This window comes from Coregonus lavaretus (genome assembly GCF_964263955.1).
Source record: "Coregonus lavaretus genome assembly, contig: HAP1_SCAFFOLD_484, whole genome shotgun sequence".
NCBI lineage: Eukaryota > Metazoa > Chordata > Actinopteri > Salmoniformes > Salmonidae > Coregonus > Coregonus lavaretus.
In genome coordinates, this window is record NW_028166613.1 from 87,440 (window position 1) to 226,922 (window position 139,483).

A 139,483-nucleotide genomic window follows, 5' to 3' on the forward strand; every position below is an offset into this window, starting at 1 on the left:
CCAGCAGAGGTCCATGTCACTCAGCTGTGTGACTGAGGTGTAAAATGTAAAGACAGACCAGCAGCTGTGCTCCATCTCCAACGTCCCTAGCATCAAACTGTGCACACACACACACACACACGCACACACACACGCGCGCACACACACACGCACGAACACACGCACGCACACACACACACACGCACACACACACACACTGGTACTAGGCCTATACACTGGTAGGAGACAGGATGGTGAAACATAGTCTCATTCCATTTGGCAACAGACAGACAGCTATGTGGCATATGGCAGCTGTAAAAGGCAATAGCAAATAATAGCAGGCCAAGAGAGACTAGCCCATAGCTCCTTCCCCTAGCACTATCTCTACTCTAGACCCTAGCACTATCTCTACTCTAGACCCTAGCACTATCTCTACTCTAGACCCTAGACCCTAGCACTATCTCTACTCTAGACCCTAGCACTATCTCTACTCTAGACCCTAGCACTATCTCTACTCTAGACCCTAGCACTATCTCTACTCTAGACCCTAGCACTATCTCTACTCTAGACCCTAGCCCCTAGCACTATCTCTACTCTAAACCCTAGCACTATCTCTACTCTAGACCCTAGCCCCTAGCACTATCTCTACTCTAGACCTTAGCACTATCTCTACTCTAGACCCTAGCACTATCTCTACTCTAAACCCTAGCTCCTAGCACTATCTCTACTCTAGACGCTAGCCCCAAGCACTATCTCTACTCTAGACCCTAGCCCCTAGCACTATCTCTACTCTAGCCCCTAGCACTATCTTTACTCTAGCCCCTAGCACTATCTCTACTCTAGCCCCTAGCACTATCTTTACTCTAGACCCTAGCCCCTAGCACTATCTTTACTCTAGAACCTAGCACTATCTCTACTCTAGACCCTAGCACTATCTCTACTCTAGACCCTAGCACTATCTCTAGACCCTAGCCCCTAGCACTATCTCTACTCTAGACCCTAGACCCTAGCCCCTAGCACTATCTCTACTCTAGCCCCTAGCACTATCTCTACTCTAGACCCAAGCCCCAGCCACTATCTCTACTCTAGACCCTAGCCCCTAGCACTATCTCTACTCTAGACCCTAGCACTATCTCTACTCTAGACCCTAGCCCCTAGCACTATCTCTACTCTAGACCCTAGCACTATCTCTACTCTAGACCCTAGCCCCTAGCACTATCTCTACTCTAGCCCCTAGCACTATCTCTACTCTAGACCCTAGCCCCAAGCACTATCTTTACTCTAGACCCTAGCCACTAACACTATCTCTACTCTAGACCCTAGCCCCTAGCACTATCTCTACTCTAGATCCTAGCCCCTAGCACTATCTCTACTCTAGACCCTAGCCCTATCGCTACTCTAGACCCTAGCACTATCTTTACTCTAGACCCTAGCGCTATCTCTACTCTAGCTCCTAGCCCCTAACCCCTAGCCCTATCTCTACTCTAGCCCCTAGCACTATCTCTACTCTAGACCCTAGCGCTATCTCTACTCTAGCTCCTAGCCCCTAACCCCTAGCCCTATCTCTACTCTAGCCCCTAGCACTATCTCTACTCTAGCCCTTAACCCCTAGCCCCTAGCACTATCTCTACTCTAGACCCGAGCCCCAAGCACTATCTCTACTCTAGACCCTAGCCCCTAGCACTATCTCTACTCTAGCCCCTAGCACTATCTCTACTCTATCCCCTAGCACTATCTCTACTCTAGACCCTAGCACTATCTCTACTCTAGACCCTAGGCCCAAGCACTATCTTTACTCTAGACCCTAGCCCCTAACACTATCTCTACTCTAGATCCTAGTCCCTAGCACTATCTCTACTCTAGACCCTAGCCCTATCTCTACTCTAGACCCTAGCACTATCTTTACTCTAGACCCTAGCGCTATCTCTACTCTAGCTCCTAGCCCCTGACCCCTAGCCCTATCTCTACTCTAGCCCCTAGCACTATCTCTACTCTAGCCCTTAACCCCTAGCCCCTAACACTAACTCTACCCTAGCCCCTAGCACTATCTCTACTCTAGACCCTAGACCCTAGCACTATCTCTACTCTAGACCCGAGCCCCAAGCACTATCTCTACTCTAGACCCTAGCCCCTAGCACTATCTCTACTCTAGCCCCTAGCACTATCTCTACTCTAGACCCTAGCACTATCTCTACTCTAGACCCTAGCCCCAAGCACTATCTTTACTCTAGACCCTAGCCCCTAGCACTATCTCTACTCTAGACCCTAGCCCCTAGCACTATCTCTACTCTAGCCCCTAGCACTATCTCTACTCTAGCCCCTAGCACTATCTCTACTCTAGACCCTAGCACTATCTCTACTCTAGACCCTAGGCCCAAGCACTATCTTTACTCTAGACCCTAGCCCCTAACACTATCTCTACTCTAGATCCTAGCCCCTAGCACTATCTCTACTCTAGACCCTAGCCCTATCTCTACTCTAGACCCTAGCGCTATCTCTACTCTAGCTCCTAGCCCCTAACCCCTAGCCCTATCTCTACTCTAGCCCCTAGCACTATCTCTACTCTAGACCCTAGCGCTATCTCTACTCTAGCTCCTAGCCCCTAACCCCTAGCCCTATCTCTACTCTAGCCCCTAGCACTATCTCTACTCTAGACCCTAGCGCTATCTCTACTCTAGCTCCTAGCCCCTAACCATATCTCTACTCTAGCCCCTAGCACTATCTCTACTCTAGCCCTTAACCCCTAGCCCCTAACACTAACTCTACTCTAGCCCCTAACACTATCTACTCTAGCCCCTAGCCCCTAACCCCTAGCTCTATCTCTACCCTAGCCCTTAGCCCCATCTCTACTCTAGCCCCTAGCTCCTAGCTCCATCTCTACTCTAGCCCCTAGCTCTCTCTCTACTCTAGCGCCTAGCTCTCTCTCTACTCTAGCTGCTAGCTCCTAGCCTCAAGTCAAGACCCTAGCAAGGCAGTAGGATTGGATAGGTTTCTTGCAGATTTGGAATGCAGCACTGCTGTCTGTGGTCCATAGATACACAGGTGTTCTAATCCAAAGCCATAAATTGCACATTCACTAGATAACAGGTGGATTCATCTGCACCGGAGGTGAACATGTACTGTAATACTTTATGATGAAAGTGACATTGTATTACATCAAACATACCATGACCCTCAACAGATCAACCCACATGACATACTGTATTAGAGCAATATAGAACGTTAGAACATTACTGTAACAACCCACCCTTTGTCTTGCTATTTAGTTTGTTCTTATTTAACCAGGAAATACCTTTGTACAGTAGGTTAGAAAGCTCTTCTGCAAGGGTTCTTTCATGAGAGTCAAACATCAATGGGCTACATTATTTCTCAATGGTCTACAGTGGGGAAAAAATGTATTTAGTCAGCCACCAATTGTGCAAGTTCTCCCACTTAAAAAGATGAGAGAGGCCTGTAATTTTCATCATAGGTACACGTCAACTATGACAGACAAAATGAGAAAAAAAAATCCAGAAAATCACATTGTAGGATTTTTAATGAATTTATTTGCAAATTATGGTGGAAAATAAGTATTTGGTCAATAACAAAAGTTTCTCAATACTTTGTTATATACCCTTTGTTGGCAATGACACAGGTCAAACGTTTTCTGTAAGTCTTCACAAGGTTTTCACACACTGTTGCTGGTATTTTGGCCCATTCCTCCATGCATATCTACTCTAGAGCAGTGATGTTTTGGGGCTGTCGCTGGGCAACACGGACTTTCAACTCCCTCCAAAGATTTTCTATGGGGTTGAGATCTGGAGACTGGCTAGGCCACTCCAGGACCTTGAAATGCTTATTACGAAGCCACTCCTTCGTTGCCCGGGTGGTGTGTTTGGGATCATTGTCATGCTGAAAGACCCAGCCACGTTTCATCTTCAATGCCCTTGCTGATGGAAGGAGGTTTTCACTCAAAATCTCACGATACATGGCCCCATTCATTCTTTCCTTTACACGGATCAGTCGTCCTGGTCCCTTTGCAGAAAAACAGCCCCAAAGCATGATGTTTCCACCCCCATGCTTCACAGTAAGTATGGTGTTCTTTGGATGCAACTCACCATTCTTTGTCCTCCAAACACGACGAGTTGAGTTTTTACCAAAAAGTTATATTTTGGTTTCATCTGACCATATGACATTCTCCCAATCCTCTTCTGGATCATCCAAATGCACTCTAGCAAACTTCAGAAGGGCCTGGACATGTACTGGCTTAAGCAGGGGGACATGTCTTGCACTGCAGGATTTGAGTCCCTGGCGGCGTAGTGTGTTACTGATGGTAGGCTTTGTTACTTTGGTCCCAGCTCTCTGCAGGTCATTCACTAGGTCCCACCGTGTGGTTCTGGGATTTTTGCTCACCGTTCTTGTGATCATTTTGACCCCACGGGGTGAGATCTTGCGTGGAGCCCCAGATCGAGGGAGATTATCAGTGGTCTTGTATGTCTTCCATTTGCTAATAATTGCTCCCACAGTTGATTTCTTCAAACCAAGCTGCTTACCTATTGCAGATTCAGTCTTCCCAGCCTGGTGCAGGTCTACAATTTTGTTTCTGGTGTCCTTTGACAGCTCTTTGGTCTTGGCCATAGTGGAGTTTGGAGTGTGACTGTTTGAGGTTGTGGACAGGTGTCTTTTATACTGATAACAAGTTCAAACAGGTGCCATTAATACAGGCAACGAGTGGAGGACAGAGGAGCCTCTTAAAGAAGAAGTTACAGGTCTGTGAGAGCCAGAAATCTTGCTTGTTTGTAGGTGACCAAATACTTATTTTCCACCCTAATTTGCAAATAAATTCATTAAAAATCCTACAATGTGATTTTCTGGATTTTTTTTCCACAATTTGTCTGTCATAGTTGACGTGTACCTATGATGAAAATGACAGGCCTCTCTCATCTTTTTAAGTGGGAGAACTTGCACAATTGGTGGCTGACTAAATACTTTTTTTCCCCACTGTATATACTGTCTACTGAACAAAAATATAAACGCAACCTGCAACAATTTCAAAGATTTTACTGAGTTACAGTTCATATAAGGAAATCAGTCAATTGAAACCAAAATCATTAAGAACTTATCTATGATTTCACATGACTGGGAATACAGATATGCATCTGTGACTACCATTTGCCTCATGCAGTGTGACACATCTCCTTCGCATAAAGTTGATCAGGCTGCTGATTGTGGCCTGTGAATGTTGTCCCACTCCTCTTCAATGGCTGTGCGAAGTTGCTGGATATTGGTGGGAACTGGAACACACTGTCATACAAATCGATCAAGAGCATCCCAAACATGCTCAATAGGTGACATGTCTGGTGATTATGCAGGCTATGGAAGAACTGGGACATTTTCAGCTTCCAGGAATTGTGTACAGATCCTTGTGACATGGGGCTGTGCATTATCATGCTGAAACATGAGGTGATGGCGACGGATGAATGGCATGACAGTGGGCCTCAGGATCTTGTCACGGTACCTATGTGCATTCAAATTGCCATCGATAAAATGCAATTGTGTTCATCGTCCGTAGCTTATGCCTGCCCATACCATAACCCCACCGCCACCATGGGTCACTCTGTTCACAACGTTGACATCAGCAAACCGCTCACCCACACGGCACCATTACTTGGGATCTGCAGTTGTGAAGCTGGTTGGACGTACTGCAAAATTCTCTAAGATGAAGTTGGAGGCGGCTTATGGTAGAGAAATGAACATTCAATTATCTGGCAACAGCTCTGGTGGACATTCCTGCAGTCAGCATGCCAATTGCACGCTCCTTCAAAACTTGAGACATCTGTGGCATTGTGTTGTGTGACAAAACTGCACATTTTAGTGGCCTTTTATTGTCCCAAGCACAAGGTGCACCTGTGTAATGATCATGCGGTTTAATCAGCTTGTTGATAAACACACCTGTCAGGAGGATGGATTATCTTGGCAAAGGAGAAATGCTCAAGAAACAGGGACGTAAACAAATTTGTGGACAAAATGAGAGAAATTGACATTTCTGGGATCATATATTTCAGCTCATGAAACAAGGGACCAGCTCTTTACATGTTGCGTTTATATTTTTGTTCAGTGTAGTTTGCAAAATTATTAGCATTTCTTAATTAGTCTCAAGGTTTTTGACCCATTTTGCTTTGGATATCTGTGTTGCTCTGGTTTATTGCATGATGCAATGCAATTACTTTGTCCGGAGATGACTGATATAGGATCCATTTGATGTGAAAGATCCATATTTAGTTAGCTTGGTGTCTGTCTCAGTACTGTCTGGTAAACCCTAGTCTCTTCCCAAAGCCGCTGTATTAGACTGGGCAAGCAGGACTAATAAAACCCAAGCCTGTCTATTTCTACCCAGGCAGACCCCAATGGCACCCTATTGCCTATATAGTTTACTACTTCTGAGGGTCCATAGGGCTCTGGTCAAAAGTAGTGCACTATGTAGGGAATAGGGTGCCATTTGGAATGAACCCTAGTGATCTGTTGGTCTGAAAGAGAAGGTGGGACAGCAGAGGAATCATGGAAGTAAAGTATTGGATACTCTTACAGGGGACCATGCTGGTGTGTGTGTGTGTGTGTTGGTGGGTCTGCTATTTGAGCAGCTGTTTATCCTGTTGCCAAGGAGACTCAGCGGCATCAACATTGAGTGTGTGTATGTCTGTGTCTATGCCTGTGAGTGCATGTCTGTGTGTACCGGGAAGATGTACAAAAATAGCACCTCGTCCCATCCGACTCTACAAGCAACCGGAGGAGAGTAGGGGTGTGAGGGGGTCAGGGGAGCAAAGGGGCTATGGGAAAATCAAATCAAATCAAATCAAATTTTATTGGCCACATGCGCCGAATACAACAGGTGCAGACATTACAGTGAAATGTTTACTTACAGCCCTTAACCAACAGTGCATTTATTTTTTACAAAAAAGTAAAAATTAAACAACAACAAAAAAAGTGTTGAGAAAAAAAGAGCAGAAGTAAAATAAAATAACAGTAGGGAGGCTATATACAGGGGGGTGCCGGTGCAGAGTCAATGTGCGGGGGCACCGGCTAGTTGAGGTAGTTGAAGTAATATGTACATGTGGGCAGCGTTAAAGTGACTATGCATAAATAATTAACAGAGCAGCAGCAGCGTAAAAGGATGGGGTGGGGGGGGCAGTGCAAATAGTCTGGGTAGCCATGATTAGCTGTTCAGGAGTCTTATGGCTTGGGGGTAGAAGCTGTTGAGAAGTCTTTTGGACCTAGACTTGGCACAGAGAGAACAGTCTATGACTAGGGTGGCTGGAGTCTTTGACAATTTTGAGGGCTTTCCTCTGACACCGCCTGGTATAGAGGTCCTGGATGGCAGGAAGCTTGGCCCCAGTGATGTACTGGGCCGTATGCACTACCCTCTGTAGTGCCTTGCGGTCGGAGGCCAAGCAGTTGCCATACCAGGCGGTGATGCAACCAGTCAGGATGCTCTCGATGGTGCAGCTGTATAATTTTTTGAGGATCTGAGGACCCATGCCAAATCTTTTCAGTCTCCTGAGGGGGAATAGGCTTTGTCGTGCCCTCTTCACGACTGTCTTGGTGTGTTTGGACCATGATAGTTCGTTGGTGATGTGGACACCAAGGAACTTGAAGCTCTCAACCTGTTCCACTACAGCCCCGTCGATGAGAATGGGGGCGTGCTCAGTCCTCTGTTTTTTCCTGTAGTCCACAATCATCTCCTTTGTCTTGGTCACGTTGAGGGAGAGGTTGTTGTCCTGGCACCACACGGCCAGGTCTCTGACCTCCTCCCTATAGGCTGTCTCATCGTTGTCGGTGATCAGGCCTACCACTGTTGTGTCGTCGGCAAACTTAATGATGGTGTTGGAGTCATGCCTGGCCATGCAGTCATGGGTGAACAGGGAGTACAGGAGGGGACTGAGCACGCACCCCTGAGGGGCCCCCGTATTGAGGATCAGTGTGGCAGATGTGTTGTTACCTACCCTTACCACTTGGGGGCGGCCTGTCAGGAAGTCCAGGATCCTTAGCTTAGTGATGAGCTTTGAGGGCACTATGGTGTTGAATGCTGAGCTGTAGTCAATGAATAGCATTCTCACGTAGGTGTTCCTCTTGTCCAGGTGGGAAAGGGCAGTGTGGAGTGCAATAGAGATTGCATAATCTGTGGATCTGTTGGGGCGGTATGCAAATTGGAGTGGGTCTAGGGTTTCTGGGATAATGCTGTTGATGTGAGCCATGACCAGCCTTTCGAAGCACTTCATGGCTACAGACGTCAGTGCTATGGGTCGGTAGTCATTTAGGCAGGTTATCTTAGATTATGGGGACTATGGTGGTCTGCTTGAAACATGTTGGTATTACAGACTCAGTCAGGGACATGTTGAAAATGTCAGTGAAGACATTTGCCAGTTGGTCAGCACATGCTCGGAGTACACGTCCTGGTAATCCGTCTGGCCCTGCGGCCTTGTGAATGTTGACCTGCTTAAAAGTCTTACTCACATCGGCTACGGAGAGCGTGATCACATAGTCATCCGGAACAGCTGGTGCTCTCATGCATGCTTCAGTGTTGCTTGCCTCGAAGCGAGCATAGAAGTGGTTTAGCTCGTCTGGAAGTCTTGTGTCACTGGGCAGCTCGCGGCTGTGCTTCCCTTTGTAGTCTGTAATCGTTTTCAAGCCCTGCCACATCCGACGAGCGTCAGAGCCAGTGTAGTACGATTCAATCTTAGTCCTGTATTGACTCTTTGCCTGTTTGATGGTTCGTCGGAGGGCATAGCGGGATTTCTTATAAGCGTCCGGGTTAGAGTCCCGCTCCTTGAAAGCGGCAGCTCTACCCTTTAGCTCAGTGCGGATGTTTCCTGTAATCCATGGCTTCTGGTTGGGGTATGTACGTACGGTCACTGTGGGGACGACATCATCGATGCACTTATTGATGAAGCCAGTGACTGATGTGGTGTACTCCTCAATGCTATCTGAAGAATCCCGGAACATGTTCCAGTCTGTGCTAGCAAAACAGTCCTGTAGCTTAGCATCTGTGTCATCTGACCACTTTTTTATTAACCGAGTCACTGGTGCTTCCTGCTTTAGTTTTTGCTTATAAGCAGGAATCAGGAGGATAGAGTTATGGTCAGATTTGCCAAATGGATATTTGGTGTGTGTGTGGTGTATTTTGTGTTGTGTGTGTAAATATGTATATATTTATGGTATTGTCCACAACAACTTTCCCACTATTAACAGTTGTACTGTAGAACACTTGTTTTGTCAAAATACAAACAAGATTATGTTGGCAGTTGGTTAGACACACCCCGTTTCTGTTTATCTCTGTCTGCATGCCCTCTGGTAAAGATAGCCTTATCAGTAATCTCAGTGTTAACAAAACAAGATGACCATTCTACTAGTTCAGCTCTCTCCCATAGGTCTCATCTTGCCATCCGAGGTAAATAGACAGTACATAACATCATCTTGCCATCCTAGGTAAATAGACAGTACATAACATCATCTTGCCATCCTAGGTAAATAGACAGTACATAACATCATCTTGCCATCCGAGGTAAATAGACAGTACATAACATCATCTTGCCATCCTAGGTAAATAGACAGTACATAACATCATCTTGCCATCCTAGGTAAATAGACAGTACATAACATCATCTTGCCATCCTAGGTAAATAGACAGTACATAACAGTTGAAGTCCAATGACATGAGTGTATCATACTGTAACTGTACCTTTTCACGTGAGCTGTTTTGAGATCCTACGTGGTGTCGTGTGAGTGTGTGTTGGTGTGCCGTGTGTGTTGGTGTCGTGTTTCCTCCAGCACCTTTTGGATGTGAGCTGTAGGGTTAGGTTTAGGGTTAGAATGTGTGTGTCGTGAGCTAGCTACATAAATAGATATAGAGTGAATGTCAGAGTTAAATTGACTCGGTCACCGTGAAGGTTCAGATATCCACATTTGTGTGTATGTGTGAGAGTGTATGTTTGTGTTTGTGTGTGAGTGTACACTTCCGGTCAAAAGTTTTAGAACACCTACTCATTCAATGGTTTTTCTTTATTTTTACTATTTTCTACATTGAAACAACCAATCAGACACAGAGGCACACACATAATCTTACTACCATACCTCATTTTATTACCGGTAGTCTGTACTGCTGTCCAGCTGGGTCATTCTCATCAACATCAAAACACTGCAACATTTTAATGATTGATCACATACTACACAGTTTATCATTTTGCTTGGTTAGTTAGTTAGTTAGTGTGTGTCGTCTCAGGACGGGTCAGTGGGTCCATCGGAGAGAAACCTGACCCATGAGGACCTGACTGACACACACATACACATACACACACACAAACACCAACCAATCTCACTCCACAGTATTGCAGGGATCTGTGTCTACTACCATGGTATCATACTGTATGTGAAGGCTAGCCTGGTCTAGACCTGTATCATACTGTATGTGGAGGCTACCCTGGTCTAGACCTGTATCATACTGTATGTGGAGGCTAGCCTGGTCTAGACCTGTATCATACTGTATGTGAAGGCTAGCCTGGTCTAGACCTGTATCATACTGTATGTGGAGGCTAGCCTGATCTAGACCTGTATCATACTGTATGTGAAGGCTAGCCTGGTCTAGACCTGTATCATACTGTATGTGAAGGCTAGCCTGGTCTAGACCTGTATCATACTGTATGTGAAGGCTAGCCTGATCTAGACCTGTATCATACTGTATGTGGAGGCTAGCCTGATCTAGACCTGTATCATACTGTATGTGGAGGCTAGCCTGATCTAGACCTGTATCATACTGTATGTGGAGGCTACCCTGGTCTAGACCTGTATCATACTGTATGTGAAGGCTACCCTGGTCTAGACCTGTATCGTGAATAATGCATTTAGAAACATATTCTATTCTTATTTAAATGAAAAGTGACTACAAAATGACAATACATTATGTATCATTAATTTCTATTGGGCACAAAATAATCTGAAACAAAACAAACAGCAAATGCATTCAACAAATGTCTAAAGTCACAAGCTTGATATAGTCATTGCGTGCTATGAATATGGGACCAAATACTTAACTTTTTATTACTTTAATACACATACACTACCAGTCAAAGGTTTGGACACAGCTACTCATTCAAGGGTTTTTCTTTATTTTTACTATTTTTTACATTGTAGAATAATAGTGAAGACATCAAAACTATGAAATGACACATATGGAATCATGTAGTACCCAAAACAAGTGTTAAACAAATCAAAATATATTTTATATTTGAGATTCTTCAAATAGCCACCCTTTGCCTTGATGACAGCTTTGCACACACTTGGCATTCTCTCAACCAGCTTCACCTGGAATGCTTTTCCAACAGTCTTGAAGGAGTTCCCACATATGCTGAGCACTTGTTGGCTGCTTTTCCTTCACTCTGAGGTCCGACTCATCCCAAACCATCTCAATTTGGTTGAGGTCGGGGGATTGTGGAGGCCAGGTCATCTGATGCAGCACTCCATCACTCTCCTTCTTGGTAAAATAGCCCTTACACAGCCTGGAGATGTGTTGGGTCATTGTCCTGTTGAAAAACAAATGATAGTCGCACTAAGCCCAAACCAGATGGGATGACATATTGTTGCAGAATGCTGTGGTAGCCATGCTGGTTAAATGTGCCTTGAATTCTAAATAAATCACAGACAGTGTCACCAGCAAAGCAACCCCACACCATAACACCTCCTCTTCCATACTTTACGGTGGGAAATATACATGCGGAGATCATCCATTCACCCACACTGCGTCTCACAAAGATAGAGCGGTTGGAACCAAAAATCTCCAGGTTGGACTCCAGACCAAAGGATACATTTCCACTGGTCTAATGTCCATTGCGCGTGTTTCTTGGCCCAAGCAGGTCTCTTCTTATTATTGGTGTCCTTTAGTAGTGGTTTCTTTGCAGCAATTCGACCATGAAGGCCTGATTCACATAGTCCCCTCTGAACAGTTGATGTTGAGATGTGTCTGTTACTTGAACTCTGTGAAGCATTTATTTGGGCTGCAATTTGAGGCTGGTAACTCTAATGAACTTATCCTCTGCAGCAGAGGTAACTCTGGGTCTTCCATTCCTGTCGTGGTCCTCATGAAAGCCAGCTTCATCATAGTGCTTGATGGTTTTTGCGACTGCACTTGAAGAAACGTTCAAAGTTCTTGAACTTTGACTGACCTTCATGTCTTAAAGTAATGATGGACTGTCGTTTCTCTTTGCTTATTTGAGCTGTTCTCTCCATAATATGGACTTGGTCTTTTACCAAATAGGGCTATCATCTGTATACCCCCCCCCCCCCCCTACCTTGTCACAACACAACTGATTGGCTCAAACGCATTAAGGAAAGAAATTCCACAAATTAACTTTTAACAAGGCACACCTGTTCATTGAAATGCATTCCAGGTGACTACCTCATGAAGCTGGTTGAGAGAATGCCAATAGCGTGCAAAGCTGTCATCAAGGCAAAGGGTGGCTATTTGAAGAATCTCAAATATAAAATATATTTTGATTTGTTTAACACTTTTTTGGTTACTACATGATTCCATACAGTGAGGGAAAAAAGTATTTGATCCCCTGCTGATTTTGTACGTTTGCCCACTGACAAAGAAATGATCAGTCTATAATTTCAATGGTAGGTTTATTTGAACAGTGAGAGACAGAATAACAACAACAAAATCCAGAAAAACGCATGTCAAAAATGTTATAAATTGATTTGCATTTTAATGAGGGAAATAAGTATTTGACCCCTCTGCAAAATATGACTTAGTACTTGGTGGCAAAACCCTTGTTGGCAATCACACAGGTCAGACGTTTCTTGTAGATGGCCACCAGGTTTGCACACATCTCAGGAGGGATTTTGTCCCACTCCTCTTTGCAGATCTTCTCCAAGTCATTAAGGTTTCGAGGCTGACGTTTGGCAATTCGAACCTTCAGCTCCCTCCACAGATTTTCTATGGGATTAAGGTCTGGAGACTGGCTAGGCCACTCCAGGACCTTAATGTGCTTCTTCTTGAGCCACTCCTTTGTTGCCTTGGCCGTGTGTTTTGGGTCATTGTCATGCTGGAATACCCATCCACGACCCATTTTCAATGCCCTGGCTGAGGGAAGGAGGTTCTCACCCAAGATTTGGCAGTACATGGCGGCGTCCATCGTCCTTTTGATGCAGTGAAGTTGTCCTGTCCCCTTAGCAGAAAAACACCCCCAAAGCATAATGTTTCCACCTCCATGTTTGACGGTGGGGATGGTGTTCTTGGGGTCATAGGCAGCATTCCTCCTCCTCCAAACACGGCGAGTTGAGTTGATGCCAAAGAGCTCGATTTTGGTCTCATCTGACCACAACACTTTCACCCAGTTCTCCTCTGAATCATTCAGATGTTCATTGGCAAACTTCAGACGGGCCTGTATATCTGCTTTCTTGAGCAGGGGGACCTTGCGGGCGCTGCAGGATTTCAGTCCTTCACGGCGTAGTGTGTTACCAATTGTTTTCTTGGTGACTATGGTCCCAGCCTCCTTGAGATCATTGACAAGATCCTCCCGTGTAGTTCTGGGCTGATTCCTCACCGTTCTCATGATCATTGCAACTCCGCAAGGTGAGATCTTGCATGGAGCCCCAGGCCGAGAGAGATTGACAGTTATTTTGTGTTTCTTCCATTTGCGAATAATCGCACCAACTGTTGTCACCTTCTCACCAAGCTGCTTGGCGATGGTCTTGTAGCCCATTCCAGCCTTGTGTAGGTCTACAATCTTGTCCCTGACATCCTTGGAGAGCTCTTTGGTCTTGGCCATGGTGGAGAGTTTGGAATCTGATTGATTGATTGCTTCTGTGGACAGGTGTCTTTTATACAGGTAACAAGCTGAGATTAGGAGCACTCCCTTTAAGAGTGTGCTCCTAATCTCAGCTCGTTACCTGTATAAAAGACACCTGGGAGCCAGAAATCTTTCTGATTGAGAGGGGGTCAAATACTTATTTCCCTCATTAAAATGCAAATCAATTTATAACATTTTTGACATGCGTTTTTCTGGATTTTGTTGTTGTTATTCTGTCTCTCACTGTTCAAATAAATCTACCATTAAAATTATAGGCTGATAATTTCTTTGTCAGTGGGCAAACGTACAAAATCAGCAGGGGATCAAATACTTTTTTCCCTCACTGTATGTGTTATTTAATAGTTTTGATGTCTTCACTATTATTCTACAATGTAGAAAATAGTCAAAATAAAGAAGAACCCTTGAATGAGTAGGTGTTTCCAAACTTTTTACTGGTACTGTGAATTTGTCCCAATACTTTTGGTCCCCTAAAATGGAAGGACTGTGTACAAAAAGTGCTGTAATTTCTAAACAGTTCACCTGATATGGATGAGAATACCCTCAACTTAGAGCTGACAGTCCACACTTTAACCTCATAGTCATTGTATAATTTCAAATCCAAAGTGTTGGGAGTACAGAGCCAAAACACAGAATGTGTCACTGTCCCAATACTTTTGGAGCTCACTGTAGGTTGACTGGTGAGCTTAATGTCGCTCATTTCAGTGGTTTCAGCGTCACGCAATAAGAGCTAAGATGCTAATATTTGTGTAAACTCTACACAGTTGTGTTCTGTAAGTGTCACCGAGTAGGCTGACACCCCCATTTCATGTGTGTACAATCCATAGGTTAGGCTGTACAGTGCATATATGTATGCCCCCAAAGCAATTCTGATTTCAAATACATCCACAGTTAGATTTTTTGGGGGTCAAATGAACTAATAATTGTCTTTTGTTGAATTTATATAACAACATTTCCAACCTTGTTTAGCCTTATCTAGTCCAATTGTGGCATGATTCCACTATTTACAGTATATCCATTTGCATCAGTTTCAATGGGGGACTTTTATCTTGAAGGAAAATCGCTGATTCCACTATAGTTTATTTTATTAACAACAAATATAACAGTCCTACTTTACAACATAGTATACAAAAAATATATAAACTTTATACAGGGGTATCCACATTTAAACAAAAAATACACAAGGCTTCACAGGCATATAGGGTTTGATTTACAATGTTTTAATTTATGGAGCATTTAAAAATAATTTTCAAGTTCAATTTTAAAAAGTAAGACTCTTGGCTTTTCTTTAGCCCACTTGCACTCATGTATAAAAGATTTACCAATCATAATAAAGACTTTGTTCTGATCCTGATTATTAAATAAAAGTAAAACATCCATACCACCAAGATGTACCCTAGCACCAGTTGATCTAAAAAATAAATGCTCAAGATCTATCCAAAAAATCTTAGTACAAATACAATCACAGAATAAAATGACTTACATTTTAAATCTTGACAGTACCTGGTTAACTGTATAAATTAAGTGAATCATTTTCAATTAAAGTTATTAAATGTAGAAATCCAGTATAATTTTGCAGGAGGAAAAGCAGGCTTGATACTGTATCTTCCTAATTATTAGTGTACTTTTTATCCTTGATGCACACACACACCATCTAATAGGACGCTAAAACTGAATTCTTCATTCCTCTTATAAACATAATTTCCCTGTACAAGTCTTATAAAGTACTGTATGTGTTTAATTGTTGCTTGGGGAACATCCAATGCCATTGCAGTATGCACTGAGTTGTACCCCACCCCCGAATTCAAAATGGATGAAATACATTTTTTTCTCACCCATCTGCACACAATACCTCAGAATGACAAAGTGAAAACATGTTTGACATTTTTACTAATTTATAAAAAATTTTAATAAATAAATACATTATATATACAAAAGTATGTGGACAACCCCTTCAAATTAGTGGATTCGACTATTTCAGCCACACCCGTTGCTGACAGGTGTATAAAATCTAGCACACGGCCATGCAATCTCCATAGACAAACATTGGCAGTAAAAAGGCCTTACTGAATAGCGCAGTGACTTTCAACGTGGCATCGTCATAGGATGCCACCTTTCCAACAAGTCAGTTTGTCAAATTTCTGCCCTGCTAGAGCTGCCCCGCTCAACTGTAACTGCTATTATTTTGAAGTGGAAATGTTTAGGAGTGACAACGGCTCAGCCGGGAAATGGTAGGCCACACAAGAACAGGACCGCTGAGTGCCGATGCTAAAAATAATCTGTCCTCGGTTGCAACATCACTACTGAGTTCCAAACTGCCTCTGGAAGCAACGTCAGCACAATAACTGTTTGTCAGGAGCATAATGAAATGGGTTTCCATGGCCGAGCAGCCGCACACAAGCCTAAGATCCCCATGCGCAATGCCAAGCGTCGGCTAGAGTGGTATAAAGCTCGCTGCCATTGGACTCTGGCGCAGTGGAAACGTGTTCTCTGGAGTGATGAATCACGCTTCACCATCTGGCAGTCAGACGGACAAATCTTGGTTTGGCGGATGCCGGGAGAACGCTACCTCCCCCAATGCACAGTGCCAACTGTAAAGTTTGGTGGAGGAGGAATAATGGTCTGGTGCTGTTTGTCATGGTTCGGGCTAGGCCCCTTGGTTCCAGTGAAGGGAAATCTTAACGCTACATCATACAATGACATTCTAGACACTTCTGTGCTTCCAACTTTGTGGCAACATTTTGGGGAAGGCCCTTTCCTGTTTCAGCATGACAATGCTCCCGTGCACAAAGTGAGGTCCATACAGAAATGGTTTGTCCAGATCGGTGTGGAAGAACTTAACTGGCATGCACAGAGCCCTGACCTCAACCCCATCGAACACCTTTGGGATGAATTGGAACGCCGACTGCGAGCCAGGCCTAATCACCCAACATCAGTGCCCGACCTCACTAATGCTCGTGTGGCTGAACGGAAGCAAGTCCCCACAGCAATGATCCAACATCTAGTGGAAAGCCTTCCCAGAAGAGTGGAGGCTGTTATAGCAGCAAAGGGGAGACCAACTCCATATTAATGCCCATGATTTTGGAATGAGATGTTCGATGAGCAGGTGTCCACATACTTTTGGTCATGTAGTGTATCTAATTTACACAAGTATTCACACCCCTGAATCAAACATGTTAGAATCACCTATTGCAGCGTTTACAGCTGTGAGTCTTTCTGGGTAAGTCTCTAAAGCTTTGCACACCTGCATTGTACAATATTTGGACATTATTATTTTTTTAATTCTTCAAGCGCTGTCAAGTTGGTTGTTGGTCATTGCTAGAAAGCCATTTTCATGTCTTTCAAGCCGATTTAAGTCAAAACTGTAACTAGGCCACTCAGGAACATTCAATGACATCTTGGTTAGCAACTCCAGTGGCGCAGTGGTCTAAGGCACTGCATCTCAGTGCTTGAGGCGTCACTACAGACCCCCTGGTTCGATTCCAGGCTGCATCACAACCGGCCGTGATTGGGAGTCCCATAGGGCGTCGCCAGTGTAGGCCGTCATTGTAAATAAGAATTTGTTCTTAACTGACTTGCCTAGTTAAATAAAGGTATAAAATTATTTGTCCTTGTGTTTTAGGTTATTGTCCAGCTGAAAGGTGAATGTCTCCCAGTGTCTGTTGGAAATCAGACTAAAACCAGGGTTTCCTCTAGGATTTTGCCTGTGCTTAGCTCTATTCCATTTATTTTTATCCTAAAAAACTCCCTAGTCCTTGCCCATGACAATCATACCCATAACATGATGCAGCCACCACCATGCTTGAAAATATGAAGAGTGGTACTCAGTGATGTGTTGTGTTAGCTTTGCCCCAAACATAGTGCTTTTATTTAGGACATTTTTTGCAGTTTTACAGGATGCATTTTTTGGAAAATGTGTATCCTTATTTTCACTCTCATTTAGGTTAGTAGTGTGGAGTAACTACAATGTTGTTGATCCATCCTCAGTTTTCTCCTATCACAGCAACTGTTGAGGAATTTGTAGCCTCAATTCAGCTTGAAGGAATTTACGTTTTTTAAACTCTAAATGTAATAACATATATCTAAGAAAACACTGTCAGGGTGTTACTATTCCTTCTGCTAAAATATACTGGAATGCAGCCCTGGGACAAGTGAACTGGAACAACGTTTTGTTGCCGTCTGGGAAATATTGTATATCTAATAAGGTGAAAGAAGTATCATATAAACTCATTCACAGAGTGTACCTGGTAAAGACCTTTACCGTACACAGATAAAAAATTGCTATTGATAACAAATGTGAGTTGTGGTTGTGACCCAGAAACTGACGGCTCTCATGTCAGAAGATTTTGAATTGATTTAGAATACTTTAAGGTAGCACTTTTAATGTTTATTTGGAAGACAAATTGTTTTATTTTGACCCAACTGATAAATCGGGGGGCATAAGTTTCATTTTTAATATGCTTATTGTTCTTGGAAGATTATTTATAAGATGAAGTTGGCTCAGAACAAACCCCTCTTTAATTTGTTTAAGATCGTTAAGTTGATGTTTGTATATTTCTGTTTTTGTGTTATTGTGCATCTTTTATTTTATTTGTTTCAGTCTGGTAATAGGAGGCTGAGTCTGGCTGATCTCATGTCTTTCACCTCCAGATCATCTGTGTATCCCCTGTAGCCCTGAACCAGATCCAGTACTGTCCACTGGGTTGTGCTTCCAGTTCACCTGGGTGTCTTCAGAACCATTCTAGATTGTTGAAGCATGGTGCTTCCAGGTGGGATCAGGTTCTGCATGGGGCATGTATGAATACTGAATGAATGGTGACTCAACCGTATAAGCATCTGCAATGTCTTGTTTATGACAGTATGATACTGTTATAACATACAGTTCAAATAAAGTGTTAGCTACCAAATATCCTTATCATACATCTATCTATTTAATTAAGACCCAAAACCGATACCCAGAACAGATCTATCATCAGCGTTGACTTTATTTCATTTGGAAAGAATGAGAGCATTGTTGAACATATTGTTCCCCCGCTAATGGGAACCATATGTTGGGCAATACGTCCTAAACGTTATTCCCTAACTCTATAGTAAGCTGCTGCAACAGGCTGCCCCAGAGGACACCCAGGGCTTCATGTACACGTGTTAAACTTCTGTTATGAGGGCGCTACGATAGAGGGTTGGCATGGACTAGTGTGTTTGTGTGTGTGTGAGAGAGAGGGGTGGTGTGGTCTAGCTAGCCAATACTGCAGTGACTACTCAATGCAGCCTAACATTATACAGTGGGTACATTATGGCAACATTGTAGAGTAAGTTTTGCCTAACAAAAGCTAGAAGGGCTCCTTAATACTATGCATTCATTGGTCTATTATGCATTTCCACTCAAGGAACCTAAATGTCAATGGTCTGTGCAGTGTAGTGTACCCAAGGTAATGACTACTCAATACTGCCTACTTTATACACTGGGTACATTGTATCAACATTGTGGAGTTCAGTTTTGTTTTAATGGCAGACGTTTGGAAATAATTCAAGAACATGCCCTCCTGTAGCTCAATAGGTAGAGCATGGCGTTTGCAACGCCAGGGTTGTGGGTTCGATTCCCATGGGGGGCCAGTATGAAAAATGTATGCACTCACTAACTGTAAGTCGCTCTGGATAAGAGCGTCTGCAAATGACTTAAATGTAAACATGTGAAGGCTACATGTGCAGTATTTCAAATGATGCAACACATTGTACCAGAAATAAATCCAGACAGCATTGTATGAAATCCATGTTTCCTGCTTTAACTTCCTACTTTTCTATAGTCAGGACTTCAAATAAAAACGGAATATGATTATGTAATACCCTAGTTCAGCCGGTTTAGCTGACGTCAAAAAAACGATCCGACCGCTTCAAAAAGGGGCAGAAGGCCGTGCGTCATGATTCGGAACAGTCAGATACTGTAGCTAGCAACAATCACAAGAGGCTGCCATCGTAAGTGGCTTGTTCCAGGTCGTTTGAGCTTGTTCTTGACACCAGGTCTTGATTTGAGGTGGTGTTTTGACTGATGTCACATCTATGCTAATATGGCAAAAATGTGCTAGCTAGCTAACAAACAACAGTAACTATGTATTTGAGAGACAAGTGCTCATTGTCCAACTTTATTTATGTTTTAAATAAACATTGGAGATTAAATATAGTTTACATGTGATCATCAATCTAAGCCAACCTCATCTGTTTTGCCCCATAGGTGCACACGCAGCGTTTTCTTTGCGAAACAACCAACCAGTCTATATGTGCTTTACTGCGGCTTTGTGCGAAGACAGGGTGTATTAGCTAGGTTTCCATCCAAATTAGGTCTCAAGCGCTAGGTTTCCATCCAATTTGCGACAGATTTTCATGCGAATATTGTAAAATATGTAAAAAAAAAAAAAACAATATGTGCATTTCCCCACCAGAGATGTTTCCATCAAATCGAATTGTTGCGGGTAAACGGCTGTGCCCGATGAAGTACTGCACAAAAAAATAACGTATGCAAGGTTAAATTCCCTTATACCGAATAACAAATACAAGTTAAATGGGTTTCCATCGCATTTTCAACTCTACTGATGGTTTTCCTCACTAAAAATATTGCGTTATATAGTGAATGTGGCCACTCTGGTCTCGGCACGTGCACTTACATAAAAAAAAAGAAGTCATTTAGCAGACGCTCTTATCCTGAGCGATTTACAGTTAGTGAGTGCATACATTTTTCATACTATAGCCAATAGCTTGCACTCGCAAATACAGTGCAGGTATTGGTGGACAAAACAACAAGATTATTTTTTATTTGTCAAACGGCTGCCAAACATAGATTATCATGTCACCAGAATACAACCCTCGATATTTATTGAAAGGAGCATCAAGCTCATCACCGTGCACTTTCACCACCCTGTGAAGTTCATCATAACGCATTTCATCTGTAGCCTATAAACTGCATGGCTTCCCAAAGTCGTAGTGGGAGAACCACACAATATTATCGCGTGAATACAATTTACTTCGATATATATATATATATATATATATATATATATACACACAAAGTAATGACATGGTAAACTTGCTGTATTTACACATGCTTTCTGGCATAGTTTGAAAATAGTAACCACATGAGGAAGCATGAGGCAGCAACAACAAACAAGAACATGACTGAACTCAAGTTTAGGTTTTATCCTTTTTTTATTTTGAACTTTGATACATTTCAGTTCCTCCTCCACAGGTAGCTGCATGGAGGCGCCTGTCCAACAGTCACCCCCAGCCTCTGACCTTTAACCTTATGCCAGGGTCAGACATGGTGACCCCCTCATAGGCCCAGCAGCCCCTCCAAAATGGAGTCTTATCGTTAAAAAAACAAAAACAAGCAGCAACTCTGCAGTCTTGATTAATCCCACCATCCCTGTATGTTTAATGTAAAATTTAGTACATTTCCCTCCTTTTAAAAAATACAAAGTACCGTACTCTTATGTACAAATCAACAACAGTCCAACAAACTTACAAACACAAACATATTGCTTCTTCCAACCTTGCAGCTCAGACACGAATCTGCAACCATTGAAGCATTCCATGCTTAACAATACACTGGTGCTTAATTTTTTCCTAACTCAGGGATCAACATACCCCCATTCTGTTTTTTCTTTTGGGAGGGTTTCCTCAACAACAAAACGTTTTAAAAAAAGGAAGTTGAAGAAGGTGAATGTGATGCATGCTGGTAGTAAAGGACCAATCAGACGTCAGAACAGAAGATAAAACAGCTCTCTCCACAGGAGGCAATGAGCTGCAGCTCAGATGTCCATCTCAAACTGGCTGTCATCTACAGAGGGAGAGAGAGACAGCAGGAGAAAGAGAAGGAGAGAGAGAAGGAGAGAGAGGATAGGGAAGAGAAAAGAGATTGACATTAACAAATCAGTCATTACTTGTATCAGTCCACTAAGTCCTAACCACACCCATAATAACGTATTGACGGGGGAGTGACAGTGTTGTGTTCATCCTTCTTATCAATGTGGTGTTTTTGTCAACTCCAGACAGGAGAGACAACAAATCTCCCAGAGCAGACACACAATCCCCTAACCCCTCTGTTTCTGTTTGTCTGTCTGTCTTGGGGGCAAGTAGAGGGGAGAGAAAACAGGTCATCTTTAATCGCCATCCTCTTTAGCCTCACAGAGAGAAGGGGAACAGAGGGGAGAGAGAAATAGGAGAGAGTGGAGGGAGAAAAGGGGGAGGGGAGATAGTGGAGGGAGAAATAGGAGAGAGAGGGGGGAGAGAGTAGAGGGAGAAAAGGGGGAGAGAGAAATAAGAGAGAGAGGGGGGACAGAGTGGAGGGAGAAATAGGAGAGAGAGGGGGGAGAGAGTGGAGGGAGAAAAGGGGGAGAGGGGAGAGAGATGGACAGAAAGAGGGGTCAGAGAGAAACAGAAAGAGATAGAGGATGGTGTGCCTAATCTCCACAACAACAGTAATCTCGTGACCAATAGCAGCAGCAGCCAAACCTCAGACCACACCAGGCCACTCCCTCTCTGCTGTTGAAACAATCTCCATTTAACTGTTTATCTAGTATCTAGTGTCCCTGTGCTGGCCTGACCTCTCAACACAGATAACCAACTGGACCAGAGAACCAACCTGATACTTAACGACACTGTTTGCAACTAGCCCACAGCTCACCATCGTAGTAGTGTGTGTCTTCAGCCGCAAAACAAAACCGTGCCCTATGACAACAACAGATAGGCAGCTGATACGTAGAGATATCTACAGCAAAGTACCAGACAAGATACACACTGATATGAACAGATAGCTGCAGAGTTTTGGATAGGACAACATTACACAATGTTCTATGGGCAACTCCGATTTGGTAACGGAATTTCAAGTTTTAATCACTTAATAATTCATAAACAAATTTGATATCAGTAAAAACACCAACTAATTGATAGGTCTACCTTTACTTGTTACTTCTCTGAACTTTCATTATCCTCCCTCATAAGGGAGAGAAATTAGAACATACCTTAAAGATGTGGGTTTTTGGTAACAGAATTTCAAAGCACAAGGCAAAGTCTTAAACTTACAGCAGGCAGAAAAAATTATCCAAAACTAAATATAAGTGTTGATATTAGTTGGCAGGGGTCTTTACTTCAAAATTGTGTTTTGAGGCATTTCTAATACCTTAAAACGTTTTAATGGTAGATGTTTTCTAAGAAGCCTTTTCCATCTGTTTTAGGATGGACAGTTTTAGAAAACGGTTTGCCTTAATTTCTCAAAAGTATAGACTCAGCTCTCATTTGACAGCCAATTTGACATGTTCCTATGAACTTCACATGTTGGTGCTCATGGGTCCTTTTACCTAATGTGAATAGGCTACTTCTAGGAAGAAAGCATTTTTCTATAGTAAATGAACAGGGCCCAGGACTTGGAAGTCTAGGTCCTGACAGACTAGTATTAGGTAGGCCTATTACATGACTTTGGTCCAAGGATGCAGTGGCCTAGTTTCACAGTACCGTCAAGGGGATAAGGCCTAGTAACGTTCCACAAACACTCAACACACAGACCAGAATAACAGCAGGTGATAATGCCTGACAGACAGGAATAACAGCAGGTGATAATGCCTGACAGACAGGAATAACAGCAGGTGATAATGCCTGATAGACAGGAATAACAGTAGGTGATAATGCCTGACAGACAGGAATAACAGTAGGTGATAATGCCTGACAGACAGGAATAACAGCAGGTGATAATGCCTGACAGACAGGAATAACAGCAGGTGATAATGCCTGACAGACAGGAATAACAGTAGGTGATAATACCTGACAGACAGACAGACAGACAGGAATAACAGCAGGTGATAATGCCTGACAGACAGGAATAACAGCAGGTGATAATGCCTGACAGACAAGAATAAGAGTAGGTGATAATGCCTGTGAACTGCTGCTTTGGCCTTCTATTCCCCCTCATCCACTTCTTAAAACAACCAGGCTAGAAATGGCGTCAAGAGTTTTGCTCAGTAACACATAGCTGTTGATACTGCATACACACATGTCTGGTAAGAATAGGATACACTGTACATGCAGAAAGTTATCCTACATTTCACAAAGATGTGAATAAATTGGCAACAATGTGCATGGATAGCAGGTAACACTAGATTCCATAAAGACATGCAAAGAACATACAGCTAGGTACATGTCAACATGATCATATAGCTGGTTGAATGGGAATAAAGGCAGGGTAGCGCTAGCAGCCGGTTATCCCAGTGTGTACCTACCATGTCCCCTTTGACCTCCTCTGTGTGTGTGTGTGTACGTGTTCATATGCACGTTTATGTCAGTGTGCACATCTGTACAGAATGTGTTTGTGAGATATACACTACCGGTGAAAAGTTTTAGAACACATACTCATTCAAGGGTTTTTCTTTATTTTTACTATTTTCTACATTGTAGAATAATAGTGAAGACATCAAAACTATGTGTCCAAACTTTTGACTGGGACTGTGTGCGTATATATATATATATATATATATACACACACATACATACATACATACACACACACAGTGAGCTCCATAATTCATTGGACAGTGACCATTGTTTTGTTATTTTGGTTCTGTACTCTAGCACTTTGAGTTTGAAAGGATACAATGACAATGAGCGTGAAGTGCAGACGGTTAGCTTTAATTTGAGGGTATTTTCATACATATCGGATGAACCGTTTAGAAATGACAGCACCTTTTGTACATGGTCCCCCCATTTTAAGGTACTACAAGTATTTGTTAAATTGGCTTCACAGATGTGTGTCGTTAGGCAGGTGTATTCATTTGTGTCGTTAGTGAATGCAGGAGAGCTGTTGATGAATAGTAATGATTCTAGACGTTGCTATTGCCTTTGGAGGTTGTTATTGGGGTGTGACAACATGAGGAAGACAGCCGTGTCGATGCAAATGAAGTTGGCCGTCATAAGGCTCAGAAATGAAAATCAATCATTCAGGAACATTGCACAAACCCTGGCCATGCCCAAGTCAACAGTTTTGTTCATCATTAACATGAAAAAAACAACCGGTGAACTCAATTATGTCAAAAGACCCGGTAGACAGAGGAAGACCACTGTAGTGGATGACCGGAGAATACTCTCTATGGTGAAGAAAACCCCCCTGATAACAGCCCAACAGATCAAAAACACTCTCCTGGATGCAGGTGTAGATGTGTCAAAGTCTACCATACGCAGAAGACTACACCAGCAGGACTACAGAGGGTACACTACAAGATGCAAACCACTGATAAGCCTGAAGAACAGAAAGGCAAGATTACAGTTTGCTAAAAAGCACCTAAAAGAGCCCCAAGAGTTCTGGAAAAAAGTATTGTGGACAGATGAGACAAAGATTAACATGTACCAGAGTGATGGAAAGACAAAAGTGTGGAGAAAAAAAAGAAATGCCCATGATCCAAAGCATACCACCTCATCCATGAAACATGGTGGAGGGGGTGTTATGGCTTGGGCCTGTATGGCTGCCAGTGGAACTGGCTCACTTGTCTTCATCGATGATGTGACTGCAGACAGAAGTAGAACAATGAATTCTGAAGTCTACAGAAATATTTTATCTGCTCAGATAAAACCAAATGCCTCCAAACTCATTGGACGGCACTTAATCATGCAACAAGACAATGACCCTAAACATACTGCTAGAGCAACAAAGGGGTTTTTGATGGCCAAAAAGTGGAAAATCCTTGACTGGCCGAGTCAATCACCAGATCTGAATCCAATTGAACATGCATTTTACATGCTGAAGAGGAGACTTAAGGCAATAAGTCCCAGAAACAAGCAGGAACTTAAGATGGCTGCAGTACAGGCCTGGCAGAGCATCACCAGGGAAGATACCCAGCGTCTGGTGATGGCGATGCATCGCAGACTTCAAGCAGTCATTGCATGCAAAGGATATGCGACCAAATATTAACAATGATTACTTTATTCTACATTATGTTAAACTGTCCAATGTTTTTTGATGCCCGAAAATGGGGGGGACCATGTACAAAAGCTTCTATAATTCGGAAACGGTTCATCCGATATGTATGAAAATACCCTCAAATTAAAGCTGACAGTCTGCACTTCACCCTCATTGTCATTGTATCCTTTCAAACTCAAAGTGCTAGAGTACAGAACCAAAATAACAAAAGAATGGTCACTGTCCAGTGAATTATGGAGTTCACTGTATATATATATATATATATATATATATATATATATATATACACACACGCATGTCTAGTGTGTTTGGTGTGCATATTCCTACCTGCCAGGTCCTTCTCCTCCTCCTCCTCCTCCAGCTCCTCTTTTAGCTCCTGTAGTTTGCCCAGAGGGTGCAGAGCGGGCACCGTCACCCCAGGGATCTGGGGCAGGCAGCAGGGAGGGGTACGGGCAATGGGAGAGTTACGACAGTCCAGGAGGAACTTCCTGTCGTAGATGATGCGTGTTCCTGTCAGGGGGGGGGGGGGGGGGGCAGGGTTAGCTGACTTGCAGTTTTTATGACTGTTAACAGCCAGTGAAGGGAGTTGCACCATGTTGACCAAAGCAGTGTGGTAAAACCAGTGTAAATTGACTAGGGCTGACCCCATTTAGTCGACTGGTCGATTGTTTGGTCAATAGGCTGTTGGTCAACCGAGATGTCTTTAGTCGAGCAGTAGCCAAAAAAAACAAAACAAAAACTCATGGTGTACAAGACACCTGTCTGATTGGATCCTGTCTGAGTGGACTGATCCATTGTGGAGGCCGTGCGAATGGTACAGTCCATCACTAAGACGTGTGCTACTGAAAATGTATATGGTTATTTTACGTAAGAACAAAAGCTGCAACACAAATAAAAATAATATTTTACAACAAATGCGCTTTCTCCCGCGTTGGATAGCGGTCTCTGTCCGCGGTTCTTAAACTCATCAGTGTGCTGTTGATTTGGCACCTTTTTCTAGACCATGTTGCTATGTGCATAATAATAATAATAATAATAATAATAATAATATGCTATTTAGCAGACGCTTTTATCCAAAGCGACTTACAGTCATGTGCGCATACATTTTTACGTATGGGTGGTCCCGGGGATCGAACCCACTACCCTGGCGTTACAAGCGCCATGCTCTTCAAATTGAGCTACAGAGGACCACAATAGCAAAGTTAACCAGCATATTGGTGTTGAGAACAATGCTGTGGAGGCAGCAGCGGAGTTAGGAGATGAGAAAACAGCCCTTGCCTTAATTGTCTAAGAAAAATGAGGAAACCAACTTAATTAGGTCTATAATCAATAGCCTCTGTTAAATGTGCCTGGCTCTAAAAATCATCCATCTCTCATATATATATATATATATATATATATAAAAAGCCATATCTCAGACTGCCCATCTTAATCTTTTATTTTTATTGGCCAGTCTGAGATATGGCTTTTTCTTTGGAACTCTGCCTAGAAGGTCAGCATCCCGGAGTCGCCTCTTCACTGTTGACGTTGAGACTGGTGTTTTGCGGGTACTATTTAATTAAGCTGCCAGTTGAGAGGACCTGTGAGACATCTGTTTCTCAAACTAGACACTAATGTATTTGTCCTCTTGCTCAGTTGTGCACCGGGGCCTCCCACTCCTCTTTCTATTCTGGTTAGAGCCAGTTTGCGCTGTTCTGTGAAGGGAGTAGTACATAGCGTTGTACGAGATCTTCAGTTTCTTGGCAATTTCTCGCATGGAATAGCCTTCATTTCTCAGAACAAGAATAGACTGACGAGTTTCAGAAGAAAGTTCTTTGTTTCTGGCCATTTTGAGCCTGTAATCGAACCCACAATTACTGATGCTCCAGATACTCAACTAGTCTCAAGAAGGCCATTTTTACATTTACATTTTAGTCATTTAGCAGACGCTCTTATCCAGAGCGACTTACAGTTAGTGAGTGCATATATTTTTCATACTGGCCCCCCGTGGGAATCTTTTACTGCTTCTTTAATCAGCACAACAGTTTTCAGCTGTGCTAACATAATTGCAAAAGGGTTTTCTAATGATCAATTAGCCTTTTAAAATGATAAACTTGGATTAGCAAACACAACGTGCCATTGGAACACAGGACTGATGGTTGCTGATAATGGGTCTCTGTACGCCTATGTAGATATTCCATTAGAAATCAGCCATTTCCAGCTACAATAGCCATTTACAACATTAACAATGTCTACACTGTATTTCTGATGAATTTGATGTTATTTTAATGGACAAAAAAATGTTTTTCTTTCTAAAACAAGGACATTTCTAAGTGACCCCAAACTTTTGAACGGTAGTGTGTGTAATATATATATATATATATATATATATATATATATATATATAAAAATAAATAACAGATCCTGCTTCTGTTGCCTGTTTGAGTTTGTTTAATAGCCTACAAGTCTGATAAACAATTTCACAAATTCGGCTGTTTTAATCTTTCCTATGCTGTAATAAAGGCTTTAAACTTTTTCTTCCATTAGAACAGCCTCTCCAGTAATATTTATTTAGTGTGGTTTACACTGTTCCAAATTGTCTAAAAAACTATATTTATAATAACCCTCCTTTTTCTTGATCTCATTATTGTTATTATGATCATCATTATAATAATAGTAATAATGTCATTATCATTAGTAGGCTTATATAGCAGCCACCATCGAGCTGTAAGCCTAAGCGTGCATCCTGTTTAGTCTTAATACGCAACTTACATAAGCCTATATTTCAATACTTATTATATAGGCTACAGTACTGTAGCCTATATAATACACAGCATTCGAGTCATTAATGATTTGAAATGCAATCAAGAATTTTAGTTTAAAATAAAATAAAGCGAACCTTGAATAATTTGCCTAAACAAAGAAATTGTTCCATTTCGTAAATTGCATTCACGATTGAATGAGACTTATTTTAATCTTTGCTGTAATAAAGGCTATACCAAAAAAGAAAAAACTCTGGTACGCTTGTAATTTATTTAGTGTTGTTTAAATCTGTCTGTTTGAAACAATGTAAAGTGTTATCTAACAGCACCTGTTTGGCACAGATAACATGCACGCAGCACTTGCTCCTTACCTTATTATTCTTGAGCTACAGTATTTTCCACAACTAGTCAAATGTATTCCACACATCGGACTTCCCCTTTACCTCCTGAGCAACCAGTAAACATTCCCCCGTTTCAAGTTTATTTGTCACGTCCTCTGCATCCATTTTGCTGTCAAATGTGGTACGGTATTCGGAGTTTGTTATACCCAATTTATTGATGTGATGATATGCTATAGCTCAGGCCCTATTCCAAATCAAATCAAATCAAATTTTATTGGTCACATGCGCCGAATACAACAGGTGCAGACATTACAGTGAAATGCTTACTTACAGCCCTTAACCAACAGTGCATTTATTTTAAACAAAAAAGTAAGAATAAAACAACAACAAAAAAGTGTTGAGAAAAAAAGAGCAGAAGTAAAAAATAAAGTGACAGTAGGGAGGCTATATATACAATAGAATAAAGTGACAGTAGGGAGGCTATATATACAGGGGGGTACCGTTGCATAGTCAATGTGCGGGGGCACCGGCTAGTTGAGGTAGTTGAGGTAATATGTACATGTGGGTAGAGTTAAAGTGACTATGCATAAATACTTAACAGAGTAGCAGCAGCGTAAAAAGGATGGGGTGGGGGGGCAGTGCAAATAGTCCGGGTAGCCATGATTAGCTGTTCAGGAGTCTTATGGCTTGGGGGTAGAAGCTGTTGAGAAGTCTTTTGGACCTAGACTTGGCACTCCGGTACCGCTTGCCGTGCGGTAGCAGAGAGAACAGTCTATGACTAGGGTGACTGGAGTCTTTGACAATTTTGAGGGCCTTCCTCTGACACCGCCTGGTATAGAGGTCCTGGATGGCAGGGAGCTTTGCCCCAGTGATGTACTGGGCCGAACGCACTACCCTCTGTAGTGCCTTGCGGTCAGAGGCCAAGCAGTTGCCATACCAGGCGGTGATGCAACCAGTCAGGATGCTCTCGATGGTGCAGCTGTAGAATATTTTGAGGATCTGAGGACCCATGCCAAATCTTTTTAGTCTCCTGAGGGGGAATAGGCTTTGTCGTGCCCTCTTCACGACTGTCTTGGTGTGTTTGGACCATGATAGTTCGTTGGTGATGTGGACACCAAGGAACTTGAAGCTCTCAACCTGTTCCACTACAGCCCCGTCGATGAGAATGGGGGCGTGCTCAGTCCTCTTTTTTTTCCTGTAGTCCACAATCATCTCCTTTGTCTTGGTCACGTTGAGGGAGAGGTTGTTGTCCTGGCACCACACGGCCAGATCTCTGACCTCCTCCCTATAGGCTGTCTCATCGTTGTCGGTGATCAGGCCTACCACTGTTGTGTCGTCGGCAAACTTAATGATGGTGTTGGAGTCGTGCCTGGCCATGCAGTCATGGGTGAACAGAGAGTACAGGAGGGGACTGAGCACGCACCCCTGAGGGGCCCCCGTGTTGAGGATCAGTGTGGCACAATCAGTATTGGTCACGTGCATGCGATGTATACATGAGTCACATAAAGAGAGCAAGGGTTGAGGGAATGTTTTTCCTAAACAAATGAGGGATTTCGGTAACAGAACTTTTCAGTCAGAAATGGCTGTAATTGTTGCAGCTTCAGCAACACGGACAGCGCGATAAACGCTGTTGATGTTCTGTGGTGGTCGCTGCAGCAGGGAGGAGAGACAGACAACGGGTGCTAGTCACACAGCCACTCGCTGTCTTTTTTTTTTTTTAACACAGCAAGTCTGAGCCTGGCACAATCAAATCAATTGCGATCAGACTCCCTCTAGTAATTTTTGTTTCTTAATTATTTCATCAAACAGTGCCCTTAAAGCATCAGACAAGCTCAGTGCATATAGTTGATTTGATTAAGACACATAGGATGTGTCTATACACATTTAACAATTTTGACTAATCGATTGGTCTTAAGAACAGACTACACTCGGTTGACCAATATTTTTATTTTAGTCATTGACTCATGTACCATAAAATCTGTTGGAGAGATTAGTTGTAAACGCAAACACATTATTCAGTGTACAAAAATTGATGATAGTTCCTGATTTATCCAGTCTGGTCCTTGAAGACTGGCCATGAATCTTTTGATGTCAAAACTGCACAAATACAAGAGAGTAGTAACTCCCTGACAGGGCAGAGGGAGGGATGTATCTGGAAGAAACTGGGAGTCCACCCCTCCTTGGCCTCCGGTTCAGGATGCATACCAAACACACACACCCTGTTTTCAGCCCAAGGAGAAGAGAGGGAGGAGGAGAGGAGGGTGGGGAAGAGGGGTCATCAGTTGGGCATAGTGAGTTAGGGATGAGAGGAAGACAGGAGGATACAGAGGAAAAAGGAGAGGTCGTGGGTTAGCAGTAGTGAGTGACTTCTAGGAAAGTGGAGAACATCAACAAGTTCCAGGAAGAGGTGACAGGTGGCAGACCAGAACCATATGTGGTCACCACCAAACTCACAGAACTCTGTGTAGCCTGCACCACGTAGCACACTTCAGGAGCTCTGTGTAGCCTGCACCAGGAGCTCGGTGTAGCCTGCACCAGGAGCTCTGTGTAGCCTGCACCACGTAGCACACTTCAGGAGCTCTGTGTAGCCTGCACCAGGAGCTCTGTGTAGCCTGCACCAGGAGCTCTGTGTAGCCTGCACCAGGAGCTCTGTGTAGCACGCTACAGATCTGTACTGTAGTCACCAGCAGAGTTTCCCCCTACATTCTGTTTGCTTAGGTGGGCTGCCAAGGCCTCCTGTGGTGATAACCTCCCATCAACCAGGCAGCCTCAGGAATGGGGTATGTTGAGTCAAACACCTTGGTTGTTGTGGAACCAAATGTCATCTCCTCCTCACAAGACCTAGACCATTAGGCATACAGTATGTAAAGGGAAACTTACATTTACATTTTAGTCATTTAGCAGACGCTCTTATCCAGAGCGACTTACAGTTAGTGAGTGCATTCATTTTTTGGGGGGGGACTTGCTACTCCATAAAAAGTATGTCTGCATGTTTCACTTTGCATGTCTACAGTGGAGACTGGTTGGTAAACAACAGGGCTCTGACAGGTTGCTGACAGACTGAAGTCTTCCCTGAATTGCAACGGAACATTCATAAAACTTTTAGATATTATATCATACTGAATATGAATATCATGCTGAATATGAATATCATGCTGATGAACTGAAGTTTGACCTGAACCACTGTGTACCAATCATAGATAAAAACTCATTAGCAGGCTGCCTGACAGAACATTTCATAAACAGTTGTTAGATGTGAATCATCCAATGTTGTGGTGTCTACTAATGAAGTTTGCCCTGGACAGGGTTACATGGAGAGGACAGGGATTGGTGCCATGCAGTATTTAGTATTAGCAGTGGTGTAAAGTACTTAAGTAAAAATACTTCAAAGTACTACTTAAGTAGTATCTATACTTTACTTTTTATATTTTTGACTACTTTTACTTCTACATTCCTAAAGAAAATAATGTACTTTTTACTCCATACATTTCCCCTTACACCCAAAAGTACTCATTACATTTTGAATGCTTAGCAGGACAGGAAAATTGTCCAATTCACACACTTATCAAGAGAATGTCCCTGGCCATCTCCACTGCCCCGGATCTGGCAGGCTCACTAAACACGAATGCTTCATTTCTAAATTATGTCTGAGTGTTGGAGTGTGCCCCTGGCTATCCGTAAAAAATAAAATAAAACTGCTTTTCTTAATATAAGGAACTTGAAATTATTTATACTTTTACTTCTGATACTTAAGTATATTTTAGCAATTACATTTACTTTTGATACTTAAGTACATTTAAAACAGACTTTTAGACTTTTACTCAAGTAGTATTTTACTGGGTGACTTTCACTTTTACTCAAGTCATTTTCTATTAAGGTATCTTTACTTTTACTCAAGTATGACAATTGGGTACTTTTTCCACCACTGAGTATTAGTACAGCATGCTGGAGTTACAACTGATGCAGTGCAGAACAGTTCTATTTCCACACACACACTATGCCTGTTGAGCACCCTGTCCTGAACACAAGGGGAGTGGAGGGGAGGGAGTGTGTGTGTGTGTACATTGGGGCAGGAATTCAGGCAGAAGCTATGCAGAGACAGCAGGCCAGCCAGCAGCTAAACTATAGTGCCCTGGCCCTGAGTTATGCAGAAGAGGCCCAGCCAAGCCCAGCTCTGTGGCCAATCTCTTTGTTCACATGAAACCTACCCCATCCCATGTAATGCTACTCACTCTGTCTGTGGCAATGGGACATCACCCTGTGCATGCTTGTTGTGCTCACATGAGCAGTTAGTTGCATAAAATGAACTTCTAGTTATAGAGGCATCATGTGAAACTGCTCTAGGCCATCTGTTGTAAGGCATCAATGAAGAATCACAAATAAGCACGAATGACAGTAGCAGAGCTGTTCCTACTGCTCCTTAAAGCTCATAACTAAGTTGTTCTGGTCTGGCCATGCCTTCCACAACGCAACATGGACATGAAGGATCCACAGCTTTCTGCTCTCCTCAGCCAAACATTCCACCACTCCCTCCCTCGTGCCCTCCCACGTCCTCACTTTTACATTTAAGTCATTTAGCAGACGCTCTTATCCAGAGCGACTTACAGTTAGCGAGTGCATACATTTTCATACTGGCCCCCCGTGGGAAACGAACCCACAACCCTGGCGTTGCAAGCGCCATGCTCTACCAACTGAGCTACAGGGGACTTCAACCATTCTTAGAAAGGAAGGCCTCTCGTTGCACTTCACAATCCTCCCCTCTCTATCTCCCATTCAATTCTATTTAAGGGGCTTTATTGGTATGGGAAACATATGTTAACATTGCCAAAGCGAGTGAAATAGATTATAAACTAAAGTGAAATAAACAATAAAAAATAAACAGTAAACATTACTCACAAAAGTTCCAAAGGAATATAAACATTTCAAATGTCATTATGTCTGTATCCACACAGTGTAACGATGTGCAAATAGGCTATGCTCACTGAGTCTGTACATAGTCAAAGCTGTCCTTAAGTTTGGGTCAGTCACAGTGGTCAGGTATTCTACCACTGTGTACTCTCTGTTTAGGCCCAAATAGCATTCTAGTTTGCTCTGTTTGTTTGTTAGTTCTTTCCAATGTGTCAAGTAATTCTCTTTTTGTTTTCTCATGATTTGGTTAGGTCTAATTGTGTTGCTGTCCTGGGGCTCTGATTGTGTACAGAGCCCCAGGAACAGCTTCCTTAGAGGACTCTTCTCCAGGTTCATCTCTCTGTAGGTGATGGCTTTGTTATGGAAAGTTTTATGAATTGCTTCCTTTTAGGTGTTTGTAGAATTTACCGGCTCATTCCTGGATTTTTTTCAGCCCTCCCTCTCACTCTCCACTTGGCTGGAACAGAATGTTCCTACAGTATTCCTGAAATGCACCAGGGAAGCTGTGGTGGTCTGCAGAGGGGATGTCTCCCTCTCTCCACCCCAATCACCGCCCTAAATCTGGCCCCGCCCACCAATAGGTCATAGGTTAAGAGGAGCTTGTTGTTCACCAATATGCTTTTTCCACCAGTATTTTTCCTCTCCAGAATGTTGTGCCAATTTTACAACCATAACTCCCATTACTATGGCTACTTCACTTACATAATGTGCCATGGTTTTCATATCACGAGATCTGATGTATAGCAGATCCCAACTGACACTACATTTCGCCCAGTGAAAGTTCATTGGGAATCGGTTCCCAACATAACACTTTACATGAGTGTTGTTGTGAACGTGAATTGCAGCAGCCAGTTCACTGGTCAGCGAGTCTACACAGGTCTGAAGTTTGTGTGTGGTAAACAGACAGTACCGAATCCCACCACCAGACTGCTCTGCACTGACTGCACGTAAGCAGCCATGCGGTTAAACCAGTGGGGTTGAACAAGTGAACCTTATTTTTTCCCACATCACCTGAAAAATTCCTTTTTTATTTTCGTCTGTCAATAAGAATATAGCCGTAACAATAATCGAAGAGTGAGGTCCGTTTTAAAAAGATTGGACGCAATATGTATATATATATTTTTTAATGATGCATTGAATTAAGTTGTATTTGAATTTAAAATTTCATATAGCATATCATACGCAATTTCCAACAAACACAGTACGTTGCAAGTTAAACAGACAGAAAAACAGTATGATGCAAGTCAAGCAGACAGATACTGTGGCACTCATCTGCGCATGTTTTATATACGACCAAATAAACTGGTGTCACGAGACAGTGAGGGTTAAGTAAAGTTGATTGCAAGATTTGGGGCAGTAAATGTACGTTTCAAAACATCTATAATTAACGTGAACGTGTTATTTCTATTATTATTATTTCCTTGTACAACATTCGACAAGTTTAGTTCCCCTTTCCCCACAATATAAACGTTAGTTTTCGAGCAGTAAAAAAACAAATGAGCTGGCTAACGTTAGCTAAACTACCCCTGGTACAAACGTGTTGTGCGTGGTGCATGGTTGAACCGGCCGGGTGCTCTTACCTCCGGGCGTTGTGGAGAAGAGAGTACCCCCGGGAGTCTGACTGTAGCATTCGGGGAGCTGAGACCAGTCTTTCAGGGTGAGAACCCGGGTAGGGATGGGGCAACTCTTCGCCTGCTGAGCGTTGGTAGTCATCCTGGGTTTGTTTGGGTTATTCTGATCAACCGCAAACAGACGTTTTGTGTGAAGCTCGGCTGATCTTGCAAATTCGATTGTTTACCAAACAACAAGAAAATCAACAAGTAATTTGCTAACAAGATCCACAACAACAAAAACTTAACTACAACTAGCTACTGTAGCTAACAAAATAAAACAGACTGCAGAGCTGTTCAGGGCGGACGGTTTTGTTGCCAGATAAGTAAAGGTGTCAGCAACTAGAGAGAACGAACTGGGCTGTTGAATATGTTCGCGTGCATTTAATAACTATTAGGATGACTCTGGTCATGTGACGTGTTGTGATTGCTACAGCCATAGATTGCATATATAAAGACAACAGCCGAACTTGATCTCCACGAAGAAGGGCGACTGGTTGGTCAATCAAATGTTAGCTCCGCCTGTGAAGGGTGGAGTATAGGGTGGGGCTGTCCAAAACGGAGTAATATGATCATTTTGATCCAGAAGTAATCCAGTGGATCTAATCTGAAGCGATGGTGTAGAACAGAAAGTAACAAGTCCCAACTTGTTTTACTTGACAACAATGGCAAAGGAAATACATTATTCAGCAGAAACGACACCAGAACATCCATCCAAAAGAGAATAAACTGATTTACATCAACTCACCACATTCTGATAATGTACCTACCTGAATATGACTGTAAACCCAGCCAATGAAGTTATGACATCACTAAACGGATTTGTCTGTGTATTGATACCACTCTGAAGAACATATTCCCATGTACACGTGATCTGTAGCTCAATAGGTAGAGCATGGCGCTTGTAACGCCAGGGTAGTGGGTTCGATCACCGGGACCACCCATACGTAAAAATGTATGCACACATGACTGTAAGTCGCTTTGGATAAAAGCGTCTGCTAAATGGCATATTATTATCTGATTAACACTGTGTAGACAGGTTGGATATAGTGTACATTCATGGCTGCGCAATAAACGTATCACCCGCGTGAGATAAATATATTTAATTGATGTACAGTATTGATTGTTTTATAATACATGTCATGGAAACAGGACGTGTGCTACTTGCATGACATAGGTCTTCATAACTCACGGCACGCGGACAAAACTGAACTGAGCACACACTCACGGTTCCCGAAACGGTTAACTAACATGTGCACTTGCACGCACACACACAGACAGAGGAGTCGGGGGAGGTGCATCTACGACAGACTAAAGTCGGACACTGTGGTTTTCCGACACCACGGCTCAGATCAACATGGCATTGTTGCCATTGTTTATTAAAAATCTGCATTGACCCTTCGCACTGACTATGTACACACCCACATCATATACGCTGCTGCTACTCTATCATATATCCTGATGCCTAGTCACCTTACCCCATACATATTATCTAACCCACCACTCCAGTTCACTGCACATTGTAAATATGGTATTGGCACTGACCCTGCATATACAGTTGAAGTCGGAAGTTTACTTACACTTAGGTTGGAATCATTAAAACTCGTTTTTCAAGCACCACACATTTCTTGTTAACAAACTTATAGTTTTGGCAAGTCAGTTAGGACATCTACTTTGTGCATGAAACAAGTAATTTTTCCAACAATTGTTTACAGACAGATTATTTCATTTATAATTTACTGTATCACAATTCTAGTGGGTCAGAAGTTTACATACACTAAGTTGGCTGTGCCTTTAAACAGCTTGGAAAATTCCAGAAAATTATGTCATGGCTTTAGAAGCTTCTGATAGGCTAATTGACATCATTTGAGTCAATTGGAGGTGTACCTGTGGATGTATTTCAAGGCCTACCTTCAAACTCAGTGCCTCTTTGCTTGACATCATGGGAAAATCAAAAGAAATCAGCCAAGACCTCAGAAAAAAAATTGTAGACCTCCACAAGTCTGGTTCATCCTTGGGAGCAATTTCCAAACACATGAAGGTACCATGTTCATCTGTACAAACAATAGTACGCAAGTATAAACACCATGGGACCACGTAGCCGTCATACCGCTCAGGAAGGGGACGCGTTCTGTCTCCTAGAGATGAACGTACTTTGGTGCGAGAAGTGCAAATCAATCCCAGTACAACAGCAAAGGACCTTGTGAAGATGGGGGAAACAGGTACAAAAGTATCTATATCCACAGTAAAACGAGTCCTATATCGACATAACCTGAAAGGCCGCTCAGCAAGGAAGAAGCCACTGCTCCAAAACCGCCATAAAAAAGCCAGACTACAGTTTGCAACTGCACATGGGGACAAATATCGTACTTTCTGGAGAAATGTCCTCTGGTCTGATGAAAAAAAAATAGAACTGTTTGGCCATAATGATCATCGTTATGTTTGGAGGAAAAAGGGGGATGCTTGCAAGCCGAAGAACACCATCCCAACCGTGAAGCACGGGGGTGGCAGCATCATGCTGTGGGGGTGCTTTGCTGCAGGAGGAACTAGTGCACTTCACAAAATAGATGGCATCATGAGGAAGGAAAATTTTGTGTATATATTGAAGCAACATCTCAAAACATCAGTCAGGAAGTTAAAGCTTGTTCGCAAATTGGTCTTCCAAATGGACAATGACCCCAAGCATACTTCCAAAGTTGTGGCAAAATGGCTTAAGGACAACAAAGTCAAGGTATTGGAGTGGCCATCACAAAGCCCTGACCTCAATCCTATAGAACATTTGTGGGCAGAACTGAAAAAGCGTGTACGAGCAAGGAGGCCTACAAACCTGACTCAGTTACACCAGCTCTGTCAGGAGGAATGGGCCAAAATTCACCCTACTTATTGTGGGAAGCTTGTGGAAGGCTACCTGAAACGTTTGACCCAAGTTAAACAATTTAAAGGCAATGCTACCAAATACTAATTGAGTGTATATAAACTTCTGACCCACTGGGAATGTGATGAAATAAATAAAAGCTGAAGCAAATCATTCTCTCTACTATTATTCTGACATTTCACATTCTTAAAATAAAGTAGTGATCCTAACTGACCTAAGACAGGTAGTTTTTACTAGGATTAAATGTCAGGAATTGTGAAAAACTGAGTTTAAATGTATTTGGCTAAGGTGTATGTAAACTTCCGACTTCAACTGTAGCTTAATGACTTTCTCATGTTGTTATGTATGTGTTTTTGTTCATCTTGGCTTTATTTTTCATTTTTTTATAAAGAAATTGACCTTCAATCACATGATTTTTGTAAAGTTCATGCAGTCGACATGTCGGACAATTTTGTCTGACAATGTTTTACCCCATAATGCAACACACTTCTCAACAAGCTGCTTCAACCATAAACTAAAAGTACAGCTAACATGCTCGTAAAATTAAAGTGTTCAAAAACCATATTAATAGATTGCTTTTTATAAATGTTTTATTGCATTAAACTGCCAGAAATGCTGTTACCAAGGTCATTTCCTTAGTAGGTGAGTTTTTATTGAAATGCCTTTCTTGCAAGCTCTTTCCCAACAACGCAGTAATCAATATCAGGAGTAAAAATATACTATAAAGTAAAGTAGAACAAAAACAAATGAGAAATAGAAATAAGAACACAAGGAAGTAAGTACTACTACTACTGTATATACAAGGTCCGTGCCAATACCTTATTTACAATATACAGGGATACTGGCATGGTAGGGGTAGATATATATAGGGGTAAGGTGACTAGGCATCAAGATATATGATAAACAGAGTAGCAGCAGTGTATATGATGATTGTACGTGTGTGTAGTCAGTATGAATGCATGTTCGTGTTGTGTGTGTGTGGGCAAATGTGTTTGTGTCTCTTTTGGAGTGTCAATGTGAGTGTGTAGAGTCCCGTGAGTGTGTAGAGTACCGTGAGTGTGTAGAGTCCCGTGAGTGTGTAGAGTCCCGTGAGTGTGTAGAGTCCTGTGAGTGTGTAGAGTCCCGTGAGTGTGTAGAGTCCTGTGAGTGTGTAGAGTCCCGTGAGTGTGTAGAGTCATGTGAGTGTGTAGAGTCCCGTGAGTGTGTAGAGTCCCGTGAGTGTGTAGAGTCCTGTGAGTGTGTAGTCCCATGAGTGTGTAGAGTCCTGTGAGTGTGTAGAGTCCTGTGAGTGTGTAGAGTCCCGTGAGTGTGTAGAGTCATGTGAGTGTGTAGAGTCCCGTGAGTGTGTAGAGTCCTGTGAGTGTGCATAAAGTCAGTCCAAATATAAAGTAGGGAGGGTCAATGCAGATAGTCTGTGTAGCCATTTTGTTACAGTGCATTTGGAAAGTATTCAGACCCCTTGACTTTTTCCCACTTTGTTACATTATCGCCTTATTCTAAAATTGATTAAATTATTTTTCCCCCCTCATTAACCTACACACAATACCCCATAATGACAAAGCAAAAACAGGTTTTTAGAAATGTTTGCAAATGTATTAAAAATAAAACACAGAAATATCTTATTTACATAAGTATTCAGACCCTTTGTTATGAGACTCGAAATTGAGCTCAGGGGCATCCTTTTTTTTTTTTTTTTTTTTTGGAAACATCCTGTTTCCATTGATCATCCTTGAGATGTTTCTACAACTTGATTGAGTCCACCTGTGGTAAATTCAATTGATTGGACATGATTTGGAAAGGCACACACCTGCCTATATAAGGTCTTACAGTTGACAGTGCATGTAAGAGCAAGAACCAAGCCATGAGGTCGAAGGAATTGTCCGTAGAGCTCCGAGACAGGATTGTGTCGAGGCACAGATCTGGGGAAGGGTACCAAAAAATGTCTGCAGCATTGAAGGTCCCCAAGAACACAGTGGCCTTCATTATTCTTAAATGGAAGAAGTTTGGAACCACCAAGACTCTTCCTAGAGCCGGACGCCCGGCCAAACTGAGCAATCGGGGGAGAAGGGCCTTGGTCAGGGAGGTGACCAAGAACCCGATGGTCACTCTGACAGAGCTCCAGAGTTCCTCTGTGGAGATGGGAGAACCTTCCAGAAGGACAACCATCTCTGCAGCACTCCACCAATCAGGCCTTTATGGTAGATTGGCAAAGTTTGCCAAAATGGACCTAAAAGGACTCTGACCATGAGAAACAAGATTCTCTGGTCTGATGAAACCAAGCTTGAACACTTCGGCCTGAATGCCAAGCGTCATGTCTGGAGGAAACCAGGCACCATCCCTATGGTGAAGCATGGTGGTGGCAGTATCATGCTGTGGGGATGTTTTTCAGCAGCAGGGACTGGGATACTATTTCAGTAGAAAAATAAAGGTTTTTGCTTTGTCATTATTGGGTATTGTGTGTAGATTGATGAGGGGAAAACATTAGCTATTTAGCAGTCTTATGGCTTGGGGATAGAAGCTGTTCAGGAGCCTGTTGGTGTCAAGACTTGTTGCTCTGATATCGCTTGCCGTGCGGAAGCAGAGAGAACAGTCTATGGCTTGGGTGGCTGGAATCTAACAATTTTCCGAGCCTTCCTTTCCGGGCCTGATATAGAGGTCCTGGATGTTAGAGAGCTCGGCCCAAGTGATGTACTGGGCTGTCCGCACCACCCTCTGTAGCGCCATGCGATCGAGGGCGGTGCAGTTGCCATACCAAGCAGTGATGCAGCCAGTCAAGATGCTTTCAAATGGTACATTTGAGGGCCCATGCCAAATCTTTTCAACCTCCTGAGGGGGAAGAGGCGCTGTCATGCCTTCTTCACGACTGTGTGCGTGGACCATTTTAAGTCCTTAGTGATTTGGACACCGATGTGAGAGAAGTCGGAGCTCAGGGATGATAGACGTTTCCCACTAGTAATCACCAGTTGGAGGGGCGTTCAAGTGGATTTTTCCCAGTTCTATGTGGTAAATACCACCTTCCCACTTGGTTATGTACGCAGCATTAGCTGTCAATGTTAGTTTTTATTAAATGTATCGCGTCGGAGCCACGAGTTGAGTGTACAGATTATATTTTCTAAGATGATAATATATAAGAAATACATTGTGCTGTCACTATCAAACATGCTATTCATTTCAGGGAAATTAAAACACAAAGCCATACCTACACATATACAAAAAAGTGCACTGCCACAAGTACATTTCAATATCTTTATTGAATATTAAGGTAAATATTTCACATTAATACAGGCTACATAAAGTAGAGCCACTATACGACATGAAATGTACTCTCATTTTAACCCTTTTAGTATGTAAACAATTATACATGTATTTACCACTAAAGGGTATTGTGATTTCTTTCTCTCCCCCTGCCTCTCTTTAGGTAATCATCATCCTCTAGTTCTTGGCTGAGTATCATTAGCTACGTCATCATCACCATCATCTTTATCAGGTCAAGCTCTCCCCGAGGAGAGCGAGAACTCTGTACGTGGGTGGAAGTCCTTATTTCTAAGCTACACAGAGCATGGAGCCAGTTGGACAGGCTGTCACCATCAGTTTGGTTGTTCATCAGACATCAACAGGACTTTAAACAGAACTAGGGCCCAGAGTTTTCCCTCCCTCCTGACTCCACCATCATCATAACAGCCCTCACTCAAATGTTAGTATATCTTTATTTCTTATTAAAGAACGGTGTCAAGATAATTTCTCTCCAATTCTTGAAACTCTGCTTTGCTCTCTGTTCTCTACTAAAGTTAACATGTTTTACAATTGTTGGTTTTTGTCTCGTCAGGTTCTTGTTGTCAGTTGGAAATTATATTCATGTTTGTGATGTGTGTGTGCGCGTTTGCTGTCGATGCCGGCTGGCTAGTTGACGTGGTTCAGGTGAACGTGAGGAGCCCAGGTACCAGGCCACACCTGAACGAGGAGGAGGAGGAGGAGGAGAAGAGGAACAGGTGAGAGAGAGGAGGAGGAGATTCCATTAGCAAAAAGAACTGTGTGTGTGTGTGTGTGTATGTGTGTGGATAAAGTCTCACCTGCTGTGGGTCGGTGTTGTCTGAGCTGTTGGGAACCACCTTGATGATGGGGCTCCATGCAGGGTCAGCAGCGTGCAGCCCGTTGAATATGCCCCCCCCCGGACTCTCTCCCATAGGGGGGTGGGGGGGCAGTATGGTCCCTCCATACATCGACATGGCCATACCCTGGAGACAACAAGGTCATTATACACATCACAACAACAAGGTCTATTGACATGGCCCTACCCTGGAGACAACAAGGTCCACTAACTACAGTATATTGACATGGCCCTACCCTGGAAACAACAAGGTCCACTAACTACAGTATATTGACATGGCCCTACCCTGGAGACAACAAGGTCCACTAACTACAGTATATTGACATGGCCCTACCCTGGAGACAACAAGGTCCACTAACTACAGTATATTGACATGGCCCTACCCTGGAGACACGGACAAGAGGAACGGCCATTTGCAAAGGTGTGTGTGTTACCTTGGGGAAGTCCATGTAGTTGTTGGGGTGGTTGATGTGTTGCTGGTGGTAGTTGTTAGCGGGGTTAGAGATGCCGGTGTCATCCTGCTCCATGGGCTGGTACTGGGAGAAGTTGTGGTCCGCCTGCAGCCCAGGGTGCATCATGTGACTGCCCATCAGGGGCTGGGACCAACCTGACATGGCTTCTAGAGGAGAGGGAGACAGGAGGTAAGAGAGACACAGAGAGACACTGTGTGTGTGTGTGTGTGTGGGGCGGTGGGGTGTGTGTATGCCCATCAGCCGTATATCAGGGCTGTAGACATTGGGGATGGAGAGACCAGCGTGGGTTAGAGGTTGTGTGTGAACACATTGATCTGGTGTGTGGCCGTCTGGTATGTTTGTGTGTCCATCTGGTATGTGTGACTACTCACCCGAGGCGCTGCCGACTCCGAAGGACCATATGCCTCCCTGTCCTACAGGAGCGGTGTAGGAGGTCTGGAGGAGAGGAGGGTTGACGGTGGTCTGTCTGATCCTAGCCAGCCTCTCTGTCCCGATGGGAGGAGGCACCTTCCTGTCCTGCTGAATGCTGCCCTGGCCCTGCTTGGCCTGGTGGGGAGGGGGGCCCGGGGGGCCAGACGACAACACCTTGGAGGGAGGGGGCACTGCCTGGGACTCGCCTGGGGAGAGGAGGGGTTAAAGGTTAGGGGTTTTGAGTCTAAAAGACAGTTAGGCAAAACTCTTAAATTGTATTAGTTAAATCAATTATTTTCTGTGTGCTGAATTCCTGGAAAATAAGCTTCATGGGCATTTTAGATTTATTTTCACACATCTGTGTCAGTACCTGATGTGGCAGCGCTCCAGGGGTGAGGGGAGAAGTGCTGTCTGCTGAATGAGGGGGTGCCCACAGCTGCTGGGCCGTGTAGATAGACTGGACTACCAGACATACTGGTAGCATAGCTGGTCAGAGCTACATACAGAGAGAGGAGAGAGAGTTAGAGGCCTATAGACTGCAGGTACACTGGACTACCAGACATACTGGTAGCATAGCTGGTCAGACTCAGAGCTGTAAGACAGGGAGAGAGAGTTGGGGCATATACTGTAAGGTCAAACAAAGTCAAATATATATATTTTCTAATCTACATGGCCCTTTCTTTTACCAATAGGACTGTTGACCATCCTCTGTGAGGCAGAGCGGTATCCAGGGGCCTTGGAGCTGTCTGGAGGAGGGGCCATCATGCCATCCATCTGGCCCATGCCCATGTAGGAGGGGGGGGCAGAATACTGCTGCTCAGGGGGGGAGCGGGCAGGGAGGTGGCACGCACCCCACACCTGGTTGTTACCAACCTAATAGAGAGAAAAAAAATATCAGGTGTGACCCGAAATGAGTAGGCACTGAAGTTTAGGTCACAACCTTCAAACATGTTGTTACTCTATGGCAGCGCTCTCCAACCCTGTTCCTGGACAGCGACCCTCCTGTAGGTTAACTCCAACCCCCTTCCTGGACAGCGACCCTCCTGTAGGTTTTAACTCCAACCCCCTTCCTGGACAGCGACCCTCCTGTAGGTTATAACCCCAACCCTGTTCCTGGACAGCTACCCTCCTGTAGGTTTTCACTCCAACCCCCTTCCTGGACAGCGACCCTCCTGTAGGTTTTAACGCCAACCCTGTTCCTGGACAGCTACCCTCCTGTAGGTTTTAACTCCAACCCCCTTCCTGGACAGCGACCCTCCTGTAGGTTTTTAACTCCAACCCCCTTCCTGGACAGCTACCCTCCTGTAGGTTTTAACTCCAACCCCTTCCTGGACAGCGACCCTCCTGCAGGTTTTTAACTCCAACCCCCTTCCTGGACAGCTACCCTCCTGTAGGTTTTAACTCCAACCCCTTCCTGGACAGCTACCCTCCTGTAGGTTTTCGATCTAACCCCAGCTGTAACTAACCTGATTCAGTTTACCAAACAGCTAATTATTAGAATCAAGTGTGCTAGATTAGGGTTGGAGTTAAAACCTACTGTACGGTAGCTCTCCAGGAACAGGGTTGGAGTATAAACCTACTGTACGGTAGCTCTCCAGGAACAGGGTTGGAGTATAAACCTACTGTACGGTAGCTCTCCAGGAACAGGGTTGGAGTATAAACCTCCTGTACGGTAGCTCTCCAGGAACAGGGTTGGAGTATAAACCTACAGGACGGTAGCTCTCCAGGAACAGGGTTGGAGTATAAACCTACTGTACGGTAGCTCTCCAGGAACAGGGTTGGAGTATAAACCTACTGTACGGTAGCTCTCCAGGAACAGGGTTGGAGTATAAACCTACTGTACGGTAGCTCTCCAGGAACAGGGTTGGAGTATAAACCTACTGTACGGTAGCTCTCCAGGAACAGGGTTGGAGTATAAACCTACTGTACGGTAGCTCTCCAGGAACAGGGTTGGAGTATAAACCTACAGGACGGTAGCTCTCCAGGAACAGGGTTGGAGTATAAACCTACTGTACGGTAGCTCTCCAGGAACAGGGTTGGAGTATAAACCTACTGTACGGTAGCTCTCCAGGAACAGGGTTGGAGAGCCCTGCACTATTGTAACAAAATGTTTTTCTGTTGAGAATAAAACTAGAAATAGTAGAAATGAATGTGTGGTGGCACCCACCTGGTTGTTGTTGTCGAACATGCTGCTGAAATGGTTGAAGAGGGCTGCAGGGCCGAAGTTAGGGGGCATCTGCTGGGGCTTGGCCCCACCATGGACCTGCTGCTGCTGCATCTGAGAGCCGTTCATCAGACCCATGGAGGACTGGGGGTGGTGAGGAGACTGGGGCTGAGGGGGCATGGGGGGCTGGGACTGCTTCGGTTTGGGGTGCTCATGTTGTTGTTGCTGTGTGTTATGGGGTAGGAACGGTTGTTGTTGCTGTGTGTTATGGGGTAGGAACGGTTGTTGTTGCTGGTCGGGGTGTTGGTAGTAGGGCCCTGTCGGGGGCTGCATGCGGTGAGAGACGCGGGGAGCGGGAGCCGAGAAGTGGGGTACGGTGCTGTTGGGGTGTGTGTGTGAGGGGGTGGTGGAGGTTGGGGGGAGGTGGGAGCTTGACTGAGGAGGGAGGAGAGGTGGAGTGGGGTCTGAGGTGGTGGTTAGGGGAGGAGGTGGTTGGTGCTGCTGGCGGGGCTCAGGTTTGGAGGGGGCAGCCATGGCAGAGGCGGTGAAACCACCTGAACTAACCCCATTGTTGACTGAGACGGGCTGGGCCTCCTGAGAGAGGGAGGGGGTCAGCTTCACCTTGCCTGGGGGAGCAGTGGGGGCGCTGGGGGGTGACTTGGGGGGCTGAGAGATGGGGGCGACCTGGGGTTGAGGAGGAGGGTTAGGGGCGTTTGTGGCCGTTAAGCCCGTGTGTTGGTGGGCGGGAGACCCTGTACCTCTCACTGAGTGACTACTACTACTACTGACAGTGTTGGCAGTAACCATGGAGACAGAGTTGACCCCTGTGTGCTTGTGGTCAGAGGAGAACAGCTGTTTCCTGACTGAGGAGGGGGTGGGGGTGCTGGGCTGGGCCCCAGGAGTGGGGTTAGGGGTGTGGGGTGACCCTGTAGTCGTAGCAGCGTGACTGTTTGAGGCACTAGGACTGGAGACAGAGGACCCTGTGGATGATGTGTTGTGATCATTATGACTAGATAAGTTGGATCTGGCCTGGTTGTTACTACTACCACCGTTGTGTTTGGGGGAGCTGTTGGCGCTACCGGGACTCAGCGGCCGCACCGGGAACGGGCCCCAGGTGCTGGCGGCAGGGGAGAAGGTCCCACCAAACTGGGCCATGGGCAGCATGGGGTGTCTGATCTGGTGCATGGTCTGGGCTGCCAGAAGGGCCAGCTGGGGATGGGCGTAGGCCAGGGGGAGAGACACGGGGAAGGGCTGCCTCACCCCAGACGACAGACCCTTACCCATCTTACCCCCTGTCTGAGAGGAGGACTGGAAGGAGACCCCAGAGGACGTGACCAGGGAGCCCAGGGCCTTGGCCCCGACGGTGAGGTTAAGGTTAGCCCCAGTGGGGGTGGGGAAGGGGGCTGAGGTGGTCTTGGAGCCCGGGGCCCTGATGTGGTTCCTGGGGATTAGGTCCTCTAGTTCCTTGGCTGGGTCCTGGATCAGAGAGTTGATCAGCTGGACCGCGTGGCGTGTCGACTCTGTGCCACCTCTGGAATGGACCATCACAACACAGGGGTCAGGGGATGCACTACAATGTACACATTCCATGGACATGGTTCCAACCAATCACAGTATCTCAACTCTTCACTGATATTGTGGAGATCCAGCAGGAGGATTAATAAGACATTACACTTCATTCCTTTTAAATGCTTAGAATCCCCCAGATAAATCAACACATACCTATTCATATTTTCCTCCTATTCAGTTCTCTCTCTCTCTCCCTACCTGATGGTGATCATTCTCTCTCCGTTCTTGTCTTTCTGTTTGTCCACGTCGATGTGTGCTCCCGTCACGTCCTGTATAGCTGTGATGTTGCAGCCTCCTCTACCCATGATCCTCGACACCACCGAGGCCGGCACCGACAGCTTCTTAGACCTGCAGCCCGGAAAAAGAGGTCCATATGGAGTTTAGAACCAGGCCGAAGGACAAGTTCCATGGGGAGCCACGGGGCTGACAACTCACTTTTCCTTATTGCCTAAAACAGTGGTTCCCAACCTGGGGTACTAGGATCCCTGGGGGTACTTGGTCTATCCACAGGGGGTACTTTAGAAGACTCATGAGACCAGAGGTCTACTGGTAAAATGCATGAGTGGGTACTTCAGGGGTACTCCGGGCAGAGCAAAATTAAGTTGGTGGTACAGTAACCAAAAAAGTTTGGGAACCACTGGCCTAAAATTACCTATAGATTTACTTGAAGCATTTCTAGATGGATTTTATGGATGGTGTGTGTGTACCCACCGTCTGACCACCTCCTTCCAGCCCTCCTCTCTCTTCTGTCCCCTCTTGGGGCTGGTGAGGCTCTTGCTGTTGGGGGAGGTGACGGGCAGAGACATGGTCTTAAACTGAGACGGTAGAGAGCTGCTCAGGGTCAACTCACTCATGTCTGGAGCTCTGAGAGGTTGGGCAGAGAGAGAGGAACAGAGAGAAAGAGGGGGGAGAGAACGAGAGGGGAGGAAGGGAAAGGGATAAAGGTCAAATTGACATTTAATAAGGTTGCTGTTTTTAACTATGCATTTGTATTAGAAATGCACTGTTCTGTGTGATTTGATTGTGCTTGACCAGTTCCTTTAGGAAAACTACAGTTCTTAGTCTAACTCAAAATGTCTCTCCTTGAAAGTGCTACAGGTCACTCACTTGTGTGTAGGTTTGGAGATGGAGACGGTGACTTGGTTGCCTGGGTGTAGCTGAGGACAGTGTCTCTTTTCCGGGCCTGGCAGCAGGCTGTGAGAGGGGCCAGAGGACGAAGAGGAGGACGAGGAAGAGGAGGAGTAGGAAGAGGAGGGGAGGTCCGGGAGGAAGTTGAGCTCCTGGCTCTTGCCCCCGCTGCTGCTACTCTCACTGGCACAGTCAGTGCTGTCCAGGGGGTCTGAGTCGCTGGTGCCCCCCGCCCCTGTCACCCCCCCGCCCCCGCCCCCACCCCGTGGCTCCCCATGGATCTCGTTGGCCTTGTGCTGTGCCAGCACCACCTGCTGGACAGATGGAATCATCACTGATTAGACACCTTGATTGACTTGCATAGATGGTTTGATGGTATAACTTTGAGTGGGAAAAAGAAGAGTAGAAATGTGTACATATTTGCAGCCACCCAGAAAAACACATCATAGCTTCACTCTTGTCCTTGAATTTAGCTAGTCTACATTCTATTTAGCAGTCATGTCATCAAAAAATAAGAAAGAAAAGAAAAAAGTGAATCTATTTTAAATACACCAACCGCCTGTGGGTCCTGCAGTATGATTGGTTAATACCTGTGGGTCCTGACATATAATTGGTTCGCTGGGGGACGAGTCCTTGGTCTTGTTCTTCTTGCTTTTGCGGTTGACACTGGTCGTTGTGGCAACACTGGCCCTCTTCTTGCCGAACACACAGCTGAAGGAGGCCGAGGTGGCGGGGATACCGATGGTGGTAGTGGTGGTCGCACTGGGAGGGTCGATGGGGGGGTCCACTTCTGGAGAGGGGGAGGGATGGGTGGAGAGTTGAAGGGATAGTTCTACAATATTACATATTAGACATTTGTTTCCTTACCTTGAAAACTGTCTATGGACAAGGAGTGACTGCAATCTACACTTTGCTTTTGTTAAACTAGCCACTGCAAACAAATGCTAACATCAACATTTTGGGAACAAATTATTAGATATTGAAACCAAGATATAATTTACCCTCAGCGGAGTCATTCTGCTTCTGCATCTCACCGTCTTCCTCCTCCTCCTCCTCCTCCTCCTTGGTCGTCTTCTGCTCCTCCTCCTCCTCCTCCTCCTCCTGCTTTTTCTTCTGTTCCTCCTTCTTCTTCTTGCGTTTCTCCTTGCGTTTCTCTCTCTTGGCTGCCAGGGCCTGCTTCTTGCTCTCCTCTCTGGACTTCTCCAGGTCGAGCTCCTTGAGGAGAATGCTGGCGTTCTTGTTGGCCTCAGCAGCCTGCTGGTCTTTGGCTTTGACGATGGTCTCCATGCACTGGTGGCACTTCTTCAACAACTCCTGAGAGTGAGGGAGGGATGGAGAGTTAGTGGAAACTCAAATCTTTCGAACCCACCGCCATACTTATACAAGCTAAGCCGCATTTGACAGTCAATGATATCCAGCCAACATCCACAGAGTGATCATTCCAAACTGGGGAGGTGTGTTACCTTGTCAGCGATGGTGGCGATGTATCGCATACACTCAATGTCTGAGGGGAACTGGTTGACCTCTTTTACCAGGTACTGAACCACCTTTACATGACCCTGAGAAACACAGACACGCGAGAGAGAGAGAGAGAGAGAGAGAGAGAGAGAGAGATAACTGTAAAATAGGCCAACATTGTTTCAGGCTGGCGGCAACAAGTAAAGAGAGGGGGAAGACTGCAGGGCCTTGTAGAGGAACTAGATAGTGAGGGGGCCAGGTGTTTCACAGGGGAAGGGTCACCCTGCGACATTACCTACCTTGCGGAAGGCAGCCATGAGCGGTGTGATCTTGCGGTTGTCTGCAGCGTCTACGTCGGCCCCGGCCTGCACCAGCAGCTGAACCACGTCAAAATGGCCGCCGTTGGCCGCCAGCCACAAAGGGGTGTTCCCTTTCTTATTGCGCACGTCAATGTGAGCCCCTCTGGAGAACGGAAGAAAAGAGGGAGGAGTTAAGAGAAGATAAATAAACACAGGATAAAAAAAATGAAAGACTGAAAGAAAACATTCCATTTTAGGGAAATTCCTGGCTTCAAAATGAATACCCACTCAGACAAAGAGTGATTGATTGGTTGGTTTAACACCCACCTGTTGATGAGCAGCTCACAGAACTTGTAGTGACCCTTGTCTGCAGCGATGGTGAGGGCTGTGTCTCGGGACGAGGGGACAGGAGGGGCGTTGACATCAGCCCCTTTATCCAGCAGCACCCGGCCGACCTCAGCATAGCCCCCCGACGCCGCCTCCATCAGAGGGGTCAGACCAGTCTACCAGGGGAGAGGGAGGTCAACATCACATGTACAATATGGGGCCAATCCCTCACTCAAATCATTTAGTCATGCACTGATGTCAATGGGAGACGGAGTGACAATTCTGAAGTTAGGATTCACCAGATCCTATATGTACCTTGGCTCTGGACTCCCTTGATATACTACTATAATATGGACGGCTAACAGTCCGGTCTCCTCACCTTGGCTCTGTGCTCTACGTTGGCCTTGCGGTCCAGCAGCAGACTGACCACCTCCGCCCGGCCCTGGAAGCAGGCCAGAGTGAGAGCCGTGTTCCTGTTGGTCTCGATCTGAGCGTTGATGTCTGAGCCCATGTCCAGCAGCAGCTTGACCGCTGGCACATGACCATTCATCGCTGCCAGCATCAGGGGAGAGATACCCAGCTTACTGCCCGTCCTAGAGAGAGAGACAGAGAGAGAGAGCGACAGAGAGAGAGAGAGAGCGACAGAGAGAGAGAGAAAGCGACAGAGAGAGAGAGAGAGAGCAACAGAGAGAGAGAGAGAGAGAGCGACAGAGAGAGAGAGAGAGCGACAGAGAGAGAGAGAGAGAGCGACAGAGAGAGAGAGAGAGCGACAGAGAGAGAGAGAGCGACAGAGAGAGAGAGAGCGACAGAGAGAGAGAGAGCGACAAAGAGAGAGAGCGACAAAGAGAGAGAGCGACAAAGAGAGAGCGACAGAGAGAGAGAGCGACAGAGAGAGAGAGCGACAGAGAGAGAGAGCGACAGAGAGAGAGAGCGACAGAGAGAGAGAGCGACAGAGAGAGAGAGCGACAGAGAGAGAGAGCGACAGAGAGAGAGAGCGACAGAGAGAGAGAGCGACAGAGAGAGAGAGCGACAGAGAGAGAGAGCGACAGAGAGAGAGAGCGACAGAGAGAGCGACAGAGAGACAGTGACAGAGAGGAAAAAAGTTGGAGGGAGGATTTTATCAATGAGTGAGATACGCGAGGAGAGGTGCTTTCACTACCAAAGATGCAGTCATCACTCATTTAAACAACCCAGTGGAAGTTTCTGATGTAAGAAATGCTATTTCATAAATAAATGTATTTGATCAAGACCTGGAAAAGTAGTGGTATCAGTTAGAAGAGAAGAGAAAATAAGATGTGATCTTGTCACGTCCCGCCCAGTACCTGGAGTTGATCTCTGAGCCGGCGTTGAGGAGGATCTTGATGATGTTGACATAGCCTCCGGACGCCGCCAGGCTCAAAGGGGTGTAGTCTGACACGTTACGATGCTCTTTATTGGCTCCTCGCAACAGCAACGATTCCACCACCTAGGAGAGGAGAGACAAGAGGAGAGGGGACGGGACAAGGAAATGAAAGTTATTTGTAAGTACTGGGACATAGTCTTTATTATGTTTGCAATATGCTATTGCAGTCAGTGAAAGGTGAGTTGATTCAGTGAGTCGTTTCAGTGTGGTTTCATAGAAGGGAAGTGAGCGTGTACCATAGAATTACATATTAGAAATAATACAAAACTGATTTAAATCTGATCTCTTGGTGTGTACCTCCTGTCGTCCCCCTGAGCAGGCCAGGGAGAGGGGCGTGTCTTTGGTTCTCTCTGACTGGGCCTCTATGTCACCCCCTTTATCCAGAAGGACCTCCACCACACCTACGTGGCCCGCTGTCGCAGCCAGGATCAGAGGGGTGAACCCTGGGGAGAGGAAGAGGAGAGGGTCAGAACCAGATATCCAGATTCACCCAATACAAACTGAAGCACTTTGAACACTGTATAAACCCTACCTTGGATGTAAGAAAACAAATATTCCTGATTAATCAGAAATTAAAACATGTCTGACAGATATCCAGGCCCAACTAACACTCAGAATAAACAGTAACTTCATGTGTGTGTTACCTTTCTTGTCGCGGTGCTCGATGTTGGCTCCTCGTGCGATGAGAACAGACACCAGCTCCTCGTGTCCTCCGGCACATGCCAGCGTCAGCGCTGTGTCATGGTTACTCTCCGTCTGAAGGGAGAGGGACACACACATTTACAACAACGCTGTGGGTATGTGTGTGTCTCTCAGTCTCGAATGTGTGTATGGGTGACCATGGGCTTTACATGAGCATCGATAACCACAGTGTGTGTGTGAGCAGTGACTTACGTGTGCGTCGATGTCCACAGAGGGGTAGAGGGGCAGTGGGGAGGGGGGCGAGCCCATGTTGGAGGGGGTCTGTGACAGGGGGTCAGACAGGGGGGTGGGGGACGTCGTAGTGTTCAGCATGGGTACTCTGCTGCTCACTGCTGCTGGAACAGAGAAAGAAGGAGAGAAACAGGGGAGGAGAAAGACAGAGAGAGACAGAAAGAGAGACAGAAAGAGAGACAAAGACCAAGAGAAGAGTTAGTATTTGTTACTTTTCAGGCATTTCTTCTGGGGAATTTGTTCATCAGTTCTGTTCTTTCAAATCATTGCAGTTGAAGGAAAGGAGACAGTATACTAAGGAGGAAATGAGTTAAGACTATTGAGATGCACCCACCCAGAGCAGGCAGACGGGAACAGCTGTAAGACCACGCTACGCTACACACACTCACCTGCCATGATGTCATCCAGTGTGTCTGTAAGCGTCTGAGCGGGCGTAGCCACCATGAGTCCGTCTGGGGCCTGCTGCCCTACCATCCCTGGTCCTAACCCCTGACCCTGACCCAGACCCAGCATCTGCTGGCCCACCAGTACCCTCTGCAGATCAGGGCTGGTACTGCCAGGGCAGGGGTAGTCGGCTGGGCACGGGCTGTACTCGGGTAGAGGCTGGATGGGCACGAAGGCTGTCTGGAGGGGGGGAGGAGGGGGGTGGAGATGGGAGTGGGGGGAGGGCGAGGGGGGCAGGGGGGGCTGCTGTCCGTCCCTGTAGAGGATAGTGTCCACCTGGGGTAGCTTAGCGTAATCTTCCTCCTCTCCTTCCACCTCTTCTTCTTCATCATCCTCCTCCTCCTCATCGTCGTCATCATCCTGGAATAGAAATGAGGCAAACTTCTAACAATCAAACAAAGCATCTAAAAGTATGAAAGTATGAGTTCTTACAAAACACAGCAGGAATGTGATCAAGAGAAATCAGGATTTGGGCTAGAGGATGGATAAGTCTGTTTCTATTAGATATGAGAGGATGGATAAGTATGTTTCTTTTAGATATGAGGGGATGGATAAGTCTGTTTCTATTAGATATGAGGGGATGGATCAGTATGTTTCTATTAGATATGAGGGGATGGATAAGTCTGTTTCTATTAGATATGAGGGGATGGATAAGTCTGTTTCTATTAGATATGAGGGGATGGATAAGTCTGTTTCTATTAGATATGAGGGGATGGATACGTCTGTTTCTATTAGATATGAGGGGATGGATAAGTCTGTTTCTATTAGATATGAGAGGATGGATAAGTATGTTTCTATTAGATATGAGAGGATGGATAAGTCTGTTTCTATTAGATATGAGAGGATGGATAAGTCTGTTTCTATTAGATATGAGGGGATGAATAAGTGTTTATATTAGATATGAGAGGATGGATAAGTCTGTTTCTATTAGATATGAGAGGATGGATAAGTCTGTTTCTATTAGATATGAGAGGATGGATAAGTCTGTTTCTATTAGATATGAGGGGATGGATAAGTCTGTTTCTATTAGATATGAGGGGATGGATAAGTCTGTTTCTATTACATATGAGGGGATGGATAACTATGTTTCTATTAGATATGAGAGGATGGATAAGTCTGTTTCTATTAGATATGAGGGGATGAATAAGTGTTTATATTAGATATGAGAGGATGGATAAGTCTGTTTCTATTAGATATGAGAGGATGGATAAGTCTGTTTCTATTAGATATGAGGGGATGGATAAGTCTGTTTCTATTAGATATGAGGGGGTGGATAAGTCTGTTTCTATTACATATGAGGGGATGGATAACTATGTTTCTATTAGATATGAGGGGATGGATAAGTCTGTTTCTATTAGATATGAGGGGATGGATAAGTCTGTTTCTATTAGATATGAGGGGATGGATAAGTCTGTTTCTATTAGATATGAGGGGATGGATAAGTCTGTTTCTATTAGATATGAGGGGATGAATAAGTGTTTATATTAGATATGAGAGGATGGATAAGTCTGTTTCTATTAGATATGAGAGGATGGATAAGTCTGTTTCTATTAGATATGAGAGGATGGATAAGTCTGTTTCTATTAGATATGAGGGGATGGATAAGTCTGTTTCTATTAGATATGAGGGGATGGATAAGTCTGTTTCTATTACATATGAGGGGATGGATAACTATGTTTCTATTAGATATGAGAGGATGGATAAGTCTGTTTCTATTAGATATGAGGGGATGAATAAGTGTTTATATTAGATATGAGAGGATGGATAAGTCTGTTTCTATTAGATATGAGGGGATGGATAAGTCTGTTTCTATTAGATATGAGAGGATGGATAAGTCTGTTTCTATTAGATATGAGGGGATGGATAAGTCTGTTTCTATTAGATATGAGGGGATGGATAAGTCTGTTTCTATTACATATGAGGGGATGGATAACTATGTTTCTATTAGATATGAGGGGATGGATAAGTCTGTTTCTATTAGATATGAGGGGATGGATAAGTCTTTCTATTAGATATGAGGGGATGGATAAGTCTGTTTCTATTAGATATGAGGGGATGAATAAGTGTTTCTATTAGATATGAGAGGATGGATAAGTCTGTTTCTATTAGATATGAGAGGATGGATAAGTCTGTTTCTATTAGATATGAGAGGATGGATAAGTCTGTTTCTATTAGATATGAGGGGATGAATAAGTGTTTATATTAGATATGAGAGGATGGATAAGTCTGTTTCTATTAGATATGAGAGGATGGATAAGTCTGTTTCTATTAGATATGAGAGGATGGATAAGTCTGTTTCTATTAGATATGAGAGGATGGATAAGTCTGTTTCTATTAGATATGAGAGGATGGATAAGTCTGTTTCTATTAGATATGAGGGGATGGATAAGTATTTATATTAGATATGAGGGGATGGATAAGTCTGTTTCTATTAGATATGAGGGGATGGATAAGTCTGTTTCTATTAGATATGAGGGGATGAATAAGTGTTTCTATTAGATATGAGAGGATGGATATGTCTTTCTATTAGATATGAGGGGATGGATAAGTTTGTTTCTATTAGATATGAGGGGATGGATAAGTCTGTTTCTATTAGATATGAGAGGATGGATAAGTCTTTCTATTAGATATGAGGGGATGGATAAGTCTGTTTCTATTAGATATGAGGGGATGGATAAGTCTGTTTCTATTACATATGAGGGGATGGATAACTATGTTTCTATTAGATATGAGGGGATGGATAAGTCTGTTTCTATTAGATATGAGGGGATGGATAAGTCTGTTTCTATTAGATATGAGGGGATGGATAAGTCTGTTTCTATTAGATATGAGGGGATGAATAAGTGTTTCTATTAGATATGAGAGGATGGATAAGTCTGTTTCTATTAGATATGAGAGGATGGATAAGTCTGTTTCTATTAGATATGAGAGGATGGATAAGTCTGTTTCTATTAGATATGAGGGGATGAATAAGTGTTTATATTAGATATGAGAGGATGGATAAGTCTGTTTCTATTAGATATGAGGGGATGGATACGTCTGTTTCTATTAGATATGAGGGGATGGATACGTCTGTTTCTATTAGATATGAGGGGATGGATAAGTCTGTTTCTATTAGATACGAGGGGATGGATACGTCTGTTTCTATTAGATATGAGGGGATGGATAAGTCTGTTTCTATTAGATATGAGAGGATGGATAAGTCTGTTTCTATTAGATATGAGAGGATGGATAAGTCTGTTTCTATTAGATATGAGAGGATGGATAAGTCTGTTTCTATTAGATATGAGGGGATGAATAAGTGTTTATATTAGATATGAGAGGATGGATAAGTCTGTTTCTATTAGATATGAGGGGATGGATACGTCTGTTTCTATTAGATATGAGGGGATGGATAAGTCTGTTTCTATTAGATATGAGGGGATGGATACGTCTGTTTCTATTAGATATGAGGGGATGGATAAGTCTGTTTCTATTAGATATGAGAGGATGGATAAGTCTGTTTCTATTAGATATGAGGGGATGAATAAGTGTTTATATTAGATATGAGAGGATGGATAAGTCTGTTTCTATTAGATATGAGGGGATGGATACGTCTGTTTCTATTAGATATGAGGGGATGGATAAGTCTGTTTCTATTAGATATGAGGGGATGGATACGTCTGTTTCTATTAGATATGAGGGGATGGATAAGTCTGTTTCTATTAGATATGAGGGGATGGATAAGTCTTTCTATTAGATATGAGAGGATGGATAAGTCTGTTTCTATTAGATATGAGAGGATGGATAAGTCTGTTTCTATTAGATATGAGGGGATGAATAAGTGTTTATATTAGATATGAGAGGATGGATAAGTCTGTTTCTATTAGATATGAGGGGATGGATACGTCTGTTTCTATTAGATATGAGAGGATGGATAAGTCTGTTTCTATTAGATATGAGGGGATGGATACGTCTGTTTCTATTAGATATGAGGGGATGGATAAGTCTGTTTCTATTAGATATGAGGGGATGGATAAGTCTGTTTCTATTAGATATGAGAGGATGGATAAGTCTGTTTCTATTAGATATGAGAGGATGGATAAGTCTGTTTCTATTAGATATGAGGGGATGAATAAGTGTTTATATTAGATATGAGAGGATGGATAAGTCTGTTTCTATTAGATATGAGGGGATGGATACGTCTGTTTCTATTAGATATGAGGGGATGGATACGTCTGTTTCTATTAGATATGAGGGGATGGATAAGTCTGTTTCTATTAGATATGAGAGGATGGATAAGTCTGTTTCTATTAGATATGAGAGGATGGATAAGTCTGTTTCTATTAGATATGAGGGGATGAATAAGTGTTAATATTAGATATGAGAGGATGGATAAGTCTGTTTCTATTAGATATGAGGGGATGGATACGTCTGTTTCTATTAGATATGAGGGGATGGATAAGTCTGTTTCTATTAGATATGAGGGGATGGATACGTCTGTTTCTATTAGATATGAGGGGATGGATACGTCTGTTTCTATTAGATATGAGGGGATGGATACGTCTGTTTCTATTAGATATGAGGGGATGGATAAGTCTGTTTCTATTAGATATGAGGGGATGGATACGTCTGTTTCTATTAGATATGAGGGGATGGATAAGTCTGTTTCTATTAGATATGAGAGGATGGATAAGTCTGTTTCTATTAGATATGAGAGGATGGATAAGTCTGTTTCTATTAGATATGAGAGGATGGATAAGTCTGTTTCTATTAGATATGAGGGGATGAATAAGTGTTTATATTAGATATGAGAGGATGGATAAGTCTGTTTCTATTAGATATGAGGGGATGGATACGTCTGTTTCTATTAGATATGAGGGGATGGATAAGTCTGTTTCTATTAGATATGAGGGGATGGATACGTCTGTTTCTATTAGATATGAGGGGATGGATAAGTCTGTTTCTATTAGATATGAGAGGATGGATAAGTCTGTTTCTATTAGATATGAGGGGATGAATAAGTGTTTATATTAGATATGAGAGGATGGATAAGTCTGTTTCTATTAGATATGAGGGGATGGATACGTCTGTTTCTATTAGATATGAGGGGATGGATAAGTCTGTTTCTATTAGATATGAGGGGATGAATAAGTGTTTATATTAGATATGAGAGGATGGATAAGTCTGTTTCTATTAGATATGAGGGGATGGATACGTCTGTTTCTATTAGATATGAGGGGATGGATAAGTCTGTTTCTATTAGATATGAGGGGATGGATACGTCTGTTTCTATTAGATATGAGGGGATGGATAAGTCTGTTTCTATTAGATATGAGAGGATGGATAAGTCTGTTTCTATTAGATATGAGGGGATGAATAAGTGTTTATATTAGATATGAGAGGATGGATAAGTCTGTTTCTATTAGATATGAGGGGATGGATACGTCTGTTTCTATTAGATATGAGGGGATGGATAAGTCTGTTTCTATTAGATATGAGGGGATGGATACGTCTGTTTCTATTAGATATGAGGGGATGGATAAGTCTGTTTCTATTAGATATGAGGGGATGGATAAGTCTTTCTATTAGATATGAGAGGATGGATAAGTCTGTTTCTATTAGATATGAGAGGATGGATAAGTCTGTTTCTATTAGATATGAGGGGATGAATAAGTGTTTATATTAGATATGAGAGGATGGATAAGTCTGTTTCTATTAGATATGAGGGGATGGATACGTCTGTTTCTATTAGATATGAGAGGATGGATAAGTCTGTTTCTATTAGATATGAGGGGATGGATACGTCTGTTTCTATTAGATATGAGGGGATGGATAAGTCTGTTTCTATTAGATATGAGGGGATGGATAAGTCTGTTTCTATTAGATATGAGAGGATGGATAAGTCTGTTTCTATTAGATATGAGAGGATGGATAAGTCTGTTTCTATTAGATATGAGGGGATGAATAAGTGTTTATATTAGATATGAGAGGATGGATAAGTCTGTTTCTATTAGATATGAGGGGATGGATACGTCTGTTTCTATTAGATATGAGGGGATGGATACGTCTGTTTCTATTAGATATGAGGGGATGGATAAGTCTGTTTCTATTAGATATGAGAGGATGGATAAGTCTGTTTCTATTAGATATGAGAGGATGGATAAGTCTGTTTCTATTAGATATGAGGGGATGAATAAGTGTTAATATTAGATATGAGAGGATGGATAAGTCTGTTTCTATTAGATATGAGGGGATGGATACGTCTGTTTCTATTAGATATGAGGGGATGGATAAGTCTGTTTCTATTAGATATGAGGGGATGGATACGTCTGTTTCTATTAGATATGAGGGGATGGATACGTCTGTTTCTATTAGATATGAGAGGATGGATAAGTCTGTTTCTATTAGATATGAGGGGATGGATACGTCTGTTTCTATTAGATATGAGGGGATGGATAAGTCTGTTTCTATTAGATATGAGGGGATGGATACGTCTGTTTCTATTAGATATGAGGGGATGGATAAGTCTGTTTCTATTAGATATGAGGGGATGGATAAGTCTGTTTCTATTAGATATGAGGGGATGGATAAGTCTGTTTCTATTAGATATGAGGGGATGGATAAGTCTGTTTCTATTAGATATGAGGGGATGAATAAGTGTTTCTATTAGATATGAGAGGATGGATAAGTCTGTTTCTATTAGATATGAGAGGATGGATAAGTCTGTTTCTATTAGATATGAGAGGATGGATAAGTCTGTTTCTATTAGATATGAGGGGATGAATAAGTGTTTATATTAGATATGAGAGGATGGATAAGTCTGTTTCTATTAGATATGAGGGGATGGATACGTCTGTTTCTATTAGATATGAGGGGATGGATAAGTCTGTTTCTATTAGATATGAGGGGATGGATACGTCTGTTTCTATTAGATATGAGGGGATGGATAAGTCTGTTTCTATTAGATATGAGAGGATGGATAAGTCTGTTTCTATTAGATATGAGGGGATGAATAAGTGTTTATATTAGATATGAGAGGATGGATAAGTCTGTTTCTATTAGATATGAGGGGATGGATACGTCTGTTTCTATTAGATATGAGGGGATGGATAAGTCTGTTTCTATTAGATATGAGGGGATGGATACGTCTGTTTCTATTAGATATGAGGGGATGGATAAGTCTGTTTCTATTAGATATGAGGGGATGGATAAGTCTTTCTATTAGATATGAGAGGATGGATAAGTCTGTTTCTATTAGATATGAGAGGATGGATAAGTCTGTTTCTATTAGATATGAGGGGATGAATAAGTGTTTATATTAGATATGAGAGGATGGATAAGTCTGTTTCTATTAGATATGAGGGGATGGATACGTCTGTTTCTATTAGATATGAGAGGATGGATAAGTCTGTTTCTATTAGATATGAGGGGATGGATACGTCTGTTTCTATTAGATATGAGGGGATGGATAAGTCTGTTTCTATTAGATATGAGGGGATGGATAAGTCTGTTTCTATTAGATATGAGAGGATGGATAAGTCTGTTTCTATTAGATATGAGAGGATGGATAAGTCTGTTTCTATTAGATATGAGGGGATGAATAAGTGTTTATATTAGATATGAGAGGATGGATAAGTCTGTTTCTATTAGATATGAGGGGATGGATACGTCTGTTTCTATTAGATATGAGGGGATGGATACGTCTGTTTCTATTAGATATGAGGGGATGGATAAGTCTGTTTCTATTAGATATGAGAGGATGGATAAGTCTGTTTCTATTAGATATGAGAGGATGGATAAGTCTGTTTCTATTAGATATGAGGGGATGAATAAGTGTTAATATTAGATATGAGAGGATGGATAAGTCTGTTTCTATTAGATATGAGGGGATGGATACGTCTGTTTCTATTAGATATGAGGGGATGGATAAGTCTGTTTCTATTAGATATGAGGGGATGGATACGTCTGTTTCTATTAGATATGAGGGGATGGATACGTCTGTTTCTATTAGATATGAGGGGATGGATACGTCTGTTTCTATTAGATATGAGGGGATGGATAAGTCTGTTTCTATTAGATATGAGGGGATGGATACGTCTGTTTCTATTAGATATGAGGGGATGGATAAGTCTGTTTCTATTAGATATGAGAGGATGGATAAGTCTGTTTCTATTAGATATGAGAGGATGGATAAGTCTGTTTCTATTAGATATGAGAGGATGGATAAGTCTGTTTCTATTAGATATGAGGGGATGAATAAGTGTTTATATTAGATATGAGAGGATGGATAAGTCTGTTTCTATTAGATATGAGGGGATGGATACGTCTGTTTCTATTAGATATGAGGGGATGGATAAGTCTGTTTCTATTAGATATGAGGGGATGGATACGTCTGTTTCTATTAGATATGAGGGGATGGATAAGTCTGTTTCTATTAGATATGAGAGGATGGATAAGTCTGTTTCTATTAGATATGAGGGGATGAATAAGTGTTTATATTAGATATGAGAGGATGGATAAGTCTGTTTCTATTAGATATGAGGGGATGGATACGTCTGTTTCTATTAGATATGAGGGGATGGATAAGTCTGTTTCTATTAGATATGAGGGGATGGATACGTCTGTTTCTATTAGATATGAGGGGATGGATAAGTCTGTTTCTATTAGATATGAGGGGATGGATAAGTCTGTTTCTATTAGATATGAGGGGATGGATAAGTCTGTTTCTATTAGATATGAGGGGATGGATAAGTCTGTTTCTATTAGATATGAGGGGATGAATAAGTGTTTCTATTAGATATGAGAGGATGGATAAGTCTGTTTCTATTAGATATGAGAGGATGGATAAGTCTGTTTCTATTAGATATGAGAGGATGGATAAGTCTGTTTCTATTAGATATGAGGGGATGAATAAGTGTTTATATTAGATATGAGAGGATGGATAAGTCTGTTTCTATTAGATATGAGAGGATGGATAAGTCTGTTTCTATTAGATATGAGAGGATGGATAAGTCTGTTTCTATTAGATATGAGAGGATGGATAAGTCTGTTTCTATTAGATATGAGAGGATGGATAAGTCTGTTTCTATTAGATATGAGGGGATGGATAAGTATTTATATTAGATATGAGGGGATGGATAAGTCTGTTTCTATTAGATATGAGGGGATGGATAAGTCTGTTTCTATTAGATATGAGGGGATGAATAAGTGTTTCTATTAGATATGAGAGGATGGATATGTCTTTCTATTAGATATGAGGGGATGGATAAGTTTGTTTCTATTAGATATGAGGGGATGGATAAGTCTGTTTCTATTAGATATGAGAGGATGGATAAGTCTGTTTCTATTAGATATGAGGGGATGGATAAGTCTGTTTCTATTAGATATGAGGGGATGGATAAGTCTGTTTCTATTACATATGAGGGGATGGATAACTATGTTTCTATTAGATATGAGGGGATGGATAAGTCTGTTTCTATTAGATATGAGGGGATGGATAAGTCTGTTTCTATTAGATATGAGGGGATGGATAAGTCTGTTTCTATTAGATATGAGGGGATGAATAAGTGTTTCTATTAGATATGAGAGGATGGATAAGTCTGTTTCTATTAGATATGAGAGGATGGATAAGTCTGTTTCTATTAGATATGAGAGGATGGATAAGTCTGTTTCTATTAGATATGAGGGGATGAATAAGTGTTTATATTAGATATGAGAGGATGGATAAGTCTGTTTCTATTAGATATGAGGGGATGGATACGTCTGTTTCTATTAGATATGAGGGGATGGATACGTCTGTTTCTATTAGATATGAGGGGATGGATAAGTCTGTTTCTATTAGATACGAGGGGATGGATACGTCTGTTTCTATTAGATATGAGGGGATGGATAAGTCTGTTTCTATTAGATATGAGAGGATGGATAAGTCTGTTTCTATTAGATATGAGAGGATGGATAAGTCTGTTTCTATTAGATATGAGAGGATGGATAAGTCTGTTTCTATTAGATATGAGGGGATGAATAAGTGTTTATATTAGATATGAGAGGATGGATAAGTCTGTTTCTATTAGATATGAGGGGATGGATACGTCTGTTTCTATTAGATATGAGGGGATGGATACGTCTGTTTCTATTAGATATGAGGGGATGGATAAGTCTGTTTCTATTAGATATGAGGGGATGGATACGTCTGTTTCTATTAGATATGAGGGGATGGATAAGTCTGTTTCTATTAGATATGAGAGGATGGATAAGTCAGTTTCTATTAGATATGAGGGGATGAATAAGTGTTTATATTAGATATGAGAGGATGGATAAGTCTGTTTCTATTAGATATGAGGGGATGGATACGTCTGTTTCTATTAGATATGAGGGGATGGATAAGTCTGTTTCTATTAGATATGAGGGGATGGATACGTCTGTTTCTATTAGATATGAGGGGATGGATAAGTCTGTTTCTATTAGATATGAGAGGATGGATAAGTCTGTTTCTATTAGATATGAGAGGATGGATAAGTCTGTTTCTATTAGATATGAGAGGATGGATAAGTCTGTTTCTATTAGATATGAGGGGATGAATAAGTGTTTATATTAGATATGAGAGGATGGATAAGTCTGTTTCTATTAGATATGAGGGGGTGGATACGTCTGTTTCTATTAGATATGAGAGGATGGATAAGTCTGTTTCTATTAGATATGAGGGGATGGATACGTCTGTTTCTATTAGATATGAGGGGATGGATAAGTCTGTTTCTATTAGATATGAGGGGATGGATAAGTCTGTTTCTATTAGATATGAGAGGATGGATAAGTCTGTTTCTATTAGATATGAGAGGATGGATAAGTCTGTTTCTATTAGATATGAGGGGATGAATAAGTGTTTATATTAGATATGAGAGGATGGATAAGTCTGTTTCTATTAGATATGAGGGGATGGATACGTCTGTTTCTATTAGATATGAGAGGATGGATAAGTCTGTTTCTATTAGATATGAGAGGATGGATAAGTCTGTTTCTATTAGATATGAGAGGATGGATAAGTCTGTTTCTATTAGATATGAGGGGATGAATAAGTGTTTATATTAGATATGAGAGGATGGATAAGTCTGTTTCTATTAGATATGAGGGGATGGATACGTCTGTTTCTATTAGATATGAGAGGATGGATAAGTCTGTTTCTATTAGATATGAGGGGATGGATACGTCTGTTTCTATTAGATATGAGGGGATGGATAAGTCTGTTTCTATTAGATATGAGGGGATGGATAAGTCTGTTTCTATTAGATATGAGAGGATGGATAAGTCTGTTTCTATTAGATATGAGAGGATGGATAAGTCTGTTTCTATTAGATATGAGGGGATGAATAAGTGTTTATATTAGATATGAGAGGATGGATAAGTCTGTTTCTATTAGATATGAGGGGATGGATACGTCTGTTTCTATTAGATATGAGGGGATGGATACGTCTGTTTCTATTAGATATGAGGGGATGGATACGTCTGTTTCTATTAGATATGAGGGGATGGATAAGTCTGTTTCTATTAGATATGAGAGGATGGATAAGTCTGTTTCTATTAGATATGAGAGGATGGATAAGTCTGTTTCTATTAGATATGAGGGGATGAATAAGTGTTAATATTAGATATGAGAGGATGGATAAGTCTGTTTCTATTAGATATGAGGGGATGGATACGTCTGTTTCTATTAGATATGAGGGGATGGATAAGTCTGTTTCTATTAGATATGAGGGGATGGATACGTCTGTTTCTATTAGATATGAGGGGATGGATACGTCTGTTTCTATTAGATATGAGGGGATGGATACGTCTGTTTCTATTAGATATGAGGGGATGGATAAGTCTGTTTCTATTAGATATGAGGGGATGGATACGTCTGTTTCTATTAGATATGAGGGGATGGATAAGTCTGTTTCTATTAGATATGAGAGGATGGATAAGTCTGTTTCTATTAGATATGAGGGGATGAATAAGTGTTTATATTAGATATGAGGGGATGGATACGTCTGTTTCTATTAGATATGAGGGGATGGATAAGTCTGTTTCTATTAGATATGAGGGGATGGATACGTCTGTTTCTATTAGATATGAGGGGATGGATAAGTCTGTTTCTATTAGATATGAGAGGATGGATAAGTCTGTTTCTATTAGATATGAGGGGATGAATAAGTGTTTATATTAGATATGAGAGGATGGATAAGTCTGTTTCTATTAGATATGAGGGGATGGATACGTCTGTTTCTATTAGATATGAGGGGATGGATAAGTCTGTTTCTATTAGATATGAGGGGATGGATACGTCTGTTTCTATTAGATATGAGGGGATGGATAAGTCTGTTTCTATTAGATATGAGAGGATGGATAAGTCTGTTTCTATTAGATATGAGAGGATGGATAAGTCTGTTTCTATTAGATATGAGAGGATGGATAAGTCTGTTTCTATTAGATATGAGGGGATGAATAAGTGTTTATATTAGATATGAGAGGATGGATAAGTCTGTTTCTATTAGATATGAGGGGATGGATACGTCTGTTTCTATTAGATATGAGAGGATGGATAAGTCTGTTTCTATTAGATATGAGGGGATGGATACGTCTGTTTCTATTAGATATGAGGGGATGGATAAGTCTGTTTCTATTAGATATGAGGGGATGGATAAGTCTGTTTCTATTAGATATGAGAGGATGGATAAGTCTGTTTCTATTAGATATGAGAGGATGGATAAGTCTGTTTCTATTAGATATGAGGGGATGAATAAGTGTTTATATTAGATATGAGAGGATGGATAAGTCTGTTTCTATTAGATATGAGGGGATGGATACGTCTGTTTCTATTAGATATGAGGGGATGGATACGTCTGTTTCTATTAGATATGAGGGGATGGATACGTCTGTTTCTATTAGATATGAGGGGATGGATAAGTCTGTTTCTATTAGATATGAGAGGATGGATAAGTCTGTTTCTATTAGATATGAGAGGATGGATAAGTCTGTTTCTATTAGATATGAGGGGATGAATAAGTGTTTATATTAGATATGAGAGGATGGATAAGTCTGTTTCTATTAGATATGAGGGGATGGATACGTCTGTTTCTATTAGATATGAGGGGATGGATAAGTCTGTTTCTATTAGATATGAGGGGATGGATACGTCTGTTTCTATTAGATATGAGGGGATGGATAAGTCTGTTTCTATTAGATATGAGAGGATGGATAAGTCTGTTTCTATTAGATATGAGGGGATGGATAAGTCTGTTTCTATTAGATATGAGAGGATGTATAAGTCTGTTTCTATTAGATATGAGGGGATGGATAATGCCAGAAAATCAGAAACTCTTGATTATTCAGAAATAATCACATTCCTTCAGATCAAAATGACAACAAAAAAAAACAGACCACCACCAACAACAACTCCTAACCTCCTCCTCCTCTTCCTCCTCTCTGTTCCCCTCCTCGTCAGACCCTGTATCCGACCCGGGCTGTGTGTGCGTGTTAACCCCCGGTGGTGCTGTGAGGGCCCCAGGCATGGTAGTGTTGGCCCCTACCCCCGGCCCTGGCCCCGGGTCCTGGCCTGCCTCCTGCTCCTCCTTCATGCCCTTGGCCTCCATGTACTCTTTGGTGAACTGCTGCTGGGTCTTCAACTGCAGCTGGCGCTCCACCTTCTGCAGCTCCTTCAGAATCTTCTTCTTCTTCTGGACCTAGAAGACACGTACGCCACGGGGTGGGTTAGGGTGAATCAGACCTATAGTTCTATGGTCAGACCTTGCTCATCCATTAGTTGAAAGATGGGTGGAGCTATCAACATATTTCCGAGACCTATCTGGTCCCTTCAGACCTGGGTGGTGTTCCTTAGGCACCAAACGGGGATGGAACTACCTGGACTGCCTGGAATAACAAACCCACATTTTCACTTCGTGTTGCAAAAAGTTAAAACATTTGTGTGCCCTATACCTGTATTGAGGGTCTTGGACAGCGTTTCCCAAACTCGGTCCTGGGGACCCCAAGGGTAATGAAATCATCATCAAGCTTTGATTATTTTAAAATCAGCCGTGTAGTGCTAAGGCAAAAACCAAAACATGCACCCCTTGGGGTCCCCAGGACAGAGTTTGGGAAACGTTGGTCTATGACCTCATCCCCACTAGTAATTCAATAGGATCTCTGTGGTCCTATACCTATGAATGATCCCCTCTGTCTGTCTGCTCTCACCTGCTCCTCCCGGCTCTTCTTCAGCTCTTCGATCTTGTCTTTGGTGAGCGGCTCTCCCTGGATCAGTTCCAGAGACTGCAGCTGGGCCTTCTCTATGGCTGAGATCCTCTGGCCCAGCTCATTAAGCTTCCCCTCCGTCTCCTCCACGATACACTCCAGGGGCTGGCACAGGTGGAATGGGGGCAAGGCCTCTGCATCCCCGGGACCCGGGCCGGGACGCACCCCTCCTGGACTGGAGGGGCTGGGAGGGAGGGCAGCCTGTCTCTGCTTGGACGAACCTGGAGAGGAGGGATGGAGGACGAGGGATGAAGAGGAGGGAGAGAGATGGAGGGAACAAGGAATGATAGCAGGATTAGGTCACATTACAATAAAGCCAATTCATCATCAGTTGAAGTCACGTCATCGTTAGACACTTTTGATATATATAACAGGCCAAGCCAAGGCTCTCCGTTTCTAAGAGGCCAAGCCAAGGCTCTCCGTTTCCAAGAGGCCAAGCCAAGGCTCTCCGTTTCTAACAGGCCAAGCCAAGGCTCTCCGTTTCCAAGAGGCCAAGCCAAGGCTCTCCGTTTCTAACAGGCCAAGCCAAGGCTCTCCGTTTCCAAGAGGCCAAGCCAAGGCTCTCCGTTTCTAAGAGGCCAAGCCAAGGCTCTCCGTTTCTAAGAGGCCAAGCCAAGGCTCTCCGTTTCCAAGAGGCCAAGCCAAGGCTCTCCGTTTCTAAGAGGCCAAGCCAAGGCTCTCCGTTTCTAAGAGGCCAAGCCAAGGCTCTCCGTTTCTAACAGGCCAAGCCAAGGCTCTCTGTTTTACCTTTGCTGGTGACGGGTGGCGGGGACGTGGTGATGTTGGAGGGGGCTCTGTCTGGCTCCTGGGGGGGCACCACCATGGCCAGGGCCTGGAATGGGACACGAGGAACCTGGGGATAGAAGGGTGGTCGTAAAACATAAAACAACTAGTTAAACACAATTTCCATGCTGACCTGTTTCAATAGCGCAAAACAATTACTTACCTGAAAGGGGTCTTGTGAGGGTGTGTGAGTTTTACCTGAGAGGGGTTTTGTGAGGGGGGTGTGAGTTTTACCTGAGAGGGGTCTTGTGAGGGGGGTGGTGAGTTTTACCTGAGAGGGGTCTTGTGAGGGGGGTGGTGAGTTTTACCTGAGAGGGGTCTTGTGAGGGGGTGTGAGTTTTACCTGAGAGGGGTCTTGTGAGGGGGGTGTGAGTTTTACCTGAGATGGGTCTTGTGAGGGGGATGTGAGTTTTACCTGAGAGGGGTCTTGTGAGGGGGGTGTGAGTTTTACCTGAGAGGGGTCTTGTGAGGGGGTGTGAGTTTTACCTGAGAGGGGTCTTGTGAGAGGGGTGTTGTGAGGGGGGGTGTGAGTTTTACCTGAGATGGGTCTTGTGAGGGGGGTGTGAGTTGGCAGAGGTCAGGCGCGGGGACAGACAGGATGTTGTTAGGGAAGTCTAGCAGGTAGGACACCACGTTGGTGTGGCCGCCCTTAGCAGCTTCAATCAGCATCGTCGAGCCGTCCTATTGGAGGAGAAACAGGAAGTGAGTAAGTCTGAATGAGGCTTCATCACAGTTAACTTTTTCTATTCTGATACTCTTGTTCATATGGCTGAGTTAAACAGCTTTCTTATGAGTTTGATGGTATTGTTTGATGATGGTGTGTGTGTGTTTTCTACCTTCAGTCTTTGTTTGGGGTCAGGTGTGTGTGTGGGGTCAGGTGTGTGTGTGTGTTGAACCTTCAGTCTGTGTGTGGGGTCAGGTGTGTGTGTGGGGTCAGGTGTGTGTGTGGGGTCAGGTGTGTGTGTGGGGTCAGGTGTGTGTGTGGGGTCAGGTGTGTGTGTGTGTTGAACCTTCAGTCTGTGTGTGGGGTCAGGTGTGTGTGTTGAACCTTCAGTCTGTGTGTGGGGTCAGGTGTGTGTGTGTGTGGGGTCGGGTGTGTGTGTGTGTGGGGTCGGGTGTGTGTGTGTGTTGAACCTTCAGTCTGTGTGTGGGGTCAGGTGTGTGTGTGGGGTCAGGTTTGTGTGTTGAACCTTCAGTCTGTGTGTGGGGTCAGGTGTGTGTTGAACATTCAGTCTGTGTGTGGGGTCAGGTGTGTGTGTGTGTGGAACATTCAGTCTGTGTGTGGGGTCAGGTGTGTGTGTGTGTGGGGTCAGGTGTGTGTGTGTGTGGGGTCAGGTGTGTGTGTGTGTGTGTGTGGGGTCAGGTGTGTGTGTGTGGGGTCGGGTGTGTGTGTGTGTTGAACCTTCAGTCTGTGTGTGGGGTCAGCTCCATGCGCCAGCAGCAGTTCTACCACAGCTAGGTGCCCTCCAGCACAGGCCAGAGACACCACCGTGTGGTCCTTGTTAGCTGTCGCTCTGTTCACATTAGCACCTGGACACAAAACACAGGAAAGAAACAATATATACTGCAACATGCAACAATTTCAAAGATTTTACTGAGCTACAGTTCATAGATGGAAAAATCAGTCAATTGAAATAAATAAATTAGGCCCTAAGGATTTCATTAGAATGGGCAGGGGCACAGCCATGAGGGGCCTGGGAGGGCATAGGCCCACCCAATGGGGAGCCAGGCCCAGCCAATCAGAATGAGTTTTTCCCCACAAAAGGGCATTATTACAGACAGAATTACTCCTCAGCACCCCCCCACCCCATCCCCTCTCAGACGATCCCGCAGGTGAAGAAGCCAGATGTGGATGTCCTGGGCTGGCCTGGTTACACGTGGTCTGGGGTTGTGAGGCCGGTTGGATGTGCTGCCAAATTCTCTAAAAACGATGTGTAATGATCATGCTGTTTAATCAGCTTCTTGATATGCCACACCGGTCAGGTGGATGGATTATCTTGGCAAAGGAGAAATGCTCAAACAAATCTGTGCACAAAATTAGAGAGAAATAAGCTTTTGGTGCGTATGGAACATTTCTGGGATCTTTTGTTTCAGCCCATGAAACATGGGAACAACACTTGACATGTTGCGTTTATATTTTTGTTCAGTATATACTTTCATCCACTTTAAACTTCTAAGAATCAATCGTTTCATAATAATAATAGTTCAAAATGGATGTAGATCTTAAAGGAGGGAATTGTACAACAACATAGAATTAGAACCAGTGATTGGAACCGGTTCAGGAACCAGAAAATAACAAACATTTACGAGGAACGAAGGTGATCTATAGTGTTCCGGAACAGAACCATTATTTTAAAAGCATGGGAACCGGTTAATAACGTTATTTTACGCTCCAAGCTATTTTTTCAGTCCCACAAAAAACCACCATCAAAGCACCTATGCAAAGCACTTCCTCTGTCACGTCAACTTCTCCTTCCAGTGTCTGCCATAGTAGGACATAGTTAAGGGCATTGTAGTGGTTTAAAAAAAAAGATGCAGTCTAACCTAACCCACCCTTGCTGATGAGGAACTGCACGGTGCAGAGGTGTCCTGCTCTGGCTGCCTTCATCAGGGGAGTCCTCCCCCCCTCAGACTCATGCTCCTGGAGGACAGACAAAAAGGATGTGGATTTTAGGAGAGGAAATGGGCGGAAAGAAAGAAGGAAAGAAAGAGATAACAGGAGTGTTTGTGTACCAGATCTGCTCCAGTCTGCAGCAGAATGTCGGCCACGTCAGTGTGTCCGTTCTCACACGCGTACGTCAGTGCTGTGTCTCCCGTCGCCGTGGTAGCGTGCACGTTCGCACCTACAGAGAGAAGTCAGAGTTCAGAGCTGACCCAAAAGAAAAACTAACAAGCCCTGTTAAAAGGCAGAGGTTGTCAACTTTACAACAGCCATCTAGTTACTAGGCTAAGTCCTGGAGTCTCACATAAGTTCTCTACAAAAATACTAAAGATCAAACAAAGAATCTTCAATACGACTCCCCATCTCACCTGCAGCCAGGAGGTATTTGACCAGCTCCAGGTGTGTGTGTGTGTACCTGCAGCCAGGAGGTATTTGACCAGCTCCAGGTGTGTGTGTGTGTACCTGCAGCCAGGAGGTATTTGACCAGCTCCAGGTGTGTGTGTGTGTGTGTGTACCTGCAGCCAGGAGGTATTTGACCAGCTCCAGGTGTGTGTGTGTGTACCTGCAGCCAGGAGGTATTTGACCAGCTCCAGGTGTGTGTGTGTGTGTGTGTACCTGCAGCCAGGAGGTATTTGACCAGCTCCAGGTGTGTGTGTGTGTGTGTGTACCTGCAGCCAGGAGGTATTTGACCAGCTCCAGGTGTGTGTGTGTGTACCTGCAGCCAGGAGGTATTTGACCAGCTCCAGGTGTGTGTGTGTGTGTGTGTACCTGCAGCCAGGAGGTATTTGACCAGCTCCAGGTGTGTGTGTGTGTACCTGCAGCCAGGAGGTATTTGACCAGCTCCAGGTGTGTGTGTGTGTGTACCTGCAGCCAGGAGGTATTTGACCAGCTCCAGGTGTGTGTGTGTGTACCTGCAGCCAGGAGGTATTTGACCAGCTCCAGGTGTGTGTGTGTGTACCTGCAGCCAGGAGGTATTTGACCAGCTCCAGGTGTGTGTGTGTGTGTACCTGCAGCCAGGAGGTATTTGACCAGCTCCAGGTGTGTGTGTGTGTACCTGCAGCCAGGAGGTATTTGACCAGCTCCAGGTGTGTGTGTGTGTACCTGCAGCCAGGAGGTATTTGACCAGCTCCAGGTGTGTGTGTGTGTACCTGCAGCCAGGAGGTATTTGACCAGCTCCAGGTGTCCCTCCTGAGCAGCCTCCATGAGAGGCGTGGAGCAGCCCAGTTCGATGTCGGCTCCGGCCTTGATGAGGAAGTCAGCCACCTCCAGGAACCCTCCACAGCACGACAGGGTCAGGGCTGTCTCCTGGGTCTCCTCCGTCTGGGCGTTGATGTTGGCACCTGGAGGGGGAGGAGAGAGACAGAGAGAGCGAGAGAGAGATGGAGGCAGAAATAGAGAGAGATGAGAGAGAGGCTAGTGTCTATATTAGAAGTGAAACCCTCTCCAACAGGCCTGACAAAGTACTTCATTACACACAATAACATAGTATATGCAAGAGCATTGAACAGTGTTCAGGTCTCCATTTATTTTCTAGTTCCATATGATCCCAGTTCATTACCCTGAGCCAGCAGCAGAGCCACCATCTCTTCATGGCCTTCTCTGGCTGCCTCCATCAGAGGGGTATAGCCTTCATCATTCACCTAGACACATTAAAACATCCAGTTACAGGACTCAGTGGCTGAATCCCAAATCACCCCCTTCCCCTGGCCCCTCCACGCACACGTTCACGTGCGCCTCCGTCATTTGCAAAAGTGTCCCAAAGCTGAAGGAATGAAAATGATCAAGGGCGTAGGGGTTAATTAGCCCTTACAGTAGGCACTTAGACTGAGCCTGCAACGCTGCTGGCTTCATAGCGAAGTGAAATCCCATAAGGCACCGTGTTATTTAAAAATTTGCGCAATTTCACACAAAATAATGGAGAGGCGTGCCTAATTATATGACACGTGCATTGGTTTGTAAAATATAAAAAATAACTCCTAAATTAAAGATTTAACTGTTACTGTAAAACGACAGGGAGTATTTGTTCATTTGAATTTCACTCCCCTTTTTACAATTTAAAAATGGATCATGAATTGCATCATTCAAGTCAGTTGTGTGTCCTGAAGTTGATGGGTTTATTGACCCCCTCGCCACTCTCTGGAAGTCACCCTCGGAGAGTGACAGAGGGCCCTCCAAGCGGGTTGGTAAGGGCGAGGCGGTGGTTTGGGATTCACCATCCCTAACCCATCAGATGGCTGTAGCCCTCATCATTCACCTAGATACACATTAAAACATCCACTGTTACAGGACTCTGTGTGTGTTGCTACTCACCTCCTCTAGGTTGGCTCCTCTCTCTATGAGCAGAGCTGCTAGTTCTACGTGCCCGCCGCAGGCTGCCAGGGTGAGGGGCGACTCGAAGGAGTCAGCGGGCATGTTGACCTGCGCCCCGCTGTCCAACAGCAGCCGTGCCACCTCCACATGCCCATCCTGGGACAGGAGACACACACACACACACAGGGACAACATAAGCACCTGAGTGGGTTACACACACACACACACACACACACACACACACACACACACACACACACACTGGAGAGACACGCACACAGACATAAGCACCCGGGTTGCACGCACACATGCAGGGAGAGAGAAGAGAGGGGCTGTGTGTTGGGTCATATGCTCACCATGCAGGGAGAGAGAAGAGAGGGGCTGTGTGTTGGGTCATATGCTCACCATGCAGGGAGAGAGAAGAGGGGCTGTGTGTTGGGTCATATGCTCACCATGCAGGGAGAGAGAAGATGGGCTGTGTGTTGGGTCATATGCTCACCATGCAGGGAGAGAGAAGAGAGGGGCTGTGTGTTGGGTCATATGCTCACCATGCAGGGAGAGAGAAGAGGGGCTGTGTGTTGGGTCATATGCTCACCATGCAGGGAGAGAGAAGATGGGCTGTGTGTTGGGTCATATGCTCACCATGCAGGGAGAGAGAAGAGAGGGGCTGTGTGTTGGGTCATATGCTCACCATGCAGGGAGAGAGAAGAGGGGGGCTGTGTGTTGGGTCATATGCTCACCATGCAGGGAGAGAGAAGAGAGGGGCTGTGTGTTGGGTCATATGCTCACCATGCAGGGAGAGAGAAGAGAGGGGCTGTGTGTTGGGTCATATGCTCACCATGCAGGGAGAGAGAAGAGGGGCTGTGTGTTGGGTCATATGCTCACCATGCAGGGAGAGAGAAGATGGGCTGTGTGTTGGGTCATATGCTCACCATGCAGGGAGAGAGAAGAGAGGGGCTGTGTGTTGGGTCATATGCTCACCATGCAGGGAGAGAGAAGATGGGCTGTGTGTTGGGTCATATGCTCACCATGCAGGGAGAGAGAAGAGGGGGGCTGTGTGTTGGGTCATATGCTCACCATGCAGGGAGAGAGAAGAGAGGGGCTGTGTGTTGGGTCATATGCTCACCATGCAGGGAGAGAGAAGAGAGGGGCTGTGTGTTGGGTCATATGCTCACCATGCAGGGAGAGAGAAGAGAGGGGCTGTGTGTTGGGTCATATGCTCACCATGCAGGGAGAGAGAAGAGGGGCTGTGTGTTGGGTCATATGCTCACCATGCAGGGAGAGAGAAGATGGGCTGTGTGTTGGGTCATATGCTCACCATGCAGGGAGAGAGAAGAGGGGGGCTGTGTGTTGGGTCATATGCTCACCATGCAGGGAGAGAGAAGAGAGGGGCTGTGTGTTGGGTCATATGCTCACCATGCAGGGAGAGAGAAGAGAGGGGCTGTGTTGGGTCATATGCTCACCATGCAGGGAGAGAGAAGAGAGGGGCTGTGTGTTGGGTCATATGCTCACCATGCAGGGAGAGAGAAGAGAGGGGCTGTGTGTTGGGTCATATGCTCACCATGCAGGGAGAGAGAAGAGAGGGGCTGTGTGTTGGGTCATATGCTCACCATGCAGGGAGAGAGAAGAGAGGGGCTGTGTGTTGGGTCATATGCTCACCATGCAGGGAGAGAGAAGAGAGGGGCTGTGTGTTGGGTCATATGCTCACCACGCAGGGAGAGAGAAGAGGGGGGCTGTGTGTTGGGTCATATGCTCACCATGCAGGGAGAGAGAAGAGAGGGGCTGTGTGTTGGGTCATATGCTCACCATGCAGGGAGAGAGAAGAGGGGGGCTGTGTGTTGGGTCATATGCTCACCATGCAGGGAGAGAGAAGAGAGGGGCTGTGTGTTGGGTCATATGCTCACCATGCAGGGAGAGAGAAGAGAGGGGCTGTGTGTTGGGTCATATGCTCACCATGCAGGGAGAGAGAAGAGAGGGGCTGTGTGTTGGGTCATATGCTCACCATGCAGGGAGAGAGAAGAGAGGGGCTGTGTGTTGGGTCATATGCTCACCATGCAGGGAGAGAGAAGAGAGGGGCTGTGTGTTGGGTCATATGCTCACCATGCAGGGAGAGAGAAGAGAGGGGCTGTGTGTTGGGTCATATGCTCACCATGCAGGGAGAGAGAAGAGGGGGGCTGTGTGTTGGGTCATATGCTCACCATGCAGGCTTCCATCAGTGCTGTGTGCATCTCATCCGTCTTATGCTCCTGATCTGCCCCAGCTTCCAGCAGAAACCTCACCATGTCCAGATGACCTGGAGGGAGAGGGGAGGGAGGGATAAATCACTTCATTTAAATTGACATTTTGTTGTCTGAGACTATGAATGTTGTATTGGGGGGGCTATGTGAGCGAGCGCCACAAGAAAACATCTAAAAAAAACAATCAAAAGGGAACACTTGAAGGAGAAGTGAAGAAGAGCGTCACCTTTGTAGCAGGCGAGTGTGAGGGCGCTCTCCTTGAACTCGTTGGAGTGTGTGTTGATCCCGGCGCCGTACTCCAGCAGAACCCTGGCCACATCCACGTGGCCCGCGCTCGCCCCCTCCATTAGGGGGGTGTGGCCGTTCTCGTTGTGGTCCTCGATGTTGGCCCCCTCCTTTAGGAGAACCTTCACCACATCTACGAACCCCCCAGCACACGCATACGTCAGGGCTGTGTTACCTACAGGGGGAGAGACCATACGTCAGGGCTGTGTTACCTACAGGGAGAGAGACCATACGTCAGGGCTGTGTTACCTACAGGGGGAGAGACCATACGTCAGGGCTGTGTTACCTACAGGGGGAGAGACCATACGTCAGGGCTGTGTTACCTACAGGGGGAGAGACCATACGTCAGGGCTGTGTTACCTACAGGGAGAGGGGGAGAGACCATACGTCAGGGCTGTGTTACCTACAGGGAGAGAGACCATACGTCAGGGCTGTGTTACCTACAGGGAGAGGGGGAGAGACCATACGTCAGGGCTGTGTTACCTACAGGGAGAGGGGGAGAGACCATACGTCAGGGCTGTGTTACCTACAGGGAGAGAGACCATACGTCAGGGCTGTGTTACCTACAGGGGGAGAGACCATACGTCAGGGCTGTGTTACCTACAGGGAGAGAGACCATACGTCAGGGCTGTGTTACCTACAGGGAGAGAGACCATACGTCAGGGCTGTGTTACCTACAGGGAGAGAGACCATACGTCAGGGCTGTGTTACCTACAGGGAGAGAGACCATACATCAGGGCTGTGTTACCTACAGGGAGAGAGACCATACGTCAGGGCTGTGTTACATACAGGGGGAGAGACCATACGTCAGGGCTGTGTTACCTACAGGGAGAGAGACCATACGTCAGGGCTGTGTTACCTACAGGGAGAGAGACCATACGTCAGGGCTGTGTTACCTACAGGGGGAGAGACCATACGTCAGGGCTGTGTTACCTACAGGGAGAGAGACCATACGTCAGGGCTGTGTTACCTACAGGGAGAGAGACCATACGTCAGGGCTGTGTTACCTACAGTGAGAGAGACCATACGTCAGGGCTGTGTTACCTACAGGGGGAGAGACCATACGTCAGGGCTGTGTTACCTACAGGGGGAGAGACCATACGTCAGGGCTGTGTTACCTACAGGGAGAGAGACCATACGTCAGGGCTGTGTTACCTACAGGGAGAGAGACCATACGTCAGGGCTGTGTTACCTACAGGGAGAGAGACCATACGTCAGGGCTGTGTTACCTACAGGGAGAGAGACCATACGTCAGGGCTGTGTTACCTACAGAGAGAGGGGGAGAGACCATACGTCAGGGCTGTGTTACCTACAGGGAGAGGGGGAGAGACCATACGTCAGGGCTGTGTTACCTACAGGGGGAGAGACCATACGTCAGGGCTGTGTTACCTACAGGGGGAGAGACCATACGTCAGGGCTGTGTTACCTACAGGGGGAGAGACCATACGTCAGGGCTGTGTTACCTACAGGGAGAGACCATACGTCAGGGCTGTGTTACCTACAGGGAGAGAGACCATACGTCAGGGCTGTGTTACCTACAGGGAGAGAGACCATACGTCAGGGCTGTGTTACCTACAGGGAGAGAGACCATACGTCAGGGCTGTGTTACCTACAGGGGGAGAGACCATACGTCAGGGCTGTGTTACCTACAGGGAGAGAGACCATACGTCAGGGCTGTGTTACCTACAGGGAGAGAGACCATACGTCAGGGCTGTGTTACCTACAGGGAGAGAGACCATACGTCAGGGCTGTGTTACCTACAGGGGGAGGGGGAGAGACCATACGTCAGGGCTGTGTTACCTACAGGGGGAGAGACCATACGTCAGGGCTGTGTTACCTACAGGGAGAGAGACCATACGTCAGGGCTGTGTTACCTACAGGGAGAGAGACCATACGTCAGGGCTGTGTTACCTACAGGGGGAGAGACCATACGTCAGGGCTGTGTTACCTACAGGGAGAGAGACCATACGTCAGGGCTGTGTTACCTACAGGGAGAGAGACCATACGTCAGGGCTGTGTTACCTACAGGGAGAGAGACCATACGTCAGGGCTGTGTTACCTACAGGGAGAGGGGGAGAGACCATACGTCAGGGCTGTGTTACCTACAGGGAGAGAGACCATACGTCAGGGCTGTGTTACCTACAGGGAGAGAGACCATACGTCAGGGCTGTGTTACCTACAGGGAGAGGGGGAGAGACCATACGTCAGGGCTGTGTTACCTACAGGGAGAGAGACCATACGTCAGGGCTGTGTTACCTACAGGGAGAGAGACCATACGTCAGGGCTGTGTTACCTACAGGGAGAGAGACCATACGTCAGGGCTGTGTTACCTACAGGGAGAGGGACCATACGTCAGGGCTGTGTTACCTACAGGGAGAGAGACCATACGTCAGGGCTGTGTTACCTACAGGGAGAGAGACCATACGTCAGGGCTGTGTTACCTACAGGGAGAGGGGGAGAGACCATACGTCAGGGCTGTGTTACCTACAGGGAGAGAGACCATACGTCAGGGCTGTGTTACCTACAGGGGGAGAGACCATACGTCAGGGCTGTGTTACCTACAGGGGGAGAGACCATACGTCAGGGCTGTGTTACCTACAGGGAGAGAGACCATACGTCAGGGCTGTGTTACCTACAGGGGGAGAGACCATACGTCAGGGCTGTGTTACCTACAGGGGGAGAGACCATACGTCAGGGCTGTGTTACCTACAGGGGGAGAGACCATACGTCAGGGCTGTGTTACCTACAGGGGGAGAGACCATACGTCAGGGCTGTGTTACCTACAGGGAGAGGGGGAGAGACCATACGTCAGGGCTGTGTTACCTACAGAGAGAGGGGGAGAGACAGCGTGGCAGAGGGAGAGAAGAACTAGATACTTGTGTTGTCTGTTCGTGATGTTTTAATGGAGCTAGATGGAGCACAAGGACATATTGTCCAAACAGAAATCTAAACGTTTTGGTTTGGACAAAGAATTATGACAAGAAATATCCACACGCACATTGAACAAGGCAGATGGAAAAGGAGTGTGTATTCATACCTGTGGAGGACTGTGCGTTGGCGTCAGCCCCGTGGACCAGGAGCAACTTGACGATGTCGACGTAACCGCCGCTCGCCGCCGCCATCAGGGGCGTGATGTCACCTTTAATCCCCCGGTCCTCCACGTTGGCATGCATGGCCAGCAGCACCTAACAACCAATCACAGCAGGGGTCAGGGATTAGAGGTCATACAATGTCAATGTATGGGTTAGAGAGTTTGTGGGGGACTGAATGTCATTCTGACATAAAATAACCCCCCCCCCAAAAAGAGGAGACACAATGTCTATTTTTGAAAAAGGACGATGACACACTTGTGCACAGACACACGCACTGCACTGTTCTCCCACTCACACAGACCCACCTGTGCGAGTTCATAGTATCCAGCAGAGCAGGCTAGGCAGAGCAGACTCTCTCCCTCCTCAGTGTGTTCGTTGACGCTCCGTCCCTCGTCTAGTAGCTTCCTCACAGCGTTCACGTCTCCGTCCGAACACGCCTCTGCTAGACTACGGCTGAAAATAACCAGACTGCTACAATTACTGCCACTGTGACAGGAGAACACACACACCCCTTACATACTGTACACACACACTTACACAAACACAAACAGACAACTAATGCCCGCATACACACACCTCATAATCACACTTCTACTATTATTTTGACAGAGAAACTACCAGACAACACATGACTAAACTGTTTGATTGAGTGACATATTGATCTCTGAGTTAATACACTGACTGATTGACTGAAATTCTGATATTGATTGCTATATTCAGTGGTTGTCTTCTCATGTATTGATAGATATTTTGATGGATCTATTGATATATGGACTGGGGTAGATACATACTTGTCGGCCTGGCCAGCGTTGAGTGTGTTCTCTGCTCTCATGCGCGTCAGGGCGGCAGCTGCCTCGTCCAGGGCACAGCTCACTGACGACGTCAGCCTCCGCAGCACCTCGGGATCTGCAAAGGCTTTACCATCCGCAGTTGACAGTTTACCAATGCCTTCCGGGTTAAAGGTCATCACAGGCATGGAGGCAAAACCATACCAAAGAAGCCAGGCAGGTGATCGTAGAGGCAAATCCAGCCACAGCCAATCCAATCCATGGTTAGTAGAGGCATTCATAAAAAAACACAGAAACACACAAGCATGGGTTAGATCCAAGTCAGGAAAACTGAGATTTGAGAAGCTTAACTGTCTTGGGTATCTACACTGAGTGTACAAAACATTAGGAACACGTGCTCTTTCCATGACATAGACTGACCAGGTGAAAGTTATGATCCCTTATTGATGTCACTTGTTAAATCCACTTCAGTGTAGGTTAAATAAGGATTTTAAGCCTTGAGACAATTGAGACATGGATTGTGTATGTGTGCCATTCAGAGGCTGAATGGACAAGACGAAAGATTTAAGTGTCTTTGAACAGGGTATGGTAGTAAGTGCCAGGCGCACCAGTTTGAGTGTGTCAAGAACTGCAACGCTGCTGGGTTTTTCATGCTCAACAGTTTCCTGTGTGTATCAAGAATGATCCACCAACCAAAGGACATCCAGCCAACTTGACACAACTGTGGGAAGCATTGGAGTCAACATGGGCCAGCATCCCTGTGGAACGCTTTCGACACCTTGTAGAGTCGACGAATTGAGGCTGTTCTGAGGGTAAAAGGGGGTGCAACTCAATATTAGGAAGCGTTCCTAATGTTTTGTACACTCTGTGTATGTCTATATGTTAAAAAGGTCAAGAGGTCAAGAGTAATGTGAGAGTAGCTCCACCTTTCCCTCAGAGGCTAGGTGGAAATGTAGACATATTGCCTACACCGACTGACCAAGTCCTCACAGATCTCCCCAAGTGCCTGGGGGCTAGACTAGAGTCTAAGGTAGGGGTTAGGGTGCTACCTAAAGGGCTAGGGGCTAGCTAGTGTCTAGGGGCTAGCTAGTGTCTAGGGGGCTAGCTAGTGTCTAGGTAGGGTAGGGGCTAGCTAGGGGCTAGCTAGTGTCTAGTGTCTAGGTAGGGTAGGGGCTAGCTAGGGGCTAGCTAGTGTCCAGGGGGTAGGGGCTAGCTAGTCTCTAGGGGGCTAGCTAGTGTCTAGGGGGCTAGCTAGTGTCCAGGGGGTAGGGGCTAGCTAGTGTCTAGGGGGTAGGGGCTAGCTAGGGGCTAGCTAGTGTCTAGGGGGCTAGCTAGTGTCTAGGGGGCTAGCTAGTGTCTATGGGGTAGGGGCTAGCTAGGGGCTAGCTAGTGTCCAGGGGGTAGGGGCTAGCTAGTGTCTAGGGGGTAGGGGCTAGCTAGTGTCTAGGGGGCTAGCTAGTGTCTAGGGGGTAGGGGCTAGCTAGTGTCTAGGGGGTAGGGGCTAGCTAGGGGCTAGCTAGTGTCCAGGGGGTAGGGGCTAGCTAGTGTCTAGGGGGTAGGGGCTAGCTAGTGTCTAGGGGGCCAGCTAGTGTCTAGGGGGCTAGCTAGTGTCTAGGGGGTAGGGACTAGCTAGTGTCTAGGGGGCTAGCTAGTGTCTAGGGGGTAGGGGCTAGCTAGTGTCTAGGGGGCTAGCTAGTGTCTAGGGGGTAGGGGCTAGCTAGTGTCTAGGGGGCTAGCTAGTGTCTAGGGGGTAGGGGCTAGCTAGTGTCTAGGGGGCTAGCTAGTGTCTAGGGGGTAGGGGCTAGCTAGTGTCTAGGGGGCTAGCTAGTGTCTAGGGGGTAGGGGCTAGCTAGTGTCTAGGGGGCTAGCTAGTGTCTAGGGGGTAGGGGCTAGCTAGTGTCTAGGGGGCTAGCTAGTGTCTAGGGAGTGGGGGCTAGCTAGTGTCTAGGGGGTAGGGGCTAGCTAGTGTCTAGGGGGCAGGGGCTAGCTAGTGTCTAGGGGGCTAGCTAGTGTCTAGGGGGCTAGCTAGTGTCTAGGGGGCCAGCTAGTGTCTAGGGGGCCAGCTAGTGTCTAGGGGGTAGGGGCTAGCTAGTGTCTAGGGGGTAGGGGCTAGCTAGTGTCTAGGGGGCTAGCTAGTGTCTAGGGGGCTAGCTAGTGTCTAGGGGGCTAGCTAGTGTCTAGGGGCTAGGGACTCGCTAGGGGCCAGAAGGATAGGGGCGAGGGGCTTGGGGGTAGGGGCTAGCTAGGGGCGAGGGGATTGGGGGTTAGGGGCCTACAGGCTAGCAGGGTTTGTTTCATGCTCTGTACTCTACCTACTCTATGATGAGGCCTAGAGTGTTGGACAAGACAGGCACAGCTGGGAGAAAGTGTTGGACAAGACAGGCACTGCTGGGAGAAAGTGTTGGACAAGACAGGCACTGCTGGGAGAAAGTGTTGGACAAGACAGGCACTGCTGGGAGAAAGTGTTGGACAAGACAGGCACTGCTGGGAGAAAGTGTTGGACAAGACAGGCACTGCTGGGAGAAAGTGTTGGACAAGACAGGCACTGCTGGGAGAAAGTGTTGGACAAGACAGGCACTGCTGGGAGAAAGTGTTGGACAAGACAGGCACTGCTGGGAGAAAGTGTTGGACAAGACAGGCACTGCTGGGAGAAAGTGTTGGACAAGACAGGCACTGCTGGGAGAAAGTGTTGGACAAGACAGGCACTGCTGGGAGAAAGTGTTGGACAAGACAGGCACTGCTGGGAGAAAGTGTTGGACAAGACAGGCACTGCTGGGAGAAAGTGTTGGACAAGACAGGCACTGCTGGGAGAAAGTGTTGGACAAGACAGGCACTGCTGGGAGAAAGTGTTGAACAAGACAGGCACTGCTGGGAGAAAGTGTTGGACAAGACAGGCACTGCTGGGAGAAAGTGTTGGACAAGACAGGCACTGCTGGGAGAAAGTGTTGGACAAGACAGGCACTGCTGGGAGAAAGTGTTGGACAAGACAGGCACTGCTGGGAGAAAGTGTTGGACAAGACAGGCACTGCTGGGAGAAAGTGTTGGACAAGACAGGCACTGCTGGGAGAAAGTGTTGGACAAGACAGGCACTGCTGGGAGAAAGTGTTGGACAAGACAGGCACTGCTGGGAGAAAGTGTTGGACAAGACAGGCACTGCTGGGAGAAAGTGTTGGACAAGACAGGCACTGCTGGGAGAAAGTGTTGGACAAGACAGGCACTGCTGGGAGAAAGTGTTGGACAAGACAGGCACTGCTGGGAGAAAGTGTTGGACAAGACAGGCACTGCTGGGAGAAAGTGTTGGACAAGACAGGCACTGCTGGGAGAAAGTGTTGGACAAGACAGGCACTGCTGGGAGAAAGTGTTGGACAAGACAGGCACTGCTGGGAGAAAGTGTTGGACAAGACAGGCACTGCTGGGAGAAAGTGTTGGACAAGACAGGCACTGCTGGGAGAAAGTGTTGGACAAGACAGGCACTGCTGGGAGAAAGTGTTGGACAAGACAGGCACTGCTGGGAGAAAGTGTTGGACAAGACAGGCACTGCTGGGAGAAAGTGTTGGACAAGACAGGCACTGCTGGGAGAAAGTGTTGGACAAGACAGGCACTGCTGGGAGAAAGTGTTGGACAAGACAGGCACTGCTGGGAGAAAGTGTTGGACAAGACAGGCACTGCTGGGAGAAAGTGTTGGACAAGACAGGCACTGCTGGGAGAAAGTGTTGGACAAGACAGGCACTGCTGGGAGAAAGTGTTGGACAAGACAGGCACTGCTGGGAGAAAGTGTTGGACAAGACAGGCACTGCTGGGAGAAAGTGTTGGACAAGACAGGCACTGCTGGGAGAAAGTGTTGGACAAGACAGGCACTGCTGGGAGAAAGTGTTGGACAAGACAGGCACTGCTGGGAGAAAGTGTTGGACAAGACAGGCACTGCTGGGAGAAAGTGTTGGACAAGACAGGCACTGCTGGGAGAAAGTGTTGGACAAGACAGGCACTGCTGGGAGAAAGTGTTGGACAAGACAGGCACTGCTGGGAGAAAGTGTTGGACAAGACAGGCACTGCTGGGAGAAAGTGTTGGACAAGACAGGCACTGCTGGGAGAAAGTGTTGGACAAGACAGGCACTGCTGGGAGAAAGTGTTGGACAAGACAGGCACTGCTGGGAGAAAGTGTTGGACAAGACAGGCACTGCTGGGAGAAAGTGTTGGACAAGACAGGCACTGCTGGGAGAAAGTGTTGGACAAGACAGGCACTGCTGGGAGAAAGTGTTGGACAAGACAGGCACTGCTGGGAGAAAGTGTTGGACAAGACAGGCACTGCTGGGAGAAAGTGTTGGACAAGACAGGCACTGCTGGGAGAAAGTGTTGGACAAGACAGGCACTGCTGGGAGAAAGTGTTGGACAAGACAGGCACTGCTGGGAGAAAGTGTTGGACAAGACAGGCACTGCTGGGAGAAAGTGTTGGACAAGACAGGCACTGCTGGGAGAAAGTGTTGGACAAGACAGGCACTGCTGGGAGAAAGTGTTGGACAAGACAGGCACTGCTGGGAGAAAGTGTTGGACAAGACAGGCACTGCTGGGAGAAAGTGTTGGACAAGACAGGCACTGCTGGGAGAAAGTGTTGGACAAGACAGGCACTGCTGGGAGAAAGTGTTGGACAAGACAGGCACTGCTGGGAGAAAGTGTTGGACAAGACAGGCACTGCTGGGAGAAAGTGTTGGACAAGACAGGCACTGCTGGGAGAAAAGCAGGAATGTCATACAACAGCGTGTGTGAGAGGGAGGGATGCAGGGAAGTAGAGGACCGCGATGCAGGGAAGTAGAGGACCGCGATGCAGGGAAGTAGAGGACCGCGATGCAGGGAAGTAGAGGACCGCGATGCAGGGAAGTAGAGGACCGCGATGCAGGGAAGAGGGAGGAGGACAGAGATGCAGGGAAGAGGACAGAGATGCAGGGAAGAGGACAGAGATGCAGGGAAGAGAGGGAGGAGAGGACAGAGATGCAGGGAAGAGGACAGAGATGAAGGGAAGAGGACAGAGATGCAGGGAAGAGGGAGGAGAGGACAGAGATGCAGGGAAGAGGACAGAGATGCAGGGAAGAGAGGGAGGAGAGGACAGAGATGCAGGGAAGAGGACAGAGATGCAGGGAAGAGGACAGAGATGCAGGGAAGAGGACAGAGATGCAGGGAAGAGAGGGAGGAGAGGACAGAGATGCAGGGAAGAGAGGGAGGAGAGGAGGGAGAGGACAGCGATGCAGGGAAGAGAGGGAGGAGAGCAAGAGAGAGAGGGAGGAGAGCAAGAGAGAGAAGCAGGCAGGAGGAAAAAAATGTGCTTGTTCTGTTAACCTACAGAGAAGGACCTCTTTCACAAGGAGCAAGACACACTTCCCATCCAGGGAGGTCATCCAAGCCAAAATACTGTGTGTGCGTTGACACGAGAGATGGGGGAGAAAGTGAGAGCAAGCTAGCAAGAGCCCAACTCTCCCCCCATATGTTTGCCTCTACCCTACATTAGTGGAAGTTCCAAGTTTTAGTTGTCACATGCACAAGTACAGTGAAATTCTTAACTTGCAAGCCCTACACAACAGTGCAGTAAAGTAAAGACAAAACACCAAAATAATTACTCACAAGCAAAGTTGGGTCAGAGCTCACAAGACACAGCCATACAGAATGGCACCATCTTTGTAACAGAGAAGTTTAGAAGTAAAACTGTGTGTTAGTGGGTGGGTCCTGCCAGTCAGCGTTTTCACCACCACTACCCTCTGCTCTGGCTGTGTGAGTGAGTCTAAACGTAGCCTACGCCTAACTGTCAGAAGGATTTCACAACGTTGCCCCAGGCGGGCCAGGCAGGGCAGGGAAAGTAGTGGAGGGCTGAGGTCTGGGGGGGGGGGGGGGGTTGATCGTTGTATTGTCCTGTCTAAACAACATCTCGGCTTTCGACAAGAAGCAGTGTTACGCAGCTGTTTTTATTAATCTGGCTAAAGCCTTTGATTCTGTTAACCACTGCATCCTGCTCAACAGACTCAGCGACCAGAGGGTTCTCAGAGGATTGTCTAGCCTCACTCTACTACAGACCTTCCTAATACCAACAAAACTAAAATGTACCGGAACCTACCTCAACCTGCCTGCCCTCCTAACGTTCTCATCCTGAATTGGTCAGAGCTAGAGTGTCGACTAGGGCTGTCCCCCCCCCCCAAAAGAAATCTTAGCCGACCGAGAGTAGTCTGTTCTTTCGATTGGTCGATATTTTCAAACGTGTATTTTTCTATACATAGGCACATCCTATGTGTTTTAATAAAATCAACTATATGCACTAAGCGTGTCTGATGCTTTAAGCGCATTGTTTGATGAAATCATTAAGAAAAATGACTAGAGGGAGTCCGACTGCAATTGATTTGATTGTGCCGGGCCGGGCTCAGACTTGCTGCACTGTGTTAAAAAAATGACAGTGAGTGACTGACTAGCACCCGTTGTCTGTCTCTCCTCCCTGCTGCAGCGACCACCACAGAACATCAACAGCGTTTATCGCGTTGTCCGTGTTGCTGAAGCTGCAACAATTACAGCCATTTCTGACTGAAAAGTTCTGTTACCGAAATCCCTCATTTGTTTAGGAAAAACATTCCCTCAACCCTTGCTCTCTTTGTGACATAGGGCCTGACCTATATCATAATTACATCAATAAATTGGTTATAACAAACTCTGAACACTGTACCACATGCGACAGAAAAATGGATGCAGAGGCCGTGACAAACTCGAAACGGGGGAATGTTTACTGGTTGCTCAGGAGGTAAAGGGGAAGTCAAATGTGTGGAATAAATGTGACAAGTTGTGGAAAATACTGTAGATCAAGAAAAAAAAAAGGTAAGGATCAAGCGCTACGTGCATATTACGTGTGCCAAACAGGTGCTGTATAGATTACAATATAATTTCTCTAAAATTATAAGCATACCAGAGAGTCTGTTGTAACGTTTTTTTAATTATATTTTTAAGCCTTTATTAGAGCAAAGACTAAAACCAGTCGCATTCATTCGTGAATGCAATTTCCAAAATGGAACGGTTTATTTATTGTTTACGCTAATTATTCAGAGGGTCGCTTTGTTATTTTATTTTAAAACTAAAATGCTTGATTGCATTTCAAATCATGAATGACTCGTATGCTGTGTGATGACATGAACGAATGAATGATTGATACTGTAGCTTATATAAGTATTGAAATATAAGCCTAAGTAAGTTACGGTATTAAGACTAAACAGGATGTGCTCTTAGGCCTACAGCTCGATGGTGGTTATACAAGGCTGCTATACTAAGCCTACTAATGATAACGACATTACTTATCATAATGATGATCATAACAATAATAGTAATAATAACAACAATAATGAGATCAAGAAAAATGAGGGTTATTTTTCTGACAATTTGGAAGTGTAAACACTAAATAAATTATAAATAATACCAGAGAGGCTGTTCTAACAGGGAAAAGGTGTAAATCCTTTATTACAGCATAGCAAAGATTAAAAATTAGTGAAATTGTTTATCCGACATGTTGTGGTTGGTGCTCACGAAGGCTTGGTGCTCACTGAATCAGTAGGCTATTAAACAAACACTCAAACAGGCAACAGAAGCAGGATCTGTCTTATTTATGTAGATATCTATGGAAGATTTATAAAGCCAGGCACATTTAACAGTTAGGCTATTGATTATAGACCTAATTAAGTTGGGGTTTCATCTCTCCTCACTTTTCTTACACAATTAAGGCAAAGGCTGTTTTCTCATCGCCTAACTCCGCTGCTTCCTCCACAGCATTGTTCTCAACACCAATATGCTGGTTACCTTAGCTATTATGCACATAGCAACATGGTCTAGGAAAAAGCACCAATTCAACAGCGCACTGATATGTTTCAGAACCGCGGACAGCGACCGCTCGACTAAATGGGGTCAGCCCTAATGTCGACACCTATAAATATATTGGCGTACGGCTGTACTAGTCACTGTCATTCCATACCCACGTCACCCACCTTCAGGCTAAAGTTAAATCCACAATTGGTTTTCTGTACCGCAACAAAACATCCTTCACCCACTCTGCCAAGCACACCCTTGGAAAAATGACCATACTGACAATCCTGGACAATGGCGACGTAGGTTACAGGCTTGCCCCCTCCCTCAAGCTAGATGTAATTTACCCCACTGCCATCTGCTTTGTTACCAATGCCCCCTTCAACACTTATCACTGTTACCTTTACACCCTGGTCAACTGGCCCTCTTTACATACACGACACCAGACCCACTGGTGCCAATTTATTTGCAAGTCCCCCCTACCTCAGCACCTTCACTACCAATAGCAGCCTGCTCGCTGGTAGATGTATGACACTGGTTATTCCAAAACCAGCACTTCCTATGGCCATCATTCATTCCAGTTTTCCGCCGCCAACAACTGGAATGAGCTGCAAAAGACCTTCAAAAACTTAACACATTCATCCCACCACACTCCTTCAAAAACACATTACCTGATCTACTCACTGTTCAATGTACCTGCTGATCATTCGGTCTGATGGGTTTTCATTTTGGCTGCCTGTTATTGTGGTATTTCTGCTCTAACCCACTGTGAATGTTTCTCATTAGGGCGGCAGGTAGCCTAGCTCTTAAAGCATTGGGCAAGTAACCGAAAGGTCGCTGGTTCGAATACACGAGCAGTCAAGGTGAAAAATCTGTCGATGTTTCCTTGAGCACCTAACCCAAATTTGCTGCAGGGGCACCGTACTAATATGGCTGACCCTATAAAACGATGCATTTCACAATACCTTTCAATTGAAGCGGCAGGAAACAAACGTAAGTGGCCACCTCTCACAAAAACTGATCAAAAATTAAATCACAGATAATTATAAGGGAGCAGAGGAACTTATAAATTGCCTACAATAATTACAATGACTTTTCTCGCACCAAAATGAGGAAATGTCAGATTTTCAAGGTAGTCCTATTCCAGTACCTGAATTTCTGAGCTCCAAATTCAAGTAGGCTACTTCAAGCCCCTTGTAATAATAATAATAATAATAATAATAATAATAATAATAATAATAATAATAATAATAATAATAATATGCCATTTAGCAGACGCTTTTATCCAAAGCGACTTACAGTCATGCGTGCATACATTATTATTTTTTTGTGTGTATGGGTGGTCCCGGGGATCGAACCCACTACCTTTGCGTTACAAGCGCCGTGCTCTACCAGCTGAGCTACAGAGGACCACATTGTATTGTTTATAATTGCAGGTCTAACATGAAAAACTAAAATGTATTTGTCATGTTATTTCATTACCAGATCATATTATGAATAAGCCCATTCTATGCAGAATAATTAATAGCAATAGTGTTGGTGTTGCGCAATAGTCTATCCTACACAATTGCGCACAGTAGACTTGGTGTCCAATCCGAGGCCCAAAGACAAAACACATTACCTTGATGCTTTCTCTTAAATCTAACGAGACCCTGCTGTAAATCAAGCAGACAGCTGATCAACCTCAATTCGCTAGGGATATTAGATTCAACGTGGATCCAGGCACAACGGTCTTCATCAACTTAACGAATGAGACAAAATATTCTGGACATTCTTCACAAACACCTTTTTTCCAGCACTTGGGCTGTTGTTGCATCGCATGCGCTATCACAACAGCTGTTCCTCACTTGACTGTCATTAAGAAAATTCCTTCCTGGATCAGATGTGAGAAAATATCACGGCGTAACTAAATCAGCTGGACACCAAATGCGCATCCAACAAGTATTATGCATAATTATTGAAGAACCACATTAATGACAGTATCGATTTAGGTTTTAAGTATTAAGGTAATGTGACTTTTGGTTAGAAGCATTAGATGTTTTACCACCCACCAGGCGAATGCAGTAGCATTAGATGTTTACCACCCTCCAGGCGAATGCAGTAGCATTATATGTTTACCACCCTCCAGGCGAATGCAGTAGCATTAGATGTTTTACCACCCTCCAGGCGAATGCAGTAGCATTATATGTTTTACCACCCACCAGGCGAATGCAGTAGAATTAGATGTTTTACCACCCACCAGGCGAATGCAGTAGCATTAGATGTTTACCACCCACCAGGCGAATGCAGTAGCATTATATGTTTACCACCCACCAGGCGAATGCAGTAGCATTAGATGTTTTACCACCCTCCAGGCGAATGCAGTAGCATTAGATGTTTACCACCCACCAGGCGAATGCAGTAGCATTATATGTTTACCACCCACCAGGCGAATGCAGTAGCATTAGATGTTTTACCACCCACCAGGCGAATGCAGTAGCATTAGATGTTTTACCACCCACCAGGCGAATGCAGTAGCATTATATGTTTACCACCCACCAGGCGAATGCAGTAGCATTAGATGTTTTACCACCCTCCAGGCGAATGCAGTAGCATTATATGTTTTACCACCCACCAGGCGAATGCAGTAGAATTAGATGTTTTACCACCCACCAGGCGAATGCAGTAGAATTAGATGTTTTACCACCCACCAGGCGAATGCAGTAGCATTAGATGTTTTACCACCCACCAGGCGAATGCAGTAGAATTAGATGTTTTACCACCCACCAGGTGAATGCAGTAGAATTAGATGTTTTACCACCCACCAGGCGAATGCAGTAGAATTAGATGTTTTACCACCCACCAGGTGAATGCAGTAGAATTAGATGTTTTACCACCCACCAGGCGAATGTAGTAGCATTAGATGTTTTACCACCCTCCAGGTGAATGCAGTAGCATTAGATGTTTTACCACCCACCAGGCGAATGCAGTAGCATTTGTTTCCCTTCTAGGGTGCCGTCTTATCCTCTTTAAATTGGAACTTGGCAAGAACACCTTCTCTTATGCAGTGGGTTAAGGAGATGGTTATCTCTGCTGCTTGAAAAGGTTAGATACACGTCTCCCAAGATAAGTTTTACCTGACATGGTCCCCTTTCATTGAATATGAAGAGAGCCTATCTTTCACATACTTCAGCGCTCACATTTCAGTATAGACAGTAAATTCCTGTGTAAGTGGCTGCGATGTGTTAATAGGATTCCATTGTTACTGTGATATCGTTTTATTACATTTAATATTCTGTCATCCAAGCACTGTTGCCTTGTTCTCTTCAGCCACTGTTGGGCTTAGTGGGACTATCATTTGTTTTTCAACAGGACAATGACCCAACACACCTCCAGGCTGTGTAAGGGCTATTTTACCAAGAAGGAGAGTGATGGAGTGCTGCATCAGATGACCTGGCCTCCACAATCCCCCGACCTCAACCCAATTGAGATGGTTTGGGATGAGTCGGACCGCAGAGTGAAGGAAAAGCAGCCAACAAGTGCTCAGCATATGTGGGAACTCCTTCAAGACTGTTGGAAAATCATTCCTCATGAAGCTGGTTGAGAGAATGCCAAGAGTGTGCAAAGCTGTCATCAAGGCAAAGGGTGGCTATTTACTACATGATTCCATATGTGTTATTTCAGAGTTTTGATGTCTTCACTATTATTCTACAATGTAGAAAATAGTAAAAATAAAGAAAAACCCTTGAATGAGTAGGTGTTCTAAAACCTTTGACTGGTAGTGTATATTTAGTGGTATTGTGTGTTGTCCTGTTCTCCGTTATGCCTCTTGATCGTCATTGTAAATTACATGTTCTCAATTGACTTGGTTAAATAAAGGTGAAATAAATCATTAATGCAGCACAGAAACCGCATCCGAAATGGCAGCCTATTCCCTACATAGTGCACTACTTTTGATCAAGATCCATAGGCCTCTGGGATAAGGAATACGGTGCCATTTTGGACAAAGCCTAAGTGTATATCAGAGAGAGAGAAGCGAAAACTACATTGACATTTTCCTGTCATTGCCATTTTCTGTTGATATTTATGTGGAACAAAAAGCTTTTTACGGTAACATTTAGATTCTTGAATACTGTGTTACCATAAAACCTAGAAACACACCCTGGTCCATATAACACACAGACAGCACACAGTGAATGTTTACCCATAAGCACCTGCTCTAACACTACAACACTCAAGAGCCGGACACATGTAGGCTATGCACAAATGTGCGCGCGAGCACACACACACACACACATCCACATGTTGACATTAGAAACATGGACATATCTCTTTCTGGCTTTCCATCAGGCTGACTTTCCCCTGTTTGAATCGCCTCCTTCCTTCCCCTGAAGTAATCAGTGATCTAACATGGTCGGATGGCGGGTGACAGCTATGCAGTGCAAGATGCAGATAACCACACGTTCACTTCAACGGATCAAGCAGAACTGCAACAGTCTGCAAGGCAAGGCGTCAGGGTCAAGTTTGGGGGCGGTACTAGAGGGGGCGAGTTGGGTTCTGGAAGGGTGGAATGGGGTTGCTGGTGTGGTCCTTTCAGGTCAAGTAGGGTTGGATGGAATTGGTTTGGATTGGGTACTAGGCCTTAGTCTTAGGGTGAGGTGAGTTTGAATTGAGTTAGACTAAATAGAGGCAGGTTTGGGACAGGGTTAAACTGTGGGATCAGGCGCAGTTGGGTTCTGAACGACAGCAGTCAGGGTTAAGGCCCAGAGATGGATTCAGGGTCATACCTGCAGCCTCTAGCAGGGCCTCGAGGCGGGCCTGTGTCTCTGGGTCGACGGTGCGGAGGTCCACTCCGTCTGTGGCGCTGGACAAAAGCAGCTCTGAGGCAGTCTTCATGATGGGGTTCTCCAAGTCCTCCTGGTCCAAGATAAATGACTCCACCTGGGGTAAGGAGAAGAGGGAGAGAGACAAGTAAGCAATGCATAAGATATAAAGCACATAACAGCAGACAGGGAAATCTCACTCTTGATGTTGCATCTTGATCTGCAGCCGACCCGCAAAACCTGTAATATTATATCATCTGTATCCATCTGTGGAATTCCACTCAGTCCATCAACAACTACAACTGGACTCTAATGTAATACACAGCTCTTGAGTTTGACTGGTGTCCTCCACATCTCCTCTCTTATTTACATGACTGGAGGTTTTTCTCCAACACCACCGAGTGAGTGAGTAAAAATGCATGGCTCAGATAACCAACTGCAGTTGAAACATATTGGCAGTGGCGTGTTGCCGGGTAGAATGGATACTTCATCTACTCTAGACAAATGACCAATCAAATGAGAGGTGTGGTTCCATAATTCTCTAGAAAAGATAGTGAGGGAAAAAGTATTTGATCCCCTGCTGATTTTGTACGTTTGCCCACTGACAAAGACATGATCAGTCTATAATTTTAATTGTAGGTTTATTTCAACAGTGAGAGACAGAATAACAACAAAAAATGTCAAAAATGTTAGAAATTGATTTGCATTTTAATGAGGGAAATAAGTATTTGACCCCTCTGCAAAACATGACTTGGTGGCAAAACCCTTGTTGGCAATCACAGAGGTCAGACGTTTCTTGTAGTTGGCCACCAGGTTTGCACCCATCTCAGGAGGGATTTTGTCCCACTCCTCTTTGCAGATCTTCTCCAAGTCATTAAGGTTTTGAGGCTGACATTTGGCAACTTGAACCTTCAGCTCCCTCCACAGATTTTCTATGGGATTAAGGTCTGGAGACTGGCTAGGCCACTCCAGGACCTTAATGTGCTTCTTCTTGAGCCACTCCTTTGTTGCTTTGGCCGTGTGTTTTGGGTCATTGTCATGCTGGAATACCCATCCACGACCCATTTTCAATGCCCTGGCTGAGGGAAGGAGGTTCTCACCCAAGATTTGACAGTACATGGCCCCGTCAATCGTCCCTTTGATGCGGTGAAGTTGTCCTGTCCCCTTAGCAGAAAAACACCCCCAAAGCATAATGTTTCCACCTCCATGTTTGACGGTGGGGATGGTGTTCTTGGGGTCATAGGCAGCATTCCTCCTCCTCCAAACACGGCGAGTTGAGTTGATGCCAAAGAGCTCCATTTTGGTCTCATCTGACCACAACACTTTCACCCAGTTCTCCTCTGAATCATTCAGATGTTCATTGGCAAACTTCAGACGGGCCTGTATATGTGCTTTCTTGAGCAGGGGGACCTTGCGGGCGCTGCAGGATTTCAGTCCTTCACGGCGTAGTGTGTTACCAATTGTTTTCTTGGTGACTATGGTCCCAGCTGCCTTGAGATCAATGACAAGATCCTCCCGTGTAGTTCTGGGCTGATTCCTCACTGTTCTCATGATCATTGCAACTCCACAAGGTGAGATCTTGCATGGAGCCCCAGGCCGAGGGAGATTGACAGTTCTTTTGTGTTTCTTCCATTTGCGAATAATCACACCAACTGTTGTCACCTTCTCACCAAGCTGCTTGGCGATGGTCTTGTAGCCCATTCCAGCCTTGCGTAGGTCTACAATCTTGTCCCTGACATCCTTGGAGAGCTCTTTGGTCTTGGTCATGGTGGAGAGTTTAGAATCTGATTGATTGATTGCTTCTGTGGACAGGTGTCTTTTATTCAGGTAACAAGCTAAGATTAGGAGCACTCCCTTTAAGAGTGTGCTCCTAATCTCAGCTCGTTACCTGTATAAAAGACACCTGGGAGCCAGAAATCTTTCTGATTGAGAGGGGGTCAAATACTTATTTACCTCATTAAAATGCAAATCAATTTATAACATTTTTGACATGCGTTTTTCTGGATTTTTTTGTTGTTATTCTGTCTCTCACTGTTCAAATAAACCTACCATTAAAATTATAGACTGATCATTTCTTTGTCAGTGGGCAAACGTACAAAATCAGCAGGGGATCAAATACTTTTTTCCCCTCACTGTATGTCAGAGATTTTTATTGTTTAGAAAAGGGAGGTTCAGTTACGTCTCGCCATTTTGGTCCAAAGTTGTGTCTGTATGAGACTTAAAAAAATAAAAAAAACGTCAATTGATGAAAGATTTCTTGAGTTATCGTAGATTAATTCAGACTATTTTGAGGAAGTGTATACTGGCTACGGCATCTCGAGATGGACAAAGTGCTATTGCCGCTTTTTCTCGTTTTTCAAGCGAATGTCTTTTAAGGGGGTATGCGAGCACTCGTTCGAAGCACACTCACCAGCCGAACCGAAGCATGCAGAAGGCTTTAGTCCAAGCCTCAAGTTTTTCCTGAACGCGTGACCTGACCAGGAAAAAGGTCATGTCCATTATTTTTTGGCCCAGATGTTTGGTCATCCCTGCTCTAGACCTAATAAATATACTTTTTCCAGGTCAAGTCACAAAATGTCAGGTCAACCTCTTGGCCCAAAGTATGAACTATGGGACAGCTGTAGGGTTGGTATGAACTATGGGACAGCTGTAGGGTTGGTATGAACTATGGGACAGCTGTAGGGTTGGTATGAACTATGGGACAGCTGTAGGGTTGGTATGAACTATGGGACAGCTGTAGGGTTGGTATGAACTATGGGACAGCTGTAGGGTTGGTATGAACTATGGGACAGCTGTAGGGTTGGTATGAACTATGGGACAGCTGTAGGGTTGGTATGAACTATGGGACAGCTGTAGGGTTGGTATGAACTATGGGACAGCTGTAGGGTTGGTATGAACTATGGGACAGCTGTAGGGTTGGTATGAACTATGGGACAGCTGTAGGGTTGGTATGAACTATGGGACAGCTGTAGGGTTGGTATGAACTATGGGACAGCTGTAGGGTTGGTATGAACTATGGGACAGCTGTAGGGTTGGTATGAACTATGGGACAGCTGTAGGGTTGGTATGAACTAATCTAATCAAATTTTATTGGCCACATGTGCCGAATACAAAAGGTGCAGACATTACAGTGAAATGCTTACTTACAGCCCTTAACCAACAGTGCATTTATTTTTAATAAGAAAGTAAAATAAAACAAAAAAAAGTGTTGAGAAAAAAAGAGCAGATGTAAAATAAAATAACAGTAGGGAGGCTATATATACAGGGGGGGTACCGGTGCAGAGTCAATGTGCGGGGGCACCGGCTAGTTGAAGTAATATGTACATGTGGGTAGAGTTAAAGTGACTACGCAGAAATAATTAACAGAGTAGCAGCAGCGTAAAAAGATGGGGTGGGGGGGCAGTGCAAATAGTCCGGGTAGCCATGATTAGCTGTTCAGGAGTCTTATGGGTTGGGGGTAGAAGCTGTTGAGAAGTATTTTGGACCTAGACTTGGCACTCCGGTACCGCTTGCCGTGAGGTAGCAGAGAGAACAGTCTATGACTAGGGTGGCTGGAGTCTTTGACAATTTTGAGGGCCTTCCTCTGACACCGCCTGGTATAGAGGTCCTGGATGGCAGGAAGCTTGGCCCCAGTGATGTACTGGGCCGTACGCACTACCCTCTGTAGTGCCTTGCGGTCGGAGGCCAAGCAGTTGCCATACCAGGCGGTGATGCAACCAGTCAGGATGCTCTCGATGGAGCAGCTGTAGAATCTTTTGAGGATCTGAGGACCCATGCTAAATCTTTTCAGTCTCCTGAGGAGGAATAGGCTTTGTCGTTCCCTCTTCACGACTGTCTTGGTGTGTTTGGACCATGATAGTTTGTTGGTGATGTGGACACCAAGGAACTTGAAGCTCTCAACCTGTTCCACTACAGCCCTGTCGATGAGAATGGGGGCGTGCTATGGGACAGCTGTAGGGTTGGTATGAACTATGGGACAGCTGTAGGGTTGGTATGAACTATGGGACAGCTGTAGGGTTGGTTTGAACTATGGGACAGTTGTAGGGTTGGTATGAACTATGGGACAGCTTTAAGTCAGGCAGGGACAGTGAAAACAAAACCTCCCCCATTTCTCAAGGAGTCCATGTCCTATATGTAGGCCTCAGTCCTGCGCTGTTTTTTCCACTTGTTGACCTAGACATTAGCCATTCTGAACACACCGAGCAGTCTCTTAAGGTCTGATTCAAAGTCCATCCCTCCATCTGTAGCCGCTGCCTCTAGGGCAGCACTGCAGGCAGACACGTTCACATTGGTCCAGAGGCCTCCTTACTGACACGGTCTGGGCATTGAGGAAGACTCCGTCAAGCAAAGGCTTCAGATACATTAACCAAAGCCTTATTTGAGGAAAAATAAACATAAACAAACATACTTAAAAAAGGTATGCATTCACTGTGCTGTGAGTCGCCTTAAATCATGGATGGGCAACTCCCGTCCTCGGAAGCCTGATTGGTGTTACACTTTTGCCTCAGCCCCAGCTAACATACAGTGGGGGAAATAAGTATTTAGTCAGCCATCAATTGTGCAAGTTCTCCCACTTAAAAAGATGAGAGAGGCCTGTAATTTTCATCATAGGTACACGTCAACTATGACAGACAAAATGAAGAAAAAAAATCTAGAAAATCACATTGTAGGATTTTTAATGAATTTATTTGCAAATTATGGTGGAAAATAAGTATTTGGTCAATAACAAAAGTTTCTCAATACTTTGTTATATACCCTTTGTTGGCAATGACACAGGTCAAATGTTTTCTGTAAGTCTTCACAAGGTTTTCACACACTGTTGCTGGTATTTTGGCCCATTCCTCCATGCAGATCTCCTCTAGAGCAGTGATGTTTTGGGGCTGTTGCTGGGCAACACAGACGTTCAACTCCCTCCAAAGATTTTCTATGGGGTTGAGATCTGGAGACTGGCTAGGCTACTCCAGGACCTTGAAATGCTTCTTACGAAGCCACTCCTTCGTTGCCCGGGCGGTGTGTTTGGGATCATTGTCATGCTGAAAGACCCAGCCACGTTTCATCTTCAATGCCCTTGCTGATGGAAGGAGGTTTTCACTCAAAATCTCACGATACATGGCCCCATTCATTCTTTCCTTTACACGGATCAGTCGTCCTGGTCCCTTCGCAGAAAAACAGCCCCAAAGCATGATGTTTCCACCCCCATGCTTCACAGTAGGTATGGTGTTCTTTGGATGCAACTCAGCATTCTTTGTCCTCCAAACACGACGAGTTGAGTTTTTACCAAAAAGTTATATTTTGGTTTCATCTGACCATATGACATTCTCCCAATCCTCTTCTGGATCATCCAAATGCACTCTAGCAAACTTCAGACGGGCCTGGACATGTACTGGCTTAAGCAGGGGGACACGTCTGGTACTGCAGGGTTTGAGTCCCTGGCGGCGTAGTGTGTTACTGATGGTAGGCTTTGTTACTTTGGTCCCAGCTCTCTGCAGGTCATTCACTAGGTCCCCCCGTGTGGTTCTGGGATTTTTGCTCACCGTTCTTGTGATCATTTTGACCCCACGGGGTGAGATCTTGTGTAGAGCCCCAGATCGAGGGAGATTATCAGTGGTCTTGTATATCTTCCATTTCCTAATAATTGCTCCCACAGTTGATTTCTTCAAACCAAGCTGCTTACCTATTGCATATTCAGTCTTCCCAGCCTGGTGCAGGTCTACAATTTTGTTTCTGGTGTCCTTTGACAGCTCTTTGGTCTTGGCCATAGTGGAGTTTGGAGTGTGACTGTTTGAGGTTGTGGACAGGTGTCTTTTATACAGATAACAAGTTCAAACAGGTGCCATAAATACAGGTAACGAGTGGAGGACAGAGGAGCCTCTTAAAGAAGAAGTTACAGGTCTGTGAGAGCCAGAAATCTTGCTTGTTTGTAGGTGACCAAATACTTATTTTCCACCATAATTTGCAAATAAATTCATTAAAAATCCTACAATGTGAATTTCTGGATTTTTTTCTTCTCAATTTGTCTGTCATAGTTGACATGTACCTATGATGAAAATTACAGGCCTCTCTCATCTTTTTAAGTGGGAGAACTTGCAATTGGTGGCTGACTAAATACTATTTTCCCCCACTGTACATGACTCCAATAATCAACTAATCATAATCTTCAGTTTAGAATGCAATTATACTGAACAAAAACAAACGCAACACGTAAAGTGTTGGTCCCATGTTTCATGAGCTGAAATGAAAGATAGCAGAAATTTTCCACAGGGACAAAAAGCTTATTTCTCTCAAATGTTGTGCACAAATCTGTTTACATCCATGTTAGTGAGCATTTATCCTTTGCAAAGATAATCCATCCACCAGACAGGTGTGGCATATCAAGAAGCTGAATAAACAGCATAATCATTACACAGGTGCACTTTGTGCTGGGGACAATAAAAGGCCACTAAAATGTGCAGTTTTGTCACAAAACACAATGCCACAGATGTCTCAAGTTTTGAGGGAGTGTGCAATTGGCATGCTGACTGCAGGAATGTCCACCAGAGCTGTTGCCAGAGAATTTAATGTTCATTTCTATACCATAAGCCGTATCCAACGTCATTTTAGAGAATTTGGCAGCATGTCCAACCGGCCTCACAACCACAGACCACGTGTAACCACGCCAGCCCAGGACATCCACATCTGGTATTTCGGTCTGCAATAAAGCCCTTTTGTGGGGAAAAACTCATTCTGATTGGCTGGGCCTGGCTCCCAAGTGGGTGGGCCTATGCCCACCCGTGGCTGCGCTCCTGTCAGGTCATGTGAAATCCATAGATTACGGCCTAATGAATTTATTTAAAAATTGACTGATTTCCTTATACAGTGGGGAGAACAAGTATTTGATACACTGCCGATTTTGCAGGTTTTCCTACTTACAAAGCATGTAGAGGTCTGTAATTGTTATCATAGGTACACTTCAACTGTGAGAGACGGAATCTAAAACAAAAATCCAGAAAATCACATTGTATGATTTTTAAGTAATTCATTTGCATTTTATTGCATGACATAAGTATTTGATCACCTACCAACCAGTAAGAATTCCGGCTCTCACAGACCTGTTAGTTTTTCTTTAAGAAGCCCTCCTGTTCTCAACTCATTGCCTGTATTAACTGCACCTGTTTGAACTTGTTACCTGTATAGAAGACACCTGTCCACACACTCAATCAAACAGACTACAACCTCTCCACAATGGCCAAGACCAAAGAGCTGTGTAAGGACATCAGGGATACAATTGTAGACCTGCACAAGGCTGGGATGGGCTACAGGACAATAAGCAAGCAGCTTGGTGAGAAGGCAACAACTGTTGGCGCAATTATTAGAAAAATGGAAGAAGTTCAAGATGACGGTCAATCACCCTCGGTCTGGGGCTCCATGCAAGATCTCATCTCGTGGGGCATCAATGATCATGAGGAAGGTGAGGGATCAGCCCAGAACTACACGGCAGGACCTGGTCAATGACCTGAAGAGAGCTGGGACCACAGTCTCAAAGAAAACCATTAGTAACACACTACGGCGTCATGGACTAAAATCCTGCAGCGCACGCAAGGTCCCCCTGCTCAAGCCAGCGCATGTCCAGGCCCGTCTGAAGTTTGCCAATGACCATCTGGATGATCCAGAGGAGGAATGGGAGAAGGTCATGTGGTCTGATGAGACAAAAATAGAGCTTTTTGGTCTAAACTCCACTCGCCGTGTTTGAAGGAAGAAGAAGGATGAGTACAACCCCAAGAACACCATCCCAACCGTGAAGCATGGAGGTGGAAACATCATTCTTTGGGGATGCTTTTCTGCAAAGGGGACAGGACGACTGCACCGTATTGAGGGGAGGATGGATGTGGCCATGTATCGCGAGATCTTGGCCAACAACCTCCTCTCAATAAGAGCATTGAAGATGGGTCGTGGCTGGGTCTTCCAGCATGACAACGACCCGAAACACACAGCCAGGGCAACTAAGGAGTGGCTCCGTAAGAAGCATCTCAAGGTCCTGGAGTGGCCTAGCCAGTCTCCAGACCTGAACCCAATAGAAAATCTTTGGAGGGAGCTGAAAGTCCGTATTTCCCAGCGACAGCTTCGAAACCTGAAGGATCTGGAGAAGGTCTGTATGGAGGAGTGGGCCAAAATCCCTGCTGCAGTGTGTGCAAACCTGGTCAAGACCTACAGGAAACATATGATCTCTGTAATTGCAAACAAAGGTTTCTGTACCAAATATTAAGTTCTGCTTTTCTGATGTATCAAATACTTCTGTCATCCAATAAAATGCAAATTAATTACTTAAAAATCATACAATGTGATTTTCTGGATTTTTGTTTTAGATTCCGTCTCTCACAGTTGAAGTGTACCTATGATAAAAAATTACAGACCTCTACATGCTTTGTAAGTAGGAAAACCTGCAAAATCGGCAGTGTATCAAATACTTGTTCTCCCCACTGTATGTACTGTACCACAGTAAAATCGTTGAAATTGTTGCATGTTGTGTTTATATTTTTGTTCATCTGCATTTTCTAGGGTTGGGGAAAAAGCGTGACACCACTCCAGAGAACGTGAGTGGAGTGGAGCAGGAGCGAGGAGCGAAGCGTGCCCAATTTGACTGGAGCGAGTTTCCAAAAGGCTGGAGCATTGGCCTTCTCGCCCGCTCCAAATTTCACTACAGTATCGCTTCAGTGGCACTCACTTCATGAGCTCAGGGCATCCCTGCCCCAGCATGCATTTGTAGTCTACTTGTGTGCTGCTATAGTCCCTTGTTTTAGCTACTGTCATGGAGTTCGCTAAATACTTTCATAAAGAAACTGATAAAACACACAGTTGCAAAATCAAGGTGACTTACTAAGATGAGGAGGAACAACAGCAAGAGAGGGAGTGCAGTGATGTAGTGTCCACAACTAAAGAGTGATGTAGTGTCCACAACTAAAGAGTGATGTAGTGTCCACAACTAAAGAATCATTGTGGAATCTGAAAAGAGACAGATCCTAAAAGCATGATAGTATACTACATGCACATGCTAACAGAAAGGAATGAGGTGGTTAGCTAACTAAGTGTCATGATATGTTCCCAGTGCAGCTCTCTGTGATGTGGATGGGAGAGAACAGAGCCTGTTTTTCCTGTGTGGAACTGTTGTTTGATGAATGGCTTGGCTCTGTACAGTACAATGAGTTACCCTGAACTGAGCACAAAAGGCCAGCCTAGCAATAGAATATCTAGGATCCAGGGCATCTATAGAGTAGGATACCACTTGTGACGGTCACAGATTCCCATCTCAGTTTTCTACCTCACAGTGTAGTCCACAAACTAACTCTAGCATTTTCAGTGTACAGACTCCTTAAAATGTTTTCTAAATCAATGTTTTCCAAAATGGTGGTTCATATTTGCAACCGAAAACTAGCTTTTAACTACAAACAGTTTATTTGCTTTATGTGTGTAATAACTGAAAACACTCAAGAGCTCAATGTGGTCAAGGAGCAAAACAAGTGTTCCATAATAAACATCTCAAAAACATGCATGGAATGACATCCGTTCCATATCAACACTACAAGCCAGCTTAAGGTTCTCTCAAGTGGGGCCAAGCAAGCCAAGCAGGCTCTGAAAAGTTAGTGTACTTTAAACAGTACAAGCAAAGGGCCCATAGCTGACCCTTTAACACAGAACAGCACACCAGCATTGAGGAGGAAAACAGCATGCAGCAAATTCAGTACATACAGCACGAGCCCCCTGGCGCAGCTCCGTGCTGGGACTGCAGCTGCCCAAGGTCAGGGCCAGAGAGAGGGACTTGTGTCTGTCTGTGTACCCAACAACATGCTGACTAACCTGTCCCAGTTCCAAACTAGAATACTGTTTACTAGCATTGCTTGGCAAAGATTTTTGAGGAACGTGATGCAAGTGCTTATGAGGAAGTGCAGATAAAATTTGGGAATAAATATTGTGAATTCAACACTAGCAATATTCAAAGAGCATTAATGTGGTTAAACTTCAGACAATAGGTAATAAACAGTTTCAAATTCATTAAAACATTTAAATAATTATGACAAAATGTTAACATTCCTAGTAGTACATTTTTAAATGATTTACATGTTTAGTACAGTATGCAAAGATATGTAATGAAAACAATGTGCCATCTGCAACTGTCAAACAGCATTCAAAATAAAAAGAGTTGACAGCTAATTCAGTCAATAGTCTGCCCTTAGCTGTAGTCCTTTACCGAGATGAGGACCAGTAAGGAAAAGCTACTGGGAGTCCACAGGGACTCGGCAGCAGTCTATGTGGAGGAATGTAGCGATACACTTGGAATGCAGAACACAATGACCTTTGGGGGATGTAGTTCCAAGAGGACTCCCAAACAACAACGGACATCAGTCCTGCCCATCAATGAACTACAGTTCCCACCACTGTGTTGCGTCCAGAGAGCTGGAAAGGCCTGGAAAGGCATCTGCTTAATCCTGGAGCTCAGAGTTCAGCTGTAGCCCACAGGAGTGAGCTCTCCACTAGGCTAACGTTTCACAACAATCCCTCCCTTTCAGCCAGATCCTCAAGGAGGGGTGGCAGGTAGCCTAGTGGTTAAGAGCGTTGGGACAGTAACCGAAAGGGCCCTGGTTCGAATCCCCCAAGCCAACTAGGTGAAAAATCTGTCGATGTGTCCTTGAGCAAGGCACTTAACCATAATTGCTCCTCTAAGTCACTCTGGATAAGAGCTTCTGCTAAATGACTAAAATGTAAATGTAAAAAATTTAAAAGGCCTTTTAGGAAGGCCACAAAACATGACACCGGTATCAGACATATACTGTACATTCAGCCTTAACTAATTCCCGACAGACGCGATAGCTGCCTGCACTCGTCTCCTATCCCTGGAACCATTTTCCAAATTAAACATAAGAACTTAACATCCATTCCATCACGGTTTACTTATGGTATGGTCAGGTGGTGGTCGCTCAACAGGTAGTGTCTGCACCCTGTTAACATGCCAAGCTCCACAGCTTCCATCAACACCATGACATGTGAAAGTGCTATCTGTAGGTGCACATGTTACGACAGACAGACTTTTAAGATGACAGCCTCGTGAATAAATAAAACCCTTCCTGGAAATATATGGGAAACTTATTAGTGAATTGATTTTCCAGTATTATCTGGATTTGGCCCCCTAGCCCTGCACCACTCTCAGGTTATCGTCTGGTCTGGCAGTTACAACATGCGTCTCACACACACGATTCTTGCCTGGAAACTTGATTGCATTGAATTCTATGTCAGGCAGAAATGAGCGTTTTAGCCAGGAAAGCTCTCTCATGACCTTTACAAGCCAGAATGTTGAATAAAATTATATTTTAACTTACTTTAACGGTTGTCTGTGTGGTTGGTCCTTTTGCAGGTAGGAATGAGACATTATATCCACAGGCATGTATAATTACATCAACTTTTCAAAGCGCTGGTAGTGCGTTCACATTTATCACCTGAAGCACGCGCACAATATGAAAACGCATGCCCACCATGCATGCATGCTTGCCTAGCTCGTACACGTTTGACATGGTTCTGCGCTAGCTTCATGTGATAGAAATCTCAACGCACTACCAACGCTTTGATAAGGTGATTTAATTATACTTTCCTGTGGATATATTGTCTCACATTCCTACCGTCAAAAGGAGCACCAGCAGTAACGACCGGTAGTGTTTAAAATGTCATTTTATTCAACATGCTGGCTTGTAGAGGTCGTGAGAGAATTTTTCTTGATCCAGACACTCATTTTTGCCCGACATAGAATTCATTGCAATGTTGGGTTTCCAGGCAAACATGATCCTAGACTGTGTTCCTAGAATGGGATTCACATGACGCCATCCAAGCCTAATTACATTTCAACAGTAGTTAGTGGACAGAATAGCCAGACTGGTAGCGATGTTTACATTTACATCATTTAGCAGACGCTCTTATTTTATTTATTTGATCTTTATTTAACTAGGCAAGTCAGTTAAGAACAAATTCTTATTTACAATGACGGCCTACACCGGCCAAACCCGGACGACGCTGGGCCAATTGTGCGTCGCCCTATGGGACTCCCAATCATGGCCGGTTGTGATACAGCCTGGAATCGAACCAGGGGGTCTGTAGTGACGCCTCAAGCACTGAGATGCAGTGCCTTAGACCCCTGCGCCACTCGGGAGACCAGAGCGACTTACAAATTGGTGCATTCAACTTATGATAGCCAGTGGGACAACCACTTTTCTTTCTTTTTGGGGGGTGGGGGAAGAAGGATTACTTTATACTATTCCAGGTATTCCTTAAAGAGGTAGGGTTTCAAGTGTCTCTGGAAGGTGGTCAGTGACTCCGCTGTCCTGGCGTCGTAGGGGAGCTTGTTCCACCATTGGGGTGCCAGAGCAGCGAATAGCTTTGACTGGGCTGAGCAGGAACTGTGCGATGTGTCAGTCAGACGACAACCAACTTGAAAGTGTCATGGCCGCCACAAATCCACAGACAGATTAGAGTAGGGCAGGGTATGGTATGGTATGGCAGGGCAACCACTGGTGTGGCTTCAAAAGTCACACCTTCACCTGACCTGGAAGTGGATGTTGATTGGTTGGTGGTGAGCACACAGAGTGCAAACGGTGTCATGGAACCAATCCACATAAGAACGATTTTCGAGTTGAAACCGTTGTGTTATCATCATTACAGATGACAAAACAGGAGATCCTGGTTTGTGTGACCATGTTGTAGCTCGCGATCTCAGCTCATCTGACGGGTGTCAACCTCAACTGTGGTGTCCTGTGAGCCTGCTAACACATGGAAAGTTAGCCACAACTCTGAAAAGGGCCTGCTATGAATTGTAACAACGCAGGACTGTGATATAGAGTTGGCACTGCCTCGCGAGGCTGAGACAAGTGTCATCTGATCATTCTGTGTTATTTATGACAGCCCGATTATCCATCACTCAACTAGTTAGGACAGTTAACGTTAGCTAGTTAGCTGTCTAAAACGTGTGTTGAGGAATTGAAGGACAGTCGCCTTTAAAATGTATATAATTTAGAAAGGTGACGTAATTGCACCATTACGATAAAATGGTAACTTAGATAGTTTTAATATTGGCAAGGTTGAGAGCGCTTGCTTGTTCTGACTGTGTGTGAATACGTGCTCTCCCACCAATGTGTACAGTGTGTGAAGTCGAGAATGTGTATGTGCTGCGAGACGATTGCTAACTTACTAGCTAGCTAACGTTAGCTAGCTAGTACTGTCGATGGCATGATTGCTTCCACCCGAACTAGGCCGTGGTCACAGCCTACGCCGCATAAATAAAACATTCCATCGATTATCATGCAATTATGTCGGTGTCTTGCACTTTTCTCCTTATGTCTGACAACCCATGATAAATTGAGTTTGCTGGAGACATGTTTCGAGCACATTCGTAGTTGTTTTTTAGACTATTTCTTCAGCCTAGGAGGGGGTGGCTGCTGACATCTAGCTAGCTGGCTAGGCAGGGAGATGAACGTTTGCTTGCTATCTGGCTAACTAGCATATCTAGCTAACGTTACCTCTGATACCTCGTCTTCGTCGCTGTTGGATCCGGGACCAGAGGAAAGGACTGCAGCAGCAGCCAGTTTGAAATCCAGTCTGTCTGTAGAAGGCCCACCGGGCTCGCCGAACAATCGTACTTTCTTTCCGCCCACACCAATCCCTATGCCCCGTAGTCCGACTCCTGGTGTTGCTCCGACCCCCATCCCTACCGCTGGGGTACGAGGAGTCACCGAGTCAATCTCGTCCTCGAAGCCGTCCGTCAGCATTCTCGTCCCGGCTACTGCATCCTGCATACTTATCTTGACAATACGTATATTAGCGTTCTTATTGTTGACCTTAACTTCCTTCAGGGGTATCTCTTGTGGAATAGTCGGGTGTTTTTACTTCAGGGAATCCTGAAACTCTCCCGAAGCGAGGGTTGAGGAGGATCTCTTTCCCCCAGCCATTAGCTAACTTTCTAGCTAACAACCTAACCCACTGCGCACTGTTTGTCAGAAAACCCGCCTCTAAACAAAACACTGAAATCACCATTGGCTGAGGTAAAACAATGACTGACAATGATTGGTTTACATTGGTGCTTGTCAAGCGAAAGCACGCGACGTCACGTTAGGTTTACGATATCAAGAGTCTCTCAGAACGAACGTCAAGACGTGCAGTGGCCTCACTGGCCCTGGCATTTCACTGGTATTAAAAGTAAATAGGAATAAACTGGAATATTTCAGGCATTTACTGTCATGTCAACATGATATTTGGAACGCCATAAACAGGGACATCAACAGGAAAGTTACTGAACTGAATGACTACCGACCTGTAGTACCAGTGGCGGCTCCTGAAAAAATTCTCAGGAGGGGCAATTTTTCTGATGATTTAGGTGACCTACACACATTTTAAAAAAGATATGTCCAGCAACAACATGAAGACAGGGGCAGCATATAAGTCAATACCAGAAGCATTTATTGACTGATCTGGGGAGATGGATTCCAGTTTCTGTGACAGATTATAAATAATCTCTGATGCCTTTGTTATATTAGCTTTTGGTTGAATGTACTGTCGTAGTAAATATATAATGTTATAGCTTGGTCTGACTAAAATCTTGTGCATGACCCATTTTGTGTTGGGCGTTTGTTTTCAATCAATGCTGTTCCTATCCTATAACAATGGACAAAAGAGTCCTATCTTGTCAGCCTTGTCAGCAGGTGGCCAAGGACAACACCCACGCCATAGGTCTCTCAGTTCTTCCAACTCACGAGTTCTTGCTCTGAGGACACACACACACACACACATCATCACTGATAACACACACACACACACACATCATCACTGTTAAACACACACACACACACACACAAAAATCCCCTCTCTTTAGGCTGAACATTTGAAGACAGAGAACCCGACTCAGAGCCAATGCAACAGTGGAGGGGACCTCGCCCAACTCATCAGGACCAATCAGAAGATCAGAACTACTAGATTCAACCTACATCATTTATTGTATAAAATGTCTGCACACAATGTTTTCGGGGCTCTCTTCTCCCTAAGAGTTTGACGAACGAGTCCGTGCACGCGATTCCAGATATCTTTACCTCTGAATAAACTGCCTTTATTATACCATATCCACCCTGTCCAAAGTCTCTACTTGGTCTCAGTTCTCCAGTAAACTTGTGATTATCAACAGTACACAACGGTAACAAACAATTGGGGGAACTCACGGGGCAGATAGTAAGGTCGCAATGACACAGAAAGCAGTTCAATGTCGGGGTACAGAGTCGCTCTCTTACCAGGATCGCGGTCCGCTCTGACCAGGGTGAAGCCGGCCGGCTCCACTTCTCTGTCCGGGACTCTGTCATCCAGCCAAGTCTCCCAGCTGTATTGGGATTCCGCTGCCAGCAGCGTTTTCATTATTTAGTCCGTTCGTAGCGGGTATGTACACGATCAACAAGATCAGTCCAAAACCAACCACTGGAAATCCATGGTTGGCAGAATGTTTGTAAACTAAGTCTACAAATTAAAAACATAAAATAACGCCACACTGCAGGTCGCAACAGAGATGCTGCTAGCCGCTATTGTCTTAGTTACGTTCATGGTTACGTCACGTATGACGAAAGCGCGTAAGTGCAAGCCCACAGACACCCATAGAGAATGTATTGAAAGCTTTGAAATTTGAAAAAAATAGATTTTACATGACAGGCTATGAGAGACTTCTGGGCGATTTTCAACTTGACTGAAATCGCCCCAAAAACGGGCGGGGCCATTTGAAGCACGACTTTAGCCTGATTTGACATTTAGTGGCTGGCAGATCAGACGTGAACACTGATAACTACTGTTGCCGTGATATAATTGATTAGAAAAAAAATCCCTTCCTTTTCCCGTTTGGCAGTGCGTCGCCCATATCGCCCTATTGAACAGGCCGTCCCTGTGTAGTACTCACTTCCATCATCATGAAGTGCCTCGAGAGGCTAGTCAAAGACCACATCACCTCCTCCATCTCCAATTCGCCTACCGCCCTGACAGATCCACAGACGACGCAAGCGCCATTGCACTGCACACTGCCCTCACCCACCTGGACAAAAGGAATGCATATGTGAGGAATGGATGCTGTTCATTGACTACAGTTCGGCCTTCAATACCATAATGCCCTCTTAAGCTCACCACAAAGCTCACAGCCCTGGGACTGAACTCCTCCCTATGCAACTGGGTCCTGGACTTCCTGACAGGCCCTCCCCATGGTGAAAGTTGGCAACATTACCTCCTCCATACTGATCCTCAACACGGGGGCCCCACAAGGGTGTGTCCTCAGTCCCCTCCTGTACTCCCTGTATGCCCACGACTGCGTGGCCTCACACAGTTACAACTCCATCATCAAGTTCGCTGATGACATGACAGTAGTAGGCCTGATTACCAACAACTTACGTCGTTGGGTTACTGTAATGGTACCAAGGAGCAAAGAGATCCTATAATACACTTATCCACTTAGTTATACATGTAGTTCTATGCCAAGGAGTACCAACCATCATTCCTGTTCCCAGGAACTCTAAGGCTTCATGCCACAATGACTATCACCCTGTAGCACTCACATCTGTAATCATGAAGTGCTTTGAAAGGCTGGTTATGGCACACATCAACTCCATCATCCCAGACACCGCACACCCCCATCCACATTGACAGGGCCGCATTGGAGTGGGTCGAGAGCTTCAAGTTCCTCAGTGTCCAAATCACTAAGGACTTAAAATGGTCCACTCACGCACAGTCTTGAAGAAGGCGCGGCAGTGCCTCTTCCCCCTAAGGAAGTTGAACAAGTTTGTCATGGGCCCTCAAATCCTCAAAGTTCTACAGCTGCACCATTCAGAGCATCTTAACTGGCTGCATCACTGCTTGGGATGGCAACAGCACCGCCCTCAATCGCATAGCGCAACATAGGGTGGTGCGGACAGTCCAGTACATCACTGGGGCCGAGCTCCCTGCCATCCCGGACCTCTATATCAGGCAAGGAAGGCCCGGAAAATCGTTAAAGACTCCAGCCACCCAAGCCATAGACTGTTCTCTCTGTTTCTGCACAGCAAGCAGTACCGGTGCATCAAGTCTGACACCAACAGGCTCCTGAACAGTTTCTATTCTCAAGCCGTAACAGAATGGCTACACAGACTATCTGAGTTGACCTTTGATTTTGATTTTTGCACTGTCTCTATGCACACTCACAGGACTCTACCCACTCACCAACACTGACACTACAACACACATTTATACTGACTCTACACACGCACACACACATACGATCATAATTTACACTGCTGCTACTCTGTCTATCATATATACTGATGCCTAGTCACCTTACATCTATACATATCTACCTCCATCACTCCAGTATCCCTGCACATTGTAAATATGGTATTGGAACTGACCCTTTATATAGCTTCTTACTTTCTCTTGTTCTTCTTATTTCTTATTTCTATTTATCGTGTGTTTTTGTTCTAGCTTGTGTTATTTTAGTGTTACAGTAGCTAGGTTTCCATCCAATTGGCGACAGAATTAAAGAAAATAAAGAAAATATGCGAATTTTATCCAAACTGACTTGTGGATAAAAATCAGTGTGTGATGATGTAGTGCACACAAAATGTACTTTTTCGCTTAAGTTTTCATGTACCGAATAAAAATCTCAAGTTCAATGTGTTTCCATTATATTTTCAACTCTTCCGATAGTTGTCACAAAACTGTTGCGTTAAATAACAAATGTGACTACTCTGGTCTTGGCACCTGCACTCTATAATCGCGTGACTCCAAATTGACTTCGATATATCAATATTTGAGGATAAAGGCGTTTCCACTGCCATTTCCTGCATAATGTATTTTACCGACACAAAAAGAACCCACCATGTCTAACGAACAAATTATCTGTCGGCAATTATAAAATTACACCGAAACTTCCTGTTTCCATCATAGCTGTCATGATTTATTTTTTAAGATGACTTTACTCGCATAAAAACTGTGGATGGAAACGTGGTTATTGATTACAGCATAGTTAGGATTGGCGTTTACAAGAAAGGCATTTCACTGTATTTATGCACGTGATATTGAAACTTGAAACTTGCCTGAAATGGGTAGGTTCCCTCCTAGCTAAAGTAAACTGATCCTAGATCAGGAGCAACTATCCCTAACCCGGTCTAATTCTTCCCCATTTGATAATCTGTCCAGATGTAGATGGCGTTTATGCCAGATTTTGTTTCTGGGTTGCCGAGATTACCCATTTGATAATGGAGGAGGTAAGGAATAAAGTGTATAAATGTATCATTTTATAATCATTTGGTAGGTGCTTACATTAGTCCGGGTTACCAACATATTCAAATAATGATTGACATATTTTCATAAAAATTTTTATTTTATCAATGTATTCATACCACTGTATTTCATCCTTCCAGAAGATATAGTCCCGACACAAATCTAGGCTTGCTACCGAAGCCGGCTGGTCGTTCGTTTTACAAGGTTCGGTCGCCAGAGACGTGACCCAGTCGTTCAGTCTTTTTGTTCTGTATCTATGGACGCGACCCAGTCGTTCGTTCTAAATGTTCCATTGCCATACTGGCTGGTTACGTTCTTATCCCTTGCTTGCCAACTATGGCTATTTTACAGTCACGTCAAAAAGTGCAGCCAGAATAACAGCAAAGTAGCTGTGATTATAGTGTGTTCCGTGTAATTCCTTCATCTTTTCCAATGCTAACTGAATGGCGAGTGAATGTATTTACAGTGAATCAATACAGTGTGTTTACATTTACATTTTAGTCATTTAGCAGACGCTCTTATCCAGAGCGATTTACAGTTTTAGTGAGTGCATACATTTTTCATACTGTTCTGTGTAATTCCTTCATCTTTTCCAATGCTAACTGAATGGATGTATTTACAGTCAATCAATCAATACAGTGTGATTATAGTCTGTTCTGTGTAATTCCTTCATTGATTTACTGATTTACGTCATTTAGTAGACGCTCTTATCCAGAGCGATTTACATGAGCAATTAGGGTTAAGTGCCTTGCTCAAGGGCACATCGACAGATTTTTCACCTAGTCGGCTCAGGGATTAGAACCAGCGACCTTTCGGTTACTGGCACAACGCTCTTAACCACTAAGCTACCTGCCGCCCTTCATCTTTTCCAATGCTAACTGAATGGTGAATTAATGTATTTACAGTCAATCAATCAATAGAGTGTGATTATAGTGTGTTCTGTGTAATTCCTTCATATTTTCCAATACTAACTGAATGGTGAATTAATGTATTTACAGTCAATCAATAAATACAGTGTGATTATAGTGTGTTCTGTGTAATTCCTTCATCTTTTCTTGTCTGGTGTCATTTTGTCTTCTTTGTTGTTGTGAGAAGAGAAGTTGTTTCTTTGGGGAAGAGGAAGGGAAATGTTTCTTTTCCATTCTGTATATTTGAAAAAAAATCAACTCCAGTTGAAGAACTGTGATAAACTACAAATCTCATTGTGGGATAGGCCACATGTTATAAAGATGGTTAAAGCTCTTAAACTGAATTACGTCGTCAGCATGTTTCCACTGTCCATACCTGCCTACACCTTTAACACCATAGACAAAATGATTACTCCGTTTATTTGGACTATTAAAAGGGCAAGGATGAACCTAGCTAGATTATAGCCAAAGATTTAGAAGGGAGGATTAAACTGTAATTATACTGAACAAAAATATAAACGCAACATGTAAAGTGTTGGTCTCATGTTTCATGAGCTGAAATAAAAGATCCCAGAAATGTACTAAATGCACAAAAAGCTTATTTCTCTCAAATTTTGTGCACAAATTTGTTTACATCCCTCTTAGTGAACATTTCTCCTTTACCAAGATAATCCATCCACCAGACAGGTGTGGCATATCAAGAAGCTGATTAAACAGTATGATCATTACACAGGTGCACCTTGTGTTGGGGACAATAAAAAGGCCACACAAATATGCAGTTTTGTCACACAACACAATGCTACAGATGTCTCAAGTTTTGAGGGAGCATGCAATTGGCATGCTGACTGCAGGAATGTCCACCAGAGCTGTTGCCAGATAATTTAATGTTAAAGTCTCTACCATAAGCCACCTCCAATGTTGTTTTAGAGAATTTGGCAGTACGTGCAATCTGCCTCACATCTGCAGACCACGTGTAACCACACCAGCCCAGGACCTCCACATCCGGCTTCTTCACCTGCAGGATCGCCTGAGACCAGCCACCTGGACAGCTGATGAAACTGAGGAGTATTTCTGTCTTTAATAAAGCCCTTTTGTGGGGAAAAACGTATTCTGATTGCCTCAGCCCTGCGCCCCTGCCCAGTCATGTGAAATCCATAGATAAGGGCCTAATACATGTATTTAAATTGACTGATTTCCTAATGTAAACTGTAACTCAGTAAAATCGTTGAAATTGTTGCATGTTGCGTTTCTATTTTTCTTCAGTATATATCAAGAAGCCTTTAACTGCCCAAATAGGCTCTCTCTATTGAGAACTCTAATAGGCCAATTTGGGTTGACATGGAAGAAGAACTCAATGCCCCATTTGGAGCATCATATTAGTCTGCAGAATACCATAATGTCCCATACTTAGAAATATGGCGTCAGATAAATAAGAGAGAGACATCTTCACCTTTCCTGACAAGCTCTGCTTCTTTATGGAACAACCATAAATAAAGATTAGGAGTACAGGTGGTTTTCTAGAAAGAGTGGTATAGGTTTTGTTTTAGCCTCAACACTAATACATTTCACTTTTGCTTTTAGTGTCAACTTGAATTGATCTCCATGATTCCATACCATCATTCCAAGGTTCACAATCTGTCTGAAGAATGCCAACTCTATTCAATTGTCCACTTTGCAACAAACATACTTTCTCTGTGTCCAGACAACTCACACATATTGACCTCTATCACCATCACGAACCAAATTGTATAATTACCTGTGGATTTAATAGGTGTTGACAATGCAGGAGTGGCTTCGGGACAAGTCTCTGAATGTCCTTGAGTGGCCCATCCAGTGCCTGGACTTGAACCCGATTGAACATCTCTGGAGAGACCTGAAAATAGCTGTGCAGCGACGCTCCCCATCCAACCTGACAGAGCTTGAGAGGATTTGCAGAGAAGAATGGGAGAAACTCCCCAAATACAGGTGTGCCAAGCTTGTAGTGTCATACCCAAGAAGACTCAAGGCTGTAATTGCTGCCAAAGGTGCTTCAACAAAGTACATTTACATTTACATTTACGTCATTTAGCAGACGCTCTTATCCAGAGTGACTTACAAATTGGTGCATTCACCTTATAGCCAGTGGGATAACCACTTTACAATTTTTTTTTATTATTTTTTATTTGGGGGGGGGGGGGGTACCCCCGAGCAACAAAGAAGGTTATAAAACAAGGTCATTTCAATACATCCCATTGGTCAGCATACTCCAAAAAATGGCAAGTAATAAAGAGTTCTGGGCCACCTTGAATCAAGACCAAAAGCCACATAATGATGAAATTCTGGAAGACTTTACTGACGGTGAATTGTTCAAATCCAAACCTAACAAAGCAGAGCCTCTGTCTGCAGTTCTATGTAGATTAATTTGAAGTTGTCAATCCACTGGGTTCTGAAAAAGGCAAGCACAAATTAACCATAGTGTACTTTAGATTAGGAAATCTTGACCACAAGGATCCTCCAAAATATATACCACTCCACACAGATTCATCAACCACCTCATTCAAAAACAAGTCACCACTTACGAAGAAGTATTCAAGCCTTTGATACGTGACATCCAGGAATTAGAAACACAGGGTGTGAAGTTATCATGCAAAACCTTTCGAGTCACAATCACAACAGTCTCAGCAGATAATCTCTCCGCACGTGCAGTTGCAGGGTAGAGCAAAAAAGTTTCCTCTTGTCGCATTTGTCGCTTCTGCTTGGCTACCAAGGGGGACATTTGCAAAAAAATCACTAAAGAGGAATTCACCATGCGTGACCCAGACAACTACAAGTACCATCTGCAGGCTGTGGAAGGAAATCCAGACAATGCATCGATGTATGTCATCAGAAAAGCCTGTTGCTTCTCTCAGCTGAATCATGTGCCATCTCCAATCTGTTTCCACCAGACGTCATGCATGACCTTTATGGGGGCATCATACCCACAGAGTTCAGACTAGTGCTGCAACAACTGGTTCAACAGAGGCAAATTACTCTTGCCCAGATCAGCTATGAGGTTGAGAACTTGTCTTATGGCAAACGAGATGTGTCTTCTAAACATTTACATTTACATTTACGTCATTTAGCAGATGCTCTTATCCAGAGCGACTTACAAATTGGTGCATTCACCCTATAGCCAGTGGGATAACCACTTCACAATTTTAGGGGGGGGGGGTTAGAATGATTACTTTATCCTATCCCAGGTATTCCTTAAAGAGGTGGGGTTTCAAATGTCTCCGGAAGGTGGTGAGTGACTCCGCTGTCCTGGCGTCGTGAGGGAGCTTGTTCCACCATTGGGGTGCCAGAGCAGCGAACAGTTTTGACTGGGCTGAGCGGGAACTATGCTTCCGCAGAGGAAGGGGAGCCAGCAGGCCAGAGGTGGATGAACGCAATGCCCTCGTTTGGGTGTAGGGACTGATCAGAGCCTGAAGGTACGGAGGTGCCGTTCCCCTCACAGCTCCATAGGCAAGCACCATGGTCTTGTAACAGATGCGAGCTTCAACTGGAAGCCAGTGGAGTGTGCGGAGGAGCGGGGTGACGTGAGAGAACTTGGGAAGGTTGAACACCAGACGGGCTGCGGCATTCTGGATGAGTTGTAGGGGTTTAATGGCACAGGCAGGGAGCCCAGCCAACAGCGAGTTGCAGTAATCCAGACGGGAGATGACAAGTGCCTGGATTAGGACCTGTGCCGCTGTTATGTGGGCAGCTTGTCTCTCCCTTTTCTGTTTCCCTTCCTCCTTGTTTTGTCCCCTCTGTGTCTGTTGTATCTGTATGTGTGTTTGTCCCCTTTATGTGGGTGTGTCTGGAGTGGATCAGGGGGCGTGCTCAGGATCTGCCTCTCCTGTGCAGCTGCGGGTTGTTTCCAGTGATTCCTGCCTACGCAGCTGCATCCTATTCTCTAATCAACCTGCACTACATATTCCGGGGCATGGCTCTCCACCGGCGCCAGATCGTTGTTCTTACCAGAGCGGTAACTTGGCTCACCAGTAAAGTTATTTTGTCTTTGTCTTCAGCCTGGCTCTCCACTCTCCTTAACCTGTCGTTTGTTTTGTCTTTAGTTTCGGACATACCTCCCAACCTGCCTGCCTTCCTGCCTGTCGGTCTGCCTGCCTGCCTGCCTGCCTGCCTGCCTGCCTCAGCCTCTCCTTCCTCCGGAGCCGACTAGCCCACTCTGTTCCTTTACGTCAGTTGTTTTTGGACTAAGACAATTTTTACTTTTATTAAATATTTTTGTTTCTTCCACTCCCTTTGTCGTGTTTGTTTCTCTGAGTGCTGGGTTGAACCATAGCCTAACAGAACGATCTGGCCATGGACCCAACAGAGAAACAGCACGGGGCAAACAAAGACAGCTTCCAACAAGCTATCCAGGCTCAAGGAACGTTGCTAGGACAGCATGACCAGTTGATTCGGACTCTTGTGGAAGATAATCTTCAACTGCTGAACCAGGTGACTCAGTTAACTACACACGTCTCTAAATTGTCTGTTATCAGTTCTCCATCTCTCTCTGACCCCCAGTTTGATGCACCCCAAGTTGTTTCCTCGGACACTAGGCAGGCTTCGTTCCGTCGGGAACCCCCTGTCACGTCGCCTGAACCGTTCAATGGAGAATTGGACAAGTGCCGGGGATTTTTGCTTCAGTGTGACTTGATTTTTCGGCAGAGACCACTGTCGTTTTCTACTGATTCATCTAAGGTACATTATGTTCTGGGGCTGTTAAGAGGGAAAGCTCTGGTTTGGGCTGAGGCTGTGTGCTCAGATCAAACTTTGACTGGATTGACTTTTGCTGATTTCTCTGCTAAATTGAAGACTGTTTTTGACCATCCTGACCATGTGGGTAATTCCTCCAAGATACTTTTTAATTTGAGGCAGGGTTCTAACAGTGTGGCAGAGTACTCTATTGAGTTCTGGACGTTGGCAGCGGACTCCAAGTGGAACAATGTGGCACTTCAAGGAGCATTTCTAAACGGTTTGAATGAAGCCATTAAGGATGAACTGGCTGCTCGTGATGAGCCACATGATTTACATTCTCTCGTTTCCCTGTCCATCAAGCTAGACAATCGGTTGCGGGAGAGGCGTCGGGAGAGAGGCGATCGGCCACATCTAGGAGGACGAGTTCCCCAGCCTTCAACCACTCGAGTCTCGCCTCTCCGGAGTCGGCAGCTTCTTGTTCCTGATTCCATCCCGAGCACAGAGGAGGAACCTATGCAAGTGGGTCGAGCTCGACTACCTCCAGCTGAGCGGCAACGGCGCCTCCAGGCGGGTGAGTGCCTGTACTGTGGAGACGCCACACACATTCTGGCTACATGCCCTAAGCGGCCAAAAGACAAGGCTCGCTCGTAACGGTGGGTCTACTTGCGAGCCCAGAGTTAGATCCTGAACCCATCATTCCCCGATTACAAGTTCCTGTAACCTTACGTTTCCAGAGTCATTCCCTGCCACTCTCAGCTCTCATAGACTCAGGTGCAGAAGATAACTTTATTAGCCACCAGTTCGTTACACAAGCTCGTATCCCCATGGAGCCACTACCTACCCCCATCCGGGTCACAGCCCTTGATGGGCGCCTCCTCGCGGAGATAACTCATCAAACCACCCCCGTTTCCCTAGTGATTTCTGGCAATCATTGTGAAAGCATTCAGCTAAGAGTTATGTCTGGCTCAGCTACCTCCCTAATCCTTGGCTTCCCCTGGTTGGCTCTTCACAACCCACAAATTGATTGGACACGTCACACCATTCTCAGTTGGAGCACTAACTGCCATTCCGAGTGCCTGAGGTCAGCGGTTCCCCCCACTAAGTGTAACCCAACTCCTCCCTCAGCTCCTCTTGATCTGTCATCTGTCCCCAAAGAATACCATGACTTAGCGGAGGTTTTCAGTAAGGACAAGGCTCTGTCTCTACCACCACATAGGCCTTATGATTGCCCTATTGAACTGCTTCCTGGTGCTCCCTTGCCCTCTAGTCGGTTATACAATCTGTCCCGACCGGAAAGAGAGGCAATGGAGCAGTACATTGGTGATTCTCTGGTCTCGGGCATAATCCGTCCCTCGTCGTCTCCTTTGGGTGCAGGTTTCTTTTTCGTGGAAAAGAAGGACAAGTCGTTACGCCCCTGTATCGATTTCAGGGGTTTAAACAACATAACTGTTAAAAACAAGTATCCCCTTCCACTCATCAACTCAGCTTTTGAACCTCTGCATGGCGCCACAGTGTTTTCCAAGCTCAACCTCAGGAATGCTTATCACCTTGTCCGAATCCGAAAGGGAGATGAGTGGAAAACCGCTTTCAACACTCCACTGGGACATTTTGAGTATTTGGTCATGCCCTTTGGGCTTTCAAATGCCCCTGCGGTTTTCCAAGCCATGGTGAACGATGTTCTTAGGGATTTTTTGAACCGTTTTGTCTTTGTATACCTGGATGATATTCTTGTTTTTTCCAAGTCACCCGAGGAGCATGAGTCACACGTCCGTCAAGTCCTTCAACGGCTCTTGGAGAACAAGCTGTACGTCAAAGCAGAGAAGTGTGAGTTCCACAAACAGTCTACATCGTTCCTTGGATTCATAATTGAGAGCGGGCAGGTGAAGGCGGACCCCGAGAAGATCCGGGCAGTGACGGAATGGCCCATACCCACCACCCGTAAGCAACTTCAACGATCTTTGGGCTTTGCTAACTTCTACCGTAGGTTCATTAAGGGTTTTAGTAAAGTGGTGGCACCCCTTACTAGACTCACATCCCCAAAGGTCCCGTTTTTGTGGTCCCCTGAGGCGGAGCAGGCGGTAGGGGTGTTGAAGGAACTGTTTTCCACCTCCCCTGTGTTGATACACCCCAATACCTCTCTGCAGTTTGTTGTGGAGGTGGACGCGTCGGACTCAGGTGTGGGAGCCGTCCTCTCCCAGCGCTCCCCCACTGACCAAAAGCTTCACCCCTGTGCTTTTTTCTCCAAAAAATTGTCACCCACAGAACGGAATTACGACGTTGGAAACCGAGAGCTGCTGGCGGTCAAGCTAGCACTGGAAGAATGGCGGCACTGGCTGGATGGAGCTGAACTGCCGTTTGTGGTCTGGACTGACCACAAGAACTTGGCTTACATCCAAGCCACTAAGAGACTCAACTCACGCCAAGCCAGATGGGCCCTGTTTTTTAGTAGGTTTAACTTTATTCTTACATACAGACCGGGGTCAAGAAATGTTAAACCAGATGCTTTGTCCCGCCAGTTTGCTGACCCTTCGGAGACCAGCGAGCCTGAGGCAGTCCTGCCTTCCTCATGCGTCGTGGCGGCTGTTCAGTGGGAGATCGAGTCTCTTGTGAAGACTGCACTTGCCACGGACCCGGGACCGGGTGATGGACCTCCCAACCTACTCTTTGTTCCCGAGACGGTCCGGTCTCAGGTGTTGCAGTGGATTCACACCTCCCGTTTTGCTGGTCACCCTGGGATGAGACGCACGTTGACGTTGCTTAGGAGACATTTTTGGTGGCCTTCAATGGAAACTGACGTTCGGGCTTTTGTGGCAGCCTGTTCAACCTGTGCTCGGGGCAAAGCCTCCCATCAGTCCCCTTCGGGGCTGCTGCTACCCCTCCCAGTTCCCAGCCGTCCCTGGTCCCACATAGCCATGGATTTTGTCACCGGCCTACCCAAGTCTGAAGGTAATGATACTATACTTACCATTGTGGACAGATTCTCTAAATCTGTTCACTATATAGCATTACCAAAATTACCGTCTGCCAGTGAGACAGCGGACCTCCTAGTCCAACATGTATTCCGTCCCCATGGAATACCTGTGGACATCGTATCTGATAGAGGCCCACAGTTTACTTCCCGTGTTTGGAAGGTGTTCTGTTCTGCTTTGGGTGCTTCCGTTAGTCTGTCCTCAGGGTTTCATCCCCAGACCAACGGTCAAACAGAAAGAGCCAATCAAGACCTCGAAGCAACCCTTCGTTGTGTGGCTGCTCAACATCCATCATCCTGGGCCAAACATCTGCCTTGGATAGAGTACGCCCACAACTCCCTCACCACCTCTGCCACTGGTCTTTCACCCTTCGAAGTGACCATGGGTTATCAACCCCCTCTGTTTCCTGCTCAGGAGAAGGAATTGGCTGTTCCTTCGGTTCAGGAGAACCTCCGCCGCTGCCAGAGAGTGTGGCGCGATGCTCGGGAAGCGTTGCTTCGGACCACCGACAGGAACAAGAGGACAGCGGATAGGAGCAGGACTCCCGCACCTGTGTTTCATCCTGGTCAAGAGGTTTGGCTGTCGTCTAAGAACGTACCTCTTCGTACCAAATCACGCAAGCTGTCTCCTCGGTACCTGGGTCCGTTTGTGGTGGAGTCCATCATTAACCCCGCTGCGGTTCGTTTGAAGTTGCCTTCAGCCATGAAGATACACCCTACTTTCCACGTCTCCCAACTGAAACCTGTGTCCTCCAGCCTTTTGTGTCCGCCGGCTGTTCCACCTCCACCTGTTCGTCTCATTGACGACCATCCGGCCTACACCGTCAGTAGGCTACTGGACTCTCGGAGGCGGGGTAGGGGTCTCCAATACCTAGTCGATTGGGAAGGTTATGGACCAGAGGAGAGGTCTTGGGTCCCAAAGCGTTTTGTGTTGGATCCTCAGTTGATCACGGACTTCCATCACGACAACCCGGACAGGCCTGGTGGGTCGCCAGGTGGCGACCATTGAGGGGGGGGTACTGTTATGTGGGCAGCTTGTCTCTCCCTTTTCTGTTTCCCTTCCTCCTTGTTTTGTCCCCTCTGTGTCTGTTGTATCTGTATGTGTGTTTGTCCCCTTTATGTGGGTGTGTCTGGAGTGGATCAGGGGGCGTGCTCAGGATCTGCCTCTCCTGTGCAGCTGCGGGTTGTTTCCAGTGATTCCTGCCTACGCAGCTGCATCCTATTCTCTAATCAACCTGCACTACATATTCCGGGGCATGGCTCTCCACCGGCGCCAGATCGTTGTTCTTACCAGAGCGGTAACTTGGCTCACCAGTAAAGTTATTTTGTCTTTGTCTTCAGCCTGGCTCTCCACTCTCCTTAACCTGTCGTTTGTTTTGTCTTTAGTTTCGGACATACCTCCCAACCTGCCTGCCTTCCTGCCTGCCTTCCTGCCTGCCTGCCTGCCTGCCTGCCTGCCTCAGCCTCTCCTTCCTCCGGAGCCGACTAGCCCACTCTGTTCCTTTACGTCAGTTGTTTTTGGACTAAGACAATTTTTACTTTTATTAAATATTTTTGTTTCTTCCACTCCCTTTGTCGTGTTTGTTTCTCTGAGTGCTGGGTTGAACCATAGCCTAACAGCCGCTTCCTGTGTAAGGCAGGGTCGTACTCTCCGAATGTTGTAGAGCATGAACCTGCAGGATCGGGTCACCGCCTTGATGTTAGCGGAGAACGACAGGGTGTTGTCCAGGGTCACGCCAAGGCTCTTCGCACTCTGGGAGGAGGACACAACGGAGTTGTCAACCGTGATGGCGAGATCATGGAACGGGCAGTCCTTCCCCGGGAGGAAGAGCAGCTCCGTCTTGCCAAGGTTCAGCTTGAGGTGGTGATCCGTCATCCATACTGATATGTCTGCCAGACATGCAGAGATGCGATTCGCCACCTGGTTATCAGAAGGGGGAAAGGAGAAGATTAGTTGTGTATCGTCAGCGTAGCAATGATAGGAGAGGCCATGTGAGGATATGACAGAGCCAAGTGACTTGGTGTATAGGGAGAATAGGAGAGGGCCTAGAACTGAGCCCTGGGGGACACCAGTGGTGAGAGCACGTGGTGCGGAGACAGCTTCTCGCCACGCCACTTGGTAGGAGCGACCGGTCAGGTAGGACGCAATCCAGGAGTGAGCCGCGCCGGAGATGCCCAGCTCGGAGAGGGTGGAGAGGAGGATCTGATGGTTCACAGTATCAAAGGCAGCAGACAGGTCTAGAAGGACAAGAGCAGAGGAGAGAGAGTTAGCTTTAGCAGTGCGGAGAGCCTCCGTGACACAGAGAAGAGCAGTCTCAGTTGAATGACCAGTCCTGAAACCTGACTGGTTTGGATCAAGAAGGTCATTCTGAGAGAGATAGCAAGAGAGTTGGCTAAAGACGGCACGCTCAATAGTTTTGGAAAGAAAAGAAAGAAGGGATACTGGTCTGTAGTTGTTGACTAAACCTGTGTCACTATCCCAGAGAGTCCTGAGGAAGAATGGCCATCTATCCGGAAGTGCATCAGAAAAATTAACACTTTTCCATTTACTCCCCCAAATGATTGGTAGTCAAATACAAAATGGCAGTGCTTGGGATCTCTACCTCCTGCTTCGAGAGATATCCGACGTCATCTTGGCCCCAGTTTTAAGAAGATCCTGGATCCCATATCTGGCAGAAAAAATCTCTGAATTTCAAGCTCTCTTCCAGGAGCTGTTTCCAGGGAAGACAATCCCAAAGATGCACAATCTCGTCCACTACCCTACCCTGCTACTTGCCTATGGACCTTTGATCCACCAGTCCACCATGTGATTTGAAGTGCAACACCAATATTTCAAGAGGCACTCAGCAGTTGTGGGAAACTTCAAAAATATAACAAAGACCCTTGTAAAAAGACATCAGCTCAGTCAATGCTGGGAGCAAACCAACAACAACGTCCCACTGCATGCACTTCCAAATTCTGCCCGTGCAGTATTAAGTGCCAGATTCGGAGAAGACATCAGAGCAAAATGTGTCACCAAGACAAAGTCCATTGCAGTGAACAACGCACAATACAATTTAGGAGACTATCTGGTCATTGACACTGTCCATTCAGAAGAGATCCCTGTGTTCATGGAAGTGTGTGGAATATACAGTTTCCTTGGTACTACTAGCAGCCAGTTTCAACAGCCATCACCACGCATACATGGTTAAACACAGTCAATAATGGATTGCTATAAGTCCTGCTGAGGAGATCGATTTTCGTGGGTTAGATGGATACAGGGACCCAGAGGGTAGAGTGTCCATTCCTCTCTGCTACTGGATTGCAGTTAGTTAAAATCATTGATTTATTAACTTATTAAGCACAACACACTTTTGCTTTCACATTTCCATATGCATTTCCTATTGTGATACACACTGACCAGAACACTGACATGTTCTTTTTTATTTTGGATCTTTCTCCCACAGAACACCAAATTGATGTAGAGAATTTGATGTCATTGAACCAAAGAATGGTGGAGCAAATCGTTCCAGTATTTAAAGTTCTAATCAAATTCACAAAATGTATGGAGAATCTAAAAGCTGTAAATAGGTAAGTTTAATGAATGACTTATTTGCATCATTGATTCTATCACATTGATCCCATTCACATTCTCTGCTCTTTTGTTTCTTTCTGAGCCTGAAAGCACACTTTTTTTTATTATTGTTCACAGTTAACAGCCCAGCAAAAATGACCCAGCATCTGTCCAGCACAATGACCCAGCATCTGTCCAGCACAATGACCCAGCATCTGTCCTGCACAATGACCCAGCATCTGTCCAGCATAATGACCCAGCATCTGTCCTGCACAATGACCCAGCATCTGTCCTGCACAATGACCCAGCATCTGTCCAGCACAATGACCCAGCATCTGTCCAGCACAATGACCCAACATCTGTCCTGCACAATGACCCACCAATTGGCCTTCAGCATGACATATCAACTGGCCAGCAACAGGACACATCAATCAGCCAAAGAGTCTGGCCATCTGGGTTTAGACTTCCAGAATTTACAGAATTTCCAGCCCTACTGTGCACTCGAAGTGGAGGTCTCAGATTGTGCAGGTGTTGTTTGACTTCATGTGTACCTACACTTGGTGAGTATAGTTATGTAGTACACGCATGACTGTAAGTCGCTTTGGATAAAAGCGTCTGCTAAATGGCATATTATTATTATTATTATTTAGTAAACTGATCTTAGCTTAATGTTCATCAATTATTAATCATAATGCTTGTGTGTGTGTGTGTGTGTGTGCGTCGCCCTGAGCCTTTCTCCTGTCTCTGTCCTCCATACTGTCCTTCTCTATACTGTCTTGTAATAATCACTGCAGCTGATAGCAGAACACATACTGTCCTTCTCTATACTGTCTTGTAATAATCACTGCAGCTGATAGCAGAACACATACTGTCCTTCTCTATACTGTCTTGTCATAATCACTGCAGCTGATAGCAGAACACATACTGTCCTTCTCTATACTGTCTTGTCATAATCACTGCAGCTGATAGCAGAACACATACTGTCCTTCTCTATACTGTCTTGTCATAATCACTGCAGCTGATAGCAGAACACATACTGTCCTTCTCTATACTGTCTTGTCATAATCACTGCAGCTGATAGCAGAACACATACTGTCCTTCTCTATACTGTCTTGTAATAATCACTGCAGCTGATAACAGAACACATACTGTCCTTCTCTATACTGTCTTGTCATAATCACTGCAGCTGATAGCAGAACACATACTGTCCTTCTCTATACTGTCTTGTCATAATCACTGCAGCTGATAGCAGAGCACATACTCACCTTTTACATGATGATAATCAACGCCATCAATCAATGTAATTTGTATTACAAACATAATCGTTTGTCTAAATGTAATCTTGTATGTTTCTCTTTTGCTGTAGGCACCCCACTACCCGGCAATATATGGATGTGTGCACAGCGCTCATTCAAAAGTACCCCTCGTTGAGAGACCAGACAGGGAAGGGATATGTACAAATTCTTCAGTTTTCCTACTCACATTAATTCACACTAATAACCTTTTTACACCATTGTGCCTACCCAGACCATAATGTGCTGGCTTGGATCTTTTCTTCTCACATGTTAAACCATCACAGCAGTGTAACAAGACGATCTCTATTCTGCTCCCCTGACCTCAGTCTCAATAATCCGTCATGACATTTCTCCTCTCCACATGTCATTTTTTAACGAGTCATGGCACGGCATGATAAAGAATAAATACAAAAAACAGCGGCAGCCTCTTGATCACGTTACACAAGTACAGGAAAGGCAGAAGAGGTTTGGGAGGCAAGGGAAAAAAGAAGATCAGATGTCACCATAAATGAAGACCCGACCAAAATAGCCAAGGTAACTGCATACATACAGTGGGGGAAAAAAGTATTTAGTCAGCCACCAATTGTGCAAGTTCTCCCACTTAAAAAGATGAGAGAGGCCTGTAATTTTCATCATAGGTACACGTCAACTATGACAGACAAATTGAGAACTTTTTTTCCAGAAAATCACATTGTAGGATTTTTAATGAATTTATTTGCAAATTATGGTGGAAAATAAGTATTTCGTGACCTACAAACAAGCAAGATTTCTGGCTCTCACAGACCTGTAACTTCTTCTTTAAGAGGCTCCTCTGTCCTCCACTCGTTACCTGTATTAATGGCACCTGTTTGAACTTGTTATCAGTATAAAAGACACCTGTCCACAACCTCAAACAGTCACACACCAAACTCCACTATGGCCAAGACCAAAGAGCTGTCAAAGGACACCAGAAACAAAAATGTAGACCTGCACCAGGCTGGGAAGACTGAATCTGCAATAGGTAAGCAGCTTGGTTTGAAGAAATCAACTGTGGGAGCAATTATTAGGAAATGGAAGACATACAAGACCACTGATAATCTCCCTCGATCTGGGGCTCCACGCAAGATCTCACCCGTGGGGTCAAAATGATCACAAGAACGGTGAGCAAAAATACCAGAACAACACGGGGGGACCTAGTGAATGACCTACAGAGAGCTGGGACCAAAGTAACAAAGCCTACCATCAGTAACACACTACGCCGCCAGGGACTCAAATCCTGCAGTGTCAGACGTGTCCCCCTGCTTAAGCCAGTACATGTCCAGGCCCGTCTGAAGTTTGCTAGAGTGCATTTGGATGATCCAGAAGAGGATTGGGAGAATGTGATATGGTCAGATGAAACCAAAATATAACTTTTTGGTAAAAACTCAACTCGTCGTGTTTGGAGGACAAAGAATGCTGAGTTGCATCCAAAGAACACCATACCTACTGTGAAGCATGGGGGTGGAAACATCATGCTTTAGGGCTGTTTTTCTGCAAAGGGACCAGGACGACTGATCCGTGTAAAGGAAAGAATGAATGGGGCCATGTATCGTGAGATTTTGAGTGAAAACCTCCTTCCATCAGCAAGGGCATTGAAGATGAAACGTGGCTGGGTCTTTCAGTATGACAATGATCCCAAACACACCGCCCGGGCAACGAAGGAGTGGCTTCGTAAGAAGCATTTCAAGGTCCTGGAGTGGCCTAGCCAGTCTCCAGATCTCAACCCCATAGAAAATCTTTGGAGGGAGTTGAAAGTCTGTGTTGCCCAGCAACAGCCCCAAAACATCACTGCTCTAGAGGAGATCTGCATGGAGGAATGGGCCAAAATACCAGCAACAGTGTGTGAAAACCTTGTGAAGACTTACAGAAAACGTTTGACCTGTGTCATTGCCAACAAAGGGTAAATAACAAAGTATTGAGAAACTTTTGTTTTTGACCAAATACTTATTTTCCACCATAATTTGAAAATAAATTCATTAAAAATCCTACAATGTGATTCTCTGGAAAATCTTTTCTCATTTTGTATGTCATAGTTGACGTGTACCTATGATGAAAATTACAGGCCTCTCTCATCTTTTTAAGTGGGAGAACTTGCACAATTGGTGGCTGACTAAATACTTTTTTCCCCCCACTGTATGATGGCCCGTATTCAGTGTGTCAATGTCGAACCGCTGATCCCGGATCCGTTTTGAAGATCATAAATAGGATTGTATGGACAGGTGGGGACCTGGTCCTAGATCAGCACTCTGAGATGCTTTGTGAATACGGGACATTTTCCCTTTTCTATAGACTTTGATGCTGTATGTATCAATATTTGATAATATTTATATTTGATTTTCAGATTGAGACTGGTGAGGATTTCTTCAGTCAGAAGTTACATGTTGAAAAGATGCAGGTGGAGTGCCAAAAAAAGAGACCGAACATAAGTTCCCTACAAGACAAAATGAAAAGGAGAGAGAACTTTTTATGAAACAACAAGGCACCAAGGACATCTTAAAACAGTACCCAGCACTCCGTTTGTCAGCCATTGTAAGTAGACAAAAAGTCTGATAGAAAGAAATGGTAAAAAGCACAACTAATGTAAAATAGCCAAGTACTGTCATCTGAATTTAAGATATATTGATGATGCATTATAAACAAATTTACTTTCAGATTTTCTCTGAGATGAGAAGCAAATTCGGTATGGATGTGGACAGAAACATTCTGTCCGGATTCGGCACAATGGCTGACAAAATCATTGCAGAAACGGAGAGGACGGGTGTGGTCGTGGAACTGCTGAATCTCTACAAGACAGCACTTCTCTTACACACAGAGGAGGCTCACAAAGGTTATCTTGTTTAATCAATGTTACTACATGTAAAATGTACCCTTAACAGAATGCAGCCATTCTAATTCTATTGATTCTAATCCAGCCATTTTATTACACACCCTATTACACAGGTCTGAAGGTCATTGCAGCCATTTTGTTACACACCCTATTACACAGGTCTGAAGGTCATTGCAGCCATTTTGTTACACACCCTATTACCCAGGTCTGAAGGTCATTGCAGCCATTTTGTTACACACCCTATTACACAGGTCTGAAGGTCACTGCAGCCATTTTGTTAAACACCCTATTACACAGGTCTGAAGGTCACTGCAGCCATTTTGTTAAACACCCTATTACACAGGTCTGAAGGTCACTGCAGCCATTTTGTTACACACCCTATTACACAGGTCTGAAGGTCACTGCAGCCATTTTGCTCCTCACCTACCTCTTCAAAGAAGATCCAAATGGGCTGTATGTCACAGACAGGGTATGTATTTCCCAGCAGACAAATAAATACATGCAAAGTTAGTAGTACTGTGTAAGGTGTGCTGTGCTCAGTTGTTAACTTACTGTTTGAAATATGACTTGAGTAACCTTAATTTTACTTTTTTACAGTGTGTTCCCATCACCTACCATAAGAATAGAGGGGAATGCCGTTGCGGATGAGAGCCACATCCAACTCTTCCTGGATGGAGAGGCACTCACTGAAGAGCGAGAGGACATCTCCATGGGATTGGGAGTGGCAATGGGGGTCCATTTCCTTTTTAATATTGAGTATGCAGCATCAATGAAAAGCACTATGCTGTTCATTCAGAAATGTGTTCTGGGAATTGATGAGGGGGGTAAATGACCAACAAATGTTGTACGAATGGCAAACCTTTTGCTGTATAGAGGGATAAGGGAGACCAGACATTTCTGTGATGTCTGCAAGTGAGATTTCTGTGACTTTTAAAGTCAATCAAATGAATTTGTGACTTTACAAGTTTGCCACTCTGTTATTTGTATTATTATTGTTCATATTATTATTATTCATAATAGAATACATGGGACATGAAAGATTCCTACAGGAACCTTAACACCCTAAAAGGTTATTTGAGGAACTTTTTAAAAGGTTCCTTTGGGAAAAGGTTCCTGGAAGCACCTTTAGTATCACGACTCAGGATAAGACCCAGATGCAGACAGTTCGAAATAGCAAAAGTTTATTTACAAAAACAGGGGCCGGGCAAACAACAGGTCAAGGGCAGGCAGAGGTCAGTAATACAGAGCAAAGTCCGAAAGGTAGAGAAACGGCAGGCAGGCTCAGGGTCGGGGCAGGCAGAGGTCGGTAATCCAGAACTGTGTCACAAGGTACAGAACGGCAGGCAGGCTCAGGACAGGCAGAATGGTCAAAACCGGGAAAAACTGGAAAACGAGCTAGAGCAAAACAGGAGTACGGGAAAAACGCTGGTAGGCTTGATGAGACAAGACGAACTGGCAACAGACAAACAGAGAACACAGGTATAAATACACAGGGGATAATGGGGAAGATGGGCGACACCTGGAGGGTGGAGACAAGCACAAAGACAGGTGAAACAGATCAGGGTGTGACAGTAGAAGAGCCATTATCCCCGCCAACCAGGCGGATGAACATCTGGGCCGGGGGTATGCTGACCTCTTCCTCTTGCTCCGGGAAGCGCGGGGGCTGATATCCTAGGGAGCACTCAAAAGGCGAGAGCAGTGGCTGAGCAAGGGAGGGTGTTGCGGGCGTACTCTACCCACACAAGCTGCTGGGTCCAGGTGATGGGATTGGCGGAGACCAGGCAGCGAAGAGTCGTCTCCAGGTCCTGATTGGCTCGCTCCGACTGGCCATTAGACTGGGGGTGGAACCCGGAGGACAGGCTGGCCGACGACCCAATGAGCGTGCAGAACGCCTTCCAGAACTGGGACGAGAACTGAGGACTCCGGTCGGAGACCATGTCCACAAAGAGTTCATGGATCCGGAAGATGTGCTGCACCATGAGCTGGGCCGTCTCCTTCGCTGAGGGTAGCTTGGGGAGAATAATGAAATGGGCGGCTTTGGAAAACCGGTCCACCACGGTAAGGATAACCGTGTTGCCATCAGACGGGGGAGACCAGTGACGAAGTCCAGGGATATATGTGACCAGGGACGGTGAAGGACAGGAAGTGGTTGAAGGAGGCCAGCTGGAGCTTGCAGAGGAGTCTTATTCTGGGCACACACGGTGCAGGCGCGACGAATGCGGAGACGTCAGGAACCAAGGTGGTCCACCAAAAACGTTGTTGTGCAAAGGCCAGGGTCCGACGGGAGCCAGGATGGCAGGCCAGTCGAGAGGAATGAGCCCATTCCAGAACCGAGGAACGGGCAGAGTCCGGGACAAACATCCAGTTAGCTGCCCCCCCGTGGTACGGCTGGGAACGCAGCGCCTCACGGACACGGTTCTCTATACCCCAGATGAGTGCAGCTGCGAGACAAGAGGTAGGAAGGATGGTCTCGGGATCAGATGGTGTAGCAGTGGGGTTATAGAGGCGTGACAGCGCATCCGGCTTCACATTCTTGGACCCTGGGCGGTAGGAGATGGTGCTTGAGGTCCAAGAACGCCTGGTCTGCAGCTGGAGACAACATAAACGGGACCTTGGGGGAGGTGAGCACTGACAGGGGGGAAGCCCTGGTGCTGTAGCCCCGGATGAACCGGCGGTAAAAATTGGAGAACCCCAGGAAGCGTTGCAGCTGCACTCTGGAGGTGGGTTGCGGCCAATCCACAACCGCACTCACCTTTTCAGGATCCATCTATATGTTGCCTGCAGCTATGATGTATCCAAGGAAGGAGATGGTGGAGAGACGGAATTCACATTTTTCCGCTTTGATGAACAGCTGGTTCTCCAGAAGACGCTGGAGGACATGTTCTTGAGCTGAGTGGGAAAACACGAGGATGTCATCAAGGTAGACGAATACGAACTGGTTCAACATGTCCCAGAGAACGTGGTTTACCAGGGCCCGGAACACAGTAGGAGCATTGGTCAGTCCGAATGGCATCACCAGGTATTCGTAGTGCCCACTAGCCGTATTAAAGGTGGTTTTCCACTCATCCCCTTCCCGTATCCGTACCAGATGGTAGGCGTTCCGTAGGTCCAACTTGGAGAAGATGGTAGCCCCCTTGAGAGGCTCAAATGCCGAGGCGATAAGTGGAAGCGGGTAACGGTTTTTAATCGTGATGTCATTCAGGCCCCGGTAGTCGATACACGGACGCAGGGTTTTGTCCTTCTCCACAAAGAAGAACCCTGCTCTGGCGGGGGAGGCAGCAGGACGGATACCCCCTGCAGCCAGGGAGTCCTCAATATACGTCTCCTTCGCCTTGGTCTCCAGACCTGACAGGGAATAAAGCCTCCCCCGAGGCGGTGTAGTGCCCGGGAGAAGGTTGATGGCGCAGTCATATGGCCGATGCGGAGGAAGCGAGGTGGCATGGGCCTTGCTGAAAACCTCCCAGAGGTCCTGGTACTCCACGGGAACTGCGGAGACGTCCTGGGGTTTTCCCAAGCCCGCAGGAAGACATCCCGGGGCAGGCAGCGCCGACTTCAGGCAATGCGCATGGAAAAACGGGCTCCAACCCAGGATAGAACCAGTAGCCCAGTCGATCAGAGGATTGTGCCTCTGGAGCCAGGAAAACCCCAAAACCACAGGTGCATGAGGGGATTCAATGGGCAGGAACTGTATAGACTCACTGTGATTACCCGACACTCTCAAGTTAATGGGAAACGTAGTCTGGGTGACTCTGCCAATAGAGCGCCCATCCAATGCTCTGACGTCCATGGGAATGGAGAAGGGTTGTGTGGGGATCCGGGTTGTGTGGCGATCCGGATGGTCAAGGCTATGAGGAAGTCAAGGTCCAGGGGCAGCTCCCGGGCTGCAAGCTCGTCTTTAATCACCTCCGATAATCCGTGAAGGAACGCATCGGGGCCTCCGGTAAGACAAGGGGTGGTGGTCTGTGTATATTTGTAAACAACAGCTGGTGCACGAAATCTAATATTAAGGAAGTGTCAAGGTTTTGCTCACCTGAGGTAGAGTATCTCATGATAAGCTGTGACGACACAATTTACCAAGAGAGTTTTCATCTATATTTTTCGTAGCTGTCTATTTACCACCACAAACCGATGCTGGCACTAAGACCACACTCAATGAGCTGTATAAGGCCATGAGCAAACAGGAAAACGCTCATCCAGAGGCGGCGCTCCTAGTGGCCAGGGACTTTAATGCAGAGAAACTTAAATCCGTTTTACCTCATTTCTACCAGCATGTTAAATGTGCAACCAGAGGGGGAAAAAACACCTTTACTCCACACACAGATACGTGTACAAAGCTCTCCCTCGCCCTCCATTTGGCAAATCTGACCATAATTATATCCTCCTGATTCCTGCTTACAAGTACAAACTAAAGCAGGAAGCACCAGTGGTCAGATGACGCAGATGCTAAGCTACAGGACTGTTTTGCAAGCACAGACTGGAATATGTTCCGGGATTCTTCCAATGGCATTGAGGAGTACACCACATCAGTCACTGGCTTCATCAATAAGTTCATCGATGACATCGTCCCCACAGTGACCGTACGTACATACCCCAACCAGAAGCCATGGAGTACAGGCAACATCCGCACTGAGCTAAAGGGTAGAGCTGCCACTTTCAAGGAGCGGGACTCTAACCTGGACGCTTATAAAAAATCCCGCTATGCCCTCTGACGAACCATCAAACAGGCAAAGCGTCAATACAGGACTAAAATTGAATCGTACTACACCGGCTCTGACGCTCATCAGATGTGGAAGGGCTTGCAAACTTTTACAGACTACAAAGGAAAGCACAGCCACGAGCTGCCCAGTGACACGAGCCTATCTAAATTACTTCTAGCCACTCTAATTTGCATACCGCCCCAACAGATCCACAGATTATGCAATCTCTATTGCACTCCACACTACCCTTTCCCACCTGGACAAAATTATCACCTATGTGAGAATGCTATTCATTGATTACAGCTCAGAATTCAACACCACAGTGCCCTCAAAGCTCATCACTAAGCTAAGGACCCTGGGACTAAAGGTGGTAAGGGTAGGTAACAACACATCTGGCACACTAATCCTCAACACAGGGGCTCCTCAGGGGTGCGTGCTCAGTCCCCTCCTGTACTCCCTGTTCACCCATGACTGCATGGCCAGGCACGACTCCAACACCATCATTAAGTTTGCCGACGACGCAACAGTGGTAGGCCTGATCACCGACAATGACGAGACAGCCTATAGGGAGGAGGTCAGAGACCTGGCCGTGTGGTGCCAGGATAACAACCTCCCCCTCAACATGATCAAGACAAAGGAGATGATTGTGGACTACAGGAAAAGGAGGACCAAGCACGCCCCCATTCTCATCGACGGGGCTGTAGTGGAGCAGGTTGAGAGCTTCAAGTCCCTTGGTGTCCACATCACCAACAAACTATCATGGTCCAAACACACCCCCTCAGGAGACTGAAAAGATTTGGGATGGGTCCTCAGATCTTCAAAAAGTTCTATAGCCGGACCATCGAGAGCATCCTGACTGGTTGCATCACTGCCTGGTATGGCAACTGCTCGGCCTCCGACCGCAAGGCACTACAGAGGGTAGTGTGTACGGCCTAGTACATCACTGGGGCCAAGCTTCCTGCCATCCAGGACCTCAATACCAGGCAGTGTCAGAGGAAGGCCCAGAAAATTGTCAAAGACTCCAGCCACCCTAGTCATAGACTGTTCTCTCGGCTACCGTACGGCAAGCGGTAGCGGAGCGCCAAGTCTAGATCCAAAAGGCTTCTTAACAGCTTCTACCCCCAAGCCATAAGACTCATGAACAGCTAATCAAATGGCTACCCGGACTATTTGCATTGTCCCCCCCTCCCAACCACCCCCTCTTTTACGCTGCTGCAACTCTCTGTTTATTATCTATGCACAGTCACTTTCACTCTACCTACATGTACATATTACCTCAATTACCTCGACTAACCTGTGCCCCCGCACATTGACTCTGTACCCCCTGTAGAGTTGTGGTCAAAGTTTTGAGAATGACACAAGTATTGGTCTTCACAAAGTTTGCTGCTTCAGTGTTTTTAGATATTTTTGTCAGATGTTACTATGGTATACTGAAGTATAATTACAAGCATTCCATAAGTGTCAAAGGCTTTTATTGACAATTACATTAAGTTTATGCAAAGAGTAAATATTTGCAGTGTTGACCATTCTTTTTCAAGACCTCTGCAATCCACCCTGACATGCTGTCAATTAACTTCTGGGCCACATCCTGACTGATGGCAGCCCATTCTTGCATAATCAATGCTTGGAGTTTGTTAGAATTTGTGGGGTTTTGTTTGTCCACCTGCCTCTTCTGGATTGACCACAAGTTCTCAATGGGATTAAGGTCTGGGGAGTTTCTTGGCCATGAACCCAACATTTCGATGTTTTGTTCCCCGAGCCACTTAGTTATCACTTTTGCCTTATGGCAAGGTGCTCCATCATGCTGGAAAAGGCATTGTTCGTCACCAAACTGTTCTTGGATGGTTGGGAAAAGTTGCTCTCAGAGGATGTGTTGGTACCATTCTTTATTCATGGCTGTGTTCTTAGGCAAAATTGTGAGTGAGCCCATTCCCTTGGCTGAGAAGCAACCCCACACATGAATGGTCTCAGGATGCTTTACTGTTGGCATGACACAGGACTGATGCTAGCGCTCACCTGGTCTTCTCCGGACAAGCTTTTTTCCGAATGCCCCAAACAATCGGAAAGGGGATTCATCAGAGAAAATGACTTTACCCCAGTCCTCAGCAGTCCAATCCCTGTACCTTTTGCACAATATCAGTCTGTTCCTGATGTTTTTCCTGGAGAGAAGTGGCTTCCTCGCTGTCATTCTTGACACCAGGCCATCCTCCAAAAGTATTCGCCTCACTGTGCGTGCAGATGCACTCACACCTGCCTGCTGTTATTCTAACTCAATCAGCATGACAGAGTGACCTCCAGCCTTGTCCTCGTCAACACTCTCACCTGTGTTAACGAGAGAATCACTGACATGATGTCAGCTGGTCCTTTTGTGGCAGGGCTGAAATGCAGTGGAAATGTTTTTTGGGGATTAAGTTCATTTTCATGGCAAAGAGGGACTTTGCAATTAATTGCAATTCATCTGATCACTCTTCATAACATTCTGGAGTACATGCAAATTGCCATCATAAAAACTGAGGCAGCAGACTTAGTGAAAATTAATATTTGTGTCATTCTCAAAACTTTTGACCACGACTGTATATAGTCTTGCTACTGTTATTTTACTGCTGCTCTTTAATTATTATTATTATTATTATTATTATTATTTATTTTTTTACTTATCTATTTTTTACATAACACTTAATTTTCTTAAAACTGCATTGTTGGTTAAGGCTTGTAAGTAAGCGTTTCACTGTAAGGTCTACTACACCTGTTGTATTCGGCGCATGTGACAAATAAAATGTGATTTGATTTGAAGGGCGCTTCTCCCTCACTGCTTTTGCCCATTCACATCACAGGCCGTAGACCGGTGCCCCGTGGCTCAGCATAATCGAATTTGCCCATTGGCAGAGAGGTTTGGAATTATTTTTGTTATTGTCTATTAACCAATTTCCTGCATGGTGATGTCACCATGGAAATCCGAAACTCCCGCCCATGCAAACCTGCTGACTAGAAGGTCCTGTGTAGATTGTATTTTCAAGCAGCAACTATCAGGAAATAACATTTATACATTTTTTTCACACTTTTACAGTGTTAGTTTCATCAGCTGTTGTACAATATGATACAAAACACAGGAAAAACTGAATTTTGACTGCACTGGGCCTTTCATGTTCAAATGTACATTTCTAGTTTTAGAGTGCATTGTTTCTCAAGAGCAATGGAAAGCAATGGAAATGTTAAATCTTCATTATTGGTAACGTTTAGTATCACTTTACTGTTTCCTCAGTAAAATGTGGCCACAGGCAGGCTACGTCATACTTGTTGGGCGTGGACCTAGTTAGCAAGCTTGGAGCTAGTTAGCGGAAACAGACCGGCCTGACACCGAAACACAGCTAGCTATACTAGCAATCCTGGTTGTGATAAAACTGTCACTGGATTCAAATTAGCAGGTAGCTATGTCTATTTTTCAACGAATGTGTTTTGTGATAATACATTTTATCCTGTGAGTCCTTGCCTGCTGTTTAGGTCAGCCAATTTGATCAACCTAGCAAGCCAGGTAGCGAACGTTAACGCTAACTTAGCTAGCTAACGCAAGGCCTGCCATTTGTGTCTGACTGTCGGTGAGGATGAAATTATTATGATCTAATAACGTTAGACACATTAACTTAATCTAGCTAGTTTGTTATATGCAAATGAAATAGTGTGTTTCATGATACTGAATTTAGCTAGCCAGCTAAACTTATATAACTAGCTAGCTACTAGCAACAATGCGCTAGCTAAATTCATAATGCGCTGGCCGGTGGTTAGCCTAACGTTAGATAGCTACCAGCTGGAATTTGCAGCAATTTAAAATGTCTAACGTTACAAGACATGATTAGCTAACTGCATTCACTTACCTAAAAGTAAAATACAATGTAGATGGGTAACTAGCTAACTAGTTACACATTATTAGCCAAGTAGCTAACTGAGCTCAGTTGGTAGAGCATGGCGCTTGCAACGCCAGGGTTGTGTGTTCGTTTCCCACGGGGGCCAGTATGAAAAATGTATGCACTCACTAACTGTAAGTCGCTCTTGATAAGAGCGTATACTAAATGACTAAAATGTAAAATGAGTAAAGGTAACTAGCTAGTTAACTACCGTTATCTAAGCATTACAAACATACTGTACCGGTATGCTTCTTTACTTTCCTCAGGTTTAAAAGAATACCAACCATGTCTGATGGAGAGGGTTACGTGGTGCGTGTGAGAGGCCTACCATGGTCCTGCTCTGTGGATGAAGTACAGAGGTTCTTCTCAGGTAATAACTCCTTTACGATAAAACCTGTATAGCTTGGAACAACACCTTTATAACCTACACCTCTGACATCTGCGATAACTGTGAGTCCCTCTACACACTTCTTGGCATATAGATTGTAAAATCGCCAACAATGGCACCAGCATCCATTTTACCTCCACACGTGAGGGCCGACCCAGCGGAGAGGCTTTCGTTGAGCTGGAGAATGAGGATGACCTGAAGATCGCTGTGAAGAAGAACAGAGAAACCATGGGCCACAGATATGTTGAAGGTGTGTGTGTGTGTGTCGCTCTGTGTCTCTGTGTTTGTGTGTCACGAAGCACATTCTCTTGTTCTAAAACCATTGGGAGATATGGTTAATATTCTGAGTTTAGTGCCAAGGTGTCTTGTAAGCTCTTAGGTTCGTCAACAAGTTTGGTTGACGAAAAAATTGCAGTTGAATTTGGGCATATCAAAGTCTTCCTGAAGTTTCAATGTTCGCAGCAGGAGCATAATATGTGCCTTGGGACTTCACTTTAGGCTACAGTTCTCAGCCATTTACATTGTGTAGCACTATCAGTAGTGACTTAGGTCTGTATGTGTTGACTTGTTTGTTCTCAGTGTTCAAATCCAACAATGTGGAAATGGACTGGGTGATGAAACATTCTGGTCCAAACTGCCCAGAGACGACTGGAGACGGCCTGGTCAGGCTCCGAGGCCTCCCCTTCGGCTGCAGCAAGGAGGAGATCGTCCAGTTCCTCTCAGGTACCAGTAGCTAGCTCCCACTGGTTGATGAACACCCCCATAATATCCTGTAGGAGTAGGTAAACCGTCCTCAGCCCTCATCAATGATCCAGGATAATAAAACATTTTCAGTAATTTAGCAGACGATCTTATCCAGAGCGACTCACATTATACAGGCTATAGTTTGTCCAGGATTTCCCCCATCACCTAAGTTTCTCTATCACTGCTTTGGTCCCAACCAACACTTTTTAAAAATGAATTATTCTGTACAATAATTTGGCCAATCGGGCCTGACATGCTAGTCCCCTATGTCACTTTTCATTGACAGTTGTCCTTTGGTGTTTTCCCCTGAACCCACTATATCATAACAAAGATGTCATTCATCCCATTGGGACAATTATAAAATGGATGGGTACTAAAGGTAACACAAGTACTGCCAGAGCCACTCCTCTTCATTCCTTCACACCTACAGTCTCTTCCTCTGCTGTATCCTCCTCTCTCTCTCTCTCTCTCTCTCTCTCTCTCTCTCTCTCTCTCTCTCTCTCTCTCTCTCTCTCTCTCTCTGTCTCTCTGTCTCTCTGTCTCTCTGTCTCTCTGTCTCTCTCTCTCTCTGTCTCTCTCTCTCTGTCTCTCTCTCCGCTCTTTCCTATCTCCTCTCACCCTCCTTTATGTTCCCCCAAATGCAGTAAAAGTAAGTAGCCTGAATGGTCACTGAGTCTCATTGGTTAAAAACACTCACCTGGTATGTACAGTACATGTCATAATGCATAGTTTTCATTATATCTCTCTTTTTTTTAAAAATCTATCTATCATACAAAATAAATAAAGCAACAATAGAGAAAGCTATCTTTCTGTAACTGGGCATGTGATTTACTGTGTCCCCCACTGGGGTTATCTGTCCTTGGGTTGAAGGGTTGGAAATCGTGCCAAATGGGATTACATTGCCGCTGGACTTCCAGGGGAGGAGTACGGGGGAGGCCTTCGTGCAGTTTGCTTCACAGGATATAGCTGAAAAGGCTCTAAAGAAACACAAGGAAAGAATAGGGCACAGGTGGGGATGGTTGGTTGGTTGGCTGGATAAAGTTGCTTTTCTTATGGTGTACAACTTACAAACATTAACCATACGTATCACTGACTGACACTCAACAGAACAGTTCATTTAAGACAACACATACTCAGGTATTGACTGTAAAGACACAGTTACAATATTAGATCAGAACACACTCAATCATTCATTCACTCACAGCAGTCTTTGGGAAAATGAAGCACATTCTCTTGTTCTAAAACCATTGGGAGATAGTTCATATTCTGAGTTTAGTGCCGAGGTGTCTTGTAAGCTCTCAGGTTCGTCACCAAGTTTGGTTGAGAGTGCAGAGTAAACATTGTAGTTGAATTTGGGCATATCCATTTTACACTGATTCTTAAGAGTGAAGCTGATTGGTTCCTGGGCACTAAACATCAGTACAGGTAGCCAATAGACAGACAGGATTCTCCCAGGTGTTCTAACTCACTGAGGGCCAATCAACACGAGGACACGGACCCCGCCCACTCACTCACAGGTAATGCTCAGAGAGTGGGTCTCCATGGATAACAACAGGACAATGACCACGACAGGGACACAATGTAACAGGACACAGATTGTACTGTAACATCAATGTTAACTGTATCGGGTACCTGCAGGTGACCATAAGAAAAGTGCCTGTTGTACTGTCAAGGCTTTATTTTTTCCCTCTCATACTACACAGTATACTGTTACCCACTAGATCAAGTCTCACATAGTTCAAGACTCACCTACCTATGGAGCAGTAGTGCCAATGGCAGCACCTGTCCTGAATAGCCCAACTTTATCAGTACCCTCAATGACAATCAAATACACAAAAATGTCAGCTCAGCACCTGCATATTGAACACCCAACTTTATTGGTACCCTTTACATTTGAACAGACACATTCATTCAGCCTTTGGAGCTGTACAGTAGCTAGCTCTAGCCGCCACCTCCTGTGTGTGGTGCGGTCTTCATGGTGGTGTGTGTACTGTATGTATCTCAGGTACATTGAGATCTTCAAGAGCAGCCGTGCCGAGGTGAGGACCCACTACGAACCCCAGAGGAAACCTATGGGGATGCAGAGACCGGGGCCCTACGACAGACCGTCTGGGGGCCGTGGGTACAACATGATGGGGGGCCGAGGAGGGGGCTCTTACGACAGGGCTAGACGCGGAGGCTATGGTGGAGGTGTGTGTGTGTGTGTGTGTAATGTCTGCACAGTGTAAGAAGATACTGTTTGTTTTTGTTTATCTGAATGGATTAATTGGGAACCATTATCAGTCAAAGGGGTCATGACTATGGATCATAACATGATGGTCTCCTAGTCATGCTCTTCCTAGCACTCTATGCACATTTCTATCATGATGAGAGACGGTATTTACATTTACATTTTTAGTCATTTAGCAGACGCTCTTATCCAGAGCGACTTACAGTTAGTGAGTGCATACATTATTATTATTATTATTTTTTTTTTCATACTGGCCCCCCTTGGGAAATGGGTATGGTATGATATGTCTCCATGTCCCAGACCAGTCTCTCTGTAACTAAGGTGTGTGTGTCTAACTTCAGGTGTGTCTGATGGGAGGTACGGTGATAGTAGCTCCTCCTTCCAGAGCACTACGGGTCACTGTGTTCACATGAGGGGTCTGCCCTACAGAGCCACAGAGACCGACATCTACAATGTGAGTTATAGGATCTCTTCCTAAGAATGGTCTGTGTGAGACAGTGACTATAACGTCCTGCTCTCTCTCTCTCCGTAGTTCTTTTCTCCTCTGAACCCAGTGAGAGTGCATGTAGAGATCGGTCCTGACGGCAGAGTGACAGGAGAGGCTGACGTGGAGTTTGCTACACATGAGGACGCTGTGGCAGCCATGTCGAAGGACAAGGCCAACATGCGTGAGTCTGCTCTTCTTTTTTTAAATTAATCTGTGTTAGATTTTTATTAATTTTTTGCCGGCCACCACCATTATGAAAGGCACTCTAAAAACCTTCCTCCCCATAATCCCTCCTTCTTCCCCTCCTCCTCCCCAGCCTTCCCTCCTTATTTTCTTACCTTAAAATGATTAAGTACTAACAATCTGTCTGTCCTGCAGAGCACCGCTATGTGGAGCTATTCCTGAACTCTACAGCAGGGGGCAGTAATGGCTCGTATGGCAGTCCGATGCAGGGGGGTATGGGGAGCCAGTCCTCCT

The 139,483-nt window shown here is 45.1% G+C and overlaps 3 protein-coding genes across 12 annotated transcripts; 1 reads left to right on the plus strand and 2 right to left on the minus strand.

Annotated features, from left to right (window-relative positions):
• Nucleotides 1–20,995: 20,995 nt before the first annotated feature.
• Nucleotides 20,996–36,014, minus strand: LOC311114518 (eukaryotic translation initiation factor 4E-binding protein 3-like). The gene is made up of 3 exons (XM_084189758.1): nucleotides 35,341–36,014; nucleotides 26,098–26,280; nucleotides 20,996–21,645 (listed from the first exon to the last, which is right to left on the minus strand). Exons 1-3 carry the CDS (start codon nucleotides 35,471–35,473, stop codon nucleotides 21,617–21,619), a joined length of 345 nt encoding a protein of 114 aa, XP_084045884.1. The 5' UTR covers nucleotides 35,474–36,014; the 3' UTR covers nucleotides 20,996–21,616.
• Nucleotides 36,015–41,477: 5,463 nt separating this feature from the next.
• Nucleotides 41,478–105,969, minus strand: LOC311114520 (ankyrin repeat and KH domain-containing protein 1-like). Of its 10 annotated transcripts, none has more exons than XM_084189770.1 (38): nucleotides 105,533–105,969; nucleotides 91,965–92,118; nucleotides 79,384–79,540; nucleotides 78,898–79,045; nucleotides 78,538–78,685; nucleotides 75,442–75,675; nucleotides 75,177–75,271; nucleotides 72,979–73,134; nucleotides 72,227–72,308; nucleotides 71,817–72,008; nucleotides 70,740–70,849; nucleotides 70,560–70,647; nucleotides 69,409–69,536; nucleotides 68,544–68,687; nucleotides 67,971–68,076; nucleotides 67,167–67,444; nucleotides 66,380–66,658; nucleotides 52,907–53,321; nucleotides 52,479–52,618; nucleotides 52,229–52,340; nucleotides 51,882–52,027; nucleotides 51,505–51,647; nucleotides 50,562–50,775; nucleotides 50,183–50,358; nucleotides 49,856–50,018; nucleotides 49,562–49,657; nucleotides 49,100–49,412; nucleotides 48,689–48,888; nucleotides 48,078–48,409; nucleotides 47,682–47,834; nucleotides 47,169–47,318; nucleotides 45,405–46,932; nucleotides 43,924–44,110; nucleotides 43,608–43,733; nucleotides 43,198–43,443; nucleotides 42,788–42,972; nucleotides 42,316–42,480; nucleotides 41,478–42,196 (listed from the first exon to the last, which is right to left on the minus strand). In XM_084189770.1, exons 1-38 carry the CDS (start codon nucleotides 105,806–105,808, stop codon nucleotides 42,146–42,148), a joined length of 8,016 nt encoding a protein of 2,671 aa, XP_084045896.1. In that variant the 5' UTR covers nucleotides 105,809–105,969; the 3' UTR covers nucleotides 41,478–42,145. The 10 variants fall into 10 exon arrangements, with proteins under 10 accessions (XP_084045896.1, XP_084045893.1, XP_084045891.1 ...); XM_084189767.1 differs by having other exon boundaries at nucleotides 48,078–48,412; nucleotides 52,479–52,621; nucleotides 52,907–53,342; XM_084189765.1 differs by having other exon boundaries at nucleotides 48,078–48,412; nucleotides 52,479–52,621; nucleotides 52,907–53,342; nucleotides 70,551–70,647.
• Nucleotides 105,970–134,578: 28,609 nt separating this feature from the next.
• On the plus strand, nucleotides 134,579–139,482 carry LOC311114514 (heterogeneous nuclear ribonucleoprotein H-like; the record flags this gene model as incomplete). The annotated part of the gene is made up of 9 exons (XM_084189756.1): nucleotides 134,579–134,680; nucleotides 135,424–135,527; nucleotides 135,640–135,795; nucleotides 136,125–136,268; nucleotides 137,160–137,298; nucleotides 138,295–138,479; nucleotides 138,861–138,973; nucleotides 139,052–139,187; nucleotides 139,385–139,482. Coding segments are annotated over exons 2-9 (1,056 nt in total), but the record flags the coding sequence as incomplete, so codon positions are not given.
• Between the last annotated feature and the right edge of the window lies 1 nt (nucleotide 139,483).

Bases quoted from the DNA above. Each gene is read 5' to 3' on its own strand.
- LOC311114518 (XM_084189758.1), bottom strand. From the start codon at position 35,473: ATGACTACCAACGCTCAGCAGGCGAAGAGTTGCCCCATCCCTACCCGG. The intron at 26,281-35,340 runs GTAAGAGCACCC...CCCCCCTGACAG, and splicing joins CTTCTCCACAACGCCCGGAG to GAACACGCATCATCTACGAC. The intron at 21,646-26,097 runs GTAGGAATATGC...CTCCCTCTGTAG, and splicing joins GGAGGAGAAGGACCTGGCAG to ATGACAGCCAGTTTGAGATG.
- LOC311114520 (XM_084189761.1), bottom strand. From the start codon at position 105,808: ATGCAGGATGCAGTAGCCGGGACGAGAATGCTGACGGACGGCTTCGAG. The intron at 68,688-69,408 runs GTTCAACACACA...CTCCTCCAATAG, and splicing joins ACCCCACACACAGACTGAAG to GACGGCTCGACGATGCTGAT. The intron at 42,481-42,787 runs GTAACACACACA...TGTTGTCTCCAG, and splicing joins ACTACATGGACTTCCCCAAG to GGTATGGCCATGTCGATGTA.